A 144179-nucleotide genomic window follows, 5' to 3' on the forward strand; every position below is an offset into this window, starting at 1 on the left:
TTTACTATCTTACCTCCAACATGGGTTTATAAATAGCCATGTACGCGTAATCTGAGACCTACGCTATCTTCGCTTGCAACACTACAGCAATTTACTCTCGTGCTCTCAACAATCCAATTATCCTCTCTCACCTTTCCAATCAAACACTAGGTACAATTTGCGATTCAACAACAATTCACCGATTGATTCTATATCTATTTCATTTATGATTCATCACCACCGTAACATCCAACACCATTGGATACATTTTGGGCCTTTGAAAGTGCCGCGATTCTAGGACGCCCAGTGTTATGTCACCCCGACCATTTAATTCCATGTTTTTTCCGGCTCACCTGTTTCACGCGAACTACCGGGAAGCAAAGAAAAGGGCAACGCCCTGCTCACTATGCGCACTCTATACAAGTTAAATTGCACTCCATAGTTAAAAAATTATACCTATGGAGTGGGGGACAAACTGTAGTGGATAAAATCCGACTGACCAGAAGTCAGCGAAACCCTCGCCAGAGGGATCAGCGAATTCTCTACTCGGGGCGACTTTCCTGCTCGCCGCGATTCCTCTGGCGCCTCGCCAGAGGAGTCAGCGAAGTCCTCGCCAGAGGAGTCAGCGAAGTCCTCGCCAGAGGAGTCAGCGAATTCTCTGCTCGGGGCGACTTCCCTGCTCGCCGCGATTCCTCTGGCGCCTCGCCAGAGGAATCAGTAAAGTCCTCGCCAGAGGAGTCGGCGAAACCCTCGCCAGAGAGATCAGCGAATTATCTGCTCGTGGCGACTTCCCTGCTCGCCGCGATTCCTCTGGCGCCTCGCCAGAGGAATCAGCGAAGTTCTCGCCAGAGGAATCAACGATTCCTCTGCTCTGGCAGAGGAGCGACCCCTCTGCTCTGACAGCGGCATGATCTCTCTGCTCGGGCAGAGGCGTGACCCCTCCGCCCTGGCAGCGGCACCATAGTAAATACCTCGACACGAAAGCAAACAAAAGGAATTATACGCTTACGAAAACCTAGTCAAACGTGGGTGACTAGGTCAAACGAAAGTCGCGGAAGATCATTTCTTAAAAATTCGGAGCCGCTAGGGTTTCAAAGAACATTCCAACAAACCCTAGAAGAGCAGCGACTTGGAGAGAAAGAAAGAAACGAGGTCAGGGATACGATCCCCCAAATATCGGAACGACCAGGGTTTAAGGGGACGTGCCAGCAAAACCCTAGCCGTCAGGCCTATACCTATATATACTACTTCATTAACACAATGGAAGGGCACGCCGTCATTAACACTCAGAGTGATATTTGCGATAATTCTCATTCCAACACATTTTCTAGCATTCTTCTGCATCCACGCTCCCAGCCTTAGGTTTTCCGGTGATCATCACAACCGGAACGACCCAACGGCCCTCGCTTACTGCTCAATCGCTCTCAACTCCGTCGACCAAATCGATCCGATTCACTATTTCATTTACTTTCCATTGCTTTCAATACAATTTTTCATTATCATTTACTGACTTGAGCGTCGGAGGCCCTTCCATCGACACCCCCACCGGTGCTCTTCGGAGGGCTCTAACGTTGCTAGTGGTTTCAGGTTGCTAGTGCCCATCGATTCAGACGTTGCCGACGTCGCTTCCGTGATTGTTGGATTCATCCTCCACAATACATAGTTGATGTTTTACAACTGTGTCGTTGTCGATGCAACTATGTTTCTAACTACACAGTTGAGCTCAATTGTGCATGGATGCTTATGTTGACTGTGTCATTGTAAAACACAACTGTGTAGCTAAGAACACATTCATATCTCCCAGTTGTGTCCTCAAAATCAAGCATTTATTTGTATTTTATATTTTTCACACTCAATGTGGTCTTAGACGTGAAAAAACTAAATTTTATCATTAAAAAACAACAAATGTCATTTACAAATACAACATAGTCAACATAAAAACCCATGCACAATTGAGCTCAACTGTGTAACTAAGAACACATTCATATCTCCCAGCTGTGTCCTCAAAATCAAGCATTTATTTTATATTTTTCACACTCAATGTGGTCTTAGACGTGAAAAAACTAAATTTTATCATTACAAAACAACAAATCATGATTTTGATATCAATATAGTCTTAACTGTGTCATTTACGTAGAGGCTACTGTGTACTGCAATATTATCACAAAAATCAGAAAATAAAACATACAATCGATACATTTGCTATGAATTTAACATACATACCTAAATACAATCAGAATCCCCAAAGAATTTAGCCTAACCCAAGTGTTTTTCAGATAAAAAAAATCACGGATTTTTTACAGCAAATTTTCGTGGGTTTTCACCCATAAGAAAGAAAAGAATGAGGAAGAAGAACCCTAAACCCACTTTTCATCCATTTCTTCACCAACCTACCTTACATTAACATTTACTATCACATTAAATTCAGCTGTACGGTACAAGACAACCTGCGAAAATCAAAGAATGAAGGAAGAAGAAGATATGCAAACTTTGAGTTCATTAATGGAGAAAGAGAGAGAATGAGAATGAAGAAGAGAGAGAATGAGAAGAGGTTGGTGGGTGAAATAAATTTATTTTCCCTTTATTTTTATTCACCAATTAGTAAGGGTAACAATGTACTTTCAATGGTTTTTTATCCCTAAAGTCATCTTTTATAAGTGGTGGCTATATAAGTCACAAACTATCTCATTTTGGCTAAGGAAGGGAATTCTCACTATTTTTTTTGAGGCAGCTTTTTAACTATATTTGAGATGAGTACAAATATACAAATTTTTGTACTTATGTGAACGGCTAAATAATTTTAACCTCTATGTTTTAATTCATTATCATACATGCTTCATCACAACTAACTATTATAAACATCACAACTAACCATTATAAATAAAAGAAAGAATCCTATATAGATACATAAAATTATTTTTATAATTTTTATTTATAAATTATAACATAAACTGATATTGTCTCGAAACTCGACAATTTAAGATTACAAACTAGTTAGCAATAATATGAAAATAGACGACTCTTCTTCCTATTCCAGTGTATTTAATATACTGACCATTCATTTAATAAAATACATATAAATCAAATTAATTTACAGAGATGTTATGTTACTACCCAAAGCGTCCCTATATATATTCCCTCTCTCCCTCGAGGATGGTACACTTGTCATGGCATATAACCATATTTCGTTGGCTTCATTACATCATTTGTTTTTCTGTTGTGTTTTTTCCTTTCCATTGATCCCATTCCCATCCCTCCCAAGAATTTAAGCTTTCGTTTACTCAACAATCTTTCAAATCCGATATTGATTTTCATCTTTGCCGATGAACAATGGCGATAATGGATCTATTACGAAACAATCCCAACTTTGGAGGCCAGACGTTTAATTCAAGAGGCTTATTCCCGGCAAAATTAGGCGGCTCTTCCGCCGCCTACGCCTTCGCTTTCGGGGCTTTACTTGGGTAAGCATGTTCATCATCATCATCATCGTCATGTATCGTTGTCGTCGGTTTACATAAATTCTGAGTGGAAATGGTTTTTATGCAGATCCATAAACATGAGTTTTTGTGCAATTTGATTAATTGAACACAGAGAAACTCGAGCATAAGCTCTTGTCTTGTGAGTCACATCTACGACTACTATAACATACATTAGTTATTTAGATTCTAATTTTGTAACCATAAAGTTTGAGCTTGCCATCGGCACAAGTTTAACTCTAGCTTAAGCTTGAGCTTGATAATGTATCAATTCAATAACACTCTAAGTGAGTAGAAATTTTGATGCCATTTCCTTATTGTTTTGAAGGATTGCATTTAATTAGAACGTTGATTATTAGGAGGTATCTTGCTTAACTGAGTTTGAAACTACTGCATGAATAAGGCATTTGAGACTAGTAATTATCCTTTTTCTCATTGCAATTTATTAAATTGTTAAGTTTTGTTAGAATTTAACTTCTCTCATGCTGGCCAGTGTTAGCCTTGACATTATTGTGATTGTGAGGATGATGTTCCTCTGCTGAACACAATGTGTGTGTTCTGTTTATGAGCAAGATGGTGTCTTGTTAAAACTACTAGCATTCCGTGTTTGATTTGGCCCACGGCAGCTGATCCTCATCTGTTTGTGGAGAGTTGGAGTTTTGTGTTAATAACGAGGGGCGGAGGGAGTATATTGAATGGGAACTATTTCTTATAAGTACCAAAAAATTTATGAATCCACCTTCATATGCACCTTATGGAACTGGGATTTTGTGTTATCTCACGAAATGAAACGCCTATGCTTGCCAATATGCTAGTAGAATTTTGATTTGCCATAAAACTGAAGTCATCATTAATCTTGGCAATTTATCTTTATGGAACTGATAAATTTGCAACATGAAAATGCTTACTGAACTATTCTATCACTCCTGAATCTCTTAGCTGAATTTACCTTATATACTTATGTTGGTCGATGGGTTTCAGCAATGGAGTGACGCAATATGCTTATTGCGATGCTGGTGCCACATTTGGCGAAGATTACCTTTCTAAAATACGGACTGCCTCTGGAAAAATCTTCCAAAATGAGGCACTGACATACAGTACGAAGCATTATGATTTTGAGATGAAGCCACTATTCTCAGCTTTTCATTGGAAAACTCTCGCACTGACATCATTGAGGTCGTTTTCGATATTCTATCTTCCTCTTCTAGAACCGCACTTATGCATGGAAGAGGAGGATGATGACTTTCTAGGAGATGATATGGAAGAAAATAAAATAGACTTGGTTATTCCTTTCAAGAAATCAGTGAGACAAATAATGCTTGAGGTGAGAATTTCTGTAATCTCCTTTTCATAAACTTGAATTAATTACTTATCTGGCTGGAGGACTAAGTTAATCTCAGGCTTTTGTCAATGTGCTCAGACAACAATAGTTACAACAAGACGCGTTCTTGAAAGATTTGTAGTTTACTACGGTTCACAACGCATGGCTTGGAAAGTTCTCAAAGGTATTGTCAGTTGTTTAATTTCTTGTATAGCTTTCATATACTGATTGTATATAAACTCTTGCAGATGTTCCCAACTCCGCCCTTCGGAAGGCTGGAAGAGGAATGCCGACTTTCACATACATATACCGTGTGAGCAGAACCACTTTTAGAGGTCATATAACTTTTTATCCGCGCCTTACTTTCATTATCAAGTCATGATATGTTGTTAACTCTTGTCAATTCACCTTATTTTCTTTCTTTCTTTTCTTGATTGGTGTCAATAGGACATTTCCTTGGAGTTTTAGCTTCATGGATCGTCCACGTTGGCATCGATATCTATCAGTTCCTTTCTTCTGTTTCGAAAGCCAAGAAAGCCATAGATACAGACACCCTTGATACAAGGAAACAAGTAAGAATTCTTAGACGAAAGGTTTCTGGTGCCACTGTCGGGTGTTGTGCTTCACTTGTCTTCGCCTCAGTAGGGGCCGGGATAGGGGCAAGTTTAACTCGGCCTTCGGTAGGACAATGGATCGGTAAGAGTCGATTATCGGTTTCTGCCTTCACAAGACAGATTTGAAACTGCACAAGGCAGTTAGTCATTTTGCAGTCTGTATTTTTGTGCAGGAAGTGGCATTGGGGATGTGGCAGGGCCTATTATCATCGCCTTCTGTTTTGAGAAAGCTCGTGGTGGTCTCTAATGCCTCTTTCAAGATGAAGATGTTAATTTATCTCATGTGAGATTTTGAATTTGCACTAAGCTAGCATAGTGCATGCAGTTTGCTTGTTGATATTTAGTAGATAAATTATTTATTAAAGAAGTAGTTGCTTGGGAGAAGATGAGTAAGAACTTGCATATCGAGAACCTTTACACAATTCGGAAAAATGTGCATCGAAAAAGCTTTGTTAGTGCATTTCTTTTTTTGTGAAACTCACAGTAGTGCATTTTTCTCAACTTTAAATTTCTTTAAACTCGACGTTTCTTTTACCAACTCTATAAAATCCTCGCAATCATATTTAGAAAATCCTTCATCATGTTTTTTTATTTCATAGAAATGCGGCTTTAATTGCGACCGCTCCTGAGTGTTTGGTAGGACGATTGTTTTCTTTTTTATTTTAGTAATGTAATTTTAGTTATTATTTATAATTATAAATTAAAAATAAATCAAAATATATATTGGCGTATAAATATATGAACTTTATTCACTTTTGACATGAATTTTAAAACACAGTTATAAATACATGAATTTTAAACTTATTTAATTTTGATTTGTTTTTCATTGTTTTCTAAATTAAAGTTGACTTGGAACGCTTGAATTTTGACGTGGACAATTTCTCTCTATAAAAATTAATCTTCACTGTTCAATTTTTGGCCCGTTTTCTATATTCTGAATTTCTGAATTTGGCTTTTTAAATGATGAAATTGACTTTCTAAATTTGTGAAATTTGTAAGAAAAATTTTATTGTTCGCTTTCATATTTTAATTTTGAGTTATTTTCTTCTAACAAAAAACAACATCATCGTATTTCAGCGTCGAATTATCCACAACAAGATTCAAACATTACAAGTCATCTTTAATTTGAAAAAAATGAAGAATGAATCAAAAATTAAATAAGTTTAATACTTGTTCAAAAAAAAGTTATGTATTTATAACTATGATTTAAAGTTCATGTTAAATACTAAAAAGTGAGTAAAGCTCATGTATTTATACACAAATTACCCTATAAATAATAATGTAAATAAAATTAAGAAATATACATAGATATATAAAGGGAGTATGTATTATGTACTATAACCCTAAAAGAGATAAGAAATTGATTTATCATTGGAATTTGGAAGAGATATTAGAGAAAAAGTAGTTTGAGTTTCTAAAGTTGATATAATATTTTGAAAGTTAAAAATTAGCTTCATAGTTGGAGGCCCATGAGGGAGACAAAGAATTCCACAAACCAAAAAAATGATGGGTCCATAAATAATACATTCTTCGTCTCAATAATGATGTTTCAAAAAAATGGAGCACCAAAATTTTAAAAATATAAATAAAATTAATGAAGATAAAATAAATAATGAGAGAAATACAGAGAATATTGAAAAAGTAAGAGACAGATAAAGTAAATAAAGAGAAAGATAGACGGAATAGATAAAATAATTTTTTTTTTTTAAGTAAGACTAAGACATCATAAATGAAATGCTAATTTTATTTTTGAAACGTTATTATTAGAATGGAGGGAGTAAAATAAAAGTTGGACATATTTATGTTGACGGACGAAAATGACAATATCTGTGCGAGTAGTTTGCATTTTGTTGCCTGTATTTTCTGAGATAAAAGGAGGAAAAAAGGAGCTGAATCGAGAAAGGCGAAAAGCAAAGTGAGCTACGATTTCTTATTTTTGAGGCTATTTATCCTTAGTTTTGGTGTTGTTCGTAGCGATTCAAGATATTTACATGGATGTTATATTGTGTTTTTGTTGAGGTTTTCTCTGTATCTCATATGCTCAAATTAACAGATGTATTTAGCGATACTTGTTGATTTCCATTTTATTTGAATCTAGTAGAAGCCTAGAACAAATTTTTTGAGCTGTGAATTGCGGTTTGTTTGAGGGATTTGCTGTTTTGATTGTCTTCTTATTCAAGTGCAGAAATGTGATAAAATTAGTTTGTATGAACTATGAAGACATTGTTACACGATTTGAAATTTGTCTAAAATAATCAGAAAGAAAGGGCAAAACCAACAAAAATCGAAGTATTGGAGATAATGAAGCTGTCTGTTATCAGATAAGGAAGCTAATTATGGATAATTTATTACAATCTTATAGTTTTCATTCATCTGATGTAAATCAAGCGTTTCTTTGCGATTTTTGTTCAAGTGTTTGCCTAGAATCCCGAGGAAGTGTTTGTTTATTTGTATGAGTTGGGATGTGAGAGCATTATGTGTGATCTTAGACCACCTCGCCCTTTATGAATGGAAGTATCTTAGCTTTCGGGTTTGAGAAGTTCATTGTTAAGTGACTGTTACATCTTATAGCAATCAGCAAATTAGAGTTTATTTGTGTGACAGGCAGTATTCTCGTTTCTGCCATATATCTCACCTTATAATCCTTACACACAGACACACATCTGATATTAATGTGCAGCTTGTGTGGTGCACAATACCAGAAAAGTATGATTATAGGGATCAACTGATATGGTACATATTTGTCTTTCAAATTAGATGTAAAGTTGAATTATGAATGCAAAAGAACTTTTCTCTAACTTTAGGAATGTGTTTCTGAGTTCAGTTTATATAAACTAAAGAGGAATGACAGATGCTGAAGAACCCATTACATTCTTTTAGGTGGGAAAAAAGAACATTCAACACAATATGATTTTTAAACAATCCTCATTAACAAAAATAAAATAATAACAATAATAGTACAAGAATCATCCAAATCTTCAGCTCTGAGATGTGCTTAAAAATCTTTGGTGGAGACCTTGAACTGATAATCGCTCTCAATGTTTTCCTTAAATTCAGGGGGCATGTTGTTTAAGATCAAATCTTGGAATGTTTTCTGCTGCAACAAGCTGCTCGGAAAGTTTGCCAGTTTGGGACAACATCTGATGTTGACCTCTTGGAGTTTCTTCATTGCACCGTCTTCCACTTCCCATTTCTTGAGACCTTCGAGCATCCATAGTTTTAGCACCTCAAGATTCTTAAATCTGTCACTCGAGCAGACCATCGTCTCTCCAAGGTATGAGTTACCGAGCAGCCTTAAAACTGTTAAATCTGGGAGCTGTCCAAGGATTGGCATGGGATCTTCGGACAGAAATGACAATGATAATGTGAGAACCTTAATATGAGGTGGGAACTGATCCAATGGAGGAAGTTGTTGCAACTTCCCAAGTAACCTCATGTGAGAAAGTTTTACCAAGCCTGAAAACGGCTTTAAACTAAGATCTGAAGGTTTCCCAAATTCATCATTGGATCGCAGCCTCAATGACCGGAGATCTGTTAGCTTGGAAATCCAATCCACCAAAGCCTCTGTAGATGGACCTCTGCCTTGAGACTTGATGAAACGAAAAGAAATGCCCAATTCTCTCAAGTGTTGCAGCTTGCTCAAACCATTTTGAATTGGGCTCTCGTGGCTGACTGATAATCCCCAGAGAGTCAGGAGTTGTGGCAAGGACCTGTACATGTGCAGAAGCGTATCCTTGTCTAGATGAACATCATCGAGATTGAGATGCTGGAGCTTTTTCAGTTTCCAAATAGTGGGCGGGATTTTGTCTATTCTGGTATGCTTCAGGTCTAATGTTTGAAGATAAGGGAGTTCACCAACCGATTTAGGAAGCTTGTCTAAGAAAGTCCACCTCAATCCTAAGTACCTCAAATGAAACAAGTCGCCTAGATTATCTGGCAAACTGGGTTGGTATACGCCCTCAAGATCAAGAACTCTGAGCAAGCCGAGCCCTTTGCCCATTTTGCTAACAAGAGGGCTCACATGCTTTGCTTGAGTATCCTTTTTCTGTAGGTTGAAAGATATGTAAGACCTCACATGTCTCATTTGAGAAGGCTCGGGTTGGCCATTCCTGGCATCAGCATACTCGATGAGTCTACGCGTACCAAACCGACTATCTGATCCAGGATGAACATGGAAGAGGTGGATATCTTGAGCCTGTTCCAACAAGAGGTCGTGAATGGCACCTAGCAACTGGCACCTTCTAGCGCTTCCATCTGACCGTTGTTTGGACACCATTATCAAGCTGCGCTTGACCAGATTTTCAAAATACTCTTGTGCCACATCTTCTTGGAACTTGCCTTCTTTCTGTGGTCGTTCCACGAATCCCTCCGCAAGCCACAAGCGTTGCAGTCTCCTCACTGGAATGTCGAGTCCTTTGGGAAACAGTGTCATGTAGATGAGACACAGTTTCAGATGGTGATCTAGATCATTGTAGCTCAACTTCATAATGTCCGAGGCTTGCCATTTTCTATCGCTGTTGAGTGTTTCGGACCACTTTTCTCTGCCCTTCATCGACAACAGACTGCCGAGCAGAACTATATTCAAGGGCAGCCCTTGGCAAGCCTTAATAATTCTCTTCTTCAGAGGCTTTTCTGGATCTTTTAGTGTGCCCACCTTTGTCATGAACAAAGTCCAGCTCTCTTCAGGGTTCAGCTTCTCCATATTATACGAGTGCCCCTTTAGATCTGCATGCTTCACCATTCGCTCATCGCGGGTGGTTAGGATTATCTTACTCCCATTTTGTTGATCTGGGAAAGCATCTTTAATTCTTTTCCATTGATCCGAAGACTGAACTCCATCCAGCACGACCAAGTATCTCTGACCGGTCAGTTCCTGCGCCAGCCTCTCTTTGAGAGACTCCTCATTGCTCCCATCTTGCACTTCCGATTTCTTCACCTGGTTCAGCAAGGCGAGCAACACGTCCGTCGTCATAGATTCCTTGAAAATGTTTGCCCAAGCAGCAGCCTTGAACTTGTTTTTGATGCTTCTGTTGCCATAGATGGCGCGAGCCAGCATTGTCTTGCCTGAGCCCAGTTCGCCTACAATGGAGATTATCTGGTGATCCGGATTCTCCAGCCTAAACTGGAGATCTTGCAGCTTGCCTTGGTATCCGACAATGGATAGTTCTTCCTTATTGTAGGAATAACTATACATGAGCTTCGAATGCTCCCACCTCTCTCGCATCATTGAGGCATTACTGCGCGAGAGCACTTTGCAGGAGTTGTTCCTGCGTAGATTTGTTGGCCTTTTGTGTATGTTTCCAACATCGGGACTGCTCTTGTTGCGCCACATGCTTGGGCTCCCAGCATCAGTTTCTTCATCAGTGGAAGTCTCTTGATGATCTTCTTGTTCATTATGTTGCTGCAGGCTTCTATCTCTGTTGCTGGTGCTGCCGGTTGTGCTTGTTCGACTGTTGAGCTTTTTAACCTTTGTATGAATGTTGTAGAGTTTGGAGTCGAGCATTTTGAGAGCTGTGAATTTCTTGGGGAAGAGGGCATGATTGATGAGGCATCCCAGATTCTTCCTCTGGCGGTTGAAACGAAGGGCGAAGGACTCGATTGAGTCCTCGATGGAGTAGAGATGGCCAAGGTACTCTTGGCTCAATTTCTTGATTTCTTCAGCCTTTGGTTCCTCGTCTGAGCGCCAGCTCGTTTTCTCGATGGTCTCCTTCATCCGCTGGAGGCGGCGTCCGATGATCTTGTTGCTCGCAAATGACTCATCCACCAGCAGGTCCCTTAGTTTCTGGAGCACCACAGATGCAACTGCATCAACAGCCAGCTTCTCACCCATGCTTGGTTTTATGATGAATGCACTATATTGTGTGGTTGGAGAGAGGGCTAGAAATCTGAGTTTTGAAGCTACAAATGATCACGATATATCACAAAGGTTTAAGGAGGGTTTGTGAGTTTTGTAGCTGCTTGGCTTAAAGATGAATGAGGTATATATGTATATTTATGGAGAGAGGGAGAGAGATGCACTTTCTATACGCGTTTTCGTAGAAGTGAAGAGGAAGAGACAAGGTTGGTCGTTTATAAGATTGAATTATTAAGGCAATATCCTGGAAAATTAGTACCACTTTTGGATGCATGTGTGAGTAGAAAAAGTAGCTGGTCAAAAAGGACTTCTCTATCCTTATTGTTTAGTTTGATTCTTTGTACTAAAAATAAAACAGAAATTGAATTATTATTTTCTTATTTTTATGGCTGAGGTATGCCTTCATGTCAAGGATGACAATACGCAGTGACGTAGCTGGGGGGTCCAGTGGGGACACTGGGCCCACTAGAATTTTTCAAAAAAATACTATATATATATATAATGTATTCTTTATTTAGTATTTAAATGAAAATTCATTTTACTTTTTACAACAAAATTCTCATAGGATTATATGATGTAACTTTGTTGTTATTTTATATTTTCTTTATTTCTTTATCTAATAGGTGAGTTTGATTTTAAAAAATTTATAGGGGTAATTTTTTGTATTGGACTCAAAAAATTAAAATTTGAGTTTAAATGTAGAATTCTTTATAAACATACTTGTAATTTACTTTTTATATTGGATTCTCTGCTATATTTTTTTTGTAATAGCTTATTTCTTTAGCTTTTTCACACATTCAATTTTTTTATTATTTATATTGGAGTAGAATTTAATAAGATATTTCTAACTCATGTTAATTGTTAGCTCAGACCCTGTACATGCAAGTGAATTATACTTCATTTATTTTTGTTAGATAATTTTATTTGTAATAACTTATTATTGAATTTTTTTTTGTGAATATTATTTAATACGTGTTGGGCAAATGAATAAAGTTATTACTAGATATTTTTAAATTTAAGCATGTAAGTCATTAGGATGTGTGATAGTCATATATAAATATTTCAAAAAAATTATTATAAATTTTAATTTATATATATATATATATATATATATATATATATATATACTCCCATCGTATTAAATAAGTGTCATATGACATAAAATTATACTCACCAAGAAAAAGTATAATTTTACATGCTTTAAGATGAAGTATAAAAAAAATGACATGAGTAAAATTGGATGTTTAGCCTACTTTTACTATTAAAATTTTACAATATGACATTTAAAAAGGAACAAGAAAAATTCCATAATATGCCACTTATTTAAAAACGGAGGGAATATATTAAAAATTATTATAAATTGGCCCCCACTGAGGTGAAATCCTGGCTACGTCACTGACAATACGTGTAAATTGGATCCAATACATGTGGTTGTAAAGGAAAGTTAAAAGAATGTAAAACTCTTGGAGGTGATTGGCACCATGGAATGAAGGTGAGAATGAAATGGTGATTCCTACCTTTATTCATTTGCTTGATATATTTTCTTCGTACGAATCATCATTCCTACATTCATGAGAATTACCATTCCTTTCACCTACCATGGTATTAGTCATTTCATTCCATTTCTTAATTCTTCTAATAAGTTTTGACATGTATATTTATATGAAACATACATTATTATTATTATTATTATTATTATTATTATTCAAAATATAAAAAGTATGTTTTGAATAAAAAATATTTAAAAAAAATAAAATATTATCAACTTTAGATAAGCAATAGTCTAATATATGGATCGAATTGATGCAACACATTACATAATCATATATAATAAGATTCTACGTATTTATTTTATATAATTTGTTCTCTTTCTTTAATGTTTCTTATTATATATATTATTTTTTTCTTATTTAATCTTAACATAATTAAGTATTAATTAATTCAAATGTTTCAGTTCTATAAAGTTAAAAAATAATAGAATTACAAATACTTCAATCTATCTATCGACAATCATTTTTTTTTAATTTGTAAGAAAAAAATGTATATCCTATAGAACTATATATTACATCCACAAAATTACTATTTTAATTTAAATTTTTTAAAATTTTCTTCGTGGAATACATCAATAAAATATTTATCTACTCAATTATATTTTATAATTTTTTATACTTTTAAAGTGACTAGCAAAAAGAACGTACGTTGTACGTGTAATTAATCTTATTTTATTTGATAATTTATTATTTTAAAAAAATATATTAATTCATTACTTTTATTAGATAATTTATTGGATGGATATATTTATTTATAAGATAAATATCACTTTAAATCCCAAACAATTTTCGCACTATCAATTATATCCTAAACTATCGAAAATGATTTTTTAAATCATGAACTATCAATTTTGTATCAATTGTACCATTCGTCCATTTTCTTTGCTCCAAAAATTTGACGTGGCTCACCGAATGCGACGATGTATTTAGAATTATTCTTTTTTGACCTACATTATGTAAAATGACGTAATTATATATCTTATTAATTAAAAATTCAAAGGGTGAAAAATAGATTAAGGGTACATGTTGATACAAAATTGATAGTTCAAGGTTTAAAAAATTATTTTTAATAATTCAGGATATAATTGATAGTGTGAAAATAGTTTGAGGTTTAAAGTGATATTTACCTTTATAAGCCTTATCAATAGCTATAGAAATATATCACATAGATTTAGTGTAATATCAAATGAATTAACACATTCTTATAATATGTAAAATAATTTTAAAATAAAATATATAATAGGGGTAAAATAAACAATCTACAAGTTGTGCCTTAAGATGCCTTAGGCTCTTTTTCTATTATTATAGATGTAAAAGGTAAATTAGTAAAATAAAATAATTCTATTCCATTCATAAACTTTATTTCTGGCTACCAATCATATGATTGAAATTAAACAAAGAATCACAATTTCATTCCTTTGATATTCCTTGTGCATACTAAGATAGAAATCACCTAAGGTTTGTCATTCATTTCACATCTCCATTATATTCCTACTTTCATTCTATTCCACCCTCATTTCATTCTATAATACCACAGATAGGTAAACACAACATTTAGACGCAAATCTCATCTGGAGATGCCAAAAAAATGAACGCATGATGTAGTAAAAATAATTGGCAAAACTACAACCTAGTACTTGACAAATTACCACATTGAAAAAACAGGTCAAGTGGAATGGAACGAACCGAAAAGAAAATTATGTCAAGTAAAGTGGGACGGAGGGAGTATAATTTAACAATCTTAATAAGAGAGAACTTTGCTACTATTGCAGGAATAGTACTATTCAAAAAATAGTGCCCAGGGCATTTTGGTAATTTTAGTTCCATTTGAAGGTTCTTTGCAAAAAAACAGAATTATGCTTTATCTTGTCTCCACCACAGATTTTTCTTTTTCACTTTCACTTTTTACTTCCTGCGTTTGCACACCTTCGTAACACCTTAATCCTGTCAGAATCTTTGCCAGTGAAAGTGCGAAATTGATCATAATCCAACAAAAAATCACACTAGACAAATCCATTACACCAACAAAACAAGGAGGTGAGCTTTGATTTCTGCACTGCTTTTATAATTTTCTTTTTTATAACCCTAGAATTTTTACAAGAAACTGAGCTCAGAATAACACAATCGAATTAGTCTTGGGGATGGGTTCATTGCTTTGTTGTTTGCTTTGAGGGTGCCGATCGGGAACATCGAGTCTTGGCTGAGTTTGTGCTAAGTTGTGGCTCAGTTTCTTGTGTCGTTGTCTGCGTTGAGAGTACTAGCCGGCGTCGGTATCCGCATCAGTAGCGGCTTTCTTAGCTGCTGATAGTCGGGCTGAGGTGAGGAGAGTGGGTCGACGATGGGGAACGACAGTGAGGTCTACGAGAGAACAAGCTATTTTTTGGTTATTCATTGGAAATTAAGAAAAAAGGGGAAGAAGAAGAAGAAAAGGGATTTGGGGTTGAGATTTACTCTTTATTGCACATATGAAACATATAGAGAGATATGAAGGTGTGAGAGAGGGTAGAGAGAGAAAAAGAGTTACAAGGTAGAGAGAGGAAATTGTGGTGCAAGTGTGCAGAAGAGAAACGCAGATGGAGTATATTGTGTGGATTTTGACTAGGACTCTATTTTTAATTGATAATAATAATGTATTGTTGGCCTTGATCATGAGTGCAGGTGAGGAATGGACCTACAGTATGAATATAAACTTATTTTAATTGATTAATTGAATATAACTGAGTTAATATAATTATGTATAGTCAGTATTAGTTGTTTTATTCTATATGTAAGTTAGGTTAGTTTTATTTTATTTTGAGACCTCTACATGTATTCATATTTCACTAATCTTGTTGTACATCATTGTCACTGATGAAGATATAATGCAACAACTTCAAAATATGGAAAATATATATAAAAAAAGAGCAATTTTATGAGATGGTTTGGTTTAGCTTTATTTTTTTACGATGCCATATATTTAGAATAACATTATGATTTATATATATATAAGTAACTTATAATTTCATTTTTTATAACTATGCTACATTTTAATTTTTCTTATTTATTGAGCTCCACAAAATATAATCTAAGCTCTGTTATAACCATGTATAATGTATTTAGGTTAAATTGTGAATAAATTATGTGTCCAAATTGTTATGCCTTAGTTATTTAACTGTAACTGATAATCTATAAATTTAGACAAGCTTCAGTGCATTTTTCTTTCAAACTAATTTGAATTTGGGTTTATATTTTAGAATTAAATAAATATAGAACTATAGTTCTTGAGAAGTAAATGTATACTATCAAGACCTTCATCATTAAATAAGGAGTATGATAGTTGATTCTTATTAGATGACTTGCTCATATATTTTGTTTGATTTTTTGCTTTCTTATGATCTCCTACATTTTTTTAGTTTCTTATTTTGTGCTTTTTCTTCCTTTAGTGTTTCTACTACAAGAAAGCTATTCCGCCTCTCCAAATTCAACGGTGCGCTTGGTTTTTGTTCAATTTTTATTTGTGTTCTGATCTATGTCTTCATGTGTTTTGCGCTCTTTCATTGTATTTTAAAGTCATGTCGCAATGTTTCTTCATTATAGTTATTGTTTTGAAGTTTAATGGGGTTCTATTCTAGGACTAGGAGCAGATTGGGTTATTGCCTTTAGCCTGTAGGTTTTTTAAGGATTAGTTACTTTGTGTTATAATTATTATTTTCGATTTCTGGTTTTCGATGGGCGCCCTGAGGGTCCATTTGTCCTTGCTCCGATCAAATTTGTTTGCTGGAACACTTTCATCCGTTTATTGCAGCTTCAGTAAGTTGCTGCCCTACTTTGATCTTCTAATAGTATTTTTTTTGTTTCATTTTCTTTTCATATTTTATTATATCACCAGTTAAATTACCGACTTCTCATATGTCAGGACTTTGACCGCATTTTTCAGATATATTATTATGGCAAAAAGAAGATGTGTGCTTTCATCGGAAGGTTACTTACTGTTGAGCTTTCTGTGTGTTTTTATTTTATTTTATTTTGTAACTCATTTGTATCACTTGCACACTTACCTTTATTTATTTCGAGTTTTTGTTTTAAAGTATGGTGTAAGGGAATTTAAATTATTATACAATGCATGTTGCCAGCTGTGTTGTCACACCTACTATTTACTTTTCAATTCTTTGTTGCTTTATCTGTTTTGATGCAAATTTAATATTATTTTTGTGTTTAGATGGCTCAAACGGCCCTGTCACAACTTCAAGACGTTTATGTTTTAGTTTACCTCCTCCGTCTGCAAGTGATATGGCTATGCCAATTATCTTTGGCCCTGAGTGTTCACATGCTCTAACTACTCCGTTGAGAAGTTTGCTAGGTGCATAATATTTGTTGAATTATGTCTATATTCGCTATGTGCACTATTACTATGGATGTTATAATCCTCTCCAGTATTGTCTAATCTTTTCGTATGGCGAGCCAGGTTGGTATGCTGGAATATCCAAAATTATTGACAACATTGATTTGAATTTGGACCCAACTGAACAAAATATATCATGAAAATAATACGGTTGATCCGCACATGCACGAAGAAGCTGACACCCTACTTGTTGCCGAATAAAATAGTATGTGTTTAATCGTTTTGTTGTATGTTCATTTGTTAGGTCTTCTGCAATGTAGTTTATGTTTCTCTATTACTATATTTTTTATATTATTTTTTGCATTCTATGATGTGTTACATTGATTTCATTATTAACTTAGTATTATGTCTTTGTGCTTATATGGGAGTTATTTAGGCCGACTTCTTTTTGTAGAACAATAGTATTTTTGTTGTTCATGAAAAATGGTTGGTGCGTGAATCAATTGATAAGAATATTTATTGATAATTTTGTGTTTTATATTGTACTACTTTTGATAAGGACTCATCTATCACTCCATGCAAATTTGTTGAGGAATTTCAAAACTCCTTCATATGTTGCTATGAGATAATATTATTGCTATCTGTTTCAAATACGCACCGACGATATAATAAATATCCTTAGAACTGATCGAGTAATTCAACAGTTTCAGATTGATACTTATGTTAAGATCGAGACACAAGACTAGATTTTTTTTCACCATAATCAGTCAAAGTTTGAAATGAGGGCTGAATCGTATCAAAGGATAGTTGAGAGTATAACATCTAATGGTGTTATTAGCGCAAAATCTGTTGGTAAGAGCGTGTTCTTCTTCCTAAGACCTTTACAGGTGGCCCGCGTGATCTATGTTGTCATTACATGAATGCGCTGGCACTTGTCGCGAAATTTGGACGCCCAGATATTTTTCTCACAATGACTTGTAATCCAAAGTGGGTGGAAATTCAAAGTGAATCATTTCCCGTTGAGAAGAGTCACAATAGAGCTGATTTGTATGCAAGAGTTTTCAGGGCAAAAAATGATGAACTAAAAAAGGAAATTGTAAAAGACTCTTTGTTTGGGGTAGTTGCCGCTTATTTTTATGTGATTGAATTTCATAAAAGAGGCCTTCCACATGTTCATTGGTTGATAATATTACAACCACGATATAAGGTGACTTCAACTGAGGCATATGATCGATTTGTATCTGCTGAGATTCCAGATCTTGACCTGACTCCACATCTACATTCTTGTGTTATCAATCATATGATGCATGGGCCATGTGGTGAACTCAACCCAAAGAATGCATGCATGATAAGGGGAAAAATGCAAAAGTTATTATCCTAAAGAGTTTAAGTTAAACACTGAACATCGGTTGGACTCATACCCCGACTACAAGGGTAGAGATGATGGAAAAAAGGTTTTGGTGCGTGATAAGTGGTTGGATAACAGATGGGTGGTCCCTTATAATGATTATTTGTTGGCAAAGTTTGATTTCTATATTAATGTCCAATTTTGTACGGATGTTAGATCAGTGAAGTATCTTTACAAATTAATATGTGTGTAAAGGTAATGATCAAATAGCATACAATATTGTTGATGTTGAATCTACAGAGCCAATAGATGAGATTTCTGATTTTCAAAAGTCACGGTGGCTTTGTGCTCCGGAAGCTATGTGGCGAATTTATGGATTTGATATTTTTGATATGTGTCCATCAGTTTTCCAATTACATGTGCATTAATTTGTCAAGGTATCAACAAGTTTTCTTCGCGGCCAACCAATCTCTTCCGAAAATTGTAGATTCTGATCGTGCTAACAGGACACAACTTATACAGTTTTTTTAGATGAATAAATTTGTTGAAGTTGCAGCACTAAATTTATTGTATCGGAAATTTGTTGAACATTTTGTATGGAGCTTACAAACTAGGAGGTGGACACCGCGCTCTAGGTTAGGGACAATCGGTAGACTTGTCTTCGTCAATATTACAGAAGTGGAACATTTTTATTTAAGGCTTTTGCTGAATCATGTTAGGGCTCCAACTTCTGAAATGCTATCAGCTTTGCGAAAATTATTTGCGATTATACTTGTTTTTAATTTCCCTTCTGATCCCAAAAATTTGTGGATTGAATTTTTAGGGCCACACTCTTGATGCTGTGATCTTCCATGATAATATAGATAGGTTCAAACATGTGCTTCAAGAGGGTAATGTTTATATGGTGAAAGGAGCTTATGTTTCTGATCCAAAGCAATACAGGAATCCAATTGTGACATGCAATGAACGTTCAGAAAAGATACTTTGGTGAATGAAGAACCAAATGATTCGATACCTGCTGGTGGACTAAGTTTTAGAGCAACTCCAAGGTGCGAGTTCCACAAATTCCTCTCAACAAAGACATTGATCAGTTAAGCTAAGCAACTTAATTATTGAAGAATTGTGAATGATATTTCTATATTTATTTTTGCAATATTTTGTGTAAGTTAAGGAAAAAAATTATTGTACTTATTATATTTTAGAATGAGATTATTTTATTGTTACTTAAATGTTAATTAATCATTTTCTTCTCTTACTTAGATACTGCTTGTGTCATTATTTCTACCCATGAACCTCGGGTAGTCACAGTCAAAGGACAGGGTAAAGTCATTCGTGAGTATGCTGCTATTGATACAAAGTATGTTTTAGATTCACGATGAGTTTATGTTTTTGTATTTATCTACATATGTTTATTTTAGTTTATAGTAATATATTACATGGAAATGTAGGTTGGAATCGTTTTTGGTGACATTTTGGGAAGATTCTGTATCCGATGAGATCTATGCTAAATTGGACCTATTTCGAATAGGACACTGTTGTTGTTGTTGAATTTTTCAGTCGTGCCATATTACGGTATGCATGATTTTACTTGGTGAGATAAATTATACATACATAAATTGTTAGGCACAATCGTTGATGGTTTGTCTTTAATGTTCAGGATTGAGTCTGACCACCAATGCTCAGTTAATTGTGTTGGATGGGTTTGAGAATGAGATGCTAATTGAACTAGAGAGATGGTATTGCATAATTTGTATAACAATTAAGAACCTTCTCATGTGAATATTTTTGTTCCTAACTTGCTTATAATTATCAAAGACAGGAAGCAAGAGAGTGAAGAGGCCATTAACATCTTAATACAAAGTGGTGGTTTTTTTGAGAAGAAAGTGTTGCGCTTACCCAAGCAACCTCTACAGATTACTAAAGTGGAACAAATGTTGCAGAATCCAGAGGTGACTTACTTTATATTGTACTTGTACAAGTAACATGAATTTAACATTTTTTTAATTTTTTTTCCAGAATACATACTTTAATGTAAAAGTTAAAGCAATTGGAAAATGAATACCAAGACTACTTTTACATTGGTTGTCCATATGTTCCATAAAGACAGTTGCAACATATGGTACATAGTTCATGTGTTACTCAACTCCATGCAAGAACATGAGAATAGCAAATTGAAGGTGCTAATCTATTAATACCTTTTTTCTTAGTTTATATAGATTTGTACAAGTGTGTATATTAGAACACTTGATTTTACCACAGCTTCAGATTTAGTCTCATGGTCGTTGATGCGTCTGGACAAGTGGAAGTCACTTTTCTGGGGAAAGAAGCTCAAAAACTTCTTGGCCTAGATCCTTCCGAGTTTTATAAAAAACAAAATCTGGTGAGTATTCTACTATACAATGGTCGATTATTATCACATTTACAAAAATGAATAATACCCTTTTAAAAATTATAGGGACCCATAACGCAGTTGAATTTTCTTAGGCAACGCCTATGCAATATTGTCTTACTCTTAAAGATAAAAAGTCGAATATTTAAAGATGTTTGTACTTTCACTGCGGATGCTGTTGAGATTTTACAAGATGATGGTGCAATACCATCTGAGAAAATTAGCATTGAACCTGAAGTTCATCTCGAACAAGGTTTGTATATTTTTTTCTTCTATTCTATGTATTATTAAATTAAGATGATAATAATTTAAGTATTTTATTTCTTCAGGGCTGCTAAAAAGTGCGACGAGACAATTGGTTTTTCCTGAGTCATTAGGTGAAATATTTCCAACTAATTTTGTGATGACAACCAATTAATATTTGTTGTAATTAAATTTGAACATTTTAGTTAAATTAAGTTAAAAATTATTTTGATTTTTTATAATGATGATTGCTGCAATTAATATAGATAATGATAAATACATTCGAGCAAAGGTTGTTGCCAAAGCTAAAGGCAAGGGGAAAATGTCCCAAGAAAGCCATATTGAACATATCAAAGGTGAAAATGATTATGATATGCTACTCTTGCTTGAAAAGATAATAATTATAATTTTGCAACAACAGATACAATTGGAAGCTCATTTGAAGATAGCCTTTCTTCTGATGATGATAAACCAATATCAGGTATCACATCCACTGTTATAAATAAATATTCCCTCCGTCCACCAAAAAAACTCCCATTTGGGGTTCGGCACGGAGACTAAGAAAGCTGAAAAAGGTGGTGTAAAAGACTAAAAGGGTAGAGTAAAGTGGGGCCAATAGGTAAAGGTGTACTAATTTTAAAAGCAAGGGAGGGTATAATGGTCCAAAAAGTAGAGTAGGAGTTTTTTTGGTGGACAAATATTTAAGGGCAAGTAGGAGTTTTTTTGGTGGACGGAGGGAGTACTTGATATTAATTGCAAATTCATTTAATATAACTATATTGCTTCTCCATCACAGAAATCTTCAGGGGTAAAAAGAAAATTTGCTCTATTGTTCTATCCGAAGATTCAAGAAATGATAGTCTGGATTGTGTAGTGGAATCGGCTGAAAGAGGTGTGTCACCAAAATTTAGAAATTTATTTTCAAAGAATCTAGGTTAGACATGTGTATTTGATTTTTTACATATATAATTGTAACGCCCCAATTTTCATAAACTTTTCAATATAAAATCTTTGAAAAACTAATAGATAAAATAAAATTTCTTGAATTATAAAAGTTTAAACCAATTTAAATTCAACTTGTCAAAACTAAAATAGTAGCATGAAATATAATGATAAACTAAAAAGTAACATGGTCAACTTAAATTTCTATGAAAATACTAAATCTCTAGTCATTCTCGACTTCCATGGCCGCCTCAACTCCAAAACTGCAAAACTGAAAAGATAAGGGGTGAGCATATTGAAAATATACTCAGTGAAGAACCATGCAAATATTCACATACGCTTAAACATGCAAGTAATTCACATTGTCATACACATAAACTGATAATCTGATGGGCGAACTGAAAGCCCCTGAACATGTATTTCTACATGGCTGAACATGTATTTCAACATGACTGACATTCTGAACATGTATTTCTACATGGCTGAGCAAGTATAATCAAATATAAAATAAGAGCATATAAAAACATACATGAATATAACCACAAGCATATAATCCCTCACCTTAAACGTGCTTTTGAAAAATTCGACGTAAACGACGTATCCTAAATATTCCCGAAAAAACTCCTCTATGCGAACCAAGAAATAAGAAAAAGAAAAAGTAAAAGTGATGTCCCTAAACCTACGTCTGTACCAAACATATATATACTAATCTTTGAGAAGTTTAAATGAGCATGACTCTTGCTTTGAATAAATCTCTTATTAGGATAAACAAAACAAATTAAAAGATAAAGCTTAAAAGTTTTAGTGTGTATAGGAAACATAATTAAAAATTTCGCAAACTTTTGCTATTGGAAAAATCACTATCACCATAAAAACAAGAATTTGCTAAAACGAAAGCAATTTAATTAGATTACATCTCTAATTTTTAAATATTAAAAAGATAGCAATATATATATATATCTACACATATTTCATTATTATTACTAAAATTATTACTATTATTACTAAAATTATAAATAACGAAATTAAACCATACATAAAAAAATATAAAATACTAATAATTAAACCTATATAATAAATCTAAATATTTGGGGTGTTACAATAATAACAAAAGTGTATGTGATGAAAAAAATGCACGCACCCAATAAGAAATTTTCTAGATTTAATTTCCATATTTTATATATTCATCTAAGAAATCTGGTTCAATTCATATACTATATTAGGTAACATTGGGAAAATCAAAAGAAGATTTGTTAGCAAAAGAAAAAAAGTTGTGCACTTTGATCTTTCTGAAGATTCAGGTATTCAATTATTATTATTAGATTTAGTGCATTTTGCTAAAGATTTTCATGATATGTTTTCTACCATAAAATGATAATCATGGCTTAGTGAAAATGAGGATTCTTCTTATCACTTTGAACACATGTTGGTGAAACTTTTAATATTTTTTTTCATGAGTAGTGAGTTTTTTACTTTATTATTGCAATGGAGAAATTGTATAACTAATATAAGAATAATGATTGATCTAACAATATTATATTGATTTTGTAATGTTAGATGCTGTTGATCCCTGCACATTTGGATATGCCTCTATCAAGTAATAGTTAGACATGATAGACAATATTTTTAAATCTTCTAGAATTTATATCCAGCAAATTGTATGTACTTTGTACAATTATCTAGCTATGACTTTTGGCTCTATTACACTGTGTCGGTGACATTCTACTAGCATTTTGAGGTTACCTTTTGTATGTACATTGCATATGCCTCGATACAGTTTTTGGTTTAATGTGATATGTATATATAACGCGTAATGTCTGAAAGGATACTTAAATAGTCTATATATAAATTGTATTGTGTAGATTGTTGCTCCTAGCTGTAAAAATTAAATACTCCTAATTAAATGTATTACAATTGTGACCTACAAGTCATAGTATAATGTCTACACTTAAAAATGATTCGACAAGTGTTGTTATTGGTCCCATAATTCACAGAGCAATTATGGAAACACCGCGTCCTACGCGGTGCAGAATTTCTAGTACTTGAATATAAAAGAAATTTGAAGTTTGCAGTGAGCTGAAAAATGAATGTATAACGGAGAATCCTTCGCATTATCAACCAAGATTGACTATTCCAATCTTAGGTTGATTCAATATCTCTTACGCTCAGAAAGTTCTTGTCTCTTTTCTACACGCTTTCTTATTAGCGATGGTGACAATAGAAGCAAGTTGAGTCCATTTCTACTCATACATAATTTCTTTTTTTTATAGTATTTTAATAAAGAGGCAAATATTAAAATAATTATTTTAATTAAGTAAAAGTTAATTACAACCATAAAATTAATACTATATTAATTATAAACTCTTTTACTTATATACCCTTTTATTATTTTATTTTAAAATTGATCAAGCATTTCAAAATCTAAAAACATAATTTAGAAAGAAAAATCAAATTATAAAGATAAAAACCCTCACACCTCCCAATTTCCCCGTCACTTCCCCCCACCCAATCCCCTCCTACCTTTCCCGCTCATACTTCACGCCGCTCATTTTTTAATTATATTTCTTTTAATTTTATATTTCTTTTTACATATTTCTATTATAATTTCATCAAGGGTAAAGTAGTCATTTAATACAAAAAATTATTAGAATTAATATATTTTTATTTTTATGGCTAATAGTAATTTTTTATTAAACAAAATGGTTATTTAGAAGTATTAGCACTTTAATAAATCATAACGTATTTGTAAGTATATGTGTGCTTAAACTTTACTAAATTCGTTACTGCTATGTGATAGCAACGAAACTTGGGGGAAAATACACCTTAGAGATTTCAACTAAAAAACAAATACAATGGCGTGTGAAGGACCATCTGATATTTTGGGGGATCTGCATTTTACTTTTACAAATAATAGAGATTTAGATAATAATAATAAAAAAATAAATAAAAGAAGAAGAAGAAGGTGTATTTGAGGGATCTGCATTTTTCTTTTACAAATAATAGAGATTTAGATAAAAAAAATAAAAAGAAGAAGAAGAAGAAGAAGAAGAAGGTGTATTTGATTTTTGTTGAAAAGTGATGGTTTTTGGCCCTTAGCTCAAACTCAAAAATTGATACTAGAATTAGACGTAAGGTGAGGGACACAGATTATAGGAATATGAATCTCATGATTCAGTTATTAAATAAATATAATTAGATGACATTAGGGCTGTAAGCTCGCGAACTATTCGGAGCTCGACTCGAAAAAAGCTCGTTCAAATTCGTTTAGAGAAGTTCGATAAATAAACGAACCAAACTTGAGTTTAGTAGTATTCTGCTCGTTAGCTCATGAACAAGTTCGTTAAGTGAATCAGCTTGAAAAATATAAATTATTAGTGGATACAACTTATATTTATCCATTAAAATTAATAATAATTGTATTAAATCTCTAATTATCTCTATTTGTTATAGAAAATAATTAATATATTTATTATTTTGAATAAAATAATTTATTTTTAAAAGAAAATAATCAATATTTTGAATATCAATTTTAAAAAGTTCGTATTGGTTCGATTAAGCTTGTCAGCCTCAAAGTATTCGGTAAACAAAGTTTGGGATTCGATTCGATACTAAACAAACTAAACTTGAGCACACCGCTATTCGGTTCAGTTCGGTTCGATTGCACCCCTAGGTGACATATTGGAAAAAGAACATCAGTAGCCCATTTCTTGTGCATCATAACGAACCTGCAATTGCATTGCATAAAGTCCAAACCGCAGAAACAATCACAAGGCTTTGAATAGTTTAGACATCACGAGGCATCAAAATTCCTCATTCTGCAGACAAACTACATAAACGTTGGGAGCCATGGATAGGTAAACACCACATTTCGACCTAAATCTAATCTGTAGATGCCAAAAAACATGAACACATGATTCAGTGAAAAAACTACAACCTAATGCTACTTGACAACTACATTGAGACATATTATCCATCCATTTTTGAGTGGATAATATTATCAAAGTAAAGGCAGCCTTGGATAATAAAAGAATATTGATTGAGACAAAAAAAGGCTGAAAGTATCTATTTTACTAGGATTTTAGCTCTAGCATGTCCCTGAGATATCTGGAACTGCTCTGTGATACCTAAATGTGCCATGAGAAGCCAAACATGAGTGAGCAGCTCTCCCCCCTTGCGCAGCTGGCGGGCATGTTGGTTGCCGCCACAATTTGTGGCCGCGTACGCTAACATCTCCACCCACACTTTGCTTATAATCTCCCACCTCTGCACCTTCTCTTCTAAGAGCGACTTAGCCAGTATACAAGCATCAAACAGCACGCTTTTGCTCCGGTCACCCTTCACTTGAGCCGGTGGCACTTGAGTGTCGACATCACGCAACTTCCTGTAAGCATCATCTTTGGATATAATCGCGTCTCTCCCACTGAGAAACTCTCTGGCCTCAGCACACGTGTCTCGGAATCTTATCATCCCTATCCCATTTGGTAGCATGAAAGGGCACACTATGAGGAGATACAACATGTACTCAGATATAAGCTTGCTGTGGCCTGCAGTTTGCTTACTTTGAGTGGCAGGAGGTTCGAGAGAATAGCAGATGTCTGTGGCAATGTGCCAGAGGAGGATCCTCTCCTCAAACTCTCTCTTTCTAATCCAACCAACAGACTCAGATATGGATGGGTACTTTTCAAGAGTGAAACTTCCCTTTCTGCTCCATATAGCTGCAGGATCACAACCACTTGTGTAACTCTTCAACTCCCTAAACAATAGCTCTTTCAGATCATCGGAGACGTCGATGAAGGACTTGTTCCAATGCTTTTCTACGTGATTATTGATTTTAGTAAGCTTTCTGATGCTTCTTAGGAGCAATGCAGATTTTTCCATGAGGCAAAGATCAAACAGATTGTGTTGAGCAACTTTCATGGACCACCTCTTCTTGATTGGCTGCTGAAACCATTGAATCGCGCGACCAAAAGCAGATGCTCTGTCTACTCTGCTCAACCTATGCATCCAATCTGAGTCTATGAGAGCCCCGACAGCGTATATCTCTAAGCAGATGGCCACCCAAAGCAACAAGTGAGTGATGCCCAAGTCGAGATTCGAGTAGTTGCTCTTCTCGGTGGTGAGCTGAAACGCTAGCCAGGCGAAGAGGGTGAGAGAGAAGGTGATCATCCGAAGCACACAGCCACGGAGATTGTACACGATGGAGGCCTTTGTGTAGAGCTCATCAAACATGAAGCCAAGCTCAATCTCAACAAGATGAAAAGCTTGCTTCTCCGACAGCCTCTGGAAGATGTATTTGCTGCAGTCGCGATCTTCAAAACTCAAGATGGAGCCTGCAAAGAGGCGCTTAAACGTGGAGAACAGATGATAAGCTTCAGGTACACCAGGTGGGTCGGGGAAGTCGTGGCGAGGAAGAACAGGCATATCCATAACTGAATCCACCGCAACATTGTAGCCCTCAGCCTTCTTCAAGGTGTATCTTTCCATGAATTTGGCGTAGTCGGGACCTGGATTAGGCTGTGGAAGCATAGAGTCGCGGAAATTCTCACTGCTGGCAGCACAGAGCGTGGACACGCGCTCTCCATACTTGATTGAGCCGGCGGTGAAGACGAGTAGGTTGAGATAAGGAAGCCAGTCGGAGGCGGGGAAAGCAACAAGCAGTGCATAGAAAGCAAGGCCAGTATGAATGAGCATTCCCACCAAATGCCGCAGCCACAGCTCGTTATCTTCCAGAGAATATGCGGTGATGGTGTCGGGGCCACCTAAATGCACGAGAAAGAATTGAGCCCAGAACAGATTCAGTTGAATTCCGGGCTTATCATTCATACTCTTCTCGCATGCATCAAGAGTGTTCTTCGCGATGACGCCGAGGGAAACCACTGCCACCCAATCTGCCAATACGTACGCACACCAAATAATGATTCTTATCCAAACCTTGCATACATACTTCCTGCGATTGCCCAACAACACCAGTAAAATTTGCAATGCTAGGCTCAGGATAACGAACATCCTCACTTGCCATTCATTCAAGAAGTTTATCCAACCTACTAGGAATACTTCCATAACTTCTCCCCTGCCACCAACAACTACTCATTTTAGCCAAACATAAAATCACCTTCAATTTCAATCACTTCATCAACAATGCACTAATATGTATGCTAATTCAACATTTACAACACCAATCAACAACTTACATCAGCCAAAACAAGTGTTCTGTAGTTTGGATGATTTCAACTTTTTGGGGAAATTCTCATCCCTTTGTAATACCTGCATATCAACATAAAAAAAAAAAAAAAATTCAAGTTCAAAGAATGCACAGTACCTGCTGAGAGAATAATCAAACTCTTTTCAAATACTCCTAGTTTATATGTTTCTTAGTATATACTTGGTCCGTCCCAAAAAATTGTGACCCAATAGAGATGACACATATTTAAAAAAAAAATGTGCTATGCATAAAAGTATTTGCCTCGAGGAGGAATCCTAGAATTCCGTCTGTTTTATGGGTTTGGAAAAGCGTGGATTTTCAAGAACGAGAATCCTATGATATGTTGGGAATCTCTTATGATAATCATCCGCGCTTGAAACGTATTTTAATGCCTAAAAGTTGGATAGGATGGCCCTTGCGTAAGGATTATATTTCCCCCAATTTTTATGTTTGAGTGGAAATTGGGTCTCAAATCTTTTTTGTAAATAGTAAGAAAAATGGTTTGTAAGATTATTTCCAAATAAGGAAATGTCACAATTTTCAGGGGGAGATATCAAAATAAAGCAGCAAGTTGAGCAAAAGGATTGAAGAGCAGACAATGGAGAGGTACCTTATGAGAGCATAATCAAAGAAGCAAGTTCAGCAAAGGGAAGGATAGATGATCTTTAATAAACCAGAAAGCGAACAATGAGATATATAAGTAGCAGTTGACGTCTGGTTTCTGGGAAACTATAAAGAAACTGCAGTTATTTTTCTTTATTTATTATTACATGAAAATACTAGACGGCGTGCATAGAAAAGTAAGAAGACTTTGACACAAAATGGTCTTTCACTCCGACAAGATAAAACCGGAAGCAGTAAATTCCAGCTACACCACTCCAAACATACCCGTTTTTAATTTATTTGTTGGGACCAAGAAGAAGAAGACTTTTAGACTATTGCTTATATAAAGTTGATAATATTTTATTTTTTTAAAAAATATTTTTTATTCAAAAAAGTACTACTTTTTTATATTTTGAGTAAATAATAATAATAATGCATCTTTCATACAAATATACTTGTCAAAACTTAAATTTATAAGGATTAAGAATAGAATGGAATGACTAATATCATGGTAGGTGGAAGGAAGGTGATTCTCAAAAATGTAGGAATAGTGATTTCAAATGAAATAATAACTTTTATAAAAAAAAAATACCAAGCAAAGAAATGGAATGAATATAGTAATCACCATTCCATTTTCATCTCCATTTCATCGTATCAATCACTTCTTTATATTCTCATTTTTATCCCTTCATAAAAATATGTTCTAATCATTTTTGGTCATTCATTGAACTCATCACTTTTTAATCCTGTGGGTCCTTTCTCTCACTAATTCACTCAGGTTTTGTACACTCAATACATTTTTCTTCACTTTCAATGTATTCGATAATTTTTTTATTTAAAAGTTGGTTTCACTTTATTCTATGAAGTTCTTTCATGGAGTAAACAACGAGTAAGCTTCAATCATCATATTGAATACATACATTTGAATTTTAGCAGAGCCAATGCTGTCTAAGATGGCTTGAATTGCTGTGAATTCAGCTATTTGACAACTAACATGTCCACCAATATCTCTGCACGATAAAATTTTGAGTATTTGACAAGATAAGAAATTATGAGCTTTTATTAGTTTCATTTTATTTCTCTGTTTTTTTTACACAGATCCATACATTTGAAGTACTACCATAGAGTACTAGTGGGTGCATTGAACATAATTCATGACTTCACATTAATCAATTTCACAAATTAAAATAATTTTTTTCATGGTTAATATAAAATCGAAAATAGATTTTTAAGCAATATAGCGATGAAAGATAAAACCATATAGATTTTAATGTATAATTTAATGAATTGATATAAAAATGAAGCGAAATCATAAATATATTTTGAAACGTAGCTATGGAATATGAATTTAGATAGAATTTTTATGTAAATCTAATAACATGTATATTCATGTAGATTTTTTTTTAAAAAAAAATTATAAATTAATATGTTCTTTAACATATGTAGCAATATGTATCAACTATAATTGAAATATATGTTCATTTAATGTAATGAATCAATGTATGTATTCTTCTAAATATTTTTATTGGATAGAGATATTTATTTATAAGTCTTATCAAATAGCTACAAATATATTAATAAATTTAGTGTAATATCTAATGAATTGATATATTTTTATAAATATATTTATTTATAAAATTACCCTTAAAATAAAACATGTAATAGAGGATATAGTAGGCAATTTGTATTTGGAAATATGCAGTCATATGGCCATTTTGAACAAGTAAACATAAATTTTGGCCATTGATTTGAAAAACACAAAATTTGGCCATATTTTACGCGTTTTGCCCAAACTACCATTTTACCAGTCGGTCACACCTATTTGTGGTGCACGAATGGTACTAGTGACCATATTAGTGTCAATAGTGTCATATACTTGTGTTGATATACTGCACGAATGGTACTAGTGACCATATTACTGCCAATAGTGTTATATACTTGTGCTGATACACTGCCCCACCAATCATATGGCCATTTTGAACACTTCCCCGTAAAGTTTAGATTCTCCATTTAGGATTTAAATTTTTCATTTAGGGTTTAGATTCACCATTCATGGTTTAGATTCTTCATTTAAGGTTTACATTCTCAATTTAGGGTTTAGATTCTCCATTTAGGGTTTAATCATCGAATGATACTTTTGACACTAGTATTACCATTTGTGCCAAAAGTACCAATTTACTTCTTTTTTTCTTTTTTTTTTCTATTGGTACTTTTGGCACTAATATTGTCATTTGTGCCAAAAGTACCAATTTACTTGGGTTTTTTTTTTTTGCTTTCTATTTGTATTTTGGGCACTAATATTGTCATTTGTGCCAAAAGTACCAATTTACTTTTGTTTTATTATTATTATTTCTGTTGGTACTTTTGGCACTAATAGTGCCAAGTGTACCTAACTCGCGCCCAAACCTGAATCTGGTCTGTCTTAATTAAAGGCAAAACAGTCTTAAAACGTAAAAAAATGGCCAAAATTTATGTTTGCGTGGCCAAATATTGAGTTGCTCAATATGACTATCTCACAAGTTGACTCATCAATATTTTGTGCCCAATACACTTTTTTATATCTGTATAGATTTGATTTAATTTTAGTTGGTGCATGGTTCGACTTATAAGAGCATTTCCAGTGGGAGGTGCTTAACGCCTACCTCTCACAGTGCATTGGCTCTATAAGAGGCGATAAATCTTCATTTCCATTTAATCCCATTTTCACTCTTGTATTTTAAAATTCAAAGTTTTCATTGAAATTAAAATTAAACATTACATTAATTAAAATAAAAATTACATAATTTAAATAATTTTTTAAAAATACAATAAATAAAAAACCTAAACTATATGAATCCCCTACACTTGAGCACCTCTCGAATCATGTTGTTGTGGATAGTTCCCCAATATTGGAGAGCCCTTTAGGACGTTCCCAAAACAGGGTTATGGGTAGCCTCCGCCCACAACATGTAAATAAGCTCTGTCTCGGCGTTCGTGTAGCCGGTGCAGGTTTATGAAGACTTTAACTTCGGAGCTTCTTCGACTTCTTCGACGATGGACGGCGGCTGCCGGGGTTAGAAGAGAGCCCGGAGCCAAAATATTGGAGGCTTGCGAGAATGGAGCGGACTCCATCATCGGGTTGGAAGTAGGCACACCCGAGCCTCCGGCATGTTTATCTAAATAATCATCAAATTGACGATCCATTGCTTGAAAATAAATTTGAGAAACAAAAATTCACGCGCCAACTTCTTTTTAAAAGTTGGCGCGTCTGCCGGACGCGCTCCACTCCTTCCCCAAATGTGCTCGGCACTTCGCTTACACCCGAGCACGCACCCGCGCGGCACGCCAGTGTGCGGTGCGCCTTGTCTGCCAACTTGGTCTGGTTCTTCCGGAGGCGCGCTGCGGATGCTCTAATTGCATCCACAGTGGAAGGCGCTATAAGGTGGTCTTCACTTTAGCACCTCCCTTCTCTAGTGCATTGGTTTTATAAGTGGCCCTATAATCTCCATTTTCATTTAATCCTATTTTTACTCTTCTATTTTAAAATTCAATATCTCATTAAAATTAAATTCCAACATTACATTAATTAAACTATTAATAAAATACTAAAAATATTACATAAAATAAAATACTTAATACAAAATTAAATTTAAACAAAAAGGCCCAACAAAAATTAAATAGGACAACAAAATTAAGGGTAATTTTATTCATAGCCCCCATTTTACTAAATATAGCTCCCTATTTAAATAATAATATAAAAAAAATTTAAATTTGTTGTTTTACCTTCAATTCCATAGCTCCCAAATTAAATATCAATAAATTGAAATTATGACCATCATTTAGCCCCTTGAAACTAGTTTTACGGTGCTGCAGTTCTGGATGTTGGCGTCAAACTAGTTCACTAACGAGATTTCGAATAATCTCTGCATCTAGCGAGATAAAGAGGTTGCGGTAGGTTTATCTCAGCCTCAGGTACAATAAGTTTTCTGGCAAGACTCCGAAGGAAATCGACGGATCGGATGTATACAACAATATTAACAGTCACAAATCTTGTACACTTTTTCCTCTACTTGAACAAGTTCACTGGTCTGATTTTGAAACCTGTTTTCGATCTCGAGAATTTAGTGTTGCTTGATTTGAGTGATTTCTTGTGAAGTGAGATATTTGAGTTTTTTACATATTTGCAAAATTTGGAAATTCGCCATTTAGTTTTCAATAATTTCTCATGAAAAATTCCAAATGCTATGTGAAGTAACATTGAGGTTAAAGAGGAAGAGCTATAGTGGTTTAGTTGATGTACATTCTTTACTTTTTTAGATGAATTAAAATTTTATGCAATGTAAATGTACAAAAACTCTCCAAACTCAGTTAATTTCTTATGCACTTTTTTAATATGCTCTATGGTAGTTGCCACATTTTCAAGTTCTTCAATTATGGTTTAATTAATAGATTTTCTATCAAAATACTTCAAGACCTCTAAAAAGGCGACACTTTCACATTGTTGAACCACTACACAAACAATCTCGCCAGAAAATTACCGATGAATCTCTGCACGTCGGAGTGTTTGTTCAAGATGATCCTCTTCTCCAACTCTCTGAAGGGCGAGATTCCAATGGATTTAAGCCGCTGCAAGAGCTTGCAATCGTCCGCCTCTAGAAATTTTGGGGGCTATATGATAGATTGATAGTCTTATTTTCAAATTATTATTAATATTTAATTTAGAGGTTATTAGTTATAGGATAAAATTATAAATTTATAATTATTTTATATTATTATTTTAAATGTAGGGCTATAATGAGTAAAATGAGGGTTATGAATAGAATCAGCCAAAAATTAAATACAAAAAAGCCCAACAATAGGACAACAAAATTAATTATAATTAAAAAGCCCAACAAAAAGTCCTTAAAAATTAAACAAAAATAGGGCAAGTTTCTCTCCTCTTTCTCAACCCCAAGCCCGGCGACTCCTTCTTCTTTGCATCTGTTCCAAACCTCCATGGACCGTAGCAATTCTCTTCTCTTCCTCTTTTTTTTTTTCTAAGTTAGGCGCGTGCACAACACGCGAACGCCTCTTTTCACCTCCGTGCCTAGCACCATCGAAAGGACCCGGTGCACGCCTCCTCGGTGCGCCAGTGCGCGAACATCCATAGCGCCCGACTCGGTCCGGCGGTTAAAAGCTTGCGCTGTGGATGCTCTAAATTAACAAATATACATATACAATGTAAAAAAAAAATATGTTTGCTCTATACACTTTTAAAAGTACTAGCAAAACTAAACGTGTGTTCCATGTATAGTTTGAATTGATTTGACTCATTAAATTTAAAAAGTTTATTTGATCATTTGTCTTTTGTAATTTATTGTGAAGATCGATAATATTATTGATGAATAAATTAAAATTTAAACAAATTATTCCCACTGTCTGAACTTCCTCATTTTACTTTTTCGTCCGGTTACAAAATATTTTTCCAAGATCCACTGACATGCTAAGATCCAAATTCGAATTGGTTCCTAGTCCCAGTCAGAGACCACTATGTTCGCGTCGACAGTCCAACAAAGAGGGCGCAATAGTGGTATGTTTTTTCCATTATCAATGACACGCTTTATCTGGTCTCCAAAACCCGATGTCGTAGGTTCAAATCCTACAGAGTTTGATTTTTCTACTCATTTTTTGGACAAAACCCCTACTAACTGTCACTTTTAATATTCACATTGATGGAGGGAGTATTATTCATAATATAAAATAGATGGTGACTGAAATTTTTTGGTTATTCAGTAACATACAAACTAATTTAGAACATAAAATATTTTTCTCTGAAAACTTATTTCAGGCGTGGTTAAATAAAGGCTACGGGTTAACCAACATGATTAACTGATCTTGTTATATATATCTATTTTGAAAAAAGCTGAAAGTTGAAAACGCAAAACTTGATTAACTCTTAAATAAATTTATCAAAATAGATCTTTCAAAAATCAATTACGTATATTTTTTAAGGGTTAAGTACCACTTTCCCCCCCCCCCAATGTTGACACTCCTATCGCCTTTAACACCCTAAAGTCAGGCTAGGCGCTGTTAACTACCACAACGTGTCAAAATTGAAGCAAACACAAAAACTTGGGTACAATCAGGTTGACCCGCACCCAGACCCACACCCGTATCTTGATCTGAACCCGCATCCTGACCCAAATCGTGTAAATGACACTATTCGGTTATACAAATAATAATATCTATAATTGACACTTTTGGTTATATAAATGACAGTGTAACATTATAAATTATTATAGTGTCATTTTCAATCTTATAATATCATTTAAAATATTATACTATCATTTACATTCTTATAGTGTCAATTACATGAAGTGTCATTTATATTTCTGAATAGTGTCAATTATACACAGTGTCATTTACAATGTTATAGTGACATTTATACGCAATATCATTTGTATAATATAATAGTGTCAATTACAGGCAGTATCATTTGTATAAACGAGTAGTGTCATTTATACGATTTGGGTCAGAATGCGGGGTTGGATCAGGATGTGGGTCAGGGTTTAGGTGCGGGTCAACTCGGTTGTACGGTATACCCGATTGTACCCAAGACCACCTCTGAAGCAAATTGCCCCTCCCCCCCTCTTTTAACGGTGCTTATTTTTTGTTTTTAATTATGGTGGGCCCCAATCCTGACAATTGATGGCCATCACCACCTGCACCCCATCCCTCCACCACCAAACCCCCCAAAAAGATCAAATTTTGGAACCTAATTTATTGTCAAGCCCGAACGAGGAAGCTCCCATAGTCGTCACCGATAAATTCGAGGATTCTGACGAAGAAAAGGTGTCCGAAACTCCTCCTTGCGACGTTGTCTTGATGGAGGAGAAGAGGTTGGAGAATTTCTTGAAAATTCTCGACGAGTTTGAGCGATTGGCATCCAATGGTGAAGAGAAGAAGTAGCCACGTAGTGCGAAATCCGATAAAGTCGTCGAAAAGCAGAAGTCACTGTTTGTCAATGAATCTGAGGCAGCAACATGTATTAACAAAAATAATACTCTATCCGTCCATGAAATGAGTACCCATATTTCCTTTTTAGTCCGTCCAAAAAATGAGTACCCATTTTCCTTTTTGGCAAGTGTACCACACACAACCCTTTAATTAATACCCTAAAAAAGTGGGACTCATATTCCACTCACACCACACCCAAATACATTTCTTAAAACTCGTGTCATCCCGAAATGAATATTCATTTCGTGAACGAAGGGAGTAACAATAGAATTGGTTCGAAAATGGAAAAATCGTAGTCTCATGACGAGTAGTCTCTCTCTAGCTACGGGTCGATGAGGAGAGAGAGAGAGAGAGAGAGAGAGAGTGGAAGAGGACGCTAGCGTGCAAGCTGTTTGAGGAAAGGCACAACAACGGCAGTGGCGGCGACAACGGAGAAGGATGAACTCGTTGTGGGAGTAGGGATGGCAACGGGTCGGATCTGGACCGGGTCTGGCCAATACCATATCCAGATCCGTTTTCATATACTAGATCCAGATCCAGATCTAGATCCGTGGATCTGAAAATTTTGGATCCAGATCCAGATCCGTCAGATCCGCGGGTCCAGATCCATGGATCTACTATTTTTAAATTAAATTAAAAAATTTTCACAAAATCAACAATATCTAATTTCCATCATGAAAAATATAACACAAAATACTTTTATCTAATTACTTTTAGTTTTATTCTTTTGAATATAATTTATTTATTATTTTTAATTTAGTTAATATTATTAGTAAACTAAATATAAAATATAAAAAATATATATAAAATAAAACGGATCCACGGGTCGGATCTGGGCCGAATCTGGATCTACAATTTCAAGATCTAGATCCAGATCCGTTTTCAAAACTGAGATCCAGATCCGTCGGGTCCAAAAAATTGAGATCCAGATCCGTAAAAACGGATCTGGACCGGGTCCAAAATCCACTGCCATCCCTATGTGGGAGGCATACGAGGTGGAGTCGAACAAGACAAGTAGGGAGAGAGAGAAGATAGAAGTGGAGATGAAGGAAGACGATGAGCTTGGAGGGAACCTGTACTGCTTGCAGGCGCTGAAGATGTCGGCGGGGAAGATGAATCTCGGAGTGGGGCCAGTCATAATTAAAAAAAAAAAATTAATGGGATTAAGCACCGTTAAAACGCGGGGGGCGATTTGCTTCAGTTTTGACACGTTGAAATAATAAACAGCGCCTACTTTGACTTTAAAATGTTTAAAGGCGATAAGGATGTCAACGTTGGGGGGAAAGTAGTACTTAACCATTTTTTTAACAATAAATAGATGAATCCGCTTTCAATGTTTTGCAACACGGTGTTTGTTTTGAAAACAAAAATATGTTTCCATTGAGTTAATTATATAGCACCGATTAAAAGTACGCAGATGGAATATACTTTGTAAATGACTAGTTGCAAAGAAAGTTCAAAAGTTAAATTGATCCGTGTCTTTACTCAGTCACGTGGACTTGGTTAGAGGTAATATTAATAACTGGTGAAGGTGATTTCGACCAACGTAGATATTTTTATGTAAGAGGAGGAAGTTAAGATAAAATAGAATCATAGAAAATGTAGGAATGTTATATATGAAGGTCAAGGCCGGCCCTTCTATATGGCAAGTGGGGCAAAGGCCTAGGGCCCCCAAAGTTGAGGGGCCCCAAATTTTAAAAATAAATTTATTAGTTATAATATATTTTGTATTAATTATAAAAAATTATTATATATTAATCTTGAATGGATCATAAAAAAAATTAATTATATTGTGCTCACCTCCTATATTTTCCTCTCTCATCTCATGCTTTACTGTTTTGTTATTTTATTTGTTTTAAGTGTCTGCAACTTAAGAAATGTTAAATAACCTAAAAATTTTATACACTGAAAACAAGGTACTAGAGAAATTTGATCTTGAAGCAACAAATTTTTTTAAGTTTCATATTTATGGGCCCTTTTTTTTTGCTTCGCCTAGGGCCCTCGAAATCTCAGGACCGGCCCTGATGAAGGTCTGCGAGTTTAATAATTAATTTCTTTTCTGCATTAAATCTTGATGGAGACATACCAATATTGTAGGATTGTGTAACATCTTTTATTTAATTTACATATGATTGGCATGTGCAAATAATTAATGTTTATGAAAACGGTAAGAATTTGCATTGTTGAATTCTGACAACCCGTGTAGTGGGTTAGGAGAGAGAAATTAAGGAGAAAGTGCCATTTCCTATCAAAACGTTTTTTACGGTGAATTAATTCATTATTTTGCGTTTCATGATGTGACTTAGTCTTTAGAAAAAGTAAAGAGATAATTGTGAAAATTGAACTTCCTAGTTAGAAATGGAAACCATAGATGATAGAAGAATGAAGAATTTAATGATAGTAAGTGCATTAACCAAATAAGTAAATTTGTGTGCATTATCATCTTTTCTTATTCAGCTCTTCTACTTGGATTAGCAAACTCTATTTAAACAACCGCAAACTATTGATTTTTGGCCATCCCATTGCACAACATTTGTTTTTTCTCTCCTTTTGCATCTGCCTTTTCACCCAAGAAGAAGAAAATGTGTTATTCCTATAAAATCTCCCTTGGTCTCGTCTGCTTCTACTTCCTTGGCTTTGGCACTATCATGGCAGCGCCGGCGTGTCGCAACAAACCGATGTTATTCAACTTTGGTGATTCGAACAGCGACACAGGAGGCGCTCCTATTCTTGCCGGGATGCCGCTCGAGCTCCCGGCAGGACGCACGTTCTTTCACGAGCCATCCGGCCGTTTATGCGATGGTCGTCTCATCCTCGACTTTCTTTGTGAGTCATAATATCTGATCTTATGGGTGCAATATACCCCTTATTATTAACATGGGCAATCCATGATTTACAAGACCTACTCTGAGTGTGTTTAATTAGTAGCCATGCTTAGAATTAATGGCGTGATTAATAAAATTAAGATAAAAAAATATAGAAAAGATAACATTAGCTATTTATCTAAAAATAGCCTAGATAAATAATGAGGTTGGAGAGGTAATATTATTATTATTATTATTATTGAGGAAATAAGAGGTATTACTTATTAAAGTGAAATATTAGAATAAGACCGAGTCCTTTAACTATTACGAACCGACTTATTAAATAATATGCAAATTATTGCGTGCGGTCAATCGCATGCTATGCGGTTGACCCATCTATGCACGTATATGTACCCGTTTTTGAGATTAAATGGAGAAATTAATGTAGTGGTGCAGTGGTAGATGTTAGCGCCTTATAGTTGTCCCCCAAGAACAGGCGTTCGAAACTCCTTGCCCCCACTTTTGCGTTTCTTTTCCTTTTTTTCCTTTTATTTATTTTTTTTATGTTTTTTTTTTTGTTTTGTTTCCATTTTTTTTCCTTTTCCTGTTTTCTTCATTTTTAGGTTTTTTGCTATTTTTTTTCCTTTTATTTATTTATTTTAGGTTTTTTTCTGGTTTTGTTTCCATTTTTTAATATTTTTTTTCCTTTTCCTATTTTCTTCATATTTTTTGCATTTTTATATATATATTTTTTCTTTTTAGTATTTTCTTTTTTTTTCTTTTTACTATTTTTCTTTTGCATTTTTTTTTAATTTTGGTTTTATCCTTTATGGTATTTTCTTTGTTTTTTCGTTAATTTTTTTTAATGGTATTTATATGAAGAAATATAATGTTTTAAAATTATTACATTTATTTATGATAAATTTTACTTTCGCCCATGAAACTTTTACTTTTAGTTATTTGATGAAGTAATTATTCTAATAAGAAAAAGTAATCATTGATATGAATAAAAATATTGCTTATTTTTACTCGTTAGAATTTGTATTTTTAGTTATTTAGTCAAGTAAATATTGTTGTAATAAAAAGTAATCATTGATATGATGAAAGGTTATGTTTCAAAAATATTATATTTTTCACAATAATGTTTATTTTAATTCATAATAACATTTACTTTTAGTTATTTGTTCAAGCAATTATTTTTAAAAGCAAAAGTAAATAATGATATAAAGAAAAGTAAAGTTAATTTTATTGGTTAGAACTTTTATTCTTAGCTATTTAATTAAGTAATTATTGTCGCAATAAAAAGTAATTATTGTTACAGTAAAATGTAATGTTTCTAAATTATTACATTTGTTCATGATAAATATTACTTGTATTTATGATAATTTTTACTTTTAATTATTTAGTCAAGTAATTATTGTAACAAAAAAAGTAATAATTAATATTAAAAAAAAGTAATATTTATTTTATATGCAAAAAGTTGCACTTTTAGTTATTTGATAAAATAATTATTGTCGTAAAAAAAGTAATTATTGATATAAAGAAATGTAATGTTTTAGAATTATTACATTTGTTTATGATAATTGTTACTTTAATTTATGAGAACTTATACTTTGAATATTTAAAAATAAAACAAAAGTAAATGAAAAAAATAGAGAAAAAAGTAATTATTATCTTAGTAAAAAGTAATTATTAATATGAACAAATGTAATATCTCAAAATAAAGAAGCATTGTAAAAAATCAGGAAAAAAAACTGAAGAAATACAAAAAAAAAGTGTTGAAAAAATAAATAAAGGAGCAAACAAAAAGAAGAAAAAAAACAAAAACGAAAAAGATAAAATAATTAATTTTTTTTAAAAAAAACCTGAAATAAGCAAGAAGGAAGAAGAAACAAAAAAGAAAAAAATGGAACAAATAAATGAAGCAAAAGAAAATGAAAAAGGACAAAAAAAAGTGGGGGAAAGAGGTTTTGATCCCTTGACCTTTGAGAAGAAAGAAAAAAGCATATATTAGCCACTGCACCACAAGTTATATTTGCATTTGTTTAGCGAAATATACAATATAAAATGACTGTGTAACATAAATGTGCACCAACTCTAAATAAGATGGGCTACCAAACACCCCTATAAGCCAAGATTATTTAATAATGTACCAAATGGCCCCTGAGAAAACAAAAATCTTGCTACATTGGTCGGATAATTAATGTGAAACCTAGATAACATTTTTCTTTCTCCACGTTACCCTTCTGTCTCTTGATTTCCAAATATTTGTTTCTTGATTTGCAGAGATTCATTGCTTCTTCAATTGTCCAGATTTTGTACATATTTCATGGTGATTCACAAAACCTATTTCCAGATTTGTTTCTTCATTTTTATTTTTTCCAAATTTGTACAGAATTTATATCTTGATCTTTTTCTTGATTTTTTTCTTGATTTCCAAAATTGTACAATTCTTCGACTTTGAAAATTTGTTTCTTGATTTGCAGAGACCTTACAACCCCTAATCTGCATGACCGACAAGATTTTTTTCTTGATTTTTCGTCCAATTTTGCAGAACCATGAGATTGTTCATGATCTAGTTTTATTTCAAGTGTATTTAAGTGGCTGTTAATCCTTAATCTCGAGTTGTATCTCTTCTACCATACAAGAATATTAACTACTTTAGAATTATGTTAAATACATTAAAAAAAAAATCACCTAATATATATTACTACTATTTTATCACTACTCTCCGTCTAGATCTCAACTTACATGATCCATATTGTTTTGTTTGAACAACAAATTAATGATACAATTATTAATTTTTGTGCATAGGTGAGAGTCTAGGAACAAAGTACTTGACTCCCTATTTGGAGTTGTTTGCAACGGATTTCTCAAACGGTGTCAACTTTGCTTTAGCCGGCTCCGACACTCTCCGCCGAGTTAACCCTCTCATTCCCTACACGCTGCAAGCCCAAACCACTCAATTTACTCTCTTTCATAACGTCTCCATCCGCCGCGCCTCCATCGGTAAGCCTCATAACTCTAATGCTCCTTCAATACAAATAAGGGCAAAGGTGCAGATTCCCCCCTGTAGTACACCCCCCTAGAGCTTTTAGCCCCCCAAACTCGGTCAAAGCGCGTTGACCTCCCCAAAGTCCCGGAAGAAGGGTGCAATTAAGTCCAAACCCTTAACGGGCGTTTAACGCCGTTTAACGGTGCAATTTTTTATTCCCTCTCTCTAAACTCTTCGACTTCACCATCGGCAGCGCGGCGGAGCTTCCTTGGCCGGTGGCGACAAGGTCTCATCCGTCATATCCTCACCGAAGATCAGGTCTAATTCTTCGCCCTCGCACTCCAACACCTCGCGATCATCGGGCCGGGCCTCCTCGACGGTGTCGGTTTTGGGCGGCGTGAGGCGGGCGTGAGGGCTGAGCCATTTCGATTTCATGTAATCGGCTTTCCGCCACGGCGCGATGTGCATCCCTTTCTTCTTCAGGCTCCGCCGCGCCGTCTAAATGACTATTGAATTGATTATCTAAAATTAGCTGAATTTAGGAGAAATTGGAGTATTGAAAAGGAAAAAGGGGGAAAGTGGAATTGAGAATTACCAGCTGGAATAGAGGGAGATTTATCCCATTTGGATTTGCAAAGAGAGGCGTTATCGGAGGGGTTGCCGAAGGAAGAATTAGCGGAAATCGAATCGGAGAAGAAATCGAGCTCGTCATCGGAGCTATCGTTGCTGTTGCCGTTGAAGCAATTGCAGCGGTTGCGGGCGCATTTCGCGGCGGCGGAGGAAGGCTTTTCGTTGGCGGTGGGGCCCAGCGAAAAAAAAAAAAAAAAAAAAAATTGAAGACGGCGTCAAACGCCCGTTAAGGGTTTGGACTTAATTGCACCCTTCTTCCGGGACTTTGGGGAGGTCAACGCGCTTTGACCGAGTTTGGGGGGCTAAAAGCTCTAGGGGGGTGTACTACAGGGGGGAATCTGCACCTTTGCCCTACAAATAATATACCAATCTTAACAATATCAATGTAGACCAAATCAAATCTGCGCTCTTCATGTTGGACATCGGTCAAAACGACATGCATGGCAATTTTATGAATAATAAAACGTTTCAACAAGTCCTCACCCTTATCCCCGATGTCATCTCCAACATTAGAGATGCTATGCAGGTATATAATTACTTTAATTAATCTAATTAATTAACCTTAATTACTTTAATAAATTTTCTCTCCCGCGCAGACGATGTATCGGCTGGGCGGGAGAAACTTTTGGGTGCACAACACGGGCCCGTTGGGGTGCATGCCGTCTAGCGTAGACCTTATAAATGCTTCAACGGTGGTGGACCAGTTCGGCTGCGTTTCCGACATGAACAAAGCCGCTGCCCAACTGAACTCGGAGCTCGAGCGTCTCTGTCGGGAGCTGCGGTCGGAGATGGGCGACGCCACCATCGTCTACGTCGATATCTACTCCATCAAGTTGGACTTGATCGTCAACTCGACGTCGTATGGTGAGAAACACACATTTGTTGTTTTTGAATTAATTATGGTTTTGTAATTAATTGATATTTGTGATGCTGATGCAGGGTTCAACAATGCTTTCGAACAGTGCCGGGGTCGGGCGCAGGGTGTATGCCCAGAGGGGTCGCGGTATGTGAGCTGGGATGGAATCCATTACACAGAGGCGGCCAATATGTTGGTTGCATCCAAAATACTTTCTACTGCTTACTCTACCCCGCCTCTCCCATTTAATTTCTTTTGCAACTAATTTCAATTACTATCATTAACTATGTCGTGCTGCATTTTGTAAATTGCTCCCTATGTTCCAGCTTTTAGTATCCAGTTGAAAGTGACACGAGTTTTAATAAAGTGATTGAGTGCGTTGTGAGTGGAATTAGAGCCCGGCCACTTTTTATATGAGTATTGTTAAAATAATGAAAGTGAAGTAAGGGTCTCACCTACTTTTACTAAAAATATAAATGGATACCAAAATGTGGGACGATCATAAAAGAAAAAATGGATATTAAAAGGTGGGACGGATGGAGTATTATTATCTATAATCAACGAAGTTTAATTTCTTATCTTGTAAGAAGTGGCAGTTGTGTGTGTGTTTTTTTATAGTATCTAGAACACAAGTACTGTATGTATAAATATCAAACTATAAGTAAATTCAATATTGTAATAACCACGGTCCAGACCAAGACATGATTCAAAGGATCGGTGAAGATATATGGCTTTTGGTTAATTTCAATTTTAATTTGTTTATCAAACCAAGTCAGAATCTATCGAATATCAGAGCACTTCCAAAAAAGATGCGTCAAATTCTCCTCAGCCTTACCGCATAAAATACAATGATTAGGGCCCTGAATCCCCCTTCTGCTAAGGCTATCCAACGTTGGCATTTTGGAGTGGATGATTCTCCAACATATCATAGATCTGCGATCCGAAATGAATCGCTCCCAGAGCCACGACCCCCAACGAACTTTGGGAAAAGACGGACTGATCTTAGCATAGGCTAAAGCTGAGGTGACTTTACCCGTAGCAGAAGGCTTCCAATAACTCACGTCTTCCTCGTCACCAATTGGGATGAGAAGCATATCCACCACCACATTTGGGAACCGAACAACAAAGTCTTCTGTGAAATGCCAAATGCTAATTTTATATATATGTTTGTGTATGAAAATATGTATTTATTTATTATGACGTATATACTACTCGATGATAATAATGCCTAATGCTATTTTTTATTATTGATTTGTTTTATTTATTTAATAACTTTAATTATCATTACGCTTTATACAAAGTTGAAATTTTATATTTTTAAATTCAGGATTTTATTAAATAATTGACGGGCGTGGATTGTTTTAGTTTATTTATATTAAAAATATATTTTATATTTATAAATTTTAATTTTATTTAATATTTATATTTATTTATTTAAATATGTTGTTTAGTTTCAATGTTCATCGCGCACGAATGGTAGTTTGTACTCTAATGTTGGAGATGACACGTCATATTAGCTTGGCACGTCATAGTAGCTTGGTATTTGGCCGGAATATGGATTAGTAGCAAAATGAGATAAAATCTAAAGTTTAGTAATTTTCACGCTACATTTCAAAGTTTATATGCAAAATCAAAATTGGACGAAAGTTCAGTATTTTATGGGCAATTAACCCTAGTATATATAAGAAAATGTAAAAAATTTTGGGCCCTCGAAAATGATGGGTCTTGAGCCATCGCCAATGCTGGTCCGCCCTCAGAGACAACCCTATGGCTACTCATCATCGTCAGAGGTGGCCTGCTACTCATCACAGTCGTCGCCACCACTCAGGGATCCATCACCACTCACCTCCATCACCAGAGGCTATGATGTTAAAATGCAGGCTCACCGTGGAAGCGGTTGGTTACTCATCACCATCATTGTCTCGTGTTAATTAAAATTAATATAATATGTTATGCTTGGGTCCTGGAGGGTTGACTGACAGGTGTAGGGGGGAATACACCTGTGGACTATTTTTCACAAATTAAAACAAACTTAACCAAATTTCAGTTCGAAATAGGTTGTAGACTGATACTGAAGATACTTCAGTAAATTGACATCAGTTGAGCGCTGGGCTTAACTGATATCTAAGTAAAGCTTCAGTCTAATTTGTAAAATATAGTAGAGTTATTAATCTCTCTGACTATCAGTTGAGTCGTCAATAGGATTAATAACTCAGCAGTGGAAATTAAACTTAGTGCGAATAGCCTTAAGAAAATATTTGTGACTTGTAAAATCCTTAGTTACACTCTTCAGTTAGTCCAGTTCAGTTTAAAACAGTTTAGCACATCAAAGGAAATAATTGAAAGCAAATAAAGAACACAAGGATTTTTAACGTGGTTCGGAGACATCTCCCCTACATCCACAACCAGATTATTTGTCTGACAAACACTCTGGGCTTATGCTTAGAGGTGCACAACAAACTTACCAATCCACCCTGAATTGGATTTAACACTTAGCACGCCCTGACACTGTCGTGTCCAATCAGCTAATGCTAAAGTAATTGGAACCAAAACCTTTAATCTGAACTCCTTCTTGGTTTCACTGGTACCAAGGTAACCACCTAATTTAGTTTCCTGGTACTAAACAACAACCACTTGGCTTACTAGGTGTCAAGGGACCGAACAATTTAGTTTACTGGTACTAAACAACAACCACTTGGCTTATCAGATGCCAAGGAACTAATCTGTTTAGTTTATCGGTACTAAACAACCTCTGAGTTCGGTCTTGAGTCTCGAACTCTATTACAAACACTCTTCTCTCAAAAAGAAAAAGGTTATGTAATAACCAACTAGGAAAACTGAAAACATGCTCTCAAGTAATCATCAACTATGCTAAAGATATATCTATTGATTGCCTAGAGATTCTAAGAGAGCTCTGGTAATCAACCATTCTGATTGTATGATCTTTGTTTGCTCTCTTCTTCGATTCAATGCTTCATGAAGGTTGAGCTCGAATTGATCTTTCGATGTAGCTTTTACATTGATGATTGAATCGGATTTTCTCTCTCTGTTTCCCCACTCCTTCTTGGGGTGTTCTCATGAGCTATTTATAGACAGTTCTAAAAAATAGATCCGTTGGTGGATATCTTCTTCTTCGAATCCTGCCGTTGTGAGATAACGACTTAATCTGCTCAGGTTCTCTGCCTCCTTTCTTCTTTGATGGATGGAGAAATGATCTTCTTGTCCTTTGGTACGGATGCTGCAGGATTTTTCACAAGAAAGGAAATTTCGTCTCTTAAAGTCAATGCCTCTGACTTCTTTAGAGATTACAGCATGTCTTGAATGTTATCCACGTGGCCTTCCCTTCTTCAGTTGAGGCGAATGCCATGACTCGTAGATTCCTCAATTGCTTCTGATGCAGTTTCCTTTAGTTGGGAGCTTTCAGTTGAGTCTGCATCTCTTAGTGTGTTTTGGACTTGTGCACAACCTTCAGTCGGCAAGTCTTCAGTTGAGCTGACATCTTCAGTCATCATTGCATTCACAATCCAGTCTAGCTATTCAAGAGACTCAAACAGTTAAGAGTATTAATACCGTCTCTAGCTAGAGTGTGCCTTTCAGTAGTTTTGGTATCATCAAAACATAAGGGTTGGATCTATCTTTTCATTTCCCAACATATTAGTACTAATCCTCATATATCATAGTTGAAACTATTTACGACCTGGATTATAGATTTGCTCATTCATATTTCTCATCTTCTGCGATTTCACATTTGTTTAAATTTGCGAGGTTTTATACAAGGGACTTCTAGTTTGTTGATCCAAACCATACAAGTGACTTCTAGTTTGTGTAATTACAAGTATCGTACGAAATTAGGTTGGACAATGCCTACCTTTGATTGAGATATAACATGGATCAATCTGCATTTTGCTCGGATCGTTAACATCGGTCGCTATTTGCCACTTTGTGCGGATTTTACCTGAAAATCCATGCTTAGATTTTAGTTTAGTTTCCATTGTTACAAGTGATGGATAAGTTGGGGTTTTAGCAAAGTTTATACATACGCATATTTGTTGCGAGTGGATTGCTGGTAGACGAAGTTCCATTTTGTAATTTATCGATTTTTGGTGAGATTGGTTCATGTAATTGCGTTAATTTTCGTGAATATTGCAGATTTTAGCAGTTTTTTTAATTGGGACAGAAATTGAGACGATAGGGAAGCTGATCAATTTTATAGTGTTTGAGAAAGTGAGAGAGATGATTAGTAAAAATTGGAGTAATTTTTAAAAAATGCTACAGATGAATTTTTGTTGTTAATGTTCTTGAATTCACAATCAATTCGATAAATACATAACTGAATCGCTAGTGTTGATTTTTAATTTGAGTTTTAAAGCTCGAATTTACAACTAGTTGTCTTGATTGTGAATTAGAATTTTAAAATTAGAATTTACAACTAGAAATAGTCTTGCTTTTGAATTCACAACTAAAAAATTAGTAGATAATTTTTAAACCTTTTTTCTTAAGGGTGATGAAATAAGAATCAACACAGTAAATAAAAACGATAAAAAACGCTAAGATTTACGTGGTTTGATCATGAAGATTTACATCCACAGGAGGTTATCGGAGTTTCACTATGTTTTTGTGGGAGATTACATTTTACATGGTGAGAAGTGAATAGAGAGTAATCTAAAATATTTATAAGAGCCCCCTATTTATAAGTTATCATGTAAACTTGGCCCCTAAAACCCATTAATTCAAGTAATTAGGCCAAAGCTCTTATTATAATAGTCTTTATCTTGGAGTTGAGTCGTCGAGCTGGTGTAGAGCTAGACTGTTAAAGTCGAAAGCAAAGCTGAGCTGTTAAAGCTGGGAGAAATATTCGAATCCCGACCCCTCATAAGACCAACCCTGTAGTAGTCAATGCTGCACAAAATATCGAAAATAATAATAATAATAATAATAATAATAATAATAATAATAATAATAATAATAATAATAATAATAATAATAATAATAATAATAATAATAGGGAAAAATAATTTGGCCCTGTTATTGCACAATGTTGATTCATTATTTTACTCCTCCCTATCAGCTACTCCCCCCAATCTGGTTGAACCCTATCTTCTCCGTGTTCAACCAGTGGAATTATTGTTAGAGCCAGCGTTGTGCTGCTCTCCCAAGTCTACCCAACATCCATAATATTTAGCTCTAATACTTGTTTAAGACGAGATATTCACTTTGCAACATAACAAATTAAAAATACTTCTGCAACCCTGTAACTCATCAGAGATAAAAAAAAAAAAAAAAAATCAGCCTTGCAAAACAATCAAAGACAAAATATTTCAGCCTTGCAAGATGTCAACACATAAGAATTTTTCAACCCTGTAAGTATTGAACGACTAATTCAAAGCTGCAATCTCCTTGATTTTAGAATTGTGGTTGCAAACTTGATTTTCCTTTTGATTTTTGAATGTTGTCAAAGATGATCAACTTTCATTTCGTTGGGCGCATAAAAAGATCAACGTTTGAGTATATCCCATATTAAATGTCTTGCCAGAGGTGAGAAATGTAAATACTTTGTTGTGCATATAAAAAGGTCATCGCAAAAAGATAGCAATATTATATGTCATTTTGTCAAGGCTGAGAGACATAATATTTTGATAACGTGAGAAGGACCGACATAGATATTTGACAAATCTGAATGACATACTTTCTTATTGGGCGCGTGAGAATATCAATACTTGATTGAGAATATCCCTTATTGAGCTCCAAAGGATAAAGATAATTGATAAATAATATCATCGCTGGACAATTTAGGAGCACACCGCAGAGGTGGCTTAAATAGTCACCGTTTGGGTAATTTAGAGAATGGCACACCACAGAGGTGGCTTAATAGTAACTATCACTGAGAAGTGATTTAGAGATGGCACACTGAGAAGTGGCTTAAAAGTAATCATAGCTGAGAAGTGATTTATAGAATAGCACACTGTGAAGTGGCTTAAAAGTAACCGTCGATGGGAAGCAATTTAGAGAATACCACACTGAGAAGTGGCTTAAAAGTAATCGTCGCTAAGAAGAGATTTAGAGAATAACACACTAAGAAGTGGCTTAAGCGGATCACCACTGGGTGATTTAGAGTCCCTTTGAAAATGTCATAGTCCATTTGAAAACATTGTAAGCCCTTTGAAAGTATCATAGTCTCTTTGAAAATATTATAGGCCATGTTGCTTAGAATTTTTTTGAGCAAGTGCACATGAGGGTATGTACCTTACTCCCCCTGTTGACATGTGCGTGACTTAAATAAACATGTCGTGTGTGATTTTGATGTTGACACTTGTGACGGTTGTGACAGAGTTGACATAACTATGATCACAAAATAAGACAATTCAAATTGTGTTTCAAATCCCAGCACATATGCAGAAGTTGTGCAGCTTCGTATACTAATCAATTCATATTTAAGGTCTGATCTGTCATGCCCCGACTTTCAGAAGAAAAAAAATGTATAAATGTCGAAGCATGACTAAAAGAAAACTCAATAACTAGAAGTGAATGTAAATCGAATTCAACTGAGTAGAGAATGGTCTGAACCCAAAGTGTAAGACAACATTAATTTACATTAGCAAAGCATACAAGAGTCGTTATGATTTACGAAATAGGAAGCGGGTGGAGATACACAAAAAGTTGTTCCATTAAAGGAACTAGTTATATACAATAGCAACAAGGATCTTCATCTCAGCACCACACTCCACATTCGCCGCTCAACCAGCAAACATTTTAAAAAGATTTAGCTGAGCACTATTGTACTCAGTGTGCTATTACCGTTTATAAAACATTTGAAATGAACAGTATAGTAAAATGTTTCATGCTTAACAATATGCATATGAAGCTTTTAAACACAAATCATACATCATAAGCATACAAAACTTCACTTTCTTTAACTGTCTCTACTATTGGTACAACTTATAACTGTATGATTGTCGAGGATTTTTCTTCCACATACGATCCCCTTCATCAGAACTGAGGAACCTGGCCAAGTTCTACCCAGTTCTGACTTCCGTGCGCACTACACTCTGGCTAGTACTAGCTTAGAGCACGATCGTTAACTCCTTGTTAATTGGCAAAGCCAACTTCATGCCAGTTAATAACACATACCCAATAGAGAGTAAAATATTGAAGCATGAACATTCATTTTGCTTTCATGAATATCATAGTTTAATAACTCAAAAGTACATTTGAACATAAACACACCTGATTTAGAAGATGGTTCTGGTCTTGCTATAGAGTGGTTCCCACTTAGGTATCCTCTTCAGTTGGGCCTACAATATAAACCTTAGGTTTAGTATAGACAAACTAAGTCTGTAAAACTCATCCTATATAATCTATCTTTCATCATAAGTCCAAACTTTAATCCTAAATTCGCAACACCGAATTAATCAATTATAAAGTTTTAGTATATCATGAGTATGCATGCTTCTTATTCTATAGTAACATAATTTCTCAACTTAATGCAAAGTACATAATCAATCTTCTATATTTCACTCAACTTCAAAAAAAATATTATCAATTCATTGAAAATGAATTTGAGAATATTGCATATGGTTTTGAAAACTTCTAGATGTCTATTGTATTGTAGAAGAAACTATTAATTAAAATATTTGTTAGATTATGACATGTGTACAATTTAGTAAGATCTACCAAAAATGGACAGTTTTAAACCATATAATTAGAAATTACTTAAAAAAATACTAAACCTCATGTAATGAAGCTGAAATTTAAACCACGACATCACAAAACATCATACTATGAATGTCTAGTTTCATTAAAAATAAAATAGCACTCAAAAATACCAAAGGAACAGGGGATTATACACCTTGAACTATAAGTTAGCAAAACTGTCTGATTTTGATCAAGCCTTTTAAGACTATGAGTAAACATATAAGATGAACTTCAATATTTATGAAATTTTTCATGAAAAATGTAGACATACTAAAGTTGATTCAGTAAAAATTTCAAATCCAATGGACACTTAAAACACATCAAACCATTAATTACAAACCACTACCAAACAGGGGATTCTTTCCAGTTTTCGCAACAATCTTCCAACATTTTTTGAAAAATGCTAATCCTTCAATAAAATTATGAAATTTAACATTCGGACACTAAAAACACAAAATAAGTATCAAAAAAATTAAAAATAAAAATTTCCTACATGTGAACCATAAGAAACAAATTTAACAATCAACTAAAAATTCTGGCCGAAATGGGGCACCTTCAGCCTTTAACTCTAGATGTAATTTCTTGATACCAAATCATAATTATCATGCTTCTGACATAAATATTTCACAAAAATATAATCCTAGATGCACATATAATCATCAAGAATAAGTAATACAAGATGTAATAACACCTTAATATATATCAACTCTATACTTATATCTCTCCAAAGTGATTGTTTCGAATGGAAGAAAAAAACCTAAATGAAATGAAGGTCTTAGTGCTTGATGTAGGAATTGATAAATGAATAAAATAATAAAAGAGTACACTTGTAACTTTGACATGAAGAATTAACCACCATTTGCCGACACATAATTTTCTAGAAGACTTTTAAGTAGGCATGTAAATCCATTTAATACCTTATTTTATAACATATATACACTATCTAACTATTAGTATTCTTAGAATACACGCACACACCCAACACAAACTTACAGTACTACACATTTTAATATTACACATATACTTATATAATTGTGTGAAAATAAGATAAATAATTTGATTCCATAAAATTATACTTGTATATAGTATAACTAATATTAATGCATGATTTCATTATTTCTTTTCTTTCCGGTGCGAATCAATTTATTCCACCCTAAAGAATTTAATTGCTATCTCTACTAAATAAATCTATCGAGAAATTCTACGGGTGTTACATGATCGATGTATGTTTCATATCTGAGCACATATGCAGAAGTTGTGCAGCTTCTAAGACAATATTATAATTTCATAAATCCCATCAAAGATCATATAAATCATGATTTTTTGCCCAAGTGATAAAGTATAACATATCCCAATCATGTTTTTTCCATTGATAGATGAAATTGAGGTTTAAATCAAGTACCTGAATTACCACTTATTAGTGGGTTAACATTTGCACATTCATAATATTTATCAAATTTATCCATATATTTCTTCAGATTTGCATCTCATTTTTTCTGCTTTGTTTTTTTTTCCAACTGTACTTGTAAGAATTCTCAAGTAAAGAGATTAGTAAAATATGAAAGATCTTAAAAGCAGGGCTATAACGCTTGATCATATAATGCTCAAATGTATAATTTGTTGCATCATGCTCATCTCATTATCCATATCACAATACATTTTTGCACTTTTTTAACACTAAATAATTTGTAAAGGATTTAAACCTTGAAAATTAATCAAGACAATCATGCATCAAGGGATCTAATACCACCTTCTCAGATTAACATATGTCTTCAAAAGAGAGGCAAGCATACAATAATTTCTCCATCAATCTATTACGCCACTTATCAACACATTATTATGTGTCGAATATGTTAATAGCAACCATGAGCCATGAGCTCCTGAATCATTAGCCCATTATATCTATATATATATATATATATATATATATATATATAGGGGGCGGTTATTCAATAAACCGCCCTTATTTTAAGAATTACGAACCAGCAAAAATGCATGAATTTTATATATAACACGCATGAATAAACTGTATAAAGGTATGAATTGCGAAAAATAATTTTTTGCTACCTTTGGGATTCGAACTCAGGACCATGAATTTATCCAACAAGGTGATGAATCAACCGTAGATCTTGATGATCTAAGGGCTAAAAATGGTTCCTAATTTATATTTTAAGAAGCGTTCTTATTTTAGTCTTCCCCTATATATATATATATATATAGGGTTGGGTTCCGGTGGATCCCTATGCTTATAATAGATCCGTAGATCCAAATCTAGACCACACATTTATGACATGTGGCGCATCAAGATGGTGACACGTGGCAAGGCATTTCCAGGCAAAATCTGGAGAGGGGTAAAATTGGAATGTAATTTTCAAAATTCAGAAAAAAAAAAAAAAAATTAGATTTTCTCAAAATAGGTATATTTTAGATGCATAAAGTTTCATACGAGAATGCATGAACTTTCATATAAAAATGCATAAAGTTTCATATAAATATGCATAAGATTTCACCCCACCCCAACCCCACCCCCCACACCCCAGAACCCCACCCCCACCCACCCCCTACCCCCCCACCCCCCACCCACCCCCCCCCCCCAAAAAAATTTTTTTTTTATTTTTTTAAAAACTGATTTTCTGACCACTGACCCACCCCTACCCCACCCACCCCCCACCCACCCCCCACCAAAAAATTTTTTTTTTATTTTTTTATTTTCTCAAAAACTGATTTTCTGACCACTGACCCCCCCACCCACCCACCCCCCACCCACCCCACCCCCCCCCAAAAAAATTTTTTTTTTTTTTGAAAATTAGTTTTTAAAAAAAATAAAAAAAAAAATTTTTTTTGGGGGGGGGGTGGGGGTGGGGGGTGGGTCGGTGGGGGGTGGGGGTGGGGGTGGGCCAGCAATTAGAAAATCAGTTTTTGAAAAAAAAAAAATTTTTTGGGGGGGGGGGGGGTGGGGGGGGGGGGGTGGGGGGGCAGGGGCAGGGGTGGGGTGGCGAAACTACCAGATTTATTAAAATGAAATGCATTTTTTGTATAATTTAATGCATTTTTATGTGAAAACTTTATGCATTTTTGTTTGATTTTATATGCATGTGAAACATGCATATTTTTGGGGGGTGGTAATGGGGAGGGTTGGGGGGTGGTGTGGGCTGGATTGGGGGGTGGTATGGGGTGGGGTGGTGAAAATACCAAAACTGGAAAAATTAAATGCATTTTTCTGTTCAAAGTTATGCATTTCATGTGAAAACTTTATGCATCTTTGTGTGAAACTATATGCATCTAAAATATATCTATTTTGAGAAAATCTAAAAAAAATATATTTTTTTTAATTATTAAATCCGAAAATTACATTCCAATTTTACCCCTCCAGATTTTGCCTTGGAATCCTTGCCACGTGTCACCATCTTGATGCGCCACATGTCATAAATGTGTGGTCTAGATTTGGATCTACGGATCTATTATAAGCATTGGGATCTATATGATCCCATTCCTATATATATATATATATATATATATATATATATATATATAGAAGAGCTAAAATAAGAGCATTTATGAAGATATAAAATAAGAATCATTTTCAGCCCTTAGATCATCAAGATCTACGGTTGATTCGTAATCCTGTTGGTTAGATTTATGGTCCTGAGTTCGAATCTCAAATATAGCAAAAATTTATTTTTCACAATTCATACCTTTATACAGCGAATTCATACGTGTTCTACATAAAATTCATACATCAAAAATTGCTCTTATTTCTTATTTTAAGATGTGCTCTCACGGTAGCCCACCCCTATATATATATGTATATAAACTTAAGTCTGATAATTCTCATCTTATTTTAACCTACATGACATGCTAATTATTTCAAAATCCAATTACAATTTATTGTTCCTTCCATTCTTTCAATTTAAATACCACAATCATTGTTAACGGTCCCACAACAGATCAGTCAAATAAGTAAATAAGAAAGATGGTCTAGCGAAAACAAATTAATTCTTAAATAAACTCATCTTATGAGCCACAATAAAATTGTGGTAACAATATCATTAAGGGAAAATGAATCGTAGGAATGTACCCATTCTGCAGAAAAATAAAAGTCGTCTGCAAACAGTCCTAGGTCCATCTCATCCACCTCCTTTAAATCATCGGAGAAAGTCTGGACCTCCATCAATGCTTGACACTCAGCACAGGACAAATTCCTCAATGATTTGTGAGGGCGGGAAGGTTGATGTTGGGAACTTAATGAAATATCCTAATTCTAGTTTTGATGATACCAAAATCAATAGGTTTCACTTGTAATAGACTAGAACTGTTCGAACTCAAGTGTTAGAGTTCTTTTTCTAGTTTAGTTGTTGTTCTGAACTGAAGACTGAAGAACGAAGGATTGAAGACTACAGACTGAAGATGCCGACTGAACTAACGTTTAAGGCAAAGTCAAATTATTGATATTTGACTTATCAATCGAAGGATCAGTTTCAACTGATTACTTAATGCGCGCCACGTGGATTCAGCGGACTGATACTAAAGTCAAGTATCAGTTAAACATTCTTCCTCGGACTGAACCTCCAACGTTCAAAGGAAGCCACGCACTCCAGAAGTACAGTTGCATTAAATGCAGAGATTTCAGGATCGTCCTTTCTCTGCAGAGGCTATTCCTTTTCGGTGATTATCTTTTCAGAGTTGTCGCATCTCCTGCCTTCAAAGTAGCCGTTCTCACCAAACAAGGAACCTCGAAGATTGAAGCCTCAGCCCAAGTTTAAATTACTCTCTAACGGAAGAAATCTTGAAGACCATCTCCGCCAACGGATCTATTCAAGACGTCTCCAATAAATAGCGCTCGAGGATCACTTCAATCTTCACCGATTCAACAACATAAGCTGAAACTCTGTCGAATTCATTACTCAGCAAAATCAAGCCTCCCCAAAGTTTGAATCGAAGAAGAGAATCACACAAAGCCAAAAATCAGTCACTGTTGATTACATATATTCTCTTAGACCTTAGGCAAACATTGTATATCCAAAGCCTAGGTAAAACTGACTGCAAAGAACTTGTTCTTTGTGGTTTAATTGGCAAGTTTTCAAACCTCTCTTCAACCAACCGAATTGAGTGTTTGTGTCAAAAAGGAGTTCAGATCAGTGTTCTGTCTCCGTGAGATCTTAGTGCCCAGTGTGCGCCAGGAGTGAGAAATCCAACCAGTGTGTTGGTACTGAAGATAAGATCTTCAGTTGTCTCGGTTTGTGTGCACCCGCAAGCACACGTTCAGGTTTGTTGTGCACCCGTAAGCACACGCATCGGTTTGCAGTGCACCCGTAAGCACTTGCCCAGTGAAGTTGTTGGTCTGGTCAACCGACCGTAGATGTAGGAAGTGTTTTCTGAACCACGTAAAAATCCTTGTGTTACTTACAGCTTTCAGTACTTACTTTCTTACTTGTGCTCTTACCTTCATAAACTAAAAACTGATTAATTGCAAAGAGAAACTTAACGACTGACAACATGTTTAATTTCATAGGCTATTTCGAAACAAAATTTTTCTGCTGCGTGTGTTATCAGTCTAACTGATCTATCTTCTGATAGTCAGTAAGATTCATGACATCTCTCTGTTTATCAAACTCGACTGAAGCCTTACGTGTATCAGTTAAAGTCTTTAACTTAACTGATAACTCCTTACTGAAGAGTATTCAGTATCAGTCGTCAACCCTGTTTTGACAAAACTCTTTTCAGTAAACAGGTTGAGTCAGTTTGTATTTAAAGTTTCGTTTTAACTTGGAAAAATAGCCTATTCCCCCCCATACACCTATTCGAGACCCTCCGGACCTAACAGTTGACCAATCTCTAAACCTCTCTCCTGCTCATGGGATGGAGATGAAGAAAGTACAGCCACAGGTGAGGCAAAGCCGCCCCTGGCACTTGTCTTACCCTTTCGTTACTTTTTATGCGCCAGCTTCTTGCGGACAGGACCCTTGCGCCGACCCTTGCATTTGAGTTTTCCCTCCTCGTCAGAGGGACTGGACTTTTCATCCCTCTGTTGCAAGGGAATGAAGAAGGCAACAACACCAGCACCGGCCTCGAGAGCAACATCGTTGATTGGTTGGGCCGCATGAGGAGGCCCGGGTGAAAGGCAGAGAGATCAACAGAGCGGGCTTCCCCACCTTGAGAACTATCGATTATACCTGCCTCGACGATGGTAGCTCCAGTAGCTGGGACAATCTCTTAAGTAGCTGCCGCAGCAGCTTCCAGACTAGGAACTTTGGCACCAGTCCGGGTTTTCTACATCTCGCCTAATTAAGACAATAATTCATTACGAAATAGCAATAAAAGATAAAGGAAAAAGGAAGAAAGAAAAACTAGATAAACATTACCAATGCTGGCTGCAGGGTACTTAGAAACAGCCATGCCCCCGCGAGAGTTGATGCACTCTCAGTCATGGCTTTACAATCAAATTTATTATTGGCAAAGTGGTCATTTATGGCATCTATCACTCGCGCTTCAAAGCTGGTTAACTTATATCTAGTTATGCGGGGAGAATGTTTGATTAGATGCCAAGTCATTTCATAATTATCGGTGTAGGTACGCCAATCCACTTCTAAAACTTGAACAAAGAAATATTTGTCGATGAAATCTTTGTCAAAGGAGTTTACGCCCTTCAAAAATTGGATATTATGCTTGGGGTTGAAAGTAAAGTGGTAATGGATACCGATCTTTTTCAAGGTCTGGGTCTTGAGAAAGAAGTCAACTGTGTCAAGGATATCATTAACAGAGCAAACAATATGAAAAGCGAAAGCTCTTCTCCGAGCTGAAGGAGAAATTTGAAAGAAAGGAATGCCAAAAATGGCTCTAACGTCCAAGATAAAATGAGGAGGGGTGAGAGGGGAAGGCGCAACCCCACCTCAATTTGTTTCACCCATATGAGAATTGTGTGTGGACGACACCTATCAGGCCTCTCCACCCATTTAGCTTGGAGTATGAATTTTAGTTTATCTATCGGACATCGATGGTTTTTCTTAATGGCTTCTAATTCCTCCATAGTGAGAGATGAATCAGGCAGATTAGCACAACTCATATCATGTTTTAAATTGATCGCATTCTGACGGGCCCCTACTGTAGTCATAGCGGAGAAGTAACAAGTATATGTATATCTGGGGCCGTATGTATATGTCCGACAGAGGATGACCACTATAGACGATGTAAACAAAGGAGAATATGAGAGGCAAGGGGAAACCTAGTACCGGAGAGAAGAAAGACGTGAATGAAGAAATAGAGATTTCAGCGAGATGGACGGTCGGGAAGAAAGTATTGGCCCCGTGCGATAGCAAAGTGTACTCGAGAGTTCCTTTTCTATGAGTTATAAATGACGGGTTGAATGAAGCAAAAAAGTGAAAAGAAGAAGATGAACATTAATTATAGGGGGGAAAAAACGAGGTAGGTGAGATTTAAATGATTACCTAGGATTTTGAAATATTTGAAATGGAGAGTGTCGATTAGGCCACGTCAATGCGTGTGAAATCAAATGGCCCAGATTCAAGAGAATACAGAAGGTTTTGGTACCGGGAACCAAAAAAGAGGAAAACTTCAAAAAGTAACTGACAGCATCAAATGCAAATGACATAAGCTGAAATGGCAGATTCTGTGAAGGGAAAACAGCCAACGCTGATAATTAAGAAAGAAGCCACTGACAATAAAAATTCGGTAAAAAAGACTCATTTATTGTTTACTAGGGAATGAGTAATCCCTACCTCAACGCTGTCATTCATTAAACTGTTTATTATTATTATTATTATTATTATTATTATTATTATTATTATTATTATTATTATTATTATTATTATTATTATTATTATTATTATTATTATTATAAATGAGAATAGGATAATGAGGCCGGCGCGCCAATAAAAGAAAGCGAAGTCAGTGCTGCCTATGTTAGGATATCAAACTGGATTAGGTACGACAAAAAAGACTGTAAGTCAACAAAAAGAACCGACATACATTGACATATATGCCTCTTGAAAACAAGTTATACGAAACCTATGCTGTCTACGCATTCAAGGACTGGGAAGAAGAAGACAACGGTGACTAAACACCTGAAGAAACATCTGACAAAAGCTGCAATTACTAATGAGATATTTAACGATAGTGACGGAAAAGGTAGATATTGCATGTAGCGTACGTGAATTAAGGAAGTTACTGTCTTAACTCTTGTAAAGCCCTTCTATAAATAGGAGAAATCACCACCATGTACGGTTACGCTATCAGAAATACAACAATTCTCTATATCTTCTCCCGAGTGTTCTTCAAGTTTTTTGATTTTTTACTCTTAATTGATTAATTTCTCTGATTCAGGTTTAATTCCTTCATGTTTTTAATGTATTTTGCAGTAAGTGTTCATATTGTCTTCACCAAATGGTAAAATGGTAAGTGTAGCTAAATTTTATTTTTTTTATATTAATAAATAATTTTTATTTTACCATTTTAATTTGAACATTTTTAAGTCCACTCTGAATAAAAAATTAGAAAATGCATTATTACAAATACAATAGAGCTTTGATATATACCCATTCAATAATAAGGGTGATTCTATTCATAGCCACAATTTTACTCTTTGTAGCCTCTAATTTATTAAAATATTAAAATTATTAATAGAAACTTCTTGTAGCCTCTGATTAAAAAGCTATTTCTTCAGCCTTTCTCTCCACGGTGCTGCTACCACCGATTTCTCTGTCGTTCATCTCGACTCGCCCTTCGTGCTACTCGTCTTTCTCCTCATCCAGCGAAATCGTGATCATGTTGAATTCAATTCTATTAGAAGAGGAATAAATGTACAAGAAGCTGAAAGCTCTCAAAACCACGACCAGAAGGGGTGCTGGCATCCCTCCGGAAATTGACGCGAAACATGGAGGATACTCGCATTTGCCACGGCGAGAGCGCACTCGACCGCGAACAACGACGCCTCCTCTTCGGCGGAGAATGTAGGAGCCGACGTCGGAGCCTCCTGCGCCACATCGTTTACTAGGAGAGCCAAAATCGCCGTCGCGACCATAAGAGATCTAGCCTTAGAGCAAGAGAACAATGCACTATAGAGAAAAAGATAGAAATTTAACAATAGAGTATGCCTTATGATGTGTGCCTTCCGATGGGATCTGTTTCCTTTGCAAATGTGGGGGTACTACTTCTCATGTGCTATGTTTTGGCCAAAGAATTAAGCGGATATGGAAGAATAGCAGATTTTGGAGAATTTTTAAAAATAGTTCGACAACTGACATGATTGATATTGCACAAATTATTTGCTCTCAATTTGAGGTCGATGAGTATAAATGTTGGCTGATTTTGGTGTGGCAAGTTTGAGGGAGTTTCCTTGAGAATCTTTGCACTCTGAACTCACCAAAATTGAGGGAGTTTCCTTCTGATATGGAGAAATACTGTTTCTTAGACTTATTCAATTGAATTATTGTAGTGTGTCTGTTGCGGTTTCGGCAGTGAGAGTAGTGATGGAACAAGAGAGTTTTGGGAATCACGATCTTCTACCTGAAATTGATTTTGAGAAAGTGGAACAAGTAGAGAGGTTCCAATAAATTGTGCGACAAGAGTATCTAAGAAACAACAATCTTCGTGGGCTGCAAGGGGCTGAAACATGTGTTAAAAAGAAACGGAAATGATGAATTAATTAAAATTAATTTAATTTGGGGATTATGAAACATAGGGTAAAATAGTAATTTTTTTATTAATTATTATTATTACTTAAAAAAGGGGCTGCAAGGAATAAAATGGGGGCTATGAATAGAATCACCCCAATAATAAAACAAAATAAAAGAGTGTGAAATATACTCTTAAATGGGCCAAATTCATTATTCAAAACCCTAGATTCTGAATTTCTCGTGAAGGTTGACAAGCAAGCCCAACCCATGCCAGCTACTCCCAATATTTCACCAACCTCGTCTCTTTCTATCTCTCTCCTCCCCAAATTTCTTTTCGAATTTCTGATTATTTTTTTCCCAATCAACCAAAAGAATTAAAGTTAATTTTTTCTCCATAACACCGTTCGCTTAAACACTCAAAATAAATAAAATTTCCCCCCATTTTTCCTCGTGTAATTATGGCCTTTCATGTTGCTTGCCCAATTACCTGGTAACCCCTGCTCTAATCTTGCCACTGACTCCAATTATTTGTGGTGCACACACAGACTCACTTTGTATATTCGTATATTTCTGTATCTCTTTCTCCCATTTCATTTTTTTCTCCGGAAAGATGCCTTTGTGCCTGTGTGTCCGAGGGTAGAATGATGTGGGTTTTAAGTTCTGAACGAAATCTTGGATCTTTTGTGTTATTGCAGCCGGAAAATATGTTTCTGTGCGTTGGGATTTGCTGGGCCGCTGCGGAGCGAGAAGGGGAAAGAAGATTTTTTGAAGGAGGTTGCTAGGGTTGAGCTATTCTTGAAGGACCCGTGGTTGATCAAGGCCAAGGAGAATGCGACCATTCAGGTTAAAGTCCCCAAAGTTTCTGTTTCTCCCGCCTTGCCACCTCCAGCGCCCCAATTGGCGGCGGATGTGGCTGGAGTTGGAGGTGAGGAGGCGTCGGCGCAGGTGAAGAGGGCTGCGCTGCAGAAACAAGCTGCTGCTGCCTCATTGGTAGCTGAGGATTATGCCAGGAGGTTTGAGTCTGGTGATTTGGAGGTGAATAATTTTTTTATATATATAATTTATAGGGTTTCTGATTTTTTTTTTTATTAATGTTCGATATTTCATGTGTGTTTTGTGTTTCCAGTTTTTTTTTTTTTTTTTGGTAGAATGTAGGATCCATTAATTTCCAGTTAAAGACGCGCACCTTCTTAATAGAAAAAATTCGAGATCATGCTATATAAGGGAAAAAAAGGAAAAGAAATGCATTTGAGGGAATAGAAAGGAATGGCAAAATGTAGTCTTTCCATGACCTTAAATCAGTATGGAATTTTGTTTTTATTCTTAGGTTTTGAAAAGTTTTGAGTAGGTTGATTCATATTGTTAAAGTACATGTTTTCTGCTCCTAGTTATTGGTTATTTGATTGTAGAATGTATTATGCGTGAAGGTTGGAACTTCCCTAATTGGTAATTTGGTTGGTCTTGGTTTCCATGTGTTTGCGTGTTTTCTTAATTTTAATTGCGGCGTTTAAAGAACTGACTGTAGATGACAAGTACCTCATTTGTGGCATTTAAGACAGTTGTTTCTGTTATATCCTGGAATTACGCTTTTGCTTTCCCATTTTCATCAGTTACTTTATTACCTGAGAAGTGTTCCACGTGTTGCAGTAGATATCATATGCCGTAATTAGTACGCGGAAAGTTTTTCTGTAAAGCTGACATAATTTAAATCTTGGTCTCATCATGTGCTGATTTTGTATAGCAATTGTTTTTTAATTTCTGATCTTCAGATACTTTCTTCTAGTTTCTGTAAGTATTGCAATGTTTCACAAACTCTCCTGGAAATTAAAGAGGACCTTTATAGAAGATAACCCCTTTTTTGGTCTGTAAACACTACAACACACTTTGTCAACGGCTATGACTTGCTAGAAACACTATTTTTTGGTAGTTATCGAATTATTTTCGAACCGCATCTAGCTTAAATATCATGATGTTGTGAAAAGAAATGAGCATCCTACTTAGTTGGTCAGATTGGAATAGGACAAGGCAATAATTGTTAGTAAGTGCTTAAACTGAAAAAGGCAAGAGATTCCTCCTTCCACGTAAAGGGATGCAAAGGTAGTCATTCTTAGTTTTTTCACGATTTCTAGAATCTATCAGCTATATTTGTACTGATGGAATATAAAATCTGTAAGTTAACTAGTTATGAACTGTTAGAGAGGAATTAATGGTGACTGTCAATGGTTTTATGTTCTTTGAAATAAAGCACTTTTGGAGACGATATCAGATGGAGCATTGCTAAAAGAAATAGTTCTTCAGAACCTGAAGGCATTCCTTCATCATGCCTAGTGCCACAACTATTTTAGATGATATATGGTTTTGTGCTGTTTGTTTTTTAAATACAGCGTCTGACATGCTGCATTATGTTCACAGGCATGTAATGTTGAGTGTAATAATTAGGTTCTGCAATGATCGTTTACATAAGAACCTTAAATATCAGTTTACTGTACATCTCTCCTGATAATATTTATGCTACACTAAATATTAAGACTATCTATATATTCCCTCTAAAAAAAGAATATCTATCAGTTCAGCCAAGTCATCCGAAGGCCCTTATAATTAGTTCTTCTAGCAGGCTAAGGATGCTGCTGGAGAAGAGCAAGGCCTGTCAACTGCCAAAGTGATGTGCCGAATATGCTTTTCTGGTGAAAATGACGAAAGTGAAAGGGCGAGGAAGATGCTATCTTGCAATAGCTGTGGCAAGAAGTATCACCGGAATTGTCTTAAAGCTTGGTCCCAAAACAGAGGTAGCTTCTAAAGCTGCATTGAAGTAATTATAATGTCTTTTTCGTTTGCAATTTTTTTTTTGTAACGAAATGTTTGAACACAGATCTTTTTCACTGGAGTTCTTGGACTTGCCCCTCTTGCCGTACATGCGAGGTTGATATCTCATTCCTTATACTTACAGTGAATTATATATAGATGAATGGTTATTTTGCATTACTTTGGGGATACATTTAATTGTTCTTCATAAAATATGTCGATAATGATTGTTTTAAATAGAGAATGATTATTTACTATTACGGGGGATTGATATTTTATTTGAAAAATTACTACCTCATTGAGAATTTTGACTTTTAGAAGCCCTTTCATTTTCAAGTAAATAACTATATGCTTGAAATCTTTTGTATCTTCATTTTTCATAGCTTCTCTGGCCAACAGATTGGGGGGTGGGGGGGAGTTGGTCAGTGATTCTAAACCTTGACTATAATCGGCTTTCATATATTTTTTTTGGTTACATAGGTCTGTCGGAGAACTGGAGATCCAAATAAGTTCATGTTCTGTAAAAGGTGTGATGGTGCATACCACTGTTATTGTCAGCAACCTCCACATAAGGTGCGATAGAAAATTTTCGTGAAAAAGTTATCAACGATCAATTAGCTTATGCATTTCAATTTGGAACAATGCAGAATGTTGGCCATGGACCTTATCTGTGTCCCAAGCACACCAAATGTCATAGCTGTGATTCTACGGTGCCTGGAAATGGCTTAAGTGTAAGGTCAGAATTTCTACCTCAATTTGGATTCATTATTTGCTTCATGTGGTCTTCTTTGCTATTCTTGTTTTCGAACAAATTCAATCAGCCGGTGGGTTTGGGTTATAGTGTTTTTTGTTGTTTTGGTTGGATCCTAACTCTATTGTGAAGCTTGTATCTATCATGTATTCTGTGCTATTATGCATTATGCATGTCTAAAAGCTGCACTTTAGAAGCATCTGTATATATATAATTTTTAATCGAATGCCCATCTCAGTTTAGTGCTTCCCTAGTCTTAAGAAATGGTTAAGATTAGTAAAATGTTTTCTACCCCAATGAATGTATTTATGCATGTGTCCGATGAAGACTTCTTGATGGTCTTATAATGCTATAAACTGAGATCTAGTTTCATGATGAAGTGACTTTACTCTAACTTTAGGAACACGAAGCTATATCCAAACAAGTAATTCTATTTCCATATCTCTGACTTCAGAAGCTATGCTTGAAAATGAAAAATGGATATATGTTGAAGACACATGCGAAGACAAGACGCTTGCGATTAGTAGTGTCTTGGAGTATCTTATTATATTACACATATATATGGACAAATAAACACCTGAATAAAAATTATAACAGTTTTGGTGTGAATACCATATGAGGTTGGATTAGATTTTTTCATTTATATGCAAATTTTAAAATCTGGTTAGGGCCTAATGAAGTGAATATTTATGCCAGTCTTTGTATTTCTCATATGTTAATGATATGGTAAATGTAGTCTTTCCATGACCTTAAATTAAAAATTCTGTTGATAGGTAAATTTTGATCTGTCCATGACTTTGAAATTAAAATTCTGTAGGTGGCTTTTGGGCTACACTTGTTGTGATGCTTGTGGAAGATTGTTTGGCAAAGGAAATTACTGCCCAGTCTGTCTGAAGGTATTGTATAGTACTTGGTCCCTGGGGACACATTCTCTGCCCATGACAGAAGGCTTGAAAAACACTTTTTCTTAAGCAGCAACAGTTGATTGCTTAATATTTTACTCACATCTGCAGGTGTATAGAGACTCCGAATCAACTCCTATGGTATGCTGCGATATCTGTCAACGTTGGGTGCATTGTCCTTGTGACGGAATCAGGTCTTTCTTGCTCTTTTTCCTTAACTTCTCTCGTTGATATGTTCTCTTTTGTGTAGTACCTTTTCAATTACAAGACTGATGAGGAATTAGTAATTTTGAATCTTTGATCGTAGATTAATGGAACTGTTTTCATGAATAACATATGAGAACTAGGAACTTTGTTCCTTAGTCTTGAAAATTTTGTCACACTCACACTTGTGAAGAAGCTATGATGATAACTTCTGTTTTTATCTCACCAATTAATTTATCCCCTTTCTGGTTCTTAATCTCACCTTCACTACTCACGACAAGCTTGGAGCTCTTTTCACTAACAGAATGGAGAGGATATACATATGATCATCTAATATCAATATGCCAAACAGTAATTCCTTATGTGTTCAATAAATTACACATCCTTTTCCTGCATCTATCTATCTTAGTTTGGTGTTGCTTGCTTGTAGGCTTAAAAAACTATTACAAAGTCTATCTACTGCTTATGGTTTTGTAGTTGATTTAAATTACTATGTAGATCAACAATTACTTCTAGTTGTTACATCTATATGTTATGCTTTGGTTTTGTCTTTTTTGTACATCTTCAGACTTTACCAATTTTGATATCTTGACATCAAAATTTATTTCTCAGTGATGCTAAATACATGCAATTTCAAGTTGATGGAAATCTCCAATATGTTTGCCCCACATGCCGTGGAGAATGCCCCCAGGTGATTTTTTCGTGCACATGAATAGGGATATGTAGCATGTGAATGATGCTCTTTCTTTTACCAATTCTATTGTTTGGCTTCAATGTGTTATCTTTTTTCCAGGTTACGAATCTTGAGGAGGCTGTTCAGGAGCTCTGGAGGCGAAGAGATGAGGCTGATAAGGATTTGATAGCAAGCTTGAGGGCAGCTGCTGGTTTGCCAACTCAAGAAGAAATATTTGACATCTCACCTTTCTCTGATGATGAAGAGAGCGGACCTGTATCAGTAAAGAATGAATATGGCCGTTCCTTAAAGTTCTCTCTGAAAGGGTTAGGTAATAAATCACCAAGAAAGAGCAAAGAGTATGGGAAAAAATCTTCAAATAAGAAGTATGGCAAGAAAAGAGGGAATGAAACATCTCTGATCAGTGGAGTTGATACGTACCGTAGTTTAGATGGGTATGGCGATGGTCCATCTGGACAGAATACTGGCAATAATAAGAATGATGAAATGCAGCTTTCCAATGAACCTGCTTCTGCTTTCTCTCCTGTTGCTGGAAGCTTGATGGAAGACACATGTGCGGTAACTGAAGCAGCAGCCTCGAAACATAAATATATTGATGAGGTTTCAGCAACCAATGTAACAAAGGCATCTAGAACTATCAGAATAAAGAGTAACAAATCCCGGGGCTTCACTAACAGGGAGGAAATAGGAGGTAATACTGGCATACCCAAGACTGCACAGGGGCCAAAGCTTGTTATACATTTGGGTGGCCGAAGCAAAAATACTAGTCCTCCCATGGGGCAAGACAAGACTTCATCCAAAGGTACATGTTTGCTACTTTTGTTTCCAATGGCATGTTTGTGTTTGATGTTTGCTATCGAGTTAGATTAACAGTTCCGTTGGAGCTAGTAGAAGTTGGGTTGGATGCTTTTGGTCTTTTATAGTGTGGAATTGCAATGATTTGTTTTCTACATGTCGTTGCTTACATAGATTTAGTGATGAAAAATGTAACAATGGATTGCATTCAATTTAAAAATAAGCCTCCTGCTCAATCCTTGAAAATTTATTAAAGTCAACCTTTTGGTCAAAATTCTGAGACTTTTAATCCCAAACATAAATTTTTCCACGATGAAAATAGATTGTTTGATGTGTTCTATTGTTGCTTTCTCTTGTCAAGTTTCACAATGTAGTAAAATAATGTTCTCTACATATACTCTGTAGGAACTGAAGATACAGGCCAGCTGAAACAACATCAAGAGCACATCAATAGACCTGATTCTGCAGCTAAATTTGGGGAGCAAAAAGGTAATGCACTCCAAGTAGGAGAAATCGTAATTTTTGTCATTCATCATCGTTTTGCATCCCTCTTGTTTGATGTGCGCCTCTTAGTGTAATGACAAAAAGTTATCTTGTGTGTTAAAGGTTTAAAGTTGCAAGTTAAAGATGGCCCCTTGATAAAGCTCAAGAATGCTTCTAATTTAGGATTGTCTAACATCAGAGGATTCAGCGAGGGCCATGAATCGGTTTCTCCTAGGAATACATACTCGATACTAGGCAAAAGAAGTGCTGAAGACAGCGCATCTGCAAGGAGTGGACCTGAAGTCCCTGCTAGCCGAAGGAGCAAACACACTTCAATTGGACATGGCGAGGATGTGTCTGCTTCTGGTGACCTGATTGATGACAGCAGTAGCTTGCCTTCTGTTTCACAGGCTCCGACAAAGGAGCGGAAGCCTTATTTGAAGTTTAAAATTCCCAAGAATTCTAATAATGGAAACCAAATTGTATCCAGTACGGGAAATCAGGATTCCTTACCTCCGCCTGGGAAGGATGAGATAACTTACACCAGGGGACAGAGGTCAAAACGGAGGAGACCAGCACCGGGTGATGAAGATTCCTCCCAACGGCATGAAGATAGCACCATAAAGGACTTTACAGATGCCAACTGGATACTGCAGAAATTGGGAAAAGATGCCGCTGGGAAAAGAGTAGAGGTTCATCAGTCGTCTAGCAATTCCTGGTGAGTTTTCCATCTACAGATTACGGAAATGTAATCTTTCATTCCCCATCTATGAGCACTTCACTTGTTGCAGTCCTTTCGACTGCCCATAATCTCCACGTGTTTTGGTGTTCTAAATGCTGAGTTCCTCTGCTTATTCTTTGGCAGGCATAGGGGTACGGTGGTGGAAGTTTTTGAGGGAACGTCAGTTGTTTCCATTGCTCTTGATGATGGAAAGTCCAAGAGTTTCAAGCTTGGGAAGCAGGGGATTCGTTTCATTTCTCAGAAGCAAAAGCACTGAGTTAGATCTTCTATTTTGTTTTCCAGTAGACATGGCATCTTGAAAAGTGGTGAAAGATTAACCACCTAACATGGAAGATTGTCCAATTTTCTGTTGCCCGGAGGCGGCTTTGACGAGGCCAGCTGCAGCTGCGGAGAATTGGAAATTGCTCCTCTCTTGTCAAATTTATCATATTATCAGATTCAGTTGACATGGTTTAGGCCTTGTTACTTATTTGCCCTGTCTGTAATGTTTTTCATGTAAATGCTTAGAAACTGTTTTGTATCTATAGCTATGCCTCCTACTAGTCCTAGAGAAACCATTGATAATTGTAAGATATCTTGGAATATAACCTCTGTATCTCTTGCTCTACTTCTTTAAATCCCCATTTAATTCGGAATGCTTTAAATTCTTGATTACTTTTTCTTGAATTCATGTATAGCAAGGCTAGTGTAATTCTAATGAGCTAATGATTAAAAAATTTCATTTTTGGTCTAGTAAAGAAATTATAGCACCCTTATAAATCTATCCGCTTTTTGTGTGAGTAAAAATTTACCACTACTAAAAGTCTAATAGAAATGTTGATGCATTCTCGCGTTGGTGTAATGAAGGGTAATTTCATAATAGCAAATTGGGTTTATCCGATTGTGTTACATTTTGTGCTTTATTGCACCAACATGTAACTCTTGTTCCATTTGCTGAGCGCTGCTTTTCTTTTCTAAGGAAGGGTAGAATAATACATCAAAATCAAGAAGAAGAATATGGAAAGGCAATAAGAATAAAATATTTGTATTTCCCAAAGCCTGAAAGCAGCAGCAACATCTCATTACAGAATCTGAGATGAAGAAGATGCATTCAAAATATTTCGCAATACGATAATCATACAGGCGGAGGTGGCAGGTCCAACAAGAGCCAGAAGCCGACGCAGTCGTCGGAGTCCAAGTCATCTTGAATAGCAAGGAAGTGTAAGCCTCCACAGGCCTTCTTGGCTGCTTCCCAAGCTTCAGCTTCACTTGTGGTCACCGGTGTCTTCTTGTATGTGGCATACACGTAGCGTGTTGAGATCCCAACGGACAGGACCACAGAAGCTCGACTCGTGTCAGCTTCAACCGAGCACACTTCTAACCCGTTCATCCATGCTGCAGCAATGCCATTTCAAGATTCAATGTAAAACTTTTGCACTGTACAGTTCCTATCACATTAAACTGAATTTTCTAGTTTTTAGTGAAAGAAATTATAGCACGAGTGAGATGAGGTCCCAAAATAGTAGGTTGATACATTTTATGAATGAACACTTCACTAAACAAAGTGGGCATGTCCATTCACAAAGAAGGGAACGTATGAGCAGAATCGCGTACAAGAACTGCACACACCTGCTAAAGGTTTAGCTCGAGAAGTTGCAACTGCAAGCCCAGGAATTAATGTTTCGTCACCAACTTCAATCCCGAGAAGATCCAAATCTAAGGTAGCACCAAAAGCAAATCTTGTCTCCAAGGACGACGCCTCTTCTTGGACAGCTGAGCAGATAATAGTAATCCAAGTCAGCAGTTTTCTAACAGTTGATCATAGCAAGTTGAATCTGCTTAGAATGTTCCAAGCATCTGATTTCGCATTTCTACATGGTAGCAATCAGTGCCAAGAAGTCCTCAAACTAAATAGGGGAATCGGGGGCTGGTCAAGACTCAGCAGGGGGTAGTAATTACAGAAATGCAACCTTGAGCTTAACAACTAAAAATGTACAGAGAGAATAAGAGAGATCTTTCGGAGCACTTGACTACGACTCTATTGGCAGACCAAATGTCTCGTGCCACTTAGACCTACACGAGTAAGTACCTGAAAAAGGTAACTGAACAAATGCCCATTTTTCTCCATATAAATTTTCTGGAAGTTCCATAGGGAAAGGATTATCGAGTGCAAGAAGTGGTTTTGATCCCTTCTGGAAACCAGGATGTCGAGTGTATACAGTTTCATAACGCTCTTCAAGCCACAGAACCAGAGACAAACACTGAAACAAGGAGAGTAAAAATTTAAAAATGAGGATTTTATCACTTTTTGAATGAATGCAAGCATATCGTAACTCTAAAACAGAAAGTTGTAGCTATATTAACACAAATCCAGATAACATCATAATATTAATGAACATGAGGAGTTGTTCATCCCAAAAAGCAAAAACTAAAAATGTTGCAAAGAGTGAAACTCCATATTCTTTTAACTCCAACTACTCTAACTATTTTGCACTATTATCTAGACAAAGCTCATAAACAGCTCATTACAGATTGTTTATTTCTAAAGTTGCTGCTCAAACACTAGCACAGACTTAGAAATCCTAGCTATGTTATCCTTGCTTAAGAGGACGTTTACTATTCAGGATCAACAATATGCATGATTGAGTATTTTTAATCTTCATCACAAGGATTTCTCCATCCTAACCCTTTCAACAGGATTTGAATCAAGCAAGATATCCCAAATTGTAGAAATAATCAAGGGCTTTATGAAATCCCAAGTTTGTAACCTATCTTAGTAAATACTAGATTAGTCATATACTAATTTTATATATCTAGGCTAATCCTCAATAGTAAGCGGTGTTGCTCACCCGTTTACTCGGAATAGGTTTTATACCAAGTTCACTGCAAGCTCTTGTGATAATTGTCTGCATCTGAGACCTGCAAAGCCACAATCATGAAACACACACAACCTTAACTTCCAGCAAATCATATATACTAAAAAAAAAAACAATTATCACAATCTTAAATGAACTTTGAAAAAACAAGCACAACTGATAAGGAACAACTAAATGCTCACCTAAAAAACCTAATTTTCTCAGGCAAAGGCAAGCCCAATTCATCACAGATGGAAACGATAGCATTCTTAAGAGTCACACTGTTGATAACATTATTAGGAAAATATTTGGTATACTGCAGCGAAAGCGACACATCGCAAACCACAAGCTCCCAAGTCTTCTTCCCCCTAATATCAAGAATCGGCCTAGAGCAGAAATCCACCTCCCACTCCGTGATGCTCTCCGGATCCGTCTCCGGGTCGAGATAGCTCAGTTCCGAGGTGGGGTCGTCGTCTACTTCGTCTTCGTCGAAGCCGCCATTGATGGAATTCCCAGTTTCAGGTTGTAATGGCGTGGAAGAAACTGAGCTTCCGGAGACTGAGAAGCAAGTTGGGAAGTTGGGGTTTTTTTTCGTGAGATTTTTTATGTGTGGTGGGTGATTTTGCTTTTTGGAGAGAGGGATTTTGGTTTTGGTGGTGATGGGGTTTTTGATTCTTGTGGAATTGAAGCTTAGACTCGCCATTGATGATGGGAGTTTGATTGTGAGGGGATGGGATAAGAGAGGGAAAATGGTGGGGAGTTTTCCAGGGTTGTTAAATTAGTTATCCACCACAAGATTCTCTTGCAAATACCCTATAAAATTAGACTTTGGCTTTTCTTTGTATTCATTCAAGCTCATTTATGCATGAGTTAAAACTAATTTGCCATTCTTCTTTGTATTCATTCAAGCTCATTTATGCAGAGTTAAAACTAATTTCCCTTTCTCCTAAAGCTTTCATATTTCATAGTGTGGAACTTAGAATTGAAGATGGGATAAGATCATTTAGAACATTGAGTAGTATCATAGAAATAACTCAAACAATTTCATTCGCCTAATATCTATAATTATATATAGCAATACATGGGGGAGTTTAATGGAGACCATCAATGATGAAGCAAGAAAATACACCCAAAGATAAAACGTATAAAAATATAAGATGACACGAGAACTTAACGTGGTTCGATCATAAATGATCTACATCAATGGTGGTTACCCGGTTTTCCACTATATTTTGTGAGAAGTTTACAATTACAAGTGAAGAGCTAGAATCCATCCCATTTTCCATGTACAAGAGCCCTATTTATAGATGACTAATTGGACCTAACCCTAAAGCCCACAAAACAGAGAAATGAAGCCCAACTCGGTGGCAAAGCTGGCTCCCGGCAAGGCTGTCCTCTGCAGCGCTGCCCTCTGGCAGGGCTCCCGGCAAGGCTGTCCTCAGCAGCACTGCCCTCTGGCGGGGCTCCCGGCAAGGTTGTCCTCGGTAGCACTGCCCTCTAGCAGGGCTCCCGGCAAGGCTGTCCTCGGCAGCGCTGCCCTCTGGCAGAGCTGGTAGCGCTGCACTCTGGCAGAGCTGTCTCTGGTAGCGCTGCACTCTGGCCGAGCTGTCTCTGGTAGCTCTGTACTCTGGTAGGCTGTCTCTAGTAGCGCTTGACTCAACGAGAAACACCTCTAGTTTGACTTGCAATAGAACAAGGACATCCTAGCGATGGTAAGTTGACCCAGTGTCATCTCTCAAGGAAGATCTTAAAGGGCAATTAATTATGTCACGCGAAAACAGTAAACTAAGATGATCAAACTAAAACATGGAAAGTAAATTAACGTGAATTAAACTTAACTAGGCAAAAAGGAATTATTAAACAGTTAGCTCTGAAAATTTCTTCTTCTTCCTCATGGTCAGCAATCTCAACAAGAGAACAGATATGCATAGAAGAGTTAGAAATAACAGGCTTCTTATGAAAAACGGAGAATGTTACCGATCTACCAGACCCGGCCATGTTCAAAGTTCCAGAACCCACATCAATGCGCGTCTGGGTAGTAGCCATAAAAGGCCGACCAAGTAGAACAAGTTGCCCATTCTTTCCTATAATGCCTTGCCCTGCCTCAAGCACAACAAAATCGGCTAGCACCGTGATTCCTCTCACCATGACTTCAACATCTTTTAAAAGACCACGAGTGCTACAATTTGCTCCATCAGCTAGTTGAAGTCTTGTTTTCGTGCTTTTAAGCTCCTCTTCCTTCCTGCCCAATTTCTGAAAATTAGCATACGACATCAAATTGACTGCCGCACCCAAGTCTAACATGCCCGTGAATTCTCCAGCTCGACCCAAACCAATACTAATAATGAAACTCCCTGGATCTTCTTTCTTTGGTAATGGTTGGGTTGGATCAACAATTGATGGTGACAGAGGTGGGCTGGGCTTCGGTGGTTGATATGGCGTACTTGATTTGTGAAGTTTCTGCTCTGGCCTTATCAACTCTGGCGCTCTCCTCTGCTCTGTCATCCTTCTCCTCTGCTCTAGCTGCTGAGTCAGAGCTGATTCTCTCCTCTGCTCTGGCTGCCGAGTCAGAGCTGTCAGCTTAGTCTGCTCTGGCATCCTCGCCAGAGCTAGCACTTGATGAGTTTGGCTCTGCTGCTGATGTAGCTGGTCCAGCGCGCCCGACAATTTCCCTACGGTGGTCTCAAGGCGTTTGATAGTGGCAGCCTGAGACTCCATGCTCTGCTTGCTAACCTCCATAAACGCCTGCAACGTATCCTTCAGAGATTGTTTTTGCATTGGAATTTGTTGTGCACTTTGGAATTGATTGCGCTGAAAGTTTCCTTGCTGTTGACACCTTGGAGGGTATTGTTGGGAGTAGTTAGGCTGCGGTGTATAAGGCTATTGTCCTCTCCAGGTACCAGCGAAATTCTGTTGGCCTTGGTTATAGCTCTGCCCATACTGCAGTCTGCTCTGCCCGTTAGGTCTACTCTGCAATCCTTGCGCAGAGTGGACTTCAGCCTGCCCTTCTGGCGTGAACTCGCCCATTCTATTGCATTGATCAACTCCGTGGCTGAAATCACCACAAATCCCACACGGTTGTACGTTTTGCATAGGGGCAGGGGGCGGTTCCATTCTTCCCATCTTCATTTGCTGCACATCTCGCATTATTGAGGTCAATTGTTTCTGCATCTCAAATTGATTCGTCACAGCGCTGGCCTCAACTTTCTTTCCACGGACCAACTTTTGTTGAGAGCTCTCTGCTAATGTTTTGAATATTTCCTTAAGCTCTGCCACAGTCTTCCGAGCTATGTTCCCTCCTGCAGTGCTGTCCACCATAAATTGGGCAGTTTGCACTAACCCGTCGTAGAAAAATTGCATCAACATCACGTTGGGAAATTGATGTTGCGGGCACTGGCGGAAGAGTTCTTGGAATCTTTCCCAAGCTTCATGAAAGGGCTCGTCCATTCCTTGGGTGAATTCCATGATTTGCGACCATAGCTCCTGAGTCTTGTGGCTGGGATAGTATTTTAGCATGAATTTCTCACAAGCTTCTCCCCAAGTGGTGATAGAGTTGGGCGGCAGAGTTAGCATCCACATCCTCGCCCGGTCTTTAAGTGCATAAGGAAAGCACTTGAGCTTGAGTTGATCCTCCGTAAGAGTCAGCAACAGAATTATTTGAACTTGCGTGCAAAAATCCCGGATGAATTGCAGGGCGTCCTCACTCGGCATCCCGTGGAACAACGGCAACAAACTTGAGTCATTCGGCTTAAGATTGTAATTTCTGACTGCGGTGGGAAGCACAATAGCCGATGTGTTGGTGTCTCCGATGACGGGCCTGGTGAAATCTCCCATGTACTCCATGTTTTGCGCCATATCCTTCTTCTCCTCGTTTGTATTCTGCTCAGTGCGAAAATTGGCAGGGCTGGCCTGGGCTGCGCTGGACTTAGCAGGGTTGGCAGCGCTGAACTTGGCAGGGCTGGCAGTGCTGTCCTCAGCGAACACTCCTTTGCAGCTATTCTTTCTGAAAATCCCTTCGCTCGTACTGTGCAACGGGGACACAAATTTGCCTTTAAGACTACGGCGTCCCTGCATGCACAACACTAAACAAACGGATTAAACACACCTAGTGGAAGAAACGTAATAAAAACGAGAAAAACAGAAATTTAAATAAAGCAAGTAAAAAGCAACACAATTAAAACGCCTAAAACCTTCCTCGGCAACGGCGCCAAAATTTGACTCAACTAGAAACACCTCTAGTTTGACTTGCAATAGAACAAGGACATCCTAGCGATGGTAAGTTGACCCAGTGTCATCTCTCAAGGAAGATCTTAAAGGGCAATTAATTATGTCACGCGAAAATAGTAAACTAAGATTATTAAACTAAACATGGAAAGTAAATTAACGTGAATTAAACTTAACTAGGCAAAAAGGAATTATTAACTAATGCTTGTAATTTAAACTTAACTAAAAACTTAATCTTAAAATTGTCAAGGCGTGAAACTATTAAACCCTAGGCAAGAATTAAATGAGCTTAAAGTAAAGAATTAACTAGGCAAATTAAATTTAAATAAATTTAATTAAAATTCTAATCTAATCTAACTAGGCAGAAACTAAATTGCATAATTTAAAGGAAACGCAGGTAAAAGCAAATAAATAAACTTGATTAAAGAAATACCGTAAATCGTCTCGAGAAGTAATCTGTCACGTAATTACAACTCTAAATCGGAACTAATCTAAAACATGAATTAAAAGAATTATACTAAACTAACTAAGAACAATAATCGAAACTAACACTAGAAAAGCAATAAACCTAAGCTTTAGCTAACTTGGCGGAAACTAAAGATTAGGGCAAAGGGAATTATCTAACTACACGCCTGGAGGCAGAAGGATTATTTTTACAATAAAAACTAAACCCTATTTATAGACCTCAAATTTCTCTAGATCATCATGGAAGTTGCCATGCAAAGTAGAACTCTAAAAGCAATAAAATCGTGTAAGATAAGGCAACTTCCAGCTGGACGCGCGCTGTGGAAAACACTCCTACTCTGGCCAAATTCGCAGCTCTGCATCGACAAGGCAGAGCTAAAAAATCAGCTCTGAAGTAGCGCGCTCTGAGAAGTGCAGAGCTGAAAAGTCAGCTCTGCATAGTTGACTCTGTCATTCAGCGCTGCATAAGTTAGCTCCGTAAAATTCACCTCTGGCGAGAATAACTCTGCTCTGAAAGGCGAACTCTGGTGCGTCAGCTCTGGCAAGTAGGGCAGAGCTGAAAAGTCAGCTCTGGCGAGTTGACTATGATGAATAGTGCAGAGCTGAAAAGTCAGCTCTGTATAGTTGACTCTGCTCTTCCGGGTTTACTCTGGCACGTATTTTAGCTCTGTCGAGTTAGCTCTGTTCTGGAGATTTCAGCTCTGTTAGGGAAGTTCAGCTCTGGAGATGCCGGCTCTGCTCTGGATGTTGGCTCTGCTCTGCTACAGAGCTATCTTCGCAGCTCTGCTCTGTCGAGCGTCTCTGCTCTGCTCTGCAGCGCGGGCCTTCAGCTCTGGCGCAGGCTTTCAGCTCCGGCGCGGGCTTTCAGCTCTGGCGCGGGCTTTTAGCTCTGGCGTCCCGATTATGCACAAAAACACGATTCTTAGCCTAAAATCTCCAAAATTTGCACTCTTCCATCTGTAAAACCTAAATCTCCTGCAAAGCATAAAACAACACATAAAACGCACCAATTTCCAGAAGATTATCTTAAAATAAGCTCATGCAAACCCCAAAATTTAGAACAATTAAGCATAAATCAGCGCTGCACTCTGGTAGGCGGTCTCTGCCAACCTGCACTCTGGCAGGGCTGTCTCTGCCAGCGCTGCACAGAGCTTCAGGTTCTCTAAGCTGCGCGGGAGCTTCAGGTACGTTAGCCTGCGCAGGCACCTCTTGACTGCGCAGGCTCTTCGTATTCATTTATTATCCAAAGTCTTTAGTTAAACATGCGCTGGTTAGTTTATTTAATAATAATAATAACAATAATTAGGTAAAATGTCCATGTATTGCTAGGCACAACGCTGATTGATGGGTATTACAGTCCTCATCAATCAATATTTCAAAGAACAGAGCCCAAATCCTGTGCGTCGATTTTGGACAATCCAACGGTGATCAATTTCTCTTATCAAGATTATAAAAATTCGGCTGTTTTACTTAATGAAGGGTAGGTTTGTAATTTATTTTTCAGCATATCCGTTTAATGCATTAATTAGATCTAATCAAATGTTTTATTTATGGAAGATTCATTTTGGAGATAATTTGTCACATGAGAAACGCATACACAGAAGATTTCGATCGTTTCGTGCTTTTTGTTTCTCATCTTTAATTGTAGTTCATCATTGAAGACGATTTCACTGCTTCGAATCTATTCCATGGAAACTCAAGGTAAGTTTCCTGATGCCTTTCGTTCATCAGATTTTTAATGACGGCTATTAGATTTAATAGGCTGTTTTTTTTCTTGTTGTTTTTCGTTGATGATATATTTTGTCTCTGAATCATTGTCATTAAACGAACTCAAATAGATTATCAAGAATCCTGTTACGTCGTCGATATTAATTGTTACAGAATGCTTATAAATTCCATGGAAACGCCAAGTAAGTTTCATTATCATCAATTGTGCAGCAGATTTTTACGAACTCGAATAGATTTTACAGCTTTGATTTCAGTCTTAATTTTGCATCATTTATTTTTACCAGCTTGTTTAGAATGGTTAGATGACTGCCAATCCAACGTTGCTGAAAGGATTCTAAATGTAAAATTTTGAAGTAGATCGAATTGTAAAGTACGAAAAACTATATTAATTATAATCATTTTTTTGTGTGAATGACTACTTTACCCTTAATGAAATTATAATCAAAATACATAAAAAGAAATACTCCCTCCGTCCCAGCTTCTTGTATCCATTTTTAGTAGTATTTACTATTAAAAATGGATACAAAAAGCTGGGACGGAGGGAGTATAAAATTGAAAGAAAATTTAATTAAATAAATTGGAACAAAAAAAAAACGTAAGAATACTCCCAAGTACCCCCACCCAATTTCTTCTTCTTTTTTCAGACTCCAGCAACCATCGCTGGCTCATCTCTCACCACCACCAGCGGTCGCACCTGCCCCATCCCCTTCCACCACCTCCCCGCACACCAATTTCCTCTTCTATGTCGAAGTTGCAGACTCTAGAACCCACCGTCGCAGAATCAGTGGATGAACTGCAGATGACAAGTGTGGATGTAGGAGAACCACGTTTAATTCCAGCGGCGGCGATACAAGTAGATGTAGGCCGTGCCACGCGGACCAGCCACGACGGTGCGAAGTCTGAGAGGGGGGGAAGGGGGGGGGGGAACGACGGGGAAATTGGGTGGGGTGAGGGTTTTTATCTTTTTATTTGATTTTTATTTCTACATTATGTTTTTAGATTTTTAAATGTTTGATATATATTTTAAAATAGGGTGAAGGTGCATATATTAGCCCCTGAACTACACCCCCCTAGAGCCTTTAGCCCCCCATACTCGGTCAAAGCGCGTTGACCTCCCCAAAGTCTCGGAAGAAGGGTGCAAATAGGTCCACGAGTTAAACGGTGCCTAAACGCCGTCCCTTTTAATTTTTTTTAATTTCAAGCGGGCCCGCCCACTCCTCTCACAGCCCCCTATCTTCTTCTCCGATGGGGTAGATTGCGCCGACCGCCGCCCTGACTTCCCTCTCTCTCTCTCTCTCCTATGCTCTCTCTCAAGCTGCCACACAACACACACACACACAAACTGGAAATGCACACCACTCATCCCCTTCCTCTGGCAGACTACAGCAGCAGACGGAGCCAAACGTCACCGCGTGCCCAACTCCGGCAGTTATAGAGAGCCGCAACCCGTCACTCTTTCAACCGTTCCTCTTCAATCGTTGCCGCCGTCCGTATCTCGGACGACCGCGCCGCCTGACCCCTCCCTCCCGACTCCACTCTTCGATCTGGGTATCGACGCCGCTCCACGCGGCGCCGTCTCCTTCCTCGGCGACGGTGGAGATGTCGCCGCCTCCCTCTGCTCACAAAACCCCCACCGCCCCTGCTTCCCTTTTCTCCCTGAATCTACCTAATAGAAGTGAAGCTGCCACCATTAGCAGCAAACCTCCGCGTCCACCGCCTCCGATGTCCTCTTCTGAAGTTCCGACGCTATGGAATCCCAGGCAGCGGTTCCGTGGCGATTGATGGCAAAGGGTTGGAGAAGAGCGAGCATAAGTTTATTTGGATTGTGAGAGATGCAGACAAGGGTGACATCTTCGCCGGAGATCCCGTAAGAGATGACAATGGCGGTGGAGAAGAGAGAGAGAGAGGAGTGGGACCCACTAGAAATTAATTTTTTTTTTAAAAGAAAACGGCGTTTAGGCGCTGTTTAACGGAGGAACTTATTTGCACCCTTCTTCCGAGACTTTGGGGAGGTCAACGCGCTTTGACCGAGTATGGGGGCTAAAGGCTCTAGGGGGGTGTAGTTCAGGGGCTAATCTGCACCTTCGCCCTTTAAAATAAAATAGTAAAAGGGTGTTTAAGTAAAAGTGTTTATAATTAATATATTATTAATTTGATGGTTGTAATTAACTTTTACTTAATCAAAATGACTATTTTAATATTTGCCTCAAGTATTTATTACTGCATACAAGCACCTCTCTGCATTTGTGACACTATTCTATGTTCCAATATTTGCAATTTATTCTTTTTCGATTCCAAAAATCTGATATTTATTTTATTTTTGAAAAAATAAGTTTTAACTTCTGCTATTCGAGTTGGAATTGGAAGTTTTGCATGATTCAGGGAAAATTGGATTGTTGTTGAGATTAGTTTGCTCATTAAATGAAGCAATTTGCAAAGTTGTCAATATTAGACACAAAACATGTTCATTATGCAAAAATTCAGATGACGTGACTGCTGCTCACTAGGGATAAATAGGGTTAATCACAGTTTGTCTTTTAAAATTTCGGTGTTTTTTTAAAAAAAAATATACTCAAACATTTTCATTTGGAACAACCCTCACCATTGTTAGTTGCTGCATAATTTTCTTTTCATGTATATTAATAAGTTTCTTGTATAGTGTTTGATGTCATGTTGATAAGGATAATTTGATTATTTTTTATAGACATTTTTTATTATTATAACAATCTATAAATTTATAAAGTCTATGAAAATAGAGATAATTAATCAATCTAACAAAATTTGTTAAACTCTACATATTATAAAAATTCTATCAAAATCTTTTAAATTCTTAATTGAATACACCCCCCTAAAACTCGTACCACGTACCAACAATCATGAATATTCTGATGGGACGAATGAAACAAAAACATATTAAGGCACCACAATAATTCACAATCATATGTGGCATTTCTTCATTATTCTTATTGATCTTAAATCTGTGTTCTCGTATTGAAATTTTACTAAACTTCATCAATTGAGAACCTAAATAAAAGGTCGTTCATCATTCTCACATTGGTATTTTATTAAGGGTGTAATTGCCCCTAAATACATTACATTTCCCAATTTTCTGGTATTGCACATCACCTTGAAATCCGCCTCAAAATACATCACCTTTCCTCCTTTTTTTTCTTAAATTGCACATGGTCAGCCAACTACCAAACGTGAAAATGATGTGGAAGTCGGAAACGCCACGTATACACGCCGAAAAATTATTTTAATTGACATGACAGCCATGTAGGCAAAACTACATAGTTTTGAGTTCTATTTTTTTTTTAATTTTTGAAAATACAAAAAATATCAATAATTCTAAATACTGAAATTAAGCTAATGCGCTAATTTTCGCACCATACTTCTTCTCAAATGAATAAAGCTTTCGCACCATAATAATAATAATAATAATAATAATAATAATAATAATAATAATAATAATAATAATAATAATAATAATAATAATAATAATTAACATCAAATTACTACTAAAGCTCAAGTGATATAAACTGTAATTAACTCCAAATTGAAAAGATGTAACAATTAAAAAAAAATTATATTCAGAGAGATGAAAGAAAAACTAAAAGACGAAATGCGAAAACTGATTACAAAACAAAGATGAAAGAATGATTCTGACACAAATCAACGACGCAAAAGCTTGAGCGCCGCCTTAGTCAAAGTAGCTCTAAATCTTCGTACATCAATGGTCACATTCTGATTATTCAAGTAGACATCTCTTAGCTTACTACATCCCTGCCTGTGTATCAACATCGGTTCTTTGAGCACGGGATGATCCATCGGATAGCGTTGGAAGAGAGAGCTCTCCTTCATCTCAATCTTGTAATCCAGATACCTTATCTTCATCCCCGCCGACGGATTCCCGAAATCGAGCTTCGCGAATGTCAATGGCACCCAACGGCACTATCCGGATGAGCATTGCTTTGTTCTTTTGAGAAGAAGTATGGTTTGAAAATTAGGGCATTAGCTTAATTTCAGATTTTAGAAATATTGATATTTTTTGTATTTTCGAAAATTAAAAAAAAAAAAAAAGAACTCAAAACTACGTAGTTTTGCCTACATGACTGCCACGTCAATTAAAATAATTTTTCGGCGTGTATACGTGGCGTTTCCGGCTTCCACGTCATTTTCATGTTTGGTGGTTGGCTGACCATGTGCAATTTCAAAAGAAAAAAAAAGTGTTGTATTCTGAGGAGGATTTCAAAGATGATGTGCAATACCAGAAAATGGGGAAATATAATGTATTTAGGGGCAATTACCCCTTTATTAAGCTTCACCGAGTAAAAATACTTAGATGTATGCAAAAGAAATAAGATTTTCAATTTAATATTGTTAAATTAAATATTTTAGAATAAATAATAAAGTTAGAATTTTTGTTGAGACTAAAAAAATAAAATATTCTACCATCTTTTTTTTTGTTTTGAAAAACAATTCTCTACTATCTTACTTCATTCTTTATTCTTCTTTATCTTATATCTTCATTCTCACATTGAATTATAACATTCAATTTTGTTAATTTAATATTTGATCGATTCAGAGTAATTTATTTATAATTCTCATAAATATATGTCTACTAGAAATTCATTATATATAACAAACATATTTAAAAAACACCACAATTTCACAATCTTACATGACATTTTCTCCATTCCTTCTTATTTATCTTAAAGTCATGTATTCCCACGTTGAAAATTTACAAAACTTTATTAATTGAGAACCCAAATAAAAGGCTACACATCATTCTCACTTTGATTTATTTATTTATTAAACTTTACCAATTAGAATATAAATAAAATATATACATTTAAATGTATTTGTAATAAATAAGTCAATTTAATATGATCTAGAAAAATATGTTGAATAAATAATAAAGTTTAATTAGTTGAGACTAAAAAACAAAATATTCTAGCACTTTCATTGATCTACATTATATATTATTATTATTTGTCTTAAATCTTCATTCTCACTTTTGATACCACATCTTCTATGTTCAATGATCTAAAGATAAATATCTTCAATCTCCATATGGTGATGCATGCTTAGAAGTCTGATGATCAATAGTCAAGTTCTAGATAAGATGATACTTAAAAGTCAGATGTGATCTTTTCAAATGACACAATATTTTCAATGTTTAATACTCAAAAAGTCAGTTATGGTCTTTCAAACTCCAAATGATAATGTTCAGAAGCCGCATACACTAATACTAGATATAGTCATTAAGCTCCAGATGAAATGATGCTCACAAGTCCCATGCTCTGAAACTAGATGTGGTTTTTCAAGCTCTATATGAGATGATCTTCAAAAGTTTGATGTTCAGAATTGACATGGTCTTTCAAACTCCGAAATGATCAGAAGTCCCGTGCACAAAAGTAAAATGTGGTCTTTTGAGGTTGAGATGAGATGATGCCCAAAAGTAAATGCCACTAAGTCAGTTTTAGTCATTCAAGCTCTACATGAGATGATTTCCATAAATTCGATTCTCAAAAAACAGTTTTGATCTTTCAAGCTTCAGATGAGATGATAGTAAGAAGTTAGTTCCAAAATTTTAAACTCCAAATAAAATGATGCATGAATGTCTTATGCAAACATCAAGAATTCACATATCAACATATAATAAAATTATTTTAAATTGTATTTAGGACAAATACAAGTATATAAATTATAAATGAGTGAGACCACTAATCTATTAGTATTATTTATACTATTTATTATTAATGTTTACTTTGTTAATTATGTTTTACTTTTATTTAGACGAATAACTAATTACTATCATTACTTTATTTATATATTTAAATAGGTTCAAATAATTAATTGGATTTGAAATAAATATTAGTATATAAATTCTAGACGAATTCATGTGGCTAAATTCTAGAACATTTGTGTTATGCCTTGATAAATGAGTGTAGGTGGATGAATCAGCAACCGCAGTTTATAAAATTTTAACTCTTAAATTATAACGTAATTAAAATAATTATTCTCACTCTTTTCATGTTGTGCTTCAACATCGAAAATATACGTACATTATTATTTGGGTGGCGCCTTCACTTGAAATATAGCGGGCAATGGACGACAAGAAATCCAATGACAATAATGGAGAAGGGTGATAGAGGAACCCATACTTCTACATAAATACAGAACATAGCAAAGATCGTCAATTTATTTTTTCTTTGTTGTTGTTGCATATTTTAAAGATTAAGCCGATTAGAGGAAAACCCAATTTTCCTAATCTTTATTTTTATATTTATATTTTTTTAGAGCATGTGAAGAATTCATTTTCATTTTTTATGAGAAAATGAAAATTCGGGACATAAAACACTATTAACCCTTCTTTATTTTTAAGGTTCGAGGTGTTCTACATCATACTCCAAACAATTTGTCCATACTATAATAATTGAATCTCGTAGTCACTAAATATGTAAAATTGACATAATCTATTAATTCCCAAAAGAAACAATGTAGTCAACTTCCCAAAATGCAGAAATATTGACATAATAATAAAAAAAAATTGAATCCGGTAGTCACTAAATATATAAACTTGACATAATCTATTAATTCCCAAAATGCAGAAATATTGACATAATAAAAGAAAAATTAAACTTGACATAATCTATTAATTCACAAATTGCAGAAATAATGACATAATAAAATAAAAATTCCGTTGCCGGGACTTGAACCCGGGTCTCTCGGGTGAGAGCCGAGTATCCTAACCAACTAGACTACAACGGATGTTGCTATTAAAATGACTGTTTGTCACAATTTGTAAAAATTAGAGTTTTTCAAGACAAATTTTCCCCGTATAAATGATTACGGCTCTTGGCAATATGTCCAATATACAGCTCACGAAATTTTCGGAGCCTTTTTTTTTTTGTGAAACTCTTAAAGTTGATTTTATGATTTAATGTAATAAATATCACATTTAGTTTTAACATATAACTCAAGGAATGAGACATTTTTACCTATTAACACTTTATTTTCTTTAAAATTATTAATTTTATATTTGTAGAGGTTAAAATCTACAATTGAGGATGACGTCTGCACGTCCGGATAGATTGGGCACTAGCAACCTGTCAACACCAAAACACGTAAGAGCCCTAGGTTGGGCACCGGGAGGGGGTGTCGACCGTAGAGCCTCTGACGCTCAAGTCAGTAACGAAATAACAAAGTAGAATGACAAATGAAATGGAATAAGAGAGAAAGACAAGTTGGAATGCGTGATTATTCCAAGCTGTCAGAGGCGTCGGAGGGTGAAAACAGTGACAGCGGGTTGTGATAATGGAAGGTGGAAGGCGGAGATAGACCAAGTTGGCTAGTTCCGACTTAGAAGAGCAATAAGCGCGGTGGCAGAGTAGAGAGAATTCAAGAAGTAGAGAGCAAGTAGGATTTCGTATGTTTTGTAACCTAGTCGGTCTGTCTATATAAAGGGCAGCCAACCGCTAGGGTTTTACAAGCTGACCTTATCTGTCCACGCCTTCCACTTTCAAATTGTTGCGATTTGGACGGAATTATTCAGATTTTCTTCTTGATTATGTTAGCTTGGCATATTAGGTCTAGAGACCTTCTACGGTTGACGACTGGATCTTTTAATTTTGTTAGCTAGGTTGGTGATAGCCCTTGGGCGAACGTGAGGTATCTAGCTTGGTTGTTGATTCCGGTTGAACCGTAGTTCGTCAGGTTAAATGGGCCAATCTGCTTGACAAATTGGTTTTTGGGGTCGTGCCAGATTGGCGGGCTAGCTTGACGTACTAGCTTGATGGGTTCAGGTTGAATGTATATTATCCAATCTGATTGTTAGACTGGCTGGACTTGAATTGAAATATCCAACCAGAGTCTGGTCCAGGTTGGTCTTGAAACGACATACTTTGATTTTATTTTGAAATAAATCCAACCTGACTTTATCGGGCTGGGAGAACGAGTTTTCTTATGTAATTGGGCTATCATTGTTGTTGAGCCAAGTTGGTCCCAAGCTTGTCGGACTGGATGGACCGGGTTGCTTGACTCATTGAGCCAACTTGAAATGCCAATTAGGTTTGATCCAAGTTGATGGATGGTGGACGTCGCCAACCACCAAATAATTCCTGCGGAATTACCAAAATAAATTAGTATAATGGTAAGCAGGGTCGATCCCACAGAGAGCAGTTAAAAATCATTCAAATCCCTAATTCTATAAAAACGGTGATGCCACCACGCCTTAAATTTGAGAAGAATATTAATTAACTAAGAAAGCAAATTAAATCAAATAAAATAACTCTTGAAATAAATCAATAAAAAGGTAACTCGACTCGAATAAATCCACACTAATTTAAAGCTCTGATCATCGACGCAATAATTAATTAATCTCTATTAACCAATTAGTTATAGGATACCGTGATACGCACTGACATACCCCAATTCCCACTTACTGTGTCGATAGACGGCTAGATACGCTAGTCCTGCCTATTTCCCTTATTAAAATATAACATAGCTGGATACGTCAGTCTTAGATTTAATATTCTAATAGCATTAAGATGAAGGAATCCAATTTATATCAATTATCCTAGATACGCTAGTAATAATTAATATACTGATAACACTCATTTTTTCATAGTTTTTAGTGTTAGTATAATGTCATTTTTATAAGGAATTGAGTGTTGGATGATTGTTTTGTGCTTTTATTGCTTTATCTTGTGAACTATGTTACTTGCTCGAACTTTGATGAATTTTACAGGATTTTCGAGATGGAATTTGGAAATATTGTCAGAAATAGAAGTTGTAGTTCGTCTCAAGAAGAGTTCGTGAGCGCAAACGGATCGTAAATCGGAGTTCGGACGAGAAAGTTATGACCAAAACAAGAAAGTCGCGCACAGCAGTGAATAGTGTTGACGGAAATTTCCGAATTTTCGGGAATTTTCGAGTTTTTTTATATTTTCTCAGTATTTTCGAGTTCTACACTGTATTTATCTCCTGTGCCTATATATAGGTCCTTTCCCTGACCTATTAGACACATCTTTTTACATCTCTTCACATCCTTTCTTTTTCTTTTTTTTTTCTTTTCAGTTTTACATTCAGTTTTCATAGATTAGATTTATTTCTGCAGATTCAAGCTGTTCATCCAGAATTTCTTCCGGGTTTTATCTATTTCATTTATTTTAATTGCTTTCTTTTTATTTATGCTTTTGATTTATTTTAGTATGTCTGGCTAGTTCTTTTATCTGAACCTAGGGTTTGTATATAGCTGATTAATTATGTGTGTATGATTTATTGATAACAATTTTCCCTCCAACTTGTGATTCATGATTCCTGGTGCTTAATTTCTTGTGAATTATTTGACCAATAATTTACATGTCTAGCTGTTCAGTTTGAAGACTTGAATGCGATAATTGTTCAGCCGATTCAGGAATGCATGTTATAGTAGTAGCCTTGACACTTGCATGGGATAGGTGAAACTATAGGGAGCTATTCTTTGTGTACGCTTGGGAGTTAATTTATTCCTTGGAGTCTTGAATGTGAAGGGGGTAAATTAATCTACTTTCATAGGTGTTCGTTAGAGAAGCTTGTGAATAGTTCCCTGATCTCTCATCAGGGTTGGATTAAATTGGTAATTGAATCAATAGATTAAATGCATGTAATTAATTAGTAAAAGTACATCCCTAGGGTCAGAGTCTTTTAATACTTGATTTATTTGTCATTGTTTTTCTGCTGTTTAGATTTTTTTTTTTTAGTTTAGTATTTGATTCACCGTCTTATTTGCTTTGCCTGTCTACTGTGAGTGTCTGTTTAGGGAATAACTAAAGTAATTTCGGTTTTACAGTCTCTGTGGATACGATACTCGGTTACCAATTTTTGCTATACTCGGTTACCAATTTTTACTACAATTGCACTGTGTTAGTTGCGGTATTTTGTTGCTAATAAATTAGTGATCATATACCAATTAATTTCTACTACGAACATGGTAGTTTTATCACTAATCAGTCATATTCCAACAATTACGGATTGGAGGTGCTAATTGACTGTAATCCAATTAAACCTAAGTTGGCCAGACTTAAATAAAATCGGAATTATCTTTAAATCCTAGGAATTAATCAAAATTAATAGGAATCAATTTTAAAACCAATTAGGTCTCACAGATTATTAAATTAGTGTTTCATTATTCTCGCCGAATTAAATAATTAGCTACTCATAATATGAAAATAAAATACAATAAAATTAAATAAAGCAAACATAATTACTAATCTAATAAACTGAAATATATAAAATAGAATAATATTACCAGAAATACGATGAATCCAAATCTCAAAATAAAACGATAACAAAATAAAACGAAAAAAAGAAAATATCTCTCAAAGAATGAATTGTTCTTCTCGCTGTTAGATCTCTACAACCGCCGCCAAGTTCTCTAATCTGCCAAAGCTCCTAATCTCTCATATTAAAACAAACGTGTAGTGCTTGAATTAAAAATAATCAAAGGTTCCCCTCCTCTCCAAACAAAGTCAACTATATATACCTAATCAATCTCAAATTGCGGCTACACTAATCCCAAGAGTCCTAACTAGATAAAAATAAGAGATTAAAACCCCTAAGGCATCTCCAACCATTTACACCAAACCCAAACCCATTTTACAGTATATGTCACATCCAACAGTAATTCTTCTCCAACCATTTACACCAAACTCAAACCCAAAAGAATATTCTTTAAATATTCTCTTTCCACTTATTTTTTATACTTCTTCAATCATACCTATATATTTCTTTTAAATTATACATTTGCCCCAATTTTTTAATTAACAATTTCATATTAAAATAAATATTATATGGAAATTAATTTTATTATTATTATTATATTAAATAAGAAATAAAAAAACTAAACTTTAAAATAAAATTCATTAAAATTCATTAAATATTACATAACTTGAAAATTAAATACAACAAATAAACCAACATCCACATAAAATTCAAGACACGGAATTATGTTGTGTAATTTTAATTATGTTGTTTTTATGTGATGTGGTATTTATATTATTAATATTATTTTAAATATTCTTGTATTATACATTTTAATATGTCATGTAATTATAAATTAATCTATTTTATTGTTGCAAATTAAAACTCTATTTTCAACTAAATTATTCTCAACCAAATTATTATTATTATTATTATTATTATTATTATTATTATTATTATTATTATTATTATTATTATTATTATTATTATTATTATTATTATTATTATTATTATTATAACTTTCATTCATTTCTTATAAACCTACGAAATTAACAAAAAAAAATTAACTTTCATTCTAATCATTTAAACCTACTAAATTAGCAAAATAATATCTAGGGGGTTAATTTGCAATTCTTAAAATTAATTAAGGGGTTTTGGTGTAGTGAATAGTGTTACACCAAATTTGGTGTAACACTATTCAAATGGTGGCCCCAAACCCATTTTGGGTTTGAGTTTGGTGTACCATTGGATAGGTTTTGGTACACCAAAATGGGATTTGGTGTACCATTGGAGATGGTCTAAGTGGCCGAATCACCCCCAAGCCCAATAAATGGCAATTTTCGGCCCTTACACAATAAATGAATCAAAATTAATTAAAACAAGAGTTTTGGGCTAAATTAAATCTAGAATAATTAATTCTAAGCCCAATCTTTAATTCCTCTCCAAAATCAATCAACTTCTTCCATAATTCTCGACTTTCACCAACTTCTTCCATCTCCAATCCATCTAATTCCTGCGCCAAATGTCAACAACTTGGGTAATATCAAGGAAAAATCAACGGCAAAACGCCACGAAAATAGATAACTAAATCACACACATCAATGGATTTTATCCACTACAATATTAATATTTAGAAAATATAAAATAAAGGCAACATCGCATTTTAGCCAAAATCAATTACATAGTAAAAGAAAATCCTGCTCATATGGATAAAATTATGTCAATAGTAGCATTTTTAGCCAAAATACCCTTGTAGTTGTAGTGTGTGTAATAGTGTAAAATATATTGTTGCACAGTTTTTTTTTAATTTACACAATTTTGCAAAATCGTGTAATAATCTTAAAAGTGTGTAACAATGTATTTTGCATTGTTACACTTTTACTATTATTACACACTTTTGCGAAAACGTGTCTCATAGCATAAAATACACTATTACAAGATTTTTGTGATTTTGTGAAAATCGATTAATAGTATATTTTACACTGGTACACAATTTTTTTGCAAAAATGTGTAATAATCGTTCGGAGAGGCAGTGGAGAGAGAGGCGGTGGAGATCGACACAAGGGAAGAGAGAGAGACAAAGAGAGAGAGGGGGGGAGGGGAGAAATTTAACTAGTGTGCGACCTATCTCCAGAAAGGTCGCGGGGCGGAGCAAGTTGCCGATGTCGAAGGAAGCGGGGTTACGGAGGTGGCGAGAGGACTCAAGGACCATGGCGGAGTAGAAATTCTCAAGGTAGGTGGCGTGAGTAGAATTCACCATGGAGTTGCGGTGGCGACGGGCGACGATACATACAAAAGTGGGAGGAATGGATGGCGAGGAGATATGGGGGATGTGGCAAAGCAGGTTGGGAAAGGCGGGCGCATGCGAGGAAAGAGGGAAACTTGCTAGAGAGGCAACGAAGTGGTGACGAGGGCGAGCAACGACTAATGTAGAAGGAGATGACGAGGAAAAAAAAAAAGGATGCGACATCACGAGTCGGGGAGAAGGTGGCAGGCTAGGAGAGAAGGGGGATGCGATACCTTAATTAATACATATGTTTATTATATTTTAATATTTTATAATATTTTAGAGTTGTTCGTTATTTTTTTATATATAAAATTATAGGTTTATATAATATTTTTTGTTCTAAATAAATATAAATAATAAGTTGGTAGAGTGGATAAGACCTCACTCTTTCTTCCAAAGAACCAAAGTTCGAATCTTATTACTACAATTTGAAGTAATTTTAAAAAAAAATTGAACTAAACCGGTTAATTCGGTTAACCAATTAACATATTTCATTTTCGGTTACCTATTTTATGGTTAATCGGTCCCGGTTAACCGAAAAATCAGTTCGGTTATAACTGAAATGAACCGATTGCCATCCCTAAAAGTATTTGTGGGTAATTTTATAATTTTAATTTTATGGGCAATTTAATCATTTAACATAAAAATTAGGTAATTTTTAAAGTTTTTATCTGATGAATTTATTATTAAAAAAATAGGCTAATTTGATATATTGATGGTTTATTATTTGTTGACTCATTCTAGAAATAAATATATTGATAATTTGCAATCATATTTCATACTTGGCCGTAGGCCGTAGATAATACGCAACAGAACTCAATTGAGACGAAGCTCTCTTGCTTTTTATCAGCATACCTTCGTACTGTGAAGTTTAAAGGGTTAATTACGTAAAAAATCATGAACTTTAGGCCGATTTCCAAGTTTGCCATGAACTTTTTTTTTTATCAAATTTTCCCTGAACTTAACCAACTGATCAATTTTGCCATGGTTTTCAAAAATCCCCAAATTGAGTGCTGACATGGCACTTTTCAATGACCTGAAATATGACATGGCGCCGCCGGACGGGAACCAAAACGACGTTGTTTAGTTGGGCGTAAAACGACGTCGTTTTACCTCAAATTCTAGCCCCCGTCTTCTCCTCTCTGAACTTCGGCAAAGAGCCGCCCACCGGACCGCCCCTGCCCTTAGTTTTGTAGAGCCTTAGTTTCCCAAATCTCTCATTCCTTAATCTCGCCAGAGCGATGAAAGGCGGCGCGAGGTAGGGTGGTGGCGCCGCGCGAAAGGGGGCGCAAACCCTAGTGAGGTGTGAGGTCGGCGGCGCGAGATCTGGGGAAGAAGAAGATTTTTTGAGGGAGAAGGAGTCGACGGCGGCGATGGATGTTTGGGGAAGAAGAAGAACGGCGTGAGGTTTGTGGTGGACGGCGGTGGTGGAGGTATGGGAAGAAGAAGAATTTCTGGAATAATGTGAGGTCTGCGGTGGAGAATTCTGGATTGATGCGAGTCTAAAATTGAAGATGACGAAGAGTTCCAAAGCTGACTAAGCCTTGCCAGAGTGCAGAGCTGCCAGAGGCAGTTCTGCCGACTTTGCCCGACTCAACTCTGCCCCGACTCTGCTCTGCTCTGCCGACTCCCCCACTACGTGCCACATCAGCTCGGTATTACCACGTAGGCGAAAGGTTAGCTTGGTATTACCACGTAAGCGACACGTCAGCTCGGAGCTTCACCAGAGCAAAAAAGCATGGAAAAATTGTTCAACCCCTTAAGTTTAGGGAATTTTTGATAAAAAAAAAAGTTCATGGCAAACTTGGAAATCGGCCCAAAGTTCATGATTTTTCGCGTAATTAACTCAAGTTTAAACCCTAACTCAGAATCGAAGGCGGATTTGTTCTTCAGTCGTATTTTCTTTAAGAAAAAGAAATTGGATCTTTCAATTCAACTGGCATTTGATGTTTTACAATAGTATCGCCGTATTAGAGGTTCTGCATCGAAGGCTATTTCTTCTGCTTGCGTCGGATTGCATTCTTTCATCTTCATGCAATAAAATAAATCCAGAACAAAAAATTGGAGAAATTTAGCTTATGTTTGCGAGGAGTTAATGTTTGGGAAATAAATTTTTTTTGGGATATAATATATAGTAATTAATAAATAATTATTTTTTTGTCATTAGATCAACAACAATAATAAAAACCTACAATAGTTTCATTCATTACCATGTCTATTACATTACAAATAATCTATGAATAGACACTTGGCGAACCCGAGCTAGTAATTGTGGAAATAATAAATAATCACCTGGCCCAAAGTTGATCAATGTTGAATTGGGAGAAATTATTTCTCGGATCAAGACACGCCATGCATCTAAGCAAATTAGTGCTAGCTTCGGAAAACCGAGTGTTTAGCTCTTGTATTGTTAGATCAACAACCTAAAATATTAATAGAGTATTTAGTTTATTATTAGTGCTAGCTTTCAGTCTGTCCCGTTTGTATTTCTTAACAGAGTATTTAGTTTATTATTATTTTTAATTTCTATATTTAAAATTTAAAAAAAAAAAAAATTCAAAATTTGGGGGGGGGCTCTAGCCCCCCCTAGCCCCCCCCTGGATCCGCCACTGAAGAGAGATATGTTCTCTGAAGATCCTACATTATATCCTATATTAATTAATACTACTACAAATTAATGCTTAAAAGAAACTAAGGGAGCAATGCTTTAGTTTTGATCCTTAACAGTATATTATTTTTAAGTTCATAGATCTTGTATAGTTCTTCATTTAAGTCTGGTTCCATACCATCCAGACAATGTTATAGCAATGTCTTATGATGAATTGGAACATCATTTTTTGCAGTATGTTTTGAGCAAAAGTATGAGGTTGGGCAAATATATGTTCGGAGCACTGCTCGTGCATATGAGATCTATTATGCAACTTCTCCTCATAGTATCAACGAGTATCTGTCTACTGTTCGGTGTGGTGTTGCTGAACGAGGTGACAAAGTTCTCGAGACCTGTTGTGTTGAAGATGTTGCCGAGGAGCATGGGAAGTCTTTATCAGGAGACGTAACTGCAGAAACTGCTTCAAGTGGAGGAAGTGCTGCCACTAGTGAGGATGATTGGGTTAAGATAAAAGTCCCTGGGACTGGGAGCAGTCCTGCTTCAGATAAGACTGATACCAATGGATTGAACAACATACAGGTATAAGGGAAATCTCTAACTCTTTGCACCAAAGTGGTGCATTTGTACATAAAAAAAATGGTAGAATTACTCTACCAAACTAATGTACATTCCACCTACAGTTTGTGAGTTATGCACACCTACATGTATTACCAAGATATTTCTTGTTATCTTATGAACAATAATATTTCACCAAACATGTACGTATAGTTTTCTATCATTTACATAAAGTCTGTAGTTTTAGTAGTTTTTACATATAATTAATGATGATTCTAATTAATATACGTAATATATATAGGGTTATATAATATATATATATTGAGAATTTCCTTGTGTTCACTACTTAGGGATTTGAAGTGTTTTAATAGGAAAAATAGGATATGTCTGCCTCTTGTACTCTGCATTTGACCCTTGTTTTGATGAAGTTGTTTCTTCTGCTCTAGAAGTAGTACTGGATAAATTGATGTCGTTTTCACCCCTCGCCCCCCTCTTCAATTTCCTTACAGCCATGAAGGATTTTCTTACTGGTTGATGCTTGATGATTTACCATGTTAGCAACTGGGATACGTTTGAGGGGAATGATAGTGCATTGATAATTTCTTTAAGCTTTTCATTTACTCATTACTATGTGGGTGGCGTGTAGTAATTTCTATTTAGCAAATAATAGAACCCAAAAAGTTTCAGACCTATAACCTCTCGAGGTACTATGGTGAATCCTCATGATGTTCTAATAACTGTACTTATTATGGTGTATAATTTTAAGTTTTATGCAGGACCTATATGAGGCTACGGCACAGATAAGTGATTCAGAGCCTTGTTTGTCACTTACAATTCGATTATTATCACTTCAGGACAAAGGACATGTATATGTGGATGAAATATATGTGTTTGTGGATCCTGTGGAGTCAACTGATTCGGGAAATGGGGCTGCGTCGGCAGGAGGCTTGACACAAAGTTCTCTTATGGCCAACCCTTCTGCAGTTATCAAAATCGGGTGTAAGCCGAGCTCAAGAAAAATCTGATGAAGTGCTTAAGAATAGTAAGATGGAATCCGTATCAACAATTATTGACAAAATTGATTCTCCTCCAAAGGAACATTGTGAGGATACTACTGAGTCAGCTGAACATCAGCAACACACTTCTGCAAAGCGATGTGGTGAGGCAGCAGATGCAAATGGTTTTCAGCCAAGCCATCTTGAAACAGCCATGGAACAGCTCGTCTCTCGTCTGAGTAGAGTGGAAGATATATGTTTGAGGTTCGAAGAGAAAATGTTGAAGCCAATAGAGAGGATAGAGGCAAGGCTTCAACAAGTTGAAAATCAACTTGAAAAACTTGCCAAGAGTTCTCGTGATTTTGGTTTGCCACATTGCACAAGAATCTCTGCCCCTGCATTTTCATGCAGTGAATCAAACGCAAGCTCTTTCTACAATGATGAAGTTGAAAAGAAGGATTTTGCAAGTGATAACATGCCTAACTTATCCCTTGAGGCAAATTTTAATCCAGGCCTTATTATAACTGCTCCTGAATTTTCATATGGTGAAGATGATGAAGATGTATCTGACCCTTCACATGTTGCTTCTTTAGACTTGGAGTTTCCTATTTTAGAAGTGAAATTCACTTCTGCTTTGCACATGAGTACGAAGTCTGCCCTTGAAGCTCTTTTGGATGATGAAGCAGCAGAATCGAATACTGAAGCTCCTCCCATCGATACGATAGAGATTGATGGTGTTAGCACTAATGGGAATGAAACAACGTATGTTTTGTCGACAAACTGCCTCTTGGTAGATCTTGCGGTGGTCTCTTCACATTTGGAGGCTGCAGGATCTCACAGCCTATCTCCTACAAGCAGCTCGGAAATGGCCGTGACTCTCATCTAATACTTTTCATGAATATCGAGTCCTTATGTATATATGCTATGGATAAAATCGTTATACGCTGCAACCTTTCTTGTTGTTGGACTATATCAAAATTGGTGTATATATCGAATTCCTATTCACATTGCGAAAGTATGCCGATTAACAATGAATAAAAGAGAATGTTGAGAGAATTCTTTGTTCTAATTTATTTATAGTTCAAATAATCACAATTACAGAAATAACACAATGTCATGGAAAAGAGAAATCTTTGCAACTATAATGAATAAAACCATCCCCCAAGAAAATTGCAACTCTCCTTCTACAGTTGTACCTTCTAAGGTTTGGGATTGATAGTGTCTAACAGTCGGTGATGCAGTGTGATGAAATGAAATAGGAGATTGAGATGAATTTAGTAGTTGAGGGAGCAACTTGGAAGTGAATTGAGCTTGTTAGTTTGTATTCAAAGGTAACCCAAGAAGCAGTTTTCATCAAATTTTGCAGCACAATGTTTTTTTTGCATGAAACTGATTCACTGCAGTTCAAATTTATGGGTTATGCCCACCTTTGTAGCACTTGTATCTTTTATGTTCCTGTATTACATTCTCTACTTGCATTGCCGATTTCTGCATATTTTTTTCCCATAAATATTAGAAAAACATTATTTAATGGTTGTCAATATTAATTAAGTTCCAAACTAATTATTTCGTTGGAGGTTTATAGAATTAACTCTCTAGGTTTTGATAAAGAAATTGTGTTAGTTACAACACGACCCGATAATTCAAGAGGTGGTCTTGGGTGCAATCGATTGCATCGTGCAATCGAGTTGTACTCGCACCCAGACCCTGACCCACACTCTTAACCCAAACCCACATTCTGATCCGAGCCGTGTAAATGACACTATTCAATTATACAAATGACACTGTCCGTAACTGACATTATCCGGTTATACAAATGTCACTATAAGATTTTAAAATGTATAGTAGTGTCAATTATATACAGTGTCATTTGTATAACCGAACAGTATCAATTATAAGCAGTGTTATTTGTATAACCGAATAGTGTTATTTATACGGTATGAGTCAGGATACGGGTTCAGATTAAAATGCGGGTCAAAGTTTTGGTGCGGGTGTAATCTAATTACACGGTGCAAACCGGTTTCACTTAAGTTTTTGTGATAATTCAAAATGCCCCCATTTTCTATAGATTTTTTAAACATTGTGGGGGTGTTTTAAATGAAGAGGTGATATGTAATTAAATTCTGAATTTATAAAAACTAATATCAAAATAACTTTTAAATATTGCATCATAAATATGTACATTTTAGAAAATGGAATCAAAATTTCACGGATGGTTGTACTTGTACCCTAAAAAGAAAATTTAAAAAATGGGATAAATATTGGTTAATGACAAAACGCAATAATACATTTCATCAAAATTAGTAGTTGCAGCTAAATTGATGACAACACACTTCTCCAAACATCTTTTCCAAGTTGGAGCAATCACGATTCACGAACCAAGTCACCGGAGAGCACACAATCACCTTTTCTTCGATTTTGCCCCCTATTTCTCCTTTATTGCCTTAAACACAACACCTTCCTATTCACCTTCAACATAGGTTTTGACAAATAAAATTACGAATTATTTTAAAATTGTAATTTTAACATAATTTTTAAAGTGCGATGAATTAAATTATCACATTTTTAACTTTTACAATTTTGTTCCTCTAATTTCTTTTTCGATCTTTAGAGTACTGAATTGGAACTTACATGAATTAATAACGACGACATCATTTTGGTAAGGCCTAAACGACGTCGTTTCGTACAATTTCAATTAAAAATTTTCCCAAATTGTAAAGGGACCGTATCCTGTATCTGCACTATAATTTTCAATATTCAACAATTTTATTGCAAATGATGTCAAAACATGAATATTACGTGGTGAACTAATCTACGTAAGCTCCAATTCAACAATTCGACGACCAAAAATAATTGGGGGATATAATTGCAAAAAATGAAAAGGTGGTGATTTGATTCCCCACACTTCAAAAGTCACGTCAAAATTACAATTTCAAAATAATTCATGATTTTATATGTCAAAACCCCTTAAAACTAGTATTAATGATGTGAAATATCTACTGAAAATAGTGAAAATAAATAATTATTCATTCAACATTATTTCTCCTAAGTTATTTTCTCAACCAATAGCGATAAGATTAAACAAAAGGATTCACAAATACTACCCCCAACCTTATCTGTTTTACGTACAAACAAAAAATACGGGCTTTGTTATATTTGTATCTCACTCTTTCTCTCAAACGCTAGTTTTATACGCCGAACCTCTCTCTCTCTCTCTCTCTCTCTCTCTCTCTCTCTCCGACAAGCTGTTTTTTCTTTTTATTTCTGATGACCCCTCCTCTGATTTTCTTTGTCACCTATGGCAACATTCTCATTTTATGTAGAATCCAGTGAAATATGAGTTGAAGGAGTTCCAGATCTACGAGAGTTATGAGATGCAAATTCAGATCTAAAAAAAATGTGGAACGAAATCGTACCATCTGTACCAATACTTGTCGTGTCACCCGGAAGAATGAATGGTCAAAAGGTACCATTCATTCTTTGAACATTAGGGATTCTTCGGATATATGCGCGGCACGAATGGTACGAAATTTGTCATTTCATGCCATTCATACCAAGTGTGCAAAATTTTACAGAAGTTGTTAAACTTTGTTGCCTCTCGAGAAATAAGTCATTTTTTGATGTTATTCTGTCAAATTCACTTATCGACCCTATACTGACAAATAATTTTGCGAGATTTCGTTTTACTTCGTATTTTTCTGTGAGATTTGTACTTATATTTGTAGTTGTATTTGTTGTAGAACGAAGAACATTAATAAAATATTGTTTCAAATTTGTGTTATTCTTCAAATTAGTGTTGTTTCAATTTTCTGTCGCGCAAGCACATGGGACGAACGGTACGAATATTCCATTTAGCATCATTCGTTCCAAGGTCTATTCTTGACAAGTGTTGGAACGGTGGGCTAGCGGTCAACGAGGCAATCAGTGCTATCGAGGCAGGCGACACGACACGGGTGACAGCACTACACGGGCAGCAGCGGAGCTACACGAGCGGCGACGTGAGGTGGGCATGCGGTGGGGCCTTGATGCAGTGGGCAGGTGGTGGGGTGTTCGACGGCAGTGAGTAGGGTGGGTGGAAAGTAACTAGGGTTTGGTATAGAATTAATGCGGAGGAAGAGAAAAGTGAGAAGAGAAATGAAAGAAAGGGTTCTACGATTTGATAGAGAGAGGGGAAAGAGAACAGAGAGAATATGTCAGTCACAATTTTTTTTTAGAATAAAATCATACTCCCTCCGTCCCAATAATGAAGACACACTTTCCTTTTCGGGCTGTCCCAATAATGAAGACACATTTCTATATATGGAAATAATTAGGGTTGCCAAATTAGAATTAACTTAACCTTAATGACTAATATAAATAACAAAAAAAACACTAGCCCTAGAAATTGAAACGTCCGCCTCCCTCATATCAGCCTCATCTCTCTCTCTCTCTCTCGAATGTTCTCTCTTCTCCTTCACCATGTCTTCTCCGATCTGATCTGCCGCCCTCCAATACGCCGCCGCCCTTCTCCGATCTGATCTGCCGTCCTCATACTCCTCCGCTACGCCTCCCTTTGTCTCCGATTATTTACCCTCCGAAAATTGCGCCGCCCTCCTGTTAGAACCCTAGGGTTCCGCCGCCCTCACCCTGAATCCGTCTCCACCATCTGTTAAATCCACCTCACCCATCGTTCAAATAGCCGATAAATTGGGTTGGGAGGCCTATTTGAACTCTGAATTCGTCCCTAATTCGGAGGACGAAGAATTCTTCGATCTTTTACCTCCGTTGCCTTCGCCGCCGTCTGGTTATGTGTATGAGAGCAACGGCGATTTACAGGGGTTCCAGGAGTCCGGCGGTGCTTTTGAGGAGGGTTTGACGGTGGTGCCGTCTCCGGTTCGACGCCCTATTTATCGCCGGCCCTCTACCGCGATGAAGGTTGAAGACTCGGATCTACTCCCTTTTCTATGTACGGAGAAGTGGGACGACGTCGTGCGCGAGCGGGAAGAGGCTGCCGACGACGATTGGTGGCGCCGATGCTCCCCTGCTTTGCGAAGAATGGTCGAGACCATGTATCCGGCTCTAAAAGGGTGAGATTGTTCTATTCGCTCGTGTTTCTGTGCAATCTAGGGTTTGGCAGAGGAGTTCAGTGTGGTAGATGGATTATTAATGCTGAAATGATGATTCTTTGCTCAATATGCTCCCTTTGGTTGCGTTCTTAATAAATCTATGATTAATCTGCAATTTATATGAGATTGTGGGCTGATTGCCCTCTGATTTCGATTTTGGCAGCCTCTGTGGTTCTTTCTTGTGACTAATTTTGTGTGATTGAATGTGGTGTTGGCCCTATGTGTTGGTATGAGGGCTGATTGCTCTCTGGTTTCGATTTTGGCAGCCAATGTGGTTCTATCTTGTGACTAATTTTGTGTGATTAATGTGGTGTTGGCCCTATGTGTTGGTATGAGGGCTGATTGCCCTCTGATTGCACTTGTGTTGTGGCATGCATATTCAAAAACTTCCCTCTAAAATCACTTAAGCTTTACAAAATGGGGGTCATTTACAAAAAATATGCTCCACTTTCTACTGATTTTCACATGTTTCTATAGAAATCCCTAAACCTGCCCCTTCAACTATACCCATATGTGCCTTAAAAACTGATAAGAACAGCCAAACTAACCAATGCAGGCAGTCTCAATCAACATGAGTTGATTGAAGGCAGCCTCCATTGATCTAATACTACAAGTGTCTATTCCCAAAGCTTCTTTCAGTTGGGGAATACCTTCAACTACTCCTTTGTCAAGCAAGTACTGAATGCACTCTTCCACTAGCTGTTTTGGCACTTCCAAAGTCAATGGAAGTGCATCTTGTCTTGCAAGCACTCCCTTCTTCATATGTGGGAGCTTGTAACTGTTTTGCCCTCTCACTTTCATTATCTCAGTTAAGCAACCCCGTAAACTCAAGAAAACAGCATTCAATGTATTAGGACTTAGCTCATTGAATGAAATCTGAACTGCTTTAACTAAATCTTCCACGTTTGAGCAAACTGATTGCACTTGCAAGCTTTGAATAGCCCTAAACCAACCCAAGTCATTGATGTTGGTGTCAGGGCTATTTGGAGGTTGATGGACAATCCTAATATCAAAGCCATCGGCTGTTGCAGTAGCCCTAAAATCTGGATCACTGTCTTTAATATGCGGCTTAGCATTATCTTGTTGAATGAAGATTGTTTTGCTTGCATTTGCAGGCCATTTTGCCTTTATTGCTGGAATAATCTGTTCAAGCATGCAATGAACAACTGAAATAAATATCCATTGATCTTAAATTAAGTTACATATGAAATGAACAACTGAAAACCTACTAAATTAGAATGGCATTGCATACATTTGTCATTTGACATCCATACCTTATTGATGATGCAGTCCTTGATCACTTCTTTAGTGATGGACTGAATTGTCTTCTCTTCTAATGTTCCAGCCTGCCTGTTCTTGCTTGATCTCTTGGCTGGCACCATCTCAGTGAAAGGAAAGATTCCTATTTTGCCATCAAACAACACACTCCCATCTGTGTCGAAAATTGGTCTACACACCGCACACATAAACATAACCTTAGTGATGAACTTCTTACTCTTACATGTGCGATGTGGTTCAGTTTCTTGTGGTGTTAAGTAAAATCTGTGGTTTGTCTTGGTGATATAGAGCCACTTCTCATCAATATGCACTACATTGTGCATAGGCTTAAACTTTAGGGCCATGCATATTCTATCATACTCAATCTGTTCAAGAGAGAACTTAAGCCGTAATAGCTTGTTGGGGGCTATCAAATCAGGTCGGATAGCACTTGAATGAGCTCTGATCAGCCCTCTTGATATCCATCTACCCACTGTTGACTTCGAGCAGTTGATACCTGTTGCTAGCCTTCTAATTGTTCCTCTTTTGTGCAATTCCAAACTTGAAATTAAATCTAAATCGATATGAACTCTTTTCCTTCTAACCTTGTTGATTTTTTTTACTTTGAACACATATTAATTGACCTTGTGCTTGTTCTTCCTTTGCAGCCTTCCATAGACGAGCGATCGAACTCCTACAACAGCCCCACTTCAACATGGCAGCCTTTTGAGTGCCGTAGTTCAGCTTGCCGTCTGCACTGTTGCGAAGAAGGAAGAGTGCAACAGCTTGCCTTTCTTCACTTGTTAAATCTTTTCTTCTAGTCATCTTTTTCTTTTTCTTTTTGTGTGAATTTTGTGAGAAAGCTGGTGGGAAATGGCAGATTCTGAACTCCCTTTTATAAGCTGTAATGCTCGAATTTTTGGTGGGAAATTTAACCCCCAGATTCTGAAATGAAATAGAATGAGCTGCCATTTTTTCAATTAATGTCTCTTTTAATTTCAGTTTGTAAATTTTGAAAGGAGTGCAGCATCCTTTTCAGTTTTTCATTCTTTAACTTAAGTGGAATAAAATGAATTTGAATTGATAACAGTGAATAAAAAAAAATCTGGATAAAAAAATTAATTTAAATAAATTAATTAAATTTTTGAAATTTAATTATTTAAATATTTAAAATATAAAGTCAAAACTTAAAATGAAAGTCAACAAATTCACTAAACTTAAATTAAGCAAAACACTAATGATGTGGGCCACAACACTTTATTATCTAAACTACCTCTCCTTAATCTCCGTGCCCAAATGAAGTGTGTCTTCATTATTGGGACGGAGGGAGTATTAATTTTTAAGATTTTTTTAAAGTTAAAATAGAATGTGTTGTTTTATTATTTGTGGTTCACATTAAGGATAAATTATCTTTTAATATAAAAATAGTTATTTTTGTTATAATTGTATACTTGTGGCTTTATAAGTTTTACTATTTATTTTTTGGCTAGTTTTGCATTTCCCCCTAAATAAAAGCCAGTTTCGATTTGATAAAATTTGAAACTCTTGAAGTACAATTTTGATTTTTGTTTAATATATTGGAAATATTTTATAGCAGTAAAAGCCAACACAGTACCTTGTTAACTAGTGACAACTTTAAAGTATGACATCGTCCATTAATGAAATGTACAAGTGCATATTCAGGTGAGTTGGTGAAATGAATATATATTTGGGATTTATAATTCACGAGAATAATATCAAATATGCATCGTTTGAAATAAACGATCTCAATTTTAGAAAATACAGTAGGTTGAGGTCGTCACATGTAGTTGGGAAGGGCCTTAAGCCCCCACCAATTTGATTTTTATCATTTTCGTTTATAGGAATTTTTACAAAATCCTTTTTTCCAAAGATACATGACGCTTCGTAATTTACTTCCTTGGAAGGTTTTGATTCGTATATAGAATCTTGATTCTGTATATAATTTTTATATATTATTTTCTTGAATCTCGCTACAATTATTTGGCATTGCTTTTTGTAATGTGATGATCAGGGGCAGCAAAATCATAAAATGGGATGATTATTTCTTCAACACTCACATTCTGCAGAAACAATTGATCGATAATCTACAAAACTGTGATGAGATTTATCTAAATATTCGTTCATTATTTTGTATTAAACCCATCTTATATTACTTCCAGATTGTAGCAATTTATAAATTGCGTTAATGTATCAAGTTGGCATCTCCAAACCAATGCAAAGCAAATGCACACATAAATAAAAATACGAATATGAGAATACACTACACTGGGAGCCATTCAAAGCATAAGCAAAACATATTGATTTGGTAACTAAATGATCCATCATCAGTTATCATTTCCAATCCATTTAAAGTCACAATTGCGAATGATGATTATCATTGTTTCTATTTGTAAGCAGAGGGTATGCAATTAAATACTTCAAGAAACTATCACAGTCGTTACCGTGTTCTTGGTTCCGACTGATGATTGTGTAGGAATTACTACCAGCTTTCGTCATATCCTGATCTTATCGCGCATAGCCATGTTCGTGAAGACTCGTCACTAATTTCCCCAGCTAAGGGTATATGCCATGATCCCTTCTCAGATTCCTGTAACATAAAAATATGTCAAAGCATTGATAATAAAGGTTCAAAATATTAATCCTCACTTAACATTGCACATAGAAATAAGTTTGATGACAATCATTAAGCATCTTGGCAGTACTACCTCAAGAAATGTAATGTGACATGAAAGATACAAAATCTTTATAATTGTATCAGCTGCAAGTTATTTACCTGGATGATGACGGAATAAGAAGGCGGCATAATAAGCTTTAGACTGCCTTTTAAGAATGTATATCTCACCTGCAATACAGAAAGTGGGATATCAGTCGCTGACTACCACAAGATGTAAAAGTTAGTAAGATAAGTGAATCTAACAGCATCAGCAAACCAATTCCACAAGCCAGATAACCCAGAGTTATCAGATTTTAAACAATGGTGGCCCGTACACACGTTGGATTCATATAAGTCAAATTATTATAGACATTAAGAAAAGCAAGAACACATGAAGGAAAAGAGAAAACAATTTCCACCTGATGTCTTTCCTTCCATCTCGAGAAAAAATTGCTACCGATGAGCTCAAAAATATGATCTCTCATTTCATCGTTTGTCACTAGCAAGCACTTCAATTTCACAGCAGCATAAAGCCAGTACCTGTGTTATTGAAAATGTACACATAATTTTCAATAAACATAACAGCATGGTAGAAACTGTTAACATATAACCAAGATCTGACTTATATGTTATATCTATATATAAAAGGCCAGAACAAACATATGAGATGTACCCTTTACAGGGTCATATTTACCAATCATCATTTGATCCATATGGTGTTTCATATAGCACTCCTTGATCAATCCACTCGTTAATGAGCTCTCTTTTAGAAGCATCCTCAAGAAGTGAGCGCACACGTTTTTATGCAACACAACAAGTGGTTGTTTCTGTGTCTTTCTATGTACTTCTTTCATAACAGCATCAAGCTGCCCTATGAGAAAATGAGAAAAATAGTGAGTAATGTCTACGTTTTTAAATAATTTATTCAACGGAGATGACATGAAAGAAAAACTCAAATTTTAGAACCTGTGTGATACTAAAGCCACCCTGTGCGAAGTTTTGTTGGTATAGTCCAACATTTGCTCCATCTACCAGAGTTTCATATCCAGAATGTTGTTCTAGCCACTCCTTAAAAATAAATAGGCGAAAATCAGAATCCAAAGATATTTACACAGGACTTCTTTTGTCAAACTTGTAAATAAAAGAATACAGATCAATGTCATACTTATACTCTTTTTGGTTGATACAAATTACAAGTTAGACATGAATCACAAGATAATTTTTTCTTGAAGCACCTCATTTATCAATCAAGCATGAGTCAAAAGATAGTATTTTTTATACTTCACCACTTCGCATTGACATGCAAGACAACCACCTTATGAACTGGTAGAAGAATATGACAGGGCCAGCTTCTGTATTTGCATTAAAGAAAATACAAAAATTGATGATTAAACAAGAAAATTAACAATCTAACCTGAAACTCCTTAAAATTTGACTGATGTTCCCTTTCCATGGCTAAAGAAGCAATTGATTGTGCAAACTTATCAGTCTCTGCTCTATCGGTATCAACACAAACCAACTGCTCACGGCAGGCACAACACATTCCATTTGAGGCAGCATTTGTTTTCTGCAGGACCCATTCGCCCTTGCCAAGCCACCCAAGTCCATGCCACCCACCTCCATTCCTCGCAACTGCTTCCTTGATCTGTTCCTTATCCAAACTAACTAAATCCACATCAGCTGCCTTTTTCTCTCTGAACCAACTCTCTATGATTGCCATTGTTGACTCTTCAATACCCCTTACTACCCTTCTCAGTTTGTGCAAATACTCGTAAACCTTATCCTCCCTCCCCGTCTCGACACTCACCTTCAGAAACACATATCAGATTCGTCAATTCAAGAAACTCCATGGCTTCCTCACACTAATATGTTTTACTACATTCATTTACAAAAGAAACTTAAACACGAGCCAACAGCAAAGTAAAAGAAATAACACATGTAAACAACCATAGGAAGTTTAAGCTCGTATCAAACTTAGAAAGAGGGAAGAAAATTAAAACACAGCATAATACATTATAAATTTTTAGAATAAGCAAGTCGATGAATTAAATTTTTGGTGGTGGTAATGGGAGTCGATGAATTAAATGAATGAAACATTACACAAATTCATTCGAAATAATGCAAATGAATTTCAATTTTCACCAATTGAGAAAAAAATATATTAAATCTAACAATTTCAAAAAATTAGAGGTTAAAGCATAAATGGAGCGCAGAAAGAGTTGCAAACCTTCAGCAATGCCGCAAGCTCAGGTTCCTCCAGCTGCAGCCCCGCCGAAAGCACATGCTCCGCCACTTCATAAGCCCTATCAGCCGCTCCAGCGCTGCAAAAGCAATTCAACGCCGGGGTGAAGGTCCTAAGCTTCTGCGCAACGCCATGTTTCTTCACGCTTTTCGCGAGCTCAAATGCGTAGTCTCCATCGCCGTTCGCCGCGGCCAACCGGGCCACGGCCGTGAGCGTCGCGTCGTTTAGCCTGAGGTTTTCATTGTTGTGGTTGCGGAACAGCTTGAACCCAAAGTCGATACCGGGTTTCCGCGTATTCGGGTCTGATAGGGCTTCGGAGCAGATGTAAAGGAAGGAATTAAGATTGTTGAGAGTAAGGGTTGGATGTGCGGAGGATTCATAGAGAGAGATGGCGGCGGAGAGGTCCTTCGATTTGGAGCACTGGTCAAGTGTAGACCGGAACTGCGATTCCGGCGTCAGTTTCTGCTTCTTCCGCCGTGTGTTCTGGTGGCTCATGGTGTCGCTACGAGAAGTATGTCAAAACCCTACACTAGGGATGTCAGTGGGTGGGTATTACCCGGACCACAACCAAAATCGTTCATTACCCGTTGAGCTATAAGCAACGGTTCTGGTTCTGGTTCTGATTCTAGATTCGACCCACTTAGATCCAAAACCTAACAGGTCCAGATCCGATCTGACCTGCTTGTTATGGGTCCGGCCCGTTTTGCTGTTGACCCACCAGGCCACCACCCCCATCCCACCGGCCACCCCACAACCCCCTCGCAAAAAATTTTTTTTAAAAAAATCTCCCCAAACGGCAAAAAAATTATTATTATTATTATTATTTTTTAAATTCTCCCCACAATAAAGTTTCAATATTTATTAAACTAAAACCCACCACAATAAAGATTCACCAGAAGTACGGTTTGATCATTCACCCCAAGCAAAAAGAAATGGAGTAATAAGATTATACATAAGAAAGCTCAGAAATGCGTGAAAAGTAAGCTATCAAAGTTAAACAATTTTCACTTTTGGATTAAAAAATTCGGAAAGAAATCCACTCAGCTGATGAGATTAGTCCTCGATTATTAAACTTGGACGGGAAACCAATAAATACAACGGTGAAAGAACAAGAAAGAGAACATGACAAGTAACTCAATACCAAACCTACCATGAGAGTCTCGTTGTCCGTCACCGTCGGCGACCTGCTCCAGTTAGCGAATCGAGTAAAGTTAAGGCTTAGCACGTGTATTGCCGAAGTGTAGTTGGGAATTATTACGCATTCAGAAGTAATAATTCCGCCACTCGTCGTCGCCTAAAACCAGAAATTTTGCTCGGAGTCCGAGCCTCGGACAAGACGAATTCGGCGGAATTCTCACCCACCAGCGGAGAATCCTCCGCTACTCGCCGTCGCCACCGTCTTCACCGCCGTCTTGGTGGAGATTGAGGGAGACCCAGCAGTGCTTTTCGCTTTCGAAAATTATTGATAGCGAGAAGCAGCGAGCCAGCGACAGCGTTTTCACCCAGATCCATGGGTAATGGGCTATTGGTTCTTCTATGGGTATTATTGGGCTTGTAATGGGTTGTGGGTCTTTAAATTATCCATGGGTAATTAACCTACTCGGCCCATTCACTTTATTATTTCATGGTCCAGGTTCGGTCAGGGTCCAATAAGTAATGGGCAGGTTCTGGATCTGGAACCATAACAATTTTAACGGTTCCGGTCCGGATAATACCCATCTACTGACATCCCTACCCTATAGTATGTTCTGATTCGATTCTAAATTTCTAATGGTGTATTTCCAAAAAAAATTAAAAAAACTAATCATGAAAATCATATTTTTAAGGGTAAATATCACTTTTAGGCCCATCGTTTGGGCGTTTTCTCAAAAATATCTCACCCTAAATATAATTACAAAACGATACCCATGGTATCATTTTTTTCTTATTTGTGACCCGTAAAAATATTCCAGCTACCGGTATTTGACGTGTTCCGGCGAAGCGCCATGTTGGTCGACACGTGTAATTAAAAAAAAGAAAAAATTAATGAAATTTCATATCTCGGAAAATGTATATGAAGTGTGGCAGTGGGAGATGGCTGACAGAGAAGATGGCGGTGGGCGGCGAAGAAAAAGGCGGTCCACCGCCTCTGAAATTCCGGCGAGACCGACGTCGGCTAGTCGACGTCTTCCTTCTCCCTTTCTCCCGACTCTTTTCATCTCTCTCACTCTCAATCTCAATCTCTCTGCCCTCCTCTAATAGAAAACGCACACACACACTCTGGGCAGATTCACGCACCCACAAACACGATGCCGCCCTGATGAGCCCATGTTTGTGCTCGTTTTTCGTGTCTGTTTTAGGTCTAGATAGAGTCTTTTTCCTTTGTTTTGCTAGAGTCAGTCGCCTGGGAGGGCGTAGTTCTAAGGCATGCCCGTTCTTTGGGCAGAAGGTGCTTTTAAGGCATAACGCTGCTGCATTCCGCGAAAGAGGCATGAGTTTGAAGCAGAGGAGTTTGGGACACTCAAAAGCTTTTTTTGAAGATCAAAAGTCCGAGAAGCAGGATGTTGGGCAAACCGACCCTTTGCCCATAAGTACCGCGCGGGATCCAGTTGCATCAGAAGATGATCGAGGGCAGAAGGTACAGACGGGGCAGAGAAGAAGAGTGCAGGAGATGAAGTACATGAATTCGTGTTGAGGGCAAAGGTACAATCTGATCAGAAGATGTAGATAAGGAAAGAAATCCAAAAACCTTATCCCTTGAGGTTTGGATAAGGAAAGAATCAGCCTCCAGATCAGGATGCAATCTCTGGCAGAAGAAGCCCTAATTCCAACCCACTCCTTTGGGCCCAGCTTGCGTAACCCTAACTCATGCCTATAAATACCACATAGTTGTGAACCATTGAAGGAGGATTTTGGAGGCACCAATTCAGAGATCACTGCTGCAGTTTTACTTTCCATAGTTAGGTAGGAGTAATCGCCCCTTATGGGCATAGTAGTTTAGTTTTCTGTTCATGTTTTCTGCGGCACTTTTGGCCGTAAGTACCCTTGGCCTTAAGTAAGTTTCTATTTCAGTTTTTACTTTATGTTTTCCTTTGTTATTTATTTTATGTTCGGCTAGTTTTTATATTCTGATTTGGGCGAGATGATCTAAGCATGAACACTTAACTCGAGAGGTCTAATTTGGGCAAAACAACTGTATGAGCATATTCCCGATACACTAGGTTTGATTCCAATAAGGTTGTAACAACTTGGTTAATTAACTGATCACTAGTTAACTAGGGAGTTTTGGCCACAAGTAAACTTTGGGCAAAGGCGAGACGCCATCGACCTTCAAAATAGTACAACGAGTGTTGGAGCTGTGACTGCGGTGAAATATCTGCGCAAGAGTCAAGTAGGTCTATCTAATTCTTAAGGCATCCTGGGCAAAGCACAACTAGCGATAGGTCATCGCAGAGAGCGTGGATGTTGCCCGGGGTAGTTGATTTCCATTAGCTGAACCTTCTAAGGGATCATAAACTGAAAGGATAGATTTGGCAAGGGGTTTTTGCGTGCGTGACGAGTGACAATAGGGGCGCAACAATTCTTATGCCTATAACCACTGGTATGCGAGTATAGTAATTTATCTTTGCACCAATGATCGAGTGCCTAGTTCATGTTTAGTGATTCGAACCCAAGTCAGGATTGTTTTGTTATTTGATTAAGTTACCTTTGTTATTTCAGTTTAGTTTGAAACTATGTTCTGCCCATAAGCACGTTGTGGTCAGAACCCGTCAGAATACAAACCCTTTTTAGTGACACCCTTGCAGGAGGAGTTACTGCTAGGGGTGGATCGGTACGATATACCGAAAATTTTCCGTCAGATCGTATACCATACCGTAAATTGCGGTATGAGAATTTTCATACCGTGTCGTACCGTACTTTTCGGTATACCGAAGATCGGCATACCAAAAATTTCGGTATGAGAATTTTCATACCGTTGTCGTACCGATAGTGCGGTATACCATACCGAAAGTCGGTATACCATACCTTATGGTATATCGAAATTATTGGTGTATTAATATCAATATATGTAATATATAATACGTATATAGTTTTTTTATTATATATAACATAATATATACGTAACCCTGTAACTTTTAAAATTATTTTAGTACACTATAATTAAGTTAAATTATCAACTTAGATAACATTGAAATTATATATATTATGTATCTAATACTTAATAAATAGTTATATTATTATTTATCTTTTTATGAGATATTTGTTAAATAATGCATTATATTGTTTTTATTTATATTCAAGGATTTAATGAGTATTGAATAATAATTTAATGAAAATATAGTAAGTATTTCATTGTTTGATATTAATTGCTTTTATTTATATTAGAAAAATGACATAATTATATTTTTTTCCCTTAATTAAATGAATCAAATATTTTTGGTTCAGTTTGGTATTCAATTCAAATTTTTGATATTCAAATGCGAAATTTTGTGATTAACTCGAATACAAATATGAATATTTTGTTAGATTTGATTAGTTATCAAATATGATTCAAAAATCATAATGCTCGATTAAATATTTAAAAATAAATAATAAAATAGATATAAAGTAAAATAAAGAAAAAATTAATATTTACTTAAATAAAAATTAATATTAATCAAAGCATTAAAAACATTGATTTCAAATTCAATTCATACGAAAGTATTTCATATTTTGAATTAAATAGTAAGAAGTCAAATGAAATAGTAGGAAGTACTATTTCGATTTATATTGTTTAAAATATACTTGTAAACAATTGAAACGGATATTTGATTCGATTCGAATATTCGCGAATCAGTGTACGAATAGAATATGAATAGCAAATAAAATTTGAAAGATATTCGAGTAACCATTGGAATATGAAATTATTTTTACAAATGTGAATCGAATTCAATAATATTCGCTTCAATTCGATTTGTTTACTTTACATCCGTAGAATTAACTTATTCTAAAATTATAGTTATAGTATACATATATAATATAACTATATAGCTCACACTTATATAGTTATATATTATAATTGACTATATATTGATATTCTAGTTTCATCAATAACCTAGTAGATCTTGTAATTATTGCTTGAGTTTTATATTTACTCAATTTATTTACTTTTCAAAATTTACTTATGACTTATTATTATCTATTAGTTAATTTAATATATAACATGAATGTAACTTATTCTAGAGATATAGTTATTCTAGAATTAGAATTATAGTATGTGGACATAAATATAGATATATATATATATATATATATATATATATGTATATGTAGCTCATACTTGTATAGTTATATAATATACTTGTATATTTTTCAAAGTCCTTTAGTTAAATAACATAGATACAATTTATTTTATATTTATTCAATTTATTTACATGTTTTTAATTATTAATAAATATATATTTTATAAGTTGTCATTAATTTTTTAGTAATTATGAAAAAAAACTTTTTAATGATTTACCATTAATTAAATATATATATATATATATATATATATAATTTATTCTGACGGTAGTATATACCGATACCGCGGTATATATCGTAGCATAGTATATACCGAAACAACGGTATATACCGATTTTTCGGCATATACCGCGGTATGGGAAAAATGATACCGTTGCCATACCGAAAATTACCGAAATTTTCGGTATACCGAAATTTCGGTATTTTTTCGGTACGGTAAGTGCGGTATACCAATTTTTCGGTATTTAGCTCCACCCCTAGTTACTGCTCAGTTCCCTGTGGATTCGACTCTGGACTTACCACTAGCTAGTCTAGTTTGGGCACAGGATATTTTATTTGCGCGAAGCTCAAACGACGGCTTCGTCACGCCCTGCTTCGTCGGAGTCTAGCAACGTCGATCAGCCGCTGCCCCTCTTTCCTCTAATCTATTTATAGTAACAGCAACTGAAACTATCTTCTTCTCCTTCTCAAATTTCTAATCGGGCAACATGCCACCACCGACTTCCTTCTGCCTCTTCCTCACATTTTCCCCCGTTTGATCCCCTAAATCTCCCATCTCGTTTCCTCTCTCACAAAACCCACAATTATCTCAATTTATGAATTGATTCATGGTAGAATTGCCACTGCCCTTCCTCACCTTTTCCCCCTTTATAAATTGATTCATGGCGGAATCCCTCATCTCGTTGTCTTCTTCCATCGATTCATGGTGGAATTGCCACGGCCCTTGTGCCATATTCTGATCGGCGCTCGATTTTTCAGGGCATTACACAATACACACCATTTGGGCAGAGGGTGGAGAAGGAGTTGGCGGTCGGGAGGGGGCAGCAAAGGAGATGGCAGGGGGAGGGGGGATTAGAATCGGCGCTCGTTAGTTTTTTCTTTTCTTTTTTAATTACACGTGTCGGCCAACATGGCGCTTCGCCGGAATAAATCAAATACCGATAGTCGGAATATTTTTACGGGTCACAAATAAGAAAAAAATAAAACGATGGGTATTATTTTGTAATTATCCTTAGGGTGGGATATTTTTTAGAAAATGCTCAAACGATGGGCCAAAAACTGATATTTACCCTATTTTTAAAAGAAACAATGCAGTCAAATAGCCATAATGAAGATTGAAAATTAATTTTTGGCCCCTAATCTTGAAACATCAAAATATGGCCATTAATTATGTGGTATGCCTAATTTGCCCATTTTACTCGGCCGCTGGGGTGATTGCTCGGCCGCTGAGATGATTACGCGGCAGCTGGAAGCTTATGGGTGAGTTGCGCGCTCGCGGGAAAAAGTCAGCGCCCGCTGCGCGTATGGTTACTTGATTTTATTTTGGATTTCCGTTGGCACTTATGACACTAATAGTGCCATAAGTGCCAAAATGACCATTTTAAACACTTTCCCGTAGGGTTTAGATGTTTCATTTAGGGTTTAGATTATCCATTTATTATTTCTTGATTCTATTATTATTGTTTCTGTTGCACAGATGGCACTTATGGCACTATTAGTGCCATAAGTGCCAAAATGACCATTTTACTTGGTTTTATTTTGGATTTCTGTTGGCACTTTTGGCACTATTAGTGCCATAAAAACGTCCAAATCAATAAAAATGGCCAAATTTTATGTTTAATCAATGTGTGGCCATAAATTGTGTTTTATACTTCATTTTGACTACTTCAAAATTTTACTCTTTTTAAAACATACTCCGTCCCGTCCATTCCACACAAAAAAAAGAAAAAAAAAAGAAAAAAAAAGGTGATTTATGAGGTCTAAGTAAATGAACTTTGAGTGTAATTTAGTTTTTCAAAACTTTTGAAAATTGTCAAAAAATACACGAACTTACGAAGTGTTGTGATTTTTCCACAATTTAAAAATATTTAGTTTTTCATTATGTACATATTTATACTATTTTTTGGTGGGTTATATACTATCTATATGATGTAACATTTAATATACACTTTACTGCATTACTGAGAATAAAACAAAATATAAAATGCACAAAAGTAATATGCACATTCTGCATTATTGAGAATAAAATAAAATTATAAAATGCATAAAAGTAAAACAGAACATCCCATCATGCAAGTAAAATAACGTTTTCTTGATTCTAATTGTGCCATATCAAAGTCATGTCAATCACTGCATTACGTAAGTTTGTGTATTTTTTAACAACTTTCAAAATTTTACGTGAAAATCCAAACTATAATTCATGTATTTAAACACCGACAATTAGGGATGTCAATCGGGCCAGCCCATCGGATTTTCGGGCTAGCCCTATCGGGTTCCGGGTTAGTCGGGTGCGGGCTAATCGGGTTGGAGATTTTTTCGGGTTGAAAATCTTCAACCCTAACCCTAAACTTTCGGGTTTCGGGCTAGCCCATCGGGCTAATCAAGTTAAAGGCGTAAAAATAAAATTATCATTTGTATTTTATTATTCCTAATGATATAATGTATAATGTATAAAATATACATAGATATTAAAGATATAAATTATATAGCAAAGCATGAAATGCAAAAATATAAGATTTAACATGTATTCAAGATTACATAAACAAAATTATATTAAAATGAGGTAATAAAATTTAACATGTATCAATGCACTAGAATCAATCTGGATTATTACTGAATAATTAGTGGATTTGCCATGCACGTCTCATTGACAGAAAAAAAAAAAATGATATCACTTTAAAATGAGATACTAATAATTAATTTCTAACTAGTGAGATACTAATAATCAATTTCTACAAAAAATCCGTAATTAATTTCACTTTTTTTAATGAGATTGCACACACACACACACACACACATATATATATTCTAACTAATTAATTTCACTTTTTTTTAATGAGGCTACATATATGTATTTAAGTAAATACCATAGATCTAAATATAGCAGAAGTTGTAACTGGATGCATCAGTCACAATTTCGTCAGCCCACCGGGCCAGCCCATCGGGTTTTCGGGCTAGCCCTATCGGGTTCCGGGTTAGTCGGATGCGGGCTAATCGGGCTGGAGGTTTTTTCGGGTTGCGATTTTTCAACCCTAACCCTCTAATTTTGTCGGGTTATTCGGGTCGGCCCACGAGTTTCTGGCTGCATTGACATCCCTACTGACAACCCTTAAAAAAACATCTATTGGCATGTCATGGGCATTTTAGAGCATCCGCGAGGAGCTTACTTGATAGTCTACTTGATAGTGGGGGACCACATTGAGTAAGTAGTGCTGCATTGGGGTTACTTGATAGCCTACTTGATTTTTTAGTTTTGATTTTTATGCTTTTCATTTAAATTAATTTTACTCAAATTTAAATAATATATTTTTCTAATAATTAAAAACTCCATTAAATTAAAAATCCTAAAAATTACATAAAAATAAAAAACACCTAAAACATTAGTAAAATTACATAATTAAAATCCTATTCTAGACCACGATGCTTGAGCACGTCGGCGACCATGGACGCGTGCAATGCCCTTTGTGCGTCCGACATGTGCGTCGTATCCGTGTTGAGGAGCTGCATATCGAGCTCCCTCTCCTTGATATCGTTCCTCCTGGTGTACTAGGCGGTGAATGCCCTCATCTTTTGGTCGGATCTGTCCAACCTCTCCACTATTTCGGGTGGAGGCTCCGAGCTCATCTGCGACGCCGACGCCTTCCCCTTCCCCTTCGCTGCCGCCTTCGCCGCCTTGTTGCCAATGGGCCGTGAAGAGGAGATCTCCTCGCCCGACGCTGAGGTTGTAAAGCCGCCCTCTTCCGTAGTCTTTGTCCTCTTGGAGGAATACACGTCTCCGGCGGGGTACATCGACTTGAACTTTGGATTGTTCCGGAGAACTTTCCACGCGTTCCAAAAGTTGAATACGGCCTTTTGTGGGCTTCGAGCCTTGAAGAGGATTTGGGCCTTGTCACGGCGCATATCGTCAGAATGGCCGGAAGGCCAATTGTTGCGCGTCTCCACCCAAATAGCTTCCCAGAGACGCACATCCGTGCTCACTCGGGCCCAGTGGCCTTGAATTTGCCGAATTTTAAGCTCGACACCGATGATGGGGTTGACACAGTCGCAGATCCGTCTCCAATACGCCTCTCCTTTTTGATCCGTCCCACGGATGGCGTCGTTCGTCTCCTCCGCCCAACCTTGGACGATGAGATCAGTATGCTCGGGAAGATAAGTATGACGGAGCCTTCCTTCCGGCGCCGGCTTGTCGTGCTTGATTTTGTGGGCGATTTCCTTCCTCCGACCGCCTTTCTTTGGTTTGGAGGCACTTTCCTCGGCACTTGCTGGGGCATCCTCGGCACTTGCTGGGGTTTTCTCCAAGTTGATTCCCCCCATATCGGGGTGATAATCGGCGGAGAGATCGGGGCACCAATTAGGATCATAGTATTAGGGGTTGTGTGGATCCATGAAAATTGTAGAGGAAGAAAGAAATTTATAAGAGGAAGAAAATTGTAGAGGAAGAATGAAAATTATAGAGGAAGAAAATGTGGTAGGGAGAAAGGGAAGCGAGGGATTTTTAAAGAGGAGAAGAGAATAAAAAAAATATTGGAACGGTCAAAAAGACCGAATTCCAAGAAAATGCAACAGCCAAATTTTTTTCAAAATTCGAAATTTTCCTTTTTTTTTTTTTTTTTTTTTAAATTCAGGCGCGTGCATAGCACGCGCCAATTCTCTCTCTCCCTCATGTATACTCGAAGGCTCGAGTAGGCCTCGAGTAAGGCCCCCCTGCAACGCCCTACTCGAATGCAACGCTCTACTCGAGTAAGCGCTCGAGTAGGAGCGTTGCGGGTGCTCTTAGAGCCAATAGAGTGTCGGCTTATATCTATTGGCGTAATCTGCAATGTTGTTGGCTAAATTTTGCTTCTTGGTTAATAACCATTATTCATGAAGTAAAGCAATGAAGATCAAGACTTTGGCTCCAACAAAAACAAAGCAAGACTCCAATGCCCAATACCAGTTCATTTGACATTTTTTTTATATATAATCTCTCCTACTATCTAACCATTATTTTCAATATTTATACGGGAGAGAAAAAAATTACAACTATTTGTTCTATGCTTTTCAAGCTGAAAAAGTAATTAGGTTTACATTGAAAAACTTCCAAAATCATAATTTATTTGTTAATGTCTGATTATTTTAATACAACTACAAAATACTATTTGTAGTGTTATTGTAAATCTAAAAAGCCCATCGGAGTTTTTGTCGATTTAATCGGTGGAATCTTAGCAGTAAGGCGGGAAAAAAAAAAATCAAATTTACAAAACACCAAAATAGCCTGTGGCTTTAGCTGCTGTTGAGAACTTTGGCGTTTGAAACTGCTGCTGCGGAGTCGCCGAGGTGGAAGGAGGCGATGGGGAAGGCTAGGCGAGGTGCTGCTGTCTGCTGCTTGCAGCGATGGAGAGGTCCGAGGCCGTGGTTGTGGTGCAGGAGGCGACCCGGGACGGCCAAGAGAGAAAGTGATAGCGGCAGAGAGCGAAGACACAGATTTCATAAACCTATTTCAACTTTTCTTTTCTTTTGTTTTCTATTATTGTATTAGCCATTAAATTTTGATACCAAAGATATACATATATTAAAAAATATTAAAAATTCAAAATAATTGTAATTCTGATTTTAAAATTAAATCAGTAATTTTTTTTTTTTTTGGCATTATGAATGGTGGCCTCTAATACAAAAGTGAGTATTGTTTATTGTTGAGCAGAAATACATCAACTTGAAAGTTATATATTTCTTTCACTGATGGGAAAACTAAATTTTCTTCTAAAAGAAACATTCTTTTGAATGCCGATGGTGAGATACGGCAGATGCTCTTGCAGCAACAGGTGTGTTTTCTTTTAATGTTGTTTGATTAACAATGAATAGAAGAGAAGGATGAGAATACTTCCTTGTAATTTATTGATAGTTCAAATAATCGCATGCAATTACAGAATTAATAACAGTACTATCACTAACCGTATCCTAAGAAAAAAAATGAGAAATCTTAATTTGCAACTACAATGAACAAAACAATCTACCAAGAAAATTGCAACTCGCCTTCTGCCTTGTAAGGTTTGGGGTTGATAGTGAAATAGGAGATTGAGATGAAGTTAGCAACTTGGAAGTGAATTGAGGTTGTTAGTCTGCATTGCAAGATGGTTGCAAGAAGCTTCAACTTTATCTCCCTTTTGTTGAGCACTTAACATCACATTTTGCAGCACAACGTTTTTGCATGGAACTGATTCACTGCAGTTCAAATTTATGGCCACCTTTGAAGCACTTGTGCCTTTTATGTTCCTGTATACTACATTCTCCACTTGCACTGCCGATTTCTGCAAAAAAAAATTCCCATATGTTATGTTGTCAGAGAAAACATTATTTAATGGTTGCCAATATTAATTAAGTTCCAAAATAATTATTTCATTGATAAAACCGGAGGTTTATATAACTCTATAGTATAGGTGTACGTATATGAATAATTTGAGAAATGCCCCCATTTTCTATAGGTATTTTAAACACAGTGAAAAACTCCACGTGTTTTTTCTATGGAACAGGGGTAGTTTTATTAGTATATACTAAATGAAGCGGGGAGATATGTATTTAAATTGTGAATTTACAAAAAACTAATAATATCAAAATAACTTTTAGATGTTTTGATTTATTAAAAATAATTTAATTAACCAAAAGAATTTGAAACAGAGAGGAGTATTGATTTAAAAAAAGTGTACCTCTTTATCACATTTTTTATTTTTGTCACAGTAGTACTGATTTATGATGATGGGGTTGTGAACATTCCTCATCAAAATATCTTCAAACACTATATTCCTTGCAATTCCGCTGCCTCCCTGCTCATACACAAGGACATAAACTAGCTTAATTAGGATATATTACACTCCATATTTTACAAATTAACTCATCTAAATTTATAGTTCTCACATGATATTTATATGTATATTGCAAATTGCACAAAATGAGATGGTAATCATAGAAATAGGAATTAATTGTGCTTTTAAACTACAGAAAATGGTTTTCAGATATAATCAAATTAAATTTCAAGAATTTAATGTTGCTACTCATCGGCACGAAATATGCGTTTCGCACATTGTTCAACTACTGCAATCTAAAATTATGAGAAATTAAGCATTTATTTATTTTAATTTCCATGGAATTTACCTGCCAAGTCTTTATTCGTACTCCATTTGTTGTTCCTGTAAATGTTGCTCCTTTAACAAAAATATTTGAAACATAATTTTCTGTGTTGTCTTCACCTAAGCTTCCAATGCTGCAAAATCAATCATTTTCAACTTCCCACCAAATCCACCAATAAACTAAAAAAAATTACCCATAAAGTTTGGCATCTATGAAAAGGATTCCTCTTCATTTTGAGTTACTTACAATTACAAAGCTAATATTAGCAACTTTACAAATTTAGAGGTGTTCCTACTAAACAATTCAAACTTAATGGTGATTATATAATTTAATTACTTCAAATAAAGCTACATAAATAAAGGTTGAATGGTATATATATTTACCTGATGCCATGGCCTGGTCCACAAACTATGTTTCTGACATCAACATTTCTTGATCCATTCACTATGGAAACACAGTCATCACCTAATTATCCAAACCAAACAACCCAATAATTCATCACTACCTTTTTGCACCATTCGAAAATATTCACAACCATATATATAATCTAATTAAGTGCTGCTAGCTATTTGTGTAAATCACCTGTTCTGATCTCAGATTCTAGAATCTTAATGTTGGAAGTTCTTGTAACATGAATCCCATCTGTGTTGGGGCTCTCTTCTGGTGCTTCCACTAAAAGTCTCGAAGCTTCTACGTCGTCACAGTCTTGGAAATTCACATGCATTTGTTGTGCATTCAGAAGCTTCAAGTTGCTTACTGTTAGATTTGTGCAGTTTCTGAAGGTTAGGGCCTGCATGCATCAGAAGAGACAAAGATATTAATTGGAATATTCAATTAGTCCAAATTTTGAGAATATATGTTGAGTTAGAAAAGGATTTTCAAGAAACTCACTGTTGGTGCACTTTGGCTTTGACAAGGCTACAAAAGTGACAAACAACACAAATATTATTTGTCAATATTTTACTTAGAAACAACAGTAAAGGAAATGAGGAAATTGACATTTAATTGGTAGCACAAACAAAATGTGTACATACATACCTTAGTTTTCTTGATTTTGCAAGAATTCTTCCACCATACTTCACCATTACCATCAATTGTTCCACCACCAAAAATTTCCATGTTCTTTACATCTTCGAACTTTATCCAAAGTCTTCTTGGGATATCATACATCTGAGCAAAAGACTTGATTGTTCCTTGGATCTACAAAATAATAATAATAAATCTTAAATTAGTAACAAATTAATGTTTATCCTTATTTTTTTCAAAGTGGTGCAAGCTAATTTAGAAACTTACCTCCAAAGAAATACCAGAGTGACAGGGACCGGTAAAATTAATGTGCTTAACATAGTAAATTTTGCCTTTAGGCACCAAAATTATCATTGATTCCGAAGAATTACAAGCTTTGTCCCAAGCTTTCTTGAATGCCTGCAAAAAAATCATAAGTATTATACTTGTAAGTGAAGGAGTTCTGAAAATTAATAAAATGTTTTAAGGTAAACTACCACAACTAAAATCTATCCAACTCAAATGCAGGAACATGCAAACATCAATTTCAATCAACACCAAAATATATACATATATATTTTGAATATATACCTCGGAATTATCTGATTTTCCATCAGCTTTAGCTCCAAAAACCTCGACATCCAAGACCTGTTTTTGAGCAATATATGGAGTTGGAGGTGCTCGTTTCTTCGCATGGCGCGTCTTGTGATGAGAATGTTTTCTAGCAAAGCATGAGGAGGATAAACAGCACATCAAAATTATCAAGAATATTGCAACAACATTACAAGTTGTTGGCCTCATCACTTCCTGAAAATGGAGTGTATGTAGGTAGGATTTTGAGCAAAGTAGAGAAAGTTGCAATGCAATTACTCAACAACTACTAGTGCAATATTAATTTGTTTTATGATCATCATAGATACCGGTATATATAATGTAGACATGCAGCAGAAATGAATGAGAAATAGTATATCTTATTCAAGGAAAGAGCTTTGACGGAAATTATTTTTCTGCTTTCCCTTTTCTGGTTATGAAATAAGGCCAAAACATTTGAGAATTAATGAAAAGTGGTTGACTACTCTTGAGCAGGTATATTTCAACTATGAAAATAAGGACTTGTGTTGCGCTTGCTTACCAATATATTTGTAATCATTTTCTACATCTACATGTGCACAATATTTTTTTTTCCAGTATATTCTGTATTTGTGAAAATAGAACAAATTAGGAATATATTATGCATACAGTTGGCCCTTGGAAAGCCCACATAAGTAGAAAGTTGGTTGGAGCCCCCACCTTATTTTGCAACAGGACTTACTCCCTCCGTTTTTTTAAGTGTCCTATTAAGATAAATTTATTATTCCTTTTTAAGTGTCCTATTTCAAAATTTGAGAATAAAAAATGACAAAGTTCCTACTTTACCCCTTTTTAAATGTCCTATTTCAAAATTTGAGAATAAATTTATTACACTTTGAAAATAATAAATATGGGCACAAAAGTAATACTCCAACTTCCTTGATATATGTACTTTTTTTCCATGGGACACTTAAAAAAAAACAGAGGGAGTATATAGTAATGTAATGGCTAACAATAATTAAGTATGTAATTAGTTTACAATAATTAATACTATCTTTTATTAAGTTGGGGGCAAAATTTAGGGTGACAAACTTGCTTCATTCGGGCCTCACAAAAAAGAAAAAAAAAAAAGAACTTGCTTAATTGGAAGAGAGTAAGTACAGATTTGGTTAATTTGAATCTAATTATGTATTTATGTGGGTGCACTATTGGACCTGCTTCTAGAATTAACATCTATAATAATATAACTATAATACTTAAATTAATCTACTTTATATATAATTTTAAAATCAGATGTTTTTACAGAATTAATTATCAATTTCATGAAAAAAAATCTAAGGAGGGTTGGCAGGTCCATATTCGTTAGGTTTACGTTTATTGTTGAGAAAAAGATCATATTGCTAATTGACTTGATTAAATAAATTTAAAAATTGACTTCATTAAATAATAAATTTGAATAAAACCTAATTCGTATATCCTCTTTCTTCCAGTTTGTATGGACGACTACAGAACAGGTTTGAAGTTCTTGAAAGTCAATAATCTTGTGAAGTCAAAGAAGTGGAAACTTGAATAAATCGGGCAAACATACACTATCTGTACTCACTGTACATATTATTAAATTCTGGAATTTTCCTTCGCGATATGTCATTTTTTTAAAAGAGCCGTTCGGTGAAGGTGTGTTCTCTTTAATTGATAATTTATCATATGAAAAATAAAGATAACACAAATTTCTTCATTTAAATATTTCTTTTCTTTTCGTCATTTTTTTTCCACTTTAAAGATGAATAATATTATCACAAAAAAAATAGTGTTATAAGAATAAAAAATGGTGTATTTTTTTTTTTTTGTAGAAAATGAGAGATAATTAAAAGAAATAATTTTTTACTATCCATTATTTTCTCATAATCAATAAAAAAAAAGAGAATATGCACTCATATACCCATATTGCGGGTTGGAACTCAATATTTGGTCCTTCATCTTAAAAACACAAATTTTAGCAAGTTTTTGCAATTTTGGACTGTATTGCCCTTAATTTAGGCGGATCGGATCGGGTTGGGCGCGAGTTCAGGTGGTACTTTTGCCATTAATGTTATAATTTGTGCCAAAAGTACCAAATTACTTAGAACAAAAATTACCAAGTAATTTGGTACTTTTGGCACTAAATTGTCATTTGTACCAAAAGTACCAAATTACTTGATTTTTTTTTAATTTCTGTTGGTACTTTTGATACTAATATTCTCATTTATTCTAAGTAATTTGGTACTTTTGGCACAAATTATAACATTAGTGCCAAAAGTACCAAATGTATATTTTTTATTTTTTATTTTTGCTTTCTGTTGGTACTTTTGGCACAAATTATAATATTCAGTGCTAAAAGTACCACCCGAACCCGCGCGCCCAACCCGATTCGGTCCGCTCAAATTAAGGGCAATGTAGATTGAAATTGCAAAAAATAGTCAAAATTTGTGATTTTAAGATGGATGGTCAAATATTGAGTTCAATTGCTAAATATGATTATCTCAAAAATTGGTTCTAAAAAGAATGTCATTCTTTTTACTACTTCCCACAAGATTTATGTCGTAGATAGTCATAAGTTATAACGAGGTCCGATCTTGAGTGACAAGTCTTGTGGGCCCTTAGGTTTAGGTTAGTTTTTTTTTTTGGGGGGGGGGGATAATTGCAGGTAAATATACAAACTTTGACCAAAATTCATTTTTAACACGAACTTAGAAAAATTCAATAAAATAGATGAACTTCGATTGTTGTTCAAGTTTAACTTTGTTAAATTCTTGAATATTCAAAACTGCTCCATTTTCAAACAAATTGCACAAAAAATCACTTTTAAATTTGTGTGTACAAAAAAAGCCCACTTTCAAATTTGTGTGGAAAATTTTAATAAATTACCTTGATGAACATTTTTTTTAATAATTATAAATCCCACGCTCTCGTCTAAAATGGTGTCACAGTGATTTTTTTTTTTTGAGGATTTATATAATATTTAATATACTATTAAGTAATTAACCATATATGGGAGACTGGGAGGAGACTTCAAAGAAATTATGAATTCGAACAACTATCCGAGATGCAATGCATATAGGATTAGTCTCCAAGAGATTGTTCATCAAGGTAATATTTTAAAATTTTACACCCAAATTTGAATGAGTGGACTTTTCTGTACACACAAATTAATTTAAAAGTAGATTTTTGTACAATTTTATTTTGAAAATTGGGCAATTCTGAATATTCAAGAATTTAATGGAATTAAATTTGAACAATAATTGAAGTTCGTGTTGAATTTTTCTAAGTTCGCGTTAAAGATAGATTTTGATCAAAATTTGTGTATTTATTATTATTATTAGGGCTTATTGCCAGAAAATACATATACTTTGTCAATTTTCTGGTTTATATCATGACCTTATAATTTGGCCAGAAAATACATCAATTTTCAATTTAATTGCAATTATAACATGACTTTATAGTCTGGCCAGAAAATACACCAAGTTTCAATTTATTCTCAATTATAACATGACATTGTAATTAATTTAGTATAATAATACCAAGTTTAATACATTAAATATTTTTAATTTTCTTTTCATCTCACAATATACTATATATAAATACATATATATTTGATAAATATACATCTATATGTAAATAATATATAATATTATTTACTTTTTAACATAGTTTCTATTATATACGTACGTAATATTTTTATTGGTCCTAATATTTTATAATTTCATAATTTAAATAAATAAATACTTATTATATATATAATATATTAATAGAATATTAAAATCAAATATATATATATATATATATATATTATGAAATAATTATTATGAAATAATTAATCATCTAACTTAATTTTTATAAAAATTAATCAATCAATTAAAAATATTTTATACATAACAATTTAATATAAATACAATAAATATTAATACATCTATGATGGAAATAAATCTAAATAAGGTCATGTTATAATTGAGAATAAATTGAAACTTGGTGTATTTTCTGGCCAGACTATAAAGTCATGTTATAATTGCAATTAAATTGAAAATTGATGTATTTTCTGACCAAATTATAAGGTCATGATATAAACCAGAAAATTGACAAAGTATATGCATTTTCTTGCAATAACCCCTTATTATTATTATTATTATTATTATTATTATTATTATTATTATTATTATTATTATTATTATTATTATTATTATTATTATTATTATTATTATTATTATTATTATTATTATTATTATTATTTTATTTTCATTTCAACTGAGTTTCTAAAGAAGAATGGTGCCAACTGAGAGGGATTGTTTGGGCATTGGCAGGGGAGTTAGGAGATGTGGCAATAAAGTAGGTAGGTAAATTTGCATAGTGGCGAGTTTCCGTTATTTGCGTCAACTGCTAAACAGCCCACAATTAACGAACATGTTTAGTCAATAATTAATTAGTGCATCCTTGAATAAAACGGATGTATATTTTGAGTTTGAGGAATACCATTTCTTATAATATTCATAGTTGTAAGTTGTGCAACATACAAATTTCAAATTTTATATGGATAAATTGCGAAGACAGAGAAATTCTATTGTCAAACTTTAACAAAACTATTACCGCCTATAAAATTTACGTATTACATTAATACCTCTATAAATTAATTATCTTGAATTGAGAAATTTTATTAATCTAAAGAGATATTAATATATCAATAAATTAATAATTTATTTATATATCGATAAATTAATAGTTTATTAATTTACAGAGTATTTGTTTTTAATTTTGAAAATTGTAACTTTAGATCAAGTTTACCATGTAAAAACAAATGAGAGATAATATTTAAATGTATTTAAATTAAATAAATTTGTGCATGCTTAATTAAATAACTTCATAACTTCATGTATCTATGAATTCATTATAAGATGATTCAACTCCATTGGAAGCAATCATTAAAAAAAAAAAAAAAAGCATTCAAAGTGTTAATAATTTTTCACAACTTTTTTTTGTAGCTGAAAAACTCAACATCAAAATCTTTATATCTAATTAGCAAAGTCGTTAGGGATGAAATCCACCTAAAATTCAATTTAAACAAAAAAAAAAAAAAACCCACTTATGCAACAATAGGTTCATATTTGAACAAGTTACCTTAACATTCATAATTGTAATATTTTAAAAATTAGTAATGATATTAAAGGGACCTATATATGGGTTAATGACTGTAAAATACACGAAATTTGACTATTTTTACTTTTTGCACATGACCTTTCAATTGAGCCTCAAAATACATGAAATTTTAATTTAATTGAAATGTGCATATAATATTGACCATCACCCAAATCAAATCTGACGTGTATCCCAGAACTGCCAACATGATGCATCGACGGTATGCTAAAATGGTGTCGTTTTTTCGCATGTAAAAAAGCTATCTTATCCTTGTAGAGCGTCATCGTTTCATTTTTTGTTGGGCGGGGGGAGGGGGGGGGGGAGGGGGTGTATAATGAAATTAGGGTTCTTGAGATAGTGAAGTGTGTCGATTGTCGAAGAAATTAAGGAGAGGGACATGCCATTAAGTGCCCGCGATTCTATGGGATGAAGCAGGAGTTGTTCAAGAACCACTTCTTCGAACGAGAGCTACATAATTGACAATTAGCAGAGAAGTATGCATAACATTCTAAAAAATTTGAAGACTTCACACACCGAGAAGAATTCAGTGTGGAGATACGTCTTCTATTGTCGGAGATAGTGGGATGACCGTGGATAGTGGGAGTAGGTTGATCCTGAGCTCACGACATATTACAAGAATTGTTTCAATGCATTGAATCAATACCTTGAATCTGCTGATGGAAGTAAACCTGCCGACTTGTCAAATTTGTGAAAAGCGGTTTATATGAAAGGAATGGTGTAATACCCCGTTTCCTCGAGCTAAGTTTAGAATAATTTTGAACTTAGATTTAAGATGATTCACGCCGGATTGAGAAAAAAAAAGATAATTTATTTAATTCCAACAAAAATGATTTACGAAAGCATTTGTAAATTTTCAAGTTATTTAAATTTATTTTGTGCATTGCATATATTTTTTTTTTTTCGAGTGAATCCTCTGCCGAAGTGATTCCTCTGGCGAGTGATTCCTCTGCCGAGTGATTCCTCTGCCGAGTGATTCCTCTGGCGAGTGATTCATCTGCCGAGTGATTCCTCTGGCGAGTGATTCCTCTGACGAGTGATTCCTCTAGCGAGTGATTCCTCTGCCGAGTGATTCCTCTGGCGAGGGTGATTCATCTGGCGAGGGTGATTCCTCTGCCGAGTGATTCCTCTGGCGAGGGTGATTTCTCTGACGAGTGTGACTCCTCTGGCGAAAGCTATCTCGCTGCTTCCTGTGTTTCCTCTAAATCACCATTTCCTCTGCACTGGCGAGCATTTCTCTGCTCCGGTGCGGAACTAATTTTTAGAGAGAGAGAAGTCAAAGCAAGTGGATAAACATAGTTAACGGATAAGATATTTTATGCAAGTGGATAATTAAACATGTGTTATTTATCCATACTTGGTGGCTAAGTAAATGGGGTTATATAAAACAACGCCTTTCTCTTGCATCCCTCATAACAGACATCTCTTTCCTCTCTCTTCTCTCTCTCCTCTCTCGACTGTCATCACCCAACACCATTGATGAAATTACTCCACCCTTCTCAGCACATTCATTATCCCTTCTGTAAGAAGTTAAACCATCAACTCCTCATTCAAGCAACAACAAGAACGAATCTCAACCGAAACCTCTTAAGGTTCCCTCTTGAGCCTTTATCTCGTTTACTCAACTGTAAATTCGAGCATATCAATGGTGTCATTCCAGTAAACCAAAATACCAGTATAAGTTTTTGCAAGTGCATACACTCTGTTCGTATATAATTTTATAAGCATGCAATGAAATTGCATTTTTATTTTGCAAATAAAGTATTTATGATTTAATTGGTTTTATTTATAATTCCAATTACTAAAGAAAGATGAGTAAGAATATTGTTGGTGTTCTTAACTCAAGAGAAATGTTTTCAATTATTTATTCATTAAATTTTGAAAACCCGGCTAAGTGAATTATAGAATGTTAAGCACTTCACCACGACTTAAGATTAGATTCAAGGAGACCTATTGAGAATAGATTTCTTGTAGGCTTTGTGGACCAAGGGGATTAGCACTGCTTTCCCAAGACAAGTTATGTGATTATGATCTTCAGGCTTTGCCTATACAGGTGGGCTTACTTTCCAAATGTATAAAGTATGATTGAGTTATTAAGCTCTAAATGTTTCATTTAAATGCAAATTATTTATTCAATGAAATGAAAACTGTTTATCCAATAAAATGCTTATGTGCACTCTGTTCTGTTTAAGGCTCGCCACAACGAATCAATTGAGGTTCTCTTATGGCCTAACACGCTATTTGAGAATTGTGTACACCGTTAGCTGACTCGGTGGGTTGATCTCCATTCGGGCACTGACTAAGAGGCGTTATAAGGGTGCTTGCTGGATGTGTTCCGAAGCATGTAATGTAAGGGCCTGCCTGGGTAACGTCCCGAGGTCAAAGTAAACTTGTCTGGGTTACGCCCTTAGTTCAAGTAAATGGGAGAAATGGATCCGTCGGTGGCTAAAAGGTCCGGGATCACAACGAGTAACAGAAAGGGAGTGTGACATGTGCGCACAAATGAAAGAAATGTTTTAACATGCTTAGAAGTTCTTTCAATTTAAAACCTTCTAAGTCATGTCAAGTATAATTGGATAAACTGCTCTTTACGAATGTATGAAATGTTTCAGAAAATGCATGCCCACTAAGTACATTAGTACTTAGCCCAAAATTACTTTCAAATGTTTTCAGGTTGGCTGGCTGGTGCTGACGGGACGGAGCTTGTCACACCCCAATTCTTGAACGAATAAAATATAATCGAGGTGCGACTAAAATCATAGAAATAAATAAGGAAAGAACCTTGTGGGATTCAAATAATGGGATAAAAGTCGGGGAACAACCTTTGAGTGAAGAAAGACAAAAATCAAGTGATATTAATCAATCAACAACATTCTAAGCCTTAGGATCACAAGTTCGGTTTCATGCTTCCGATAACCAATGTTAATAACATAGAGCTAGAAGTTGAGAGTTTAAGCTCGATAAGAAACATAATTCAGAATTTAACATAAAAGTCTTAAGTTGGAGAAACAAAAGACAAATAAGAGCTAGTGCAACAGCGGAAGACAAAATACGGAGTTGAACTCTAGCCTCAGCTCTGCCCCGTCAGCACCGACCAATCAACCTGAAAACATTTGAAAGTAATTTTGGGCTAAGTACTAATGTACTTAGTGGGCTAGCATTTTTATAAACATTTCATAATCATAAGAGCAGTTTATCCAATTATACTTGACATGACTTAGAAGGTTTTAAATTGAAATAACTTCTAAGCATGTTAAAACATTTTATTATATTGCGCGCAATTGTCACACTCCCTTTCCGTTACTCGCTGTGATCCCGGACCTTTTAGCCACCAACGGATCTATTACTCCTGCTTTACTTGAACTGAGGGCGTAACCCAGTCAAGTTCCCATTTGGGACCCAATGCTCCGGAACACATCCCGTCGAGCATCCTTATAACGCCTCATACATGATTAGTGCCCGAATGGAGATCAACCCACCGAGTCAGCTAATAGGTGTACACAATTCTCAAATAACGTGTTAGGTCAAGAGAGAACCTCGATCGATTCATAGTTGCGAGCCTTAAACAGAGCAGAGTGCACAAAATATTTTATCGGATAAACAGTTTTCATTTCATTGAAACATTTAAGCTCAATAGCTAAATCATATATTTAGAAAATAAGCCCACCTGATTAGGCAATGCCTGTCGTTTAATCTTAACTCTGAATCGGTATAGCAGTGCTAATCCTCACGATCCACAAAGCCTACAAGAAATCTATAATCTTAATAGGTCTCATGAATCTAATCTTAAAGTCTTAGTGGGTGCACTTAACTACTATGATTCATCACGCCGGGTTTTCAAAATTTAATAGATTATAATTGAAAACTAAATTGCTGAGCTAAGGACACCAACAATATCCTTACTCAATTTTCTTGGGTAATTGGATTTAATGAAAATCAATTTAAATCATGAGTACTTTTATTTGCAAAAATGCATATGCAAATTTATTTCAGGCTTAATCATATAATAAGTAATCACACTTAACATATGCACATAATAATAATGTAATATTATTATGCAAATTATTCTTTAAAATAATTAATCAAACTAATGATAGTCAAATTAATTAAATTTGTATAGCTCAAATAAATTAATAGAAGGCAGCCCAAAATTTTAAATAAATAAGGGCCCAGCTAAAATTTGAAAATGGCCCAACATTCAAATTAAAATCGGCCCAAGCAAATAAAAAAAATGCAGCCCAAAACTAATTAACACTCGGCCCAAACACTCGGCCCAAACACTCGGCCCAACCCTAGCCCAGCCCAAATTAAGCAAACCCCTCTTCTTCTTAAACACAACTCACGCACACACACCTCACACACACACGCACGGCGCAGCAGCAGCTGCTGCGCTTCCCTCTTCTTCTCCGGCTTCCATAGCCGCCGCCGGCCACGCCGCTCCCTGACTCCCTTCTCCCTCGTCTCCTACCAACGCCGCACCACCCTCTCACCTTTCTCTCGTCCCTCTCCCACGTAGCACACACACATCCGGAGACGCCTACACACGACGCACCACCTCCGGCCGCCGCCTCCCTCTGAAATCCGACGGCCGCAGCGGCTAGCAAAGCCAACCACCACCGCACGCCCAAAGCCGCCAATTGCCTCCCCCTTTCTCCTAACCTTCCGGCGAACAACCGCGAGAAGCCGTTGCTGCCCTCCCCTCTACTCTCGACCCCTGCCGACTCCACACACTCACCACCCTCTCGCTCCCTCTTCCTCTCTAGCTTCGACGGACAGCAGCTGCCAGGCCGCCGCTGCCGTCGCCGAACTCCGACCCAGCCAACAGAACACACGCACCCTCGGCTTCACTCTTTCTCTCTCTCTACGCGCTCCGGCCAGACAGCAGCTCGGAGCCACCGCTGACCGCCGCCTGCCCTCTCTCCCCTTACTCGACTCTCCCCACAGCAAGCACACACTCAACATCAAGTCAACACAGCAACACACAAGTCCAGTTCATATAAATTCTTCATTTCTGTATCTTTTAATCTTTTCATCTATGTTACCAAATGTAAGAACAATATTCAGTATCTCTTTGTTTTATCTACAGTTGGTTTTATTCGTACTATGATGTTGAGCATGAATGAATAAGTAGAGGAATTGAAAGGTGAAACCTTTTTGTATGAATTCTGTTCGGTGGTTTCTGTAAAAATGGCAGATATTTGATGGTTTTCTCTGCATATGAAAGAAATCTGATGATATTAGAAAATGAATGAGAAGATTGAGGCTTGAATAAACAAGAAGAATTCTTTACCGTAGAAGTTGTGTTGTTGTGGTAAGAAGAGAAGATGAATGAGGAGGATATTTTATAGGAGAAATGAAGCATGCGTGAAGGATTGAAGGATTGAAAAGAGGGAGGTGAGCATTGAAAAATTTACCCAAAATCCCTGAGATTAGGGGATTTTGTATGACTTGTAGGAGTGGGCGCATGGGTGAATAGTGTAGCAATTGTAGAGGCATGGTGAAACATACTGTTTATGGCTGTGGTACAAATGAGGAGGTTGGTGTGGGCTTTTGGGCTTTGGTATTTATAGAATATCATTTCAATAAAAAAAAAAAAACTAAGGCCCAAATAAATATTTGTCAAAGCCCAACACATTTAAATAATTAAAGCCTGACATAAATTAAATCATGTAGTATTAAAAATAATATTAGCATATAGAATTAATCACATTCATATAATTCAATTTATGCAATGCACATAAATTCAAAAGACTAAATTTTATAAAAGCTTTTGAAAATAATTTTGTTGGAATAAACTCATTTTCATTTCTCCGGCATAAATCATCTAAATCTAAGTTCAAAATAATTCTAAATTTAATATAAATAGACGGGGTGTTACATTCCTCCCTCCTTATAAAAATTTCGTCCTCGAAATTGCATATCTGGGTCATCTAGTTTGGATACTAGACTTTCATTCCACTCAACTCTTGTGCGGCACTAAATCATATACGTACTTAATTCCCTAACAGCGCGATATCGTTTAGCAAACTAGAAAATTTTCCTCAAACTCTGGTACGTCGTTATGTCGTGGAAACTTGTCTCGTCCTCTCCTGAAGATCGAAGAGGGATCTTTCTCTTGTTTAAAAGTATCGTGGCTCTGACTTGAGTAAGTCAACCAATTCGAGGATTGCATCAAATTCTATTATAGGAATAACATGTAAGTATGTCTAAATGTTTCCGCGCCTATATCGAGCTCTGAGTTCGTGGTGACGTCCTTAGTAGCAGTCTTTCATCGTCAGTTGTACTAATTTCTAACGTTGTTATGGACGATTGTGGCGTCAATTCTAATATCTTACAAGCAGCATATGAAATGAAAGAATAGGATACTCCAGTATTGAATAGAGCTATAATTGACATGTCGACAACATTAATCGTACCTGCCACGTTTCCGTGATCTCCTGCTGCTTGGTGTTGGTTAATGGCATAGGCCCTAGCGTATTGTGGTTGCCCCTGATTTCCTCTAGGACCTTGGTTTTGTCGCTGTTGGTTCCCGGGATTTTGTTGTTGGGGTGCTCCACCTCCCTTCTTTGGGCAATTCGAGACATAATGCCCGGCCTCTCCGCAGTTATAGCAGACGTTCATTCCTTTCAGACATTCTCCCGGATGGAGTTTTTGACATTTTGGGCAAGGAGTTTGAACCATTGCTTGAGGTCGTGGATTCTGATGTTGGTTCCGATTTTGATTCGCCACCCATGGTTTCTTCCCATTTCCAATGTTTCCACCAGTCCCTTCATTCCATTTTCTCTTTCCCTTACTACCATCTTGAGATGGTACGAATCCAAACTGTTCGGGGGATTTTCCTTTCTCCCTTGGCAACAATGACTCAATAGTGAGGGCTCTGCTCAATGTTTGCGCGTAGGTGAGACCTCCTTGACTTGCTAGGGAAATCGCTATCTCGTGACGCAGTCCGTTTCTGAACTTCTCTGCGCGTTTCTCATCACTGTCCACCAACGTCGGAGCATATCTTGATAGCTGATTGAAGGCCCTGTCGTACTCAGTCACAGTTCCCGTTTTCTGTCTCAGATTCCAAAACTCGTTCTGTTTCTTTTGTCGGTAACATCCCGGTATATACTTCTCATACAATTCAGCCTTAAATTCTTCCCATGTGAAATTCTCCCACTGTTCGTCAGTCATTGTCCGCCTAACTGACTCCCACCAAAAGTCAGCTTCGTCCACCAACTGATAAGTTGCGCATGCCACTTTATCCTCATCATCACAACGGATGTAGTTGAAGATCCGTTCTATTGCCCTAACCCATTTCTCGGCATCCGCAGGTTCGCCCAATCCATCAAACGTTGGAGGTTTTTCCTTGCGAAACTTTTCCTCGGCTGTGCGATTTGGTGCTACTTGTGGAATAGGCTCTTCGGGTACAAATCCCCTACCGCGCCCACGGCCACGTCCGCGCCCTCTACCACGTCCTCTTGGTGCACCTTCCATTCTGATTGACGGACGAGAATCAGCAGACGAAGAGACTCATTCGGCATACATACATACATACATATATAGATATACACGAGATATATCGCTTCTATAGTGTAACCATGTGAAAGACTAGTTCTATGTGGAAACTAATCTTAACTTAAGTGGAATAACTTAAGTGAAACCTTAATCTCATGATATTTCTTCTACGTTGTAACATATCTATGTTAAACGTTGCTATCTTATCATTCCTTACTTAAATCGATCAAGCGGAGCTTTCACGACTAACATTTCTAAAGTATCCTTGGGTAGTACTCAAACGGTTTGTAAGAGACTCATCATTCATATTGTACAGGCAGTGGACCTAACACGATAACAGAAAACTTTTCATTCATTTAATCATTTGTTTCTTTTGAAACTTTTAAACATATGGACAATAAATGCCCCTTTCATAAAATTTTTTCTTAAGCCGGAAAGATTAATGGAATCTGACTCGACCATAAATTCATTGATTCGTTAAGGGCTCGGGTAGTCCCAAACACGACATACATACATACATTGGTTATATGAGTTAAAGGTTCAAAATAACAATATGAAAGCGATAAGCAATTCATATAACATCATACATTGAAAGCGCGCACTTCTTAAAAACTTTGAAAGCATTTAAAATCATTGAATTTTTTTTTTAAGTCTTACCTTTTGTTGCGGCAGTGTGACGGCGAGCTGAGGGTCAACAAATTTTCTTAGAAGCCTAGAGGAACTATTCTAGACTCGACATTAGAAGCTTACGGTTATCAGAGACATGAAAGAAAACTTATGCTCTGATACCATTCTGTCACACCCCAATTCTTGAACGAATAAAATATAATCGAGGTGCGACTAAAATCATAGAAATAAATAAGGAAAGAACCTTGTGGGATTCAAATAATGGGATAAAAGTCGGGGAACAGCCTTTGAGTGAAGAAAGACAAAAATCAAGTGATATTAATCAATCAACAACATTCTAAGCCTTAGGATCACAAGTTCGGTTTCATGCTTCCGATAACCAATGTTAATAACATAGAGCTAGAAGTTGAGAGTTTAAGCTCGATAAGAAACATAATTCAGAATTTAACATAAAAGTCTTAAGTTGGAGAAACAAAAGACAAATAAGAGCTAGTGCAACAGCGGAAGACAAAATACGGAGTTGAACTCTAGCCTCAGCTCTGCCCCGTCAGCACCGACCAATCAACCTGAAAACATTTGAAAGTAATTTTGGGCTAAGTACTAATGTACTTAGTGGGCTAGCATTTTTATAAACATTTCATAATCATAAGAGCAGTTTATCCAATTATACTTGACATGACTTAGAAGGTTTTAAATTGAAATAACTTCTAAGCATGTTAAAACATTTTATTATATTGCGCGCAATTGTCACACTCCCTTTCCGTTACTCGCTGTGATCCCGGACCTTTTAGCCACCAACGGATCTATTACTCCTGCTTTACTTGAACTGAGGGCGTAACCCAGTCAAGTTCCCATTTGGGACCCAATGCTCCGGAACACATCCCGTCGAGCATCCTTATAACGCCTCATACATGATTAGTGCCCGAATGGAGATCAACCCACCGAGTCAGCTAATAGGTGTACACAATTCTCAAATAACGTGTTAGGTCAAGAGAGAACCTCGATCGATTCATAGTTGCGAGCCTTAAACAGAGCAGAGTGCACAAAATATTTTATCGGATAAACAGTTTTCATTTCATTGAAACATTTAAGCTCAATAGCTAAATCATATATTTAGAAAATAAGCCCACCTGATTAGGCAATGCCTGTCGTTTAATCTTAACTCTGAATCGGTATAGCAGTGCTAATCCTCACGATCCACAAAGCCTACAAGAAATCTATAATCTTAATAGGTCTCATGAATCTAATCTTAAAGTCTTAGTGGGTGCACTTAACTACTATGATTCATCACGCCGGGTTTTCAAAATTTAATAGATTATAATTGAAAACTAAATTGCTGAGCTAAGGACACCAACAATATCCTTACTCAATTTTCTTGGGTAATTGGATTTAATGAAAATCAATTTAAATCATGAGTACTTTTATTTGCAAAAATGCATATGCAAATTTATTTCAGGCTTAATCATATAATAAGTAATCACACTTAACATATGCACATAATAATAATGTAATATTATTATGCAAATTATTCTTTAAAATAATTAATCAAACTAATGATAGTCAAATTAATTAAATTAGTATAGCTCAAATAAATTAATAGAAGGCAGCCCAAAATTTTAAATAAATAAGGGCCCAGCTAAAATTTGAAAATGGCCCAACATTCAAATTAAAATCGGCCCAAGCAAATAAAAAAAATGCAGCCCAAAACTAATTAACACTCGGCCCAAACACTCGGCCCAAACACTCGGCCCAACCCTAGCCCAGCCCAAATTAAGCAAACCCCTCTTCTTCTTAAACACAACTCACGCACACACACCTCACACACACACGCACGGCGCAGCAGCAGCTGCTGCGCTTCCCTCTTCTTCTCCGGCTTCCATAGCCGCCGCCGGCCACGCCGCTCCCTGACTCCCTTCTCCCTCGTCTCCTACCAACGCCGCACCACCCTCTCACATTTCTCTCGTCCCTCTCCCACGTAGCACACACACATCCGGAGACGCCTACACACGACGCACCACCTCCGGCCGCCGCCTCCCTCTGAAATCCGACGGCCGCAGCGGCTAGCAAAGCCAACCACCACCGCACGCCCAAAGCCGCCAATTGCCTCCCCCTTTCTCCTAACCTTCCGGCGAACAACCGCGAGAAGCCGTTGCTGCCCTCCCCTCTACTCTCGACCCCTGCCGACTCCACACACTCACCACCCTCTCGCTCCCTCTTCCTCTCTAGCTTCGACGGACAGCAGCTGCCAGGCCGCCGCTGCCGTCGCCGAACTCCGACCCAGCCAACAGAACACACGCACCCTCGGCTTCACTCTTTCTCTCTCTCTACGCGCTCCGGCCAGACAGCAGCTCGGAGCCACCGCTGACCGCCGCCTGCCCTCTCTCCCCTTACTCGACTCTCCCCACAGCAAGCACACACTCAACATCAAGTCAACACAGCAACACACAAGTCCAGTTCATATAAATTCTTCATTTCTGTATCTTTTAATCTTTTCATCTATGTTACCAAATGTAAGAACAATATTCAGTATCTCTTTGTTTTATCTACAGTTGGTTTTATTCGTACTATGATGTTGAGCATGAATGAATAAGTAGAGGAATTGAAAGGTGAAACCTTTTTGTATGAATTCTGTTCGGTGGTTTCTGTAAAAATGGCAGATATTTGATGGTTTTCTCTGCATATGAAAGAAATCTGCTGATATTAGAAAATGAATGAGAAGATTGAGGCTTGAATAAACAAGAAGAATTCTTTACCGTAGAAGTTGTGTTGTTGTGGTAAGAAGAGAAGATGAATGAGGAGGATATTTTATAGGAGAAATGAAGCATGCGTGAAGGATTGAAGGATTGAAAAGAGGGAGGTGAGCATTGAAAAATTTACCCAAAATCCCTGAGATTAGGGGATTTTGTATGACTTGTAGGAGTGGGCGCATGGGTGAATAGTGTAGCAATTGTAGAGGCATGGTGAAACATACTGTTTATGGCTGTGGTACAAATGAGGAGGTTGGTGTGGGCTTTTGGGCTTTGGTATTTATAGAATATCATTTCAATAAAAAAAAAAACTAAGGCCCAAATAAATATTTGTCAAAGCCCAACACATTTAAATAATTAAAGCCTGACATAAATTAAATCATGTAGTATTAAAAATAATATTAGCATATAGAATTAATCACATTCATATAATTCAATTTATGCAATGCACATAAATTCAAAAGACTAAATTTTATAAAAGCTTTTGAAAATAATTTTGTTGGAATAAACTCATTTTCATTTCTCCGGCATAAATCATCTTAATCTAAGTTCAAAATAATTCTAAATTTAATATAAATAGGCGGGGTGTTACAGAGCTGAGGCTAGAGTTAAATTCCTATGTTAGACTTCCGCTGTAGCAATTACTCATATCAGTCTTTTATTTTCCCAACTTAAGATCTTCATGTTAAATTTCAAACGATATACTTGACCGAGCTTAGACTCTTCACTACTGAATTTATGCTAATGAATGTCGGTTGTCAGAAGCATGAAACAAAACTTGTGATCCAACGGGGCATAGCCGAATTTCAAATCCTATTTCGGTTATAACAAGGTTTTTCCCTTGTTTATTTCTATGAATTAGTTGCACCTCGATTATATTTATTCATTCAAGAATTGGGGTGTGACAGAATGGTATCAGAGCATGAGTTTTCTTTCATGTTTCTGATAACCATAAGCTTTTCGATGTCGAGTCTAGAATAGTATCTCTAGACTTCTAAGAATGTCAGTAGCCCTCAGCTCGCCGTCACACTGCCGCAACCAAGGTACGATAATAGTTTCAAAAATATACATATATGTATTTCAAATGTTATGAATGTTTCCAAAAAAGAAAAAAATGTGCGCTTTCAATGAATGATGCTATGTGAATTGCTTACCGCTTTCCATATGCTATAAGTTATGAATTGCTAATCGCTTTCATATTGTTATTTTGGGTCTCCGACCCATATAACCAGATAAGTGTCGTGTTTGGGACTACCCGAACCCATAACGACTCAATGAATGTTATTTCGTGTTTGGGACTACCCGAGCCCTTAACGAATCAATGTATGTATGGTCGAGTTAGATTCATTGAATCTTTCCGGCACAAGCAAAGTTTTCATGAAAGGGACTTTAAATGTCCATATATGTTAAGGTTTGAAAAGAAACAGAAGTATGAATGAATGAATGAATGAATGAGAAAGCTTTATGTTGTCGTTTTAGGCTAGCTGCCTATACGATTAGAATGATGGGTTCTCTTACAAACCGTTTGAGTACCACCCAAGAATGCTTTGAGAATGTTAATCGTGATAGCACCGCTTGATCGATTTAAGTAAGGATTGGTAAGATAGAAATGTTTAACATAGATATGTTACAACATAGAGGTCACTTGAGCTATTTCAATAGCGGTGAGATTAAGTTTTTCACATAAGAACTTATGTTGCTTATGATTATGATGTTAGTCGTGATAGCTTTGCTAGAACGGCATAAAATGGACTCTCAAGGTATCAGTAACTGATGATGAAGTACTTGTTAGTAAGTGTTTTTAAGTTAGAAGTTTGACCAGAGCCTTACATGAATAAGTAGTTGACATGATTGGGGGCGAAGCTCCCATTTGACTGAGTGATTCGTTTTGTTGGGTCTGGCCTGCCCACATGACTAAGATCTCGGTGATTGTCAATTAAGATTTTTGATCTCGAGGTAGAGCATCATCCCAATATATAGACTCACACTATATAGTTGTCACAATAGAATATCCTTTTATTACGATAAGTATAGTAGCGATTAGAATTACTCAGTTTGTCATTAGTTTTCAACCATTAGAACGATGCACCAAGTATCAAGCTATCTTTTGACCTTCTTTTGGTAATCAAAGTGATTTTTGGAATCCCAAGCGAAGAACTGGAGCAGGTAGTGAGTATGATGAAGTTTTCAACCAGCTATCAATATGTGGTCCACATGGTGGACAATAATGAGAAATGCGTAAAAGAGTTCGTAAATGAATCGCGGCATGAGATTTTCAATTTTCCCTAGTAAACTAGGGAGATATTACGAAGGAACAAGCAATGAACGAGACTCTCACCACCGAGTCACTACAACAATTGGAGAAGGAAAAAAGTACACGCACAAATAAGATATGTACACCACCTCAAGATGGAGGTAAAGAAAAATGAAATGGAATGAAAGAAATAGAGGAAACCCTTAAATGGAAGGAAAGCACTAGAACTTAACTTAAGGTATAACCCAACCCCAAGGCTAGTAGGCTCAAGCTAAGAGAGTAAATGCATTGGCTAAAGTGCCAGAAGCTACAGCAAGAATAAAGTTGGAACGCCACCACAATGGAATCTTAGAAACCCACATTGAATAACCATTTGGAAATGGGAAAATGAGTTTACATGGCAGAAGGAGTGCCATTAATCCTCGAAGTGAAAGTTACGACGACGATGAGAAAAGTTTGATGTTAGAATTCCCTAGTCAATCTGAGAAGGTGACTTAGGACGAAGGAAACAATTAAGGAAGTTCAACAGATTTGAGAGTACAAAGATATTTTTTTTCCCAATGAATTACCAAATTTTCACCAGACCTAGTTTCATGCAACATAGTATGTCACTATGGGGAGCACTAATTCAAGATGTCAAAGAAAAGATGATACACTAAAGATGTGTATTGATTATAAGAAGTTGAAGCAAGCTCATAAGAATAGATATCCTCTTCCGAGGATAGACGACCTGTTAAATCAGCTGAGAGGAGCCGGTGTGTTTTCCAAGATTGACCTAAGATCTGGTTACCACCAACTCAGGATGAAAAGAGAAGACATCCCAAAGACAGCGTTTCGAACGCGTTATGGACTTTACGAATTCACAGTGATGCCCTTCGATTTAATGAATGCCCCAGTAGTTTTCATGGACATGATGAACAGGGTTTTCCATCAGTATCTCGATAGTTTTGTCTTAGTGTTTATCGACGACATCCTCGTATACTCTAAGACCGAAGAACAACATGAAGAGCACTTACGCATTGTACTCAAAACCCTGCGCAATGAGAAATGGTTTACCAAATTCAACAAGTGTGAATTTTGGTTAAAGGAAGTTATGTTTCTCGGTCACATAGTGTCGACTGAAGGAATCAAAGTAGACCCCGCCAAGGTCGAAGCAGTCAAGGAATGGAAGGCACCATCAAATGTCAATGAGATCAGAAGTTTTCTCGGTCTAGCAGGTTACAACATAAGGTTCATCGAAAGATTCTCGAAATTGGCTAGGCCAATGGCTCGGCTTTTAAGAAAAGGGACTAAGCATGTTTGGTCCGAAGCTTGTAAACAAAGTTTTAAGTAGCTCAAGATTAGGCTGACTACTGCACCAGTGTTAGCAATACCAGAGGAGAATGAAGAATTTGTGGTGTACACTAATGCCTCGAAACTAGGATTGGGTTGCGTGTTGATGCAAAATCAGAAAGTGATAGCATACACGTCTCGTCAATTGAAGCCCCATGAGCTGAACTACCCAACTCATGATTTAGAACTAGCAGCCGTTGTGAACGCGCTGAAGATTTGGAGACACTACCTCTATGGCGTTAAGTGTGAGATCTTTACAGATCATAAGAGTTTAAAGTACTCCTTCGAGCAAAAGGATTTAAACTTGAGACAATGAAGATGGCTCGAATTAGTAAAGGATTATGATAACACCGTTAGTTACCATCCAGGAAAAGCGAATGTAGTAGCTAACGCCCTGAGTCGGAAGACGAAGGCTAAGCTAGGGTATTTCATCACCCAGCAGAAGGAACTGATTCGTGACTTCGTCTCACTCAGTTTAGAAATTGTTTATCCCCCAGATTTAGTATCGGGTTGTGTAGCTGCGCTAACAGCTAAACCTGATTTGAGAGAAAGAATTGTGCAAGCACAAAGAGAATATTGGTTCTTGGAGAAGATGCGTTTTGCTGCAAGAACGAATGAAACGAAAGGATTCACTGAAGCAAAAAAATAACATACTTTTGGTTGGTAAAAGATTGTGTGTACCGTACAATAAAGAGCTAAAGAACGAGACTATGAGCAAGGCTCATGATACTCTATACACTGCACATCCAGGCAGTACAAAGATGCACCAGAATTTAATAGAAAATTTTCTTGTGAACAGGAATGAAAAGAGATATAGCGTCATAGTAGACCGATTATCAAAGTCAGCGCACTTTCTGCCAATTCAAATGACTTCTGGATTGGAGAAACTTGCAAATTTAGATGTCAAGGAGATAGTACGCCTTCACGGTGTACCTGTATCTATCACGATAGATCGTGACACCAGATTCACATCGCGTCTCTGGAAATGATTTACAAGAAGCAATGGGCACTCAGCTGAACATCAGTACAGCGTACCACCCTCAGACTGACGGGCAGTCAGAAAGAACGATTCATTTTCTAGAAGATATGCTGCGAACGATTGTCGCAGACAAAGGTGGAAATTGGGAGGATTTGTTACCTCTTGTGGAATTTGCTTATAACAACCGTTATCAAGCAACAATTGGAATGGCTCCATATGAGGCTTTGTATGGCCGAAAATGTCGTTCGCCATTTTACTGTGATGAAGTGGGCGAGAGAAAGTTGTTAGGTCCTGAACTGGTCCAACAGATGGTTGAGAAAGTCGACCACATCAAGCAAAGAATCAAAGAAGCTCGTGATAGACAAAAGTCTTACGCCAATAAACGCTGATCAAAGTTAGAATTCAATGTTAGGGATCGAGTTTTCCTCAAAGTTTCTCCCTCAAAGGGAGTTTTACGTTTTGGAAAGGGGGGCAAGTAACAACCCCGCTATATAGGACCTTTGAGATCCTAGTTAAGTTAGGCCTTCGTAGCCTATAAGTTGGCTCTGCCACCAAGCATTGTGGATGTGTACAATACGTATTGCGTCTCGCAATTAAGGAAGCGTGTGTTTGATCCAAAGCATGTGATTAAGCAGGCTGAAGTAGTCCTAGCCAGGACATAAGTTATGAAGAGAAATCAGTCCAAGTACTTGATCGCAAGGTTCAAGTTTTATGAGACAATAATATTATTCTCGTCATGTAGTGGAACCTTCACAGGATGGAAAAGGCCACAAAAGAGATGAATGAAACGAATGACTAGTATCACAAGCTAGAATACTAGATATGTAATTTCGGGGACGAAATTTTTTTTAAGGAGGGAGGGATGTAATACCCCGTTTCCTCGAGCTAAGTTTAGAATAATTTTGAACTTAGATTTAAGATGATTCACGCCGGATTGAGAAAAAAAAAGAGAATTTATTTAATTCCAACAAAAATGATTTACGAAAGCATTTGTAAATTTTCAAGTTATTTAAATTTTATTTTGTGCATTGCATATTAATTTTTTTTTTTCGAGTGAATCCTCTGCCGAAGTGATTCCTCTGGCGAGTGATTCCTCTGCCGAGTGATTCCTCTGGCGAGTGATTCCTCTGGCGAGTGATTCCTCTGCCGAGTGATTCCTCTGGCGAGGGTGATTCCTCTGGCGAGGGTGATTTCTCTGACGAGTGTGACTCCTCTGGCGAAAGCTATCTCGCTGCTTCCCGTGTTTCCTCTAAATCACCATTTCCTCTGCACTGGCGAGCATTTCTCTACTCCGGTGCGGAACTAATTTTTAGAGAGAGAGAAGTCAAAGCAAGTGGATAAACATAGTTAACGGATAAGATATTTTATGCAAGTGGATAATTAAGCATGTGTTATTTATCCAATACTTGGTGGCTAAGTAAATGGGGTTATATAAAACAACGCCTTTCTCTTGCATCCCTCATAACAGACATCTCTTTCCTCTCTCTTCTCTCTCTCCTCTCTCGACTGTCATCACCCAACACCATTGATGAAATTACTCCACCCTTCTCAGCACATTCATTATCCCTTCTGTAAGAAGTTAAACCATCAACTCCTCATTCAAGCAACAACAAGAACGAATCTCAACCGAAACCTCTTAAGGTTCCCTCTTGAGCCCTTATATCGTTTACTCAACTGTAAATTCGAGCATATCAATTGTGTCATTCCAGTAAACCAAAGTACCAGCATAAGTTTTTGCAAGTGCATACACTCTGTTCGTATATAATTTTATAAGCATGCAATGAAATTGCATTTTTATTTTGCATATAAAGTATTTATGATTTAATTGGTTTTATTTATAATTCCAATTACTAAAGAAAGATGAGTAAGAATATTGTTGGTGTTCTTAACTCAAGAGAAATGTTTTCAATTATTTATTCATTAAATTTTGAAAACCCGGCTAAGTGAATTATAGAATGTTAAGCACTTCACCACGACTTAAGATTATATTCAAGGAGACCTATTGAGAATAGATTTCTTGTAGGCTTTGTGGACCAAGGGGATTAGCACTGCTTTCCCAAGACAAGTTATGTGATTATGATCTTCAGGCTTTGCCTATACAGGTGGGCTTACTTTCCAAATGTATAAAGTATGATTGAGTTATTAAGCTCTAAATGTTTCATTTAAATGCAAATTATTTATTCAATGAAATGAAAACTGTTTATCCAATAAAATGTTTATGTGCACTCTGCTCTGTTTAAGGCTCGCCACAACGAATCAATTGAGGTTCTCTTATGGCCTAACACGCTATTTGAGAATTGTGTACACCGTTAGCTGACTCGGTGGGTTGATCTCCATTCGGGCACTAACTAAGAGGCGTTATAAGGGTGCTTGCTGGATGTGTTCCGAAGCATGTAATGTAAGGGCCTGCTTGGGTAACGTCCCGAGGTCAAAGTAAACTTGTCTGGGTTACGCCCTCAGTTCAAGTAAATGGGATAAATGGATCCGTCGGTGGCTAAAAGGTCCGGGATCACAGCGAGTAACAGAAAGGGAGTGTGACATGTGCGCACAAATGAAAGAAATGTTTTAACATGCTTAGAAGTTCTTTCAATTTAAAACCTTCTAAGTCATGTCAAGTATAATTGGATAAACTGCTCTTTACGAAAGTATGAAATGTTTCAGAAAATGCATGCCCACTAAGTACATTAGTACTTAGCCCAAAATTACTTTCAAATGTTTTCAGGTTGGCTGGCTGGTGCTGACGGGACGGAGCTGAGGCTAGAGTTAAATTCCTATGTTAGACTTCCGCTGTAGCAATTACTCATATCAGTCTTTTGTTTTCCCAACTTAAGATCTTCATGTTAAATTTCAAACGATATACTTGACCGAGCTTAGACTCTTCACTACTGAATTTATGCTAATGAATGTCGGTTGTCAGAAGCATGAAACAAAACTTGTGATCCAACGGGGCATAGCCGAATTTCAAATCCTATTTCGGTTATAACAAGGTTTTTCCCTTGTTTATTTCTATGAATTAGTTGCACCTCAATTATATTTATTCATTCAAGAATTGGGGTGTGACAAATGGAGTGGAGCTAGGGTTGTAATCAAATCGAATGCGAATCGAATATGTGAAAATGTTTTGATATTTGATTCGATTTCAAATACTAAATTCGATTTATTTCATTTTTTAATTATTCAATTCGATTCGAGTATTCGTCGTTATCCATGTTATTCTTCGATTCGAAACTATTCGATTCAAAATTTTTTAAAAGGAAATATATGTAAAATAATATTTTAAATAATATAGGTATATATCTAATATATTTACATAGAAAACACAAACAATAAATGCTCAATTGATGATTTGTAGATTTATAGTGATTGAAATATACATATTCAGTATATTTATGTAAATAACAAATATATCTTTGACTATTTAAATATCGTATCGAATATCATGTTTGCATATTCGTATTTGAATACTATTCCTATTGAATACAAATCCAACCATTATTTTTTATGAGACTTCTTTAATTTGAAAATCCAAATAAAAGCATATTTAGATGTTTGGGTAATTAACAAGTATCATTATATGGATTTGAGAAGGAAATCTAGAATAATCATTTTCTAATTGAGTTTGAGATATATATGCTATATAATTCTAAACGGATTGGGACATTCATCGATATACCTAGGTTTTCTCCATATTTCTCCACATTAATTATACTATAACAATTTATAACCTTAATAAAAAAAAACTCAATTCTCATTCTTACATTAGCAATTCGTTATTCTCATTATTTATTTCTTATTAAGCCTCATAATTGGGAAACCTAAATAAAATTAAATGATACTCATAAGATGTAGTTCAAATAAATACATTCTCAGAATGAATTGATTTGTCAATTTAATTAGATCAAATTTATTTGGTTAAACAAAAAAATATTAATTTTAATTTTAAAAAATAAATAATTATGATTGAATTTATTATTTTTTAATTTAATTTTACCATAAAAGAAGATATTTTGTACAAATTTTTAAAATAAATTTTTGGATTCCAAGTTGATTTTTATGAAAACTTATCAATTGAAATATTAAATAAATTGCTAGAATTTGAATCTCACACCAATTTTCTCATATTTCAGACTAGATGATTCTCATAATTTAGTATTTGATGTATCATATTCATCATTGATCTTACGTGGCATCTTTTCTACCCTTCATTGTTAAATACCTTAAATTCTCTATCACACATTAAAAATAGAAATAATACATCCGTGTGACCATTTTGAAGAAGGAAACACAAATTTTGGGCACTAATTTGAAAAACACAAAATCTGGCCATTTTTTTTCGTTTTAGAACTGTTTTACCTTTAATTAGGGCGGACCAGATTCGGGTTTG

At 36.0% G+C, this 144179-nt stretch overlaps 8 protein-coding genes, 1 long non-coding RNA gene, 1 other non-coding gene and 1 pseudogene across 13 annotated transcripts; 4 read left to right on the plus strand and 7 right to left on the minus strand.

Moving 5' to 3' along the window:
- Positions 1-3047: 3047 nt before the first annotated feature.
- LOC131007023 (uncharacterized) lies at positions 3048-5867 on the plus strand. 2 transcript variants are annotated; one of them, XM_057934175.1, is made up of 7 exons: positions 3048-3440; positions 4437-4552; positions 4664-4779; positions 4876-4960; positions 5025-5111; positions 5224-5472; positions 5564-5867. In XM_057934175.1, exons 1-7 carry the CDS (start codon positions 3310-3312, stop codon positions 5635-5637), a joined length of 858 nt encoding a protein of 285 aa, XP_057790158.1. In that variant the 5' UTR covers positions 3048-3309; the 3' UTR covers positions 5638-5867. The 2 variants fall into 2 exon arrangements, with proteins under 2 accessions (XP_057790158.1, XP_057790157.1); XM_057934174.1 differs by having other exon boundaries at positions 3055-3440; positions 4437-4779.
- A 2518-nt stretch (positions 5868-8385) lies between these two features.
- On the minus strand, positions 8386-11220 carry LOC130999654 (putative inactive disease susceptibility protein LOV1). The gene has a single exon (XM_057925288.1). The coding sequence runs from the start codon at positions 11218-11220 to the stop codon at positions 8386-8388; it is 2835 nt and encodes a 944-aa protein (XP_057781271.1).
- A 14574-nt stretch (positions 11221-25794) lies between these two features.
- Positions 25795-28973, minus strand: LOC131007024 (uncharacterized). 2 transcript variants are annotated; one of them, XM_057934176.1, is made up of 3 exons: positions 28850-28973; positions 28229-28301; positions 25795-28107 (listed from the first exon to the last, which is right to left on the minus strand). In XM_057934176.1, coding segments are annotated over exons 2-3 (2010 nt in total). In that variant the 5' UTR covers positions 28231-28301; positions 28850-28973; the 3' UTR covers positions 25795-26099. The 2 variants fall into 2 exon arrangements, with proteins under 2 accessions (XP_057790159.1, XP_057790160.1); XM_057934177.1 differs by lacking the exon at positions 28850-28973 and adding an exon at positions 28501-28838.
- A 9222-nt stretch (positions 28974-38195) lies between these two features.
- On the plus strand, positions 38196-43493 carry LOC131007025 (GDSL esterase/lipase LIP-4-like). The gene is made up of 5 exons (XM_057934178.1): positions 38196-38643; positions 41436-41630; positions 42636-42772; positions 42843-43110; positions 43186-43493. The coding sequence occupies exons 1-5, from the start codon at positions 38400-38402 to the stop codon at positions 43365-43367; spliced, it is 1026 nt and encodes a 341-aa protein (XP_057790161.1). The 5' UTR covers positions 38196-38399; the 3' UTR covers positions 43368-43493.
- A 6451-nt stretch (positions 43494-49944) lies between these two features.
- Positions 49945-51579, minus strand: LOC131007026 (uncharacterized). The gene is made up of 2 exons (XR_009095864.1): positions 51486-51579; positions 49945-50394 (listed from the first exon to the last, which is right to left on the minus strand). It is a non-coding gene; the product is annotated as an uncharacterized LOC131007026 (long non-coding RNA).
- A 9129-nt stretch (positions 51580-60708) lies between these two features.
- LOC131007027 (uncharacterized) lies at positions 60709-68443 on the plus strand. 2 transcript variants are annotated; one of them, XM_057934180.1, is made up of 13 exons: positions 60709-60916; positions 61122-61461; positions 63041-63212; positions 63296-63345; positions 63709-63801; positions 63876-63964; positions 64797-64875; positions 64993-65075; positions 65698-65776; positions 65879-66581; positions 66980-67063; positions 67181-67775; positions 67923-68443. In XM_057934180.1, exons 1-13 carry the CDS (start codon positions 60885-60887, stop codon positions 68053-68055), a joined length of 2532 nt encoding a protein of 843 aa, XP_057790163.1. In that variant the 5' UTR covers positions 60709-60884; the 3' UTR covers positions 68056-68443. The 2 variants fall into 2 exon arrangements, with proteins under 2 accessions (XP_057790163.1, XP_057790162.1); XM_057934179.1 differs by having other exon boundaries at positions 60738-60916; positions 63038-63212.
- A 359-nt stretch (positions 68444-68802) lies between these two features.
- Positions 68803-71482, minus strand: LOC131007029 (protein TAB2 homolog, chloroplastic-like). The gene is made up of 5 exons (XM_057934181.1): positions 70837-71482; positions 70628-70697; positions 69868-70039; positions 69408-69551; positions 68803-69173 (listed from the first exon to the last, which is right to left on the minus strand). Exons 1-5 carry the CDS (start codon positions 71334-71336, stop codon positions 68914-68916), a joined length of 1146 nt encoding a protein of 381 aa, XP_057790164.1. The 5' UTR covers positions 71337-71482; the 3' UTR covers positions 68803-68913.
- A 5528-nt stretch (positions 71483-77010) lies between these two features.
- On the plus strand, positions 77011-94294 carry LOC130999742 (uncharacterized). Its single transcript, XM_057925399.1, has 3 exons — positions 77011-77023; positions 92426-92769; positions 93522-94294. The coding sequence occupies exons 1-3, from the start codon at positions 77011-77013 to the stop codon at positions 93768-93770; spliced, it is 606 nt and encodes a 201-aa protein (XP_057781382.1). The 3' UTR covers positions 93771-94294.
- Positions 83752-83824, minus strand: TRNAE-CUC (transfer RNA glutamic acid (anticodon CUC)). The gene has a single exon. It is a non-coding gene; the product is annotated as a tRNA-Glu (tRNA).
- Positions 94295-102402: 8108 nt separating the features above from the next.
- LOC131007030 (proteinaceous RNase P 2-like) lies at positions 102403-105732 on the minus strand (annotated as a pseudogene).
- A 10616-nt stretch (positions 105733-116348) lies between these two features.
- On the minus strand, positions 116349-119486 carry LOC131007031 (polygalacturonase QRT2-like). The gene is made up of 9 exons (XM_057934182.1): positions 119200-119486; positions 118897-119028; positions 118642-118803; positions 118495-118521; positions 118186-118393; positions 117987-118068; positions 117628-117736; positions 117183-117299; positions 116349-116786 (listed from the first exon to the last, which is right to left on the minus strand). Exons 1-9 carry the CDS (start codon positions 119407-119409, stop codon positions 116565-116567), a joined length of 1269 nt encoding a protein of 422 aa, XP_057790165.1. The 5' UTR covers positions 119410-119486; the 3' UTR covers positions 116349-116564.
- Positions 119487-144179: the final 24693 nt, after the last annotated feature.

Source organism: Salvia miltiorrhiza, chromosome 1 (genome assembly GCF_028751815.1).
Source record: "Salvia miltiorrhiza cultivar Shanhuang (shh) chromosome 1, IMPLAD_Smil_shh, whole genome shotgun sequence".
Classification (NCBI taxonomy): Eukaryota; Viridiplantae; Streptophyta; class Magnoliopsida; order Lamiales; family Lamiaceae; genus Salvia; species Salvia miltiorrhiza.

Coding starts and splice junctions, on each gene's coding strand:
- LOC131007027 (XM_057934179.1), top strand. CDS start 60,885: ATGGCCTTTCATGTTGCTTGCCCAATTACCTG. Junction 63,213..63,295: donor AGCTTGGTCCCAAAACAGAG/GTAGCTTCTAAA, acceptor GTTTGAACACAG/ATCTTTTTCACTGGAGTTCT. Junction 64,876..64,992: donor ACTGCCCAGTCTGTCTGAAG/GTATTGTATAGT, acceptor TCACATCTGCAG/GTGTATAGAGACTCCGAATC.
- LOC131007025 (XM_057934178.1), top strand. CDS start 38,400: ATGTGTTATTCCTATAAAATCTCCCTTGGTCTCGTCTGCTTCTACTTC. Junction 41,631..42,635: donor CATCCGCCGCGCCTCCATCG/GTAAGCCTCATA, acceptor ATATCAATGTAG/ACCAAATCAAATCTGCGCTC. Junction 43,111..43,185: donor CGTCAACTCGACGTCGTATG/GTGAGAAACACA, acceptor ATGCTGATGCAG/GGTTCAACAATGCTTTCGAA.
- LOC130999654 (XM_057925288.1), bottom strand. CDS start 11,220: ATGGGTGAGAAGCTGGCTGTTGATGCAGTTGCATCTGTGGTGCTCCAG.
- LOC131007029 (XM_057934181.1), bottom strand. CDS start 71,336: ATGGCGAGTCTAAGCTTCAATTCCACAAGAATCAAAAACCCCATCACC. Junction 70,698..70,836: donor GAGAAAATTAGGTTTTTTAG/GTGAGCATTTAG, acceptor GTGGCTTTGCAG/GTCTCAGATGCAGACAATTA. Junction 69,174..69,407: donor TCGAGCTAAACCTTTAGCAG/GTGTGTGCAGTT, acceptor GCATTGCTGCAG/CATGGATGAACGGGTTAGAA.
- LOC130999742 (XM_057925399.1), top strand. Junction 92,770..93,521: donor ATGGATTGAACAACATACAG/GTATAAGGGAAA, acceptor AGTTTTATGCAG/GACCTATATGAGGCTACGGC.
- LOC131007023 (XM_057934174.1), top strand. CDS start 3,310: ATGGCGATAATGGATCTATTACGAAACAATCCCAACTTTGGAGGCCAG. Junction 3,441..4,436: donor GCTTTCGGGGCTTTACTTGG/GTAAGCATGTTC, acceptor GATGGGTTTCAG/CAATGGAGTGACGCAATATG. Junction 5,112..5,223: donor GAGCAGAACCACTTTTAGAG/GTCATATAACTT, acceptor TGGTGTCAATAG/GACATTTCCTTGGAGTTTTA.
- LOC131007031 (XM_057934182.1), bottom strand. CDS start 119,409: ATGAGGCCAACAACTTGTAATGTTGTTGCAATATTCTTGATAATTTTG. Junction 119,029..119,199: donor GAAAATCAGATAATTCCGAG/GTATATATTCAA, acceptor ATTTTTTTGCAG/GCATTCAAGAAAGCTTGGGA. Junction 117,300..117,627: donor TACGAATAAAGACTTGGCAG/GTAAATTCCATG, acceptor GTGTATGAGCAG/GGAGGCAGCGGAATTGCAAG.